A 144,179-nucleotide genomic window follows, 5' to 3' on the forward strand; every position below is an offset into this window, starting at 1 on the left:
GTGGATGCACAAGGATCACCCAGTGCTGTTGTACTAATCGATGTGTAGGTGGTCTGAAGTTGCTGTACGACACCTGCTGTGGGTGTAACTGGCTGATTCAGGGGTATGACGGCAAGAGGTGAAGCTGTTTGGCTGTTTCCTAAGCCTGACATGGCTGCTTGGTACCTGACTGGGACTGCTGTGGGTGGCTGGCTGAGGGATTCCACAGTGACAGGTTTTGCTGGCTGAGTGTGAGATATTGGTGTGGGTTGCTGAATGTGATATTGTGCTGTTGCAGGTTTACCTGCCTGTCTGAGTGCCATGTCTGTGACAGGATTAATTAATTGATGCAGTGCATGTGTTGTAATAGGTGTAGATTTCTGGGATAATACTGTGATAGGTGTAGCCTGCTGAATGACACACTGTACAGTTATAGGGGTAGCTACTTGTTGAAGTGCCATATCTGTGACCTGCTTAATTGGTTCACTTGAAACTACTGTGGAATTAGCTGGAACATTCTGTGCTAATGTTGTTGCTTGCTGAATGTGATATTGTACTGTAACAGGAGTAGGTGCTTCACTAATTGACATTTCTCTGACAGACTTAATCGCTCGACAACTGGAAGCTATCCTGGTGGATGTAACTGGAACTCTCTGTTCCAACGGTGTGACAGCCGCAAGTTCCTGCGTTTGATGCTGTACAACCACTGGTGTTATCTGACTGAGAGACAAATCAGTCAAATGTTTGACAGGTTGACTTGTAGAAAATATTGTGTTGGCTGTAACTGGAACATTCTGTGCTAAACCTATAACAGTTGTAGCTTGCTGAATCTGACATGGCACAGATACAGGTGTACCTCTCTGACTGAGAGACATTTCTCTAGCAGATTTCACTGGTCGAGAGGTGGCAAACATTGTGATTGGTTTAACTGAAATACTTTGGCTTAAACCTGATGCTGGTAGAGCTTGCTGAATCTGATATTGTAATGGAACAGGTAAAGGTGTCTGATTGAATGACACATCTCTGACATGTTGGTTGCTGGAAAATACTGTTGCCTGTGTAACTGGATTGTTTTGGTTGAAACCTACAACAGCTGTCACTTGCCGACTGTGACACTGTACTGCTGCAGGAGCAACTGTCTGATCGAGTGTTACACCTGCGACAGGTTGAATAGGGTGACTAATGGAAAACACTGTTGTGGGTGTAGCGGTTGGTATCCGGGCTAAATCTGTAACATTTGCCACTTGTTGAATGTGATACTGGACAGGCTTAGGTGTACCTGTGAGATTGATATCTGTGAGAGATTTGGCACGCTGTTCAGGACATAATGTGCCTGTGTGTGTAGACTGATTGTGAGATATGACAGGTATGACAGACTGGCTGTGGCGTGGGGTTGTGATGGAGCCAAACTGATCTTGCGCTAACACTGTCTTGCACATGTAAGACTGACCTGGAATGGATGAAGTGACCATGGTGAACGTCTGATTCTGTGCTGTCCAGGGTGTATCGCTCGTGGTTCTCAAGCTCTGTGGTGGACCAGGCACACCTAAACCTCGGGCAGGAAAGTTGTGTGTCAGCCCCCTAACGGCTGCAGCAGAGGGGCTCCAAGTTGAGATGGGGGCGGGCAGGCCCAGCGTGTTTAGCCTCGTGCTCCCGTTCGACCTGTTCTGCTGACTGTGGATCAGTGTGATGGGCGTGACCGGTTGACTCTGCGTCAAGGTTGTGAATGACGTTATGGAGTCGCTGTGGCCTGAGCGGGGTGCGCACGTCGTGAAGATTTGCGACGACGAGAAGCTGTGCCGAATGAAAGGTGCCATGCGGCGTGGGCAAGATTCTCCATTCCCTGAGGTCTGGGGGAGCTTCAGCTGATACTTGGGCAGAAAGTTGGCCTTTGCTGGCAGGGAGATGGTGGTGGTGGTGGTGTTGGAGGAAGCAGTGACCAGCTCAGATGGTCTGCTTACGTCCACCATACAAAGCGGAGAGCTGTGCCTCTTCTGCAGAGGCTGTCTGGCCGTTATGTGAGGGTAGATTAGACTGTCCTGGCGTTGAATGCGAGGCCTGCTGCTTTCTCTCTCCGCGGGCACCAGGGTTTGATTCACACTATTAGTCATGTCTCCATCTGTCCATCCGATTTTATAAGCGGGGGCGCTCCCTTCCCTCGCTCCAGCGTCCATACTGTCTAGTACAACACAGACATTCTCCTCTGTGCGTAGTTTCTTCCTTTCAGAGGGAAGAGAGCTGTGCTGTGGGACAATCTCACAGCTCGTCTCTATTGTTGACCCCTTCGGTGAGAAAATGTCAGTGCCCAGAATCACTCGGCTCTCTGTCCGTTGCTGCGGCGGCCCTGCGGTCTTCAACATGGAGCCTGGGAGCAGTACATAAGAGGGACCACTGCTGTGTATCCTGTCTGTACATGATGCATCCGCAGGGGCCAGGCCAAGCCCAGGGCTGGTGGAGGGACAAAGAACGCTTTGCATTGTGCCCACTGACATGTTTGTGATGGAAACAGCCACCTTTGTGCCTGCGCCAAGATCTCTGACCTGGCTGATTTGAATGTCCTCTCTCTCATCATGATGCTCAAGGCTATTAGCAAGGGACTTTCGTGTTTTCAGCGTGGAGGAATCCAGTTCTTTCTCTGACGAAGTACTGTAGAGCTTTCGGAATGTTCCGTCGCCGTACACGTACCATTTGTTGTAGTCAAATTTCTGCGACCGCTTCCTTCGATACTTCCTGGAGGCGGGCGACCCGCCTGCGGTGTCCGTGCAGTCTGTGTCAGAGCTGAGGCTGCTGAGGCTGCCCCTCTTGGTGGGAGACACCTCCGGCAGGCAGTCCACGGCCCCCTGCCTGACCAGGGACCGGTGGGTCGGCTCGTGCCGGTCCACGGACTGCGTCCCGACCTTAAGCGAGTATAAGTGTCCCGCACTGCTTCTCCTGTTCAGTGTGAGGCGGTCAGTGTGACGGGGTGAGGCCGTGCCTGCTGTATCACTCTGCTGCTCGCTTACACTAAAGGGCAAGGAGCTGCTCCTGGTCAAGGGAGTGTGGTCCAGGCTGTCGACGTGTTGGGAGGGCAGGGAGCTGTGGAATGCTTGTATCCCTCTCCTGTCTGGGCCTGGTGAGATAGACGTCTGCTTGGTGGCAATGGTGGACATGGTGGTGGACTTCATCTCAAAATGGAAAGAGTCCTTGTAGGTGTAGGGCATGGGGAGGTCAATGCTGCCTTGTTTGGACAGCATCGTCTTCCTCGGGCGGACGTTCTCCAGGCGTTTGTCGTCCATCAGCTCATCGTTCTTTGAGATGATCTTTGAGATGCGCTCCTCCAATTGCCTCTTTTCCTGGACCGACACCTTGCTCTTAGAGCCCCCAGCTGAGGCTGGGTCAGAGTCCACCTGGCAGACGGCCTGAGAATCTGGTACCTCCATGCTGGACTCAGTCAACGACTCCATGCTGTGCTCATGCGGGCTGCTCCCCGGACTTGATGTCCAGTGGTGTTCACCATTGTCACTGAACCCAGAGTCGGTGCTGTCATGACTCTGAGACTTGCCCCTGGACATAGACATGGAGTCCCACGGCTTGGGGGAAAGAGTGGCCTCCTGCCTTTGCAGAGGGAGGTGTCGGTTGGGTATCAACCTTGCACCACCACAGGGTCTTGGGCATTCTCCCATGGCCAGCCTTTTTGAGTCTCTGCCTGCAGTGGTAACTCCACCACCACACGGGGGCTCCATCTGTTGAGACGGAGATGTCAGCACTTCTTTCTGTACTTCCATGGGGGCAACGATGAGACCAACCAAAGCAGCCTGTTGCAAAGCCCTCACTGTGCCTGAGCCCAGCGTGTCCTCCTGGTTCAAATGCGACTGACCAGATTCCGTAGTGGTCCCAAGAGGCTGCTTGGCCGCAACCTCGATGCCATCCTGGCTACCACAGTCCTGACTCTGGGCGTCCAGCGAGAAGCTGGAGGAGAAGCAAGTGTCCCTGGAGCTGTGCAGGCTCTCCTGGCTGCTCAGACTGCCCCGGTCCGACTCGCTGGAGATCCGGGCGTGCGCCTGCGTGCGCTTGTGCTTGTAGAGGTTGCTTTGGGTCTTGAAAGAGATCCCGCAGGCGGTGCAAGGGTACGGCCTCTCGCCCGTGTGGCAGCGCAGGTGTTTCTCCAGCACGCTGGGCTTCAGGCAGTCACGCCCGCAGTACTGGCACACGTGCTTGCCCACCGACTTCGGGGGCTTGGAGGGGCACGCCACCACCCCTGTGGGCATCGCCGCTCCACCAGACTTCAGGGCCTGCGTGGATGCCAGAGGCATCCCTCCGGCGATGTGGAGAGTTAGGATAGGCAAAGGCTGTTTGGTGCTGAGAGCGGGGATAGGCAGGGTGATGGCTGGAGTGTCCTGGATCACGGCCGCAGGAGGTTGGGCCTGAGTCGGCTGCGTCTGGGATGCCACTGGCGGCGGCGGCACCTGCGGTTGCGAGGGCCCCGTCATGGTGCGGACGTAGAAGGTAGCAAGCGGGGCCTGAACGTGCATCATGTCTGCTGCTGCCTCATGCACTGCCGCCGTCACCGCAACTGAGCCCTCTGGCACGGCAGTCTGAACAAAACCCAGCTTGCCAGTCTCCATGGTAACAGCTCTCTCTCTCTCGCTCTCTCTCCCTTTCGCTCTCTCTTGCTGGGTGATGTCGGGGAGCCAAGGCTGCTAATTACCTGCAAAAAGAAACACAGTTTTCATTAGGCCCCAGCTACCCCGGATAAAAGGAATCCTACGTCTGTGACTTAAACAGGACCATGAGAGAAGGAGTGAGGAGATGGGGGCGGAGGGGGGCAGCTCAATTTCAGAGGGAATGTGATTTCCCATCACAAAGGTGCCTTGTCTATGCAGAGGTACTGCAGAGGAATGTCAGACTGGTTACTGTACTACTGAGCTAAAGATGTTTTTTTTTCTAAACTGAGATTCGAGTGCAGAGGATTATATTAGCAAAGAGCATAGATACAGATGATTTATATATGTTGTTTAATTTGCTGTTTACAGGCATTTAAATATGGAGATGTTAAAGGCAAATGAACCACACAGGTTCATGGAGGTATTTAAAAATGGAAAACCTAAACAAGAGGATTGCGATCATGATTATGATTATTGAGAAGGAAAAGGAAAAATTCCATATCCAGGCCCTCGCTAGGATTGCAAATGTTAAAAAGCTTTTATTTTTTAGGGCTAAAGCCTAGGGCCTTCATCAGAGTTTGTCCACTAATGTATCACTGTTGCTATGCTAACAGCACAGAAAACATGTACACAGCATTTGCATGCAGCAACAGTGAGATGGAGATGAGACAGAGGCGTTCTGTAGAGGAATGACTCACCCAAAGGCAGCAGTGCACCCTGTGAAAGCCCTTAAAGATCAACAGCTAGCTTTTTTCTGATTTTATTTCCAACCTCAGAACTAATGGACTGAGTGTGCATCAGTAAGTGATACCTGAAGCCGTGCATGTCAGAGTGCAACAGTTAACAGCGCAGTTTCGGCATGCTTTTGCTTATGTTCTTTTATTTCAGCTCATCATCTGTTATATGGCGCAGGTACTATTTTTTGAGACAGTGACGACTGCAAAAGTAGGAAGTGCCGTTTGACTGAATCGAAACCCTGTTTTCATTGTGGAAATCTACTAAAACTTAATGTAGATGTTTCCTGAATCAGCAACATCATACTGAGACGTTTGTTTAAAAATGTTTTGTTGCCATATGGTCGACAGTGAGAGCAGTAGGTGTAGAAGACTTAGTTTACTCAGTTTGATGAAGCATGCCTTTCCACTCATACAATGACATCTTTCTTTTTTATGTCATTCCTCAAACATATTTCACATATATGTTGACTAGATCAAAAATGAGAATTCATAATCCTATCCTTGAGTTTGTTTGTAACTGTACAACTGCACTACATTACAAATTTGTACAGCCATTTAGCCATCTACCCACTCTACCTGTACCTTGATAATAAAAGGGTCATAAAATGGCCTTGATAGAGGATATCTACTCAGCTTTTAGTTCCAACTGTTCAGCTACAACAGAACTAATAGAGAAGTTGTGGACAGGATCATTCTCCACACAATGTAAATCCAACACTCTAAAGCACTGTAAAACGTTTCAAATGTGGCCAAAACTCTCAGAGAGGAGCATGAGGTTATGGGGTGAGAATATAAAAATAAATGTAATATAAATATACACATTTTGAGTTCACACTGAATGAATTGTCAACATAGCGTTTAAAGAGCCCCTTGTTGTCTAGTCTCTACTATCAAAGCAGAGGAGAAAAAGCACTTACCATATTGCCAAAGTTGTGGCTTGATGCATTTCCACTTTGAGTGGCAAAAACAGACACTGTTGAACAAGCTTCCTGAGAGCGGGGGTCATCAACAGAAACTGGATCTTATGACGACGTCTTTCGCCACAGTTGCACTCTAAGTGTTCCCTATTGCACTGTCCTTTTGCCCGTTTGTAGAGGAACTGTTGCTGGTGCAGATGGAGGAAATGCAGGCTTGGTCACGTCACATATGCAAATTGGCAAGAGAGAGGAGCACACAGCGACAGAGGAGATAAATTAGGGTCAAGCGGGCGGAGAGAGTGCGAGAGGAGAGAAGAGGCACGTGGTAAACAAAAGAACTCAAAACAAGGGGGTACGAGCACAGACAGAGAGACGGCTAGCAGCTGAGGAACGTCAGGGGCAAGAGAAGGAGGGATGGTCAGAGATAGAAAACATATTTTAGAGAGGAGTGAGTAAAACTGACAGAATAAGATAAAGACAGAGAGAGAGAGAATAATTACAACAAACTCTTTGAATGAGGAAATGGACTAACCTTTCACTAAAATATTGATGCAGCGACTACTGAGCTTGATTATATTCTGTGGATGTGTGTGTGTGAGAGAGAAGAGAGTTAGAATCTGACATCTTGGCTAGGCATACACTTACTCCCTCCCACACCCACACATACGCGCGCGCACATGCATGCACACACACGCACACACACACACACACCGCACCAAGGAGAGGTGCATGAGAGCGTGTGGGTGTGCAGCGTTTGAGAGGAAAGCCAAGCTCTTTTTTCTCACCACTGAAAAAAAGCTGAAGCCCACACTATCACCAATAGGCACAGAGGTAAGATAAAGATAAGACCTGCAGTGAATATGACCTTCACCTAATGAAACCTCCATCTGTCCTATAAACCGCCATAGCATGGCATGTGAGAGAGGTGGCACCTGGCCTCTTGGCAACAGACAACTTTTGTTCTCGATCACAAAAATGACCCATATTTCTCAAACCGCTAACAGTTGTGAAAAACATTTTACTTTCACTTAATTTACGTTCATCAGGTCACAAGCAACTTGTAGAGTAATGTCTTGATTATCCTACTTCTCATGTAATCATCTTTCAGCATCTAGCATTTGTGTATATGACACACCCTAATGGGACTGCTTTCTCCTCCAACATTGAGAAGGGCAGGAGCAACATGAGGGATGGAAGCAGGGTGAGCCCAGTGGTGACTAAGAAGAAGAGAGGGAGGAGAATAATATAATCCCTTCTTCCGCCGATTACTGGCCATTTTTATTTCTGTGGCTAATGAATGCCTGCCAGTGACCCAGGGGTGAAAGACTGATTTTGCTGGCAGCCTCGCCTCATTTTCCTAAAGCAGGGAACCACTTCACTACATATGTCAACCCATGCAAAGCACCCGTAAACACAGATAGGACAACAAAGCCTATTCGAACACATATGAAAATAATGGATCACATTGGACAAAGGACACTTTCATATCAGGTGTACAACATGTACATAGACAGGAATGGCCCATGAAAAGAGATACATTTGTTTTTGAGCCAGGCTTTATGGGACTTTCAACACCTCCTCGATGCTGAGAGATGCTACACGTCAGTGAGAACAAAAAGAGGGTTTGTTTGGGGGATGCGGCCGGTTTGGCAGCCTGTTGCTCTATCGTCGGCTGCCAGGCCTGTGCGCCACTACTGTATACTGACCGTGGCCCCTGGCACCGGGGCTCTGGGAACTAATGAAGCAATTGTTAGTGGCAGGGCCTCTGGGAGGTCGTGAGCTACAGGGAGAGAGAGAGAGAGAGAGAGAGAGAGAGAATGACTTGTGATTGTTGATGGCATACCAGTAAAGCACATTTGAACTGATTTGAGAGAGACAGAGAGAAATCTATCAATCTATATAACAAATAGCTTTTTTTAATTAAACTTTATTACAGAACTTGACTCTATTGCATGGATTTGACAAAGCATATGCAATTACTGTATGTGTCAGGGCAAATAATTCACTTATTATATTTCCATTTTAATTTTATGAGAGAGAGAAGGGAGATAAAAGGGACAGGGAAAAAATAGCAGAACGCAGACCCCACAGAAAGCAGCAAGAAATGATTTTGGTATGAAAGAAGGAGAGGACACCTGACCTTTAGCTTTATGCATACAGATAAGCAAAACAGAAGGCAAAGGAGAGGCGTGGAGCCCCCTTGAAGGTTTATGTATTAGAGGTGCTTTGATGATATGATCAGATATTTTTATTGCCCATTTATAGTTCATTATAGCAGATTTGTACAGTCACTTCACTTGATCATGCATCCGTATTTCTCTTGTATATTTTTCTGCATAGAATATACAAATAAAAAATATGGTACAGCATGAGAAGTAGGAAGCACTAAGTTGTGATATTATTTCCCTGATGCATTCTTCTTACTCTTGGTCTCCAAGGCAACCACAGACTGGTCCAGTAAGGAAAATGAAGCTTGTGTTGGCATGGCAACCCAAGACACTTTGTCCTTATAAAAGAACTGTAAAAGATTTTCCTGAAGAATGACAGTTTACTCAATTTCACAATTCCATCCCCATGTTGATCTAACTCAATTTTGCACCACTGCACTCTTTTTTTATATAACTTAAGTCAGTCATGGGGTTGTTTGTATGTGTTTGTGTGGGAAGCCACGTGCAGGAAACTCATGCACACTGCGTGGGAGGGTGTGATGCTGACTGTGGTGTGTTTGTGTGTGTGTGTGTGTGTGTGTGTGTGTGTGTGTGTGTGTGTGTGTGTGTGTGTGTGTGTGTATGAGATAGAGATGGAGGGAGGGAGAGGACTTTTTAAAGAGGGTATTCTTATTCCAACAAGCCTTTTGTTTGAGACAACACTTACATTATAGCTGAGACAACAGGTGGTAAAAGAAAAGAGTCTATATAGTTTTTTTTAGGATTTAGGCCACATTACTACTATGCCAAAAGGGACCAGAGGTTGTTACCAATAGAATGATGCATACTTTAAATATAGGTTACAATACAGAATGCATAGTAGAATGTAGTAATAGGCTACACGTTTATGTCATACAAACATCCCATAGCCTATACTTCTGTAACTGTATCTGTAACAGAACCGTTCTAGATTGTTTGACTGAAGAGGTTAACCTGATTAGGGGTTTGAATAGCCTGTCTCTCAATTCCTGCACCGTGCACTGAGTGTGGATGCACAACTGATTTCCTCTTTGCCTTTGCAGCAGTGAAACAGGAGGTGAGAATGACTCACCAGGTCCATAGGCTAAGCACAGAAGCCTCAAGCCCTACATGAATAAATCTGCTCCTCTGCGCTCTCCTGCAAAATGATTTGTTAATGCCTGCTGCCTTGTCTGTCTACAGTCTAGTGTAATACGTTTTACCAGTCAAAACAATCAAGCCATGTCCATGACAAGAATGGACACAAAGTAGTCTACAGGCAGTAGGCTACAGTTAGTTTAGGCCTATAGCCTATAGATAGAGATTCAAACTTACTGTGAGATAGGCCTATGCAATCTTCCATTTCCTCAAGCTGCTTTTAGTAGCTAGGCTAAACGTTTTTCTGAATAAATTAATTGTTTGACCGATGAAAGCTTCATGGTAAAACAATAGACTATGGCCTGGATACAGAGTAATAGTAATAGTACACAGACAGCGATCAGCATTCATCCTAGATCACAGGTCGGTTTAGCGAGTACCATCCTCTAGTGGATATTTTATAAACTACACGAGTTCTCCTACCTTCAGGAGTCTGCGCAAAACACTTGACGTTATGACGTTACGTAGGATACGTTCAGCGTGTGGAGAAAGTTCATCCAGTGCTGCGACGGAAGGTACTTCACCTCAAGTTTCATTCATTTTTATTCTATTGGTTTTAAAACTGTGGGTATTTTCGTATGGTTTTGAAACTTTGTAGAAGTGCTCTATATTGCATTGCAATGGTTTGTTTCATCATCCTGGATTTACAGCGTGATAATTAGCCAATGTAGACAGTATAAGACGTTAGCAACGCTAGCCAGGTAGCGTTAGCCAGCTAATAAACATACGTTGTTTGCTAATGCTAATAGTGTTTTTACTAGCTACATGTGGTACATTAGAAACGCGCATTGACATTACGTTAGAAGACGGGATTAATATAATCGAGAACCTAAACCGTGTAAACTTTGTTTGCTAGGGTAGTTTTTTTGCGGGTGAATTCATGCGATTAGCCATTACTATAACTAGCACCCTGTATCATTTATTCAAATCACTTATATTTCTCGTATGTCTGGCTTGGTTGATGATTGCTTGTTTGATACTGTTGTATGCAAGTTCTCCTGGTACTGATATTTGTTTTTCGGGTATCAACAGCTATTAAAATGTACCGCCCCAAGCCCACGTTGAAAGACCGACAACATCTTTACAAGTTAATCATCAGCCAGTTATTATATGATGGGTACACCAACATAGCCAACAGTCTTATCAACGAAGTCAAGCCCGCCAACGTGGTCTCTCCCTCCGAACAGCTCATGCAGCTCGCTAAAATAGGTAAGTTGGCAATTAACAAAAGTGTATTACTGACTTTCAAACGACTATTTAAAACAACTTTATTTGACTTTGTCAAAACCCATGTTGGATGACAGGGATGGAAAACGATGACAGTGCAGTGCAGTACGCCATCGGACGCTCGGATACCGTGGCTCCAGGAGTGGGTATCGATTTGGAGTTTGACGCCGATGTGCAAACCATGTCCCCCGAAGCGTCCGAGTACGAGACGTGCTACGTGACATCGCACAAGGGCCCTTGCCGAGTGGCCACGTACAGCCGAGATGGGCAGTTGATCGCCACTGGGTCTGCCGACGCCTCAATCAAGATCCTGGACACAGAACGGATGCTGGCCAAGAGTGCCATGCCGATAGAAGTGAGCTGGGGCTTCTCTATATGTTTAAAGAAATTATGAAGTGTCAAGGTAGCCATGGTTGATTGTGTAGGCTACTGCTTTCAAAATGTGAAATTTGACTCCGCAGGTTATATGGTATTGCTGACAAATGTCAAAATCACCCACACCTGACGGCTATTCCGTCTTGGACATGCCACCTTTAAAAGTGCCATCTGTATCTTGTAGGTGATGATGAACGAGACAGCACAGCAGAACATGGAGAACCATCCGGTCATCCGGACCCTCTACGACCATGTGGACGAGGTCACCTGCCTAGCCTTCCACCCCACGGAACAGATCCTGGCATCGGGCTCGCGGGACTACACACTCAAGCTGTTCGACTACTCTAAACCATCAGCCAAAAGAGCCTTCAAACACATACAGGTAGGGCTGCTGCAACTAACGATTATTTTCATAGCCGATTAGGGCAGCCGTGGCCTACTGGTTAGCGCTTCGGACTTGTAACCGCAGGGTTGCCAGTTCGAACCCGACCAGTAGGAACAGGATCCCTCACAGGATCAAAAGTATATATACTTATACTGATTAATCTGCCGATTATTTTCGATTAATCGATTAGTTGTTTCATAAAATGCCAGAAAAGGGTGAAAAAATGTCAATCATTGTTTCCCAAAGCCCAAGATTATGTTTTCAAATGCTTTGTTTTGACCAAAGATATTTAGTGCACTGTTATAAAGGAGTAAGTAAAGCTGAAAATATTCAAGTTGCTGCATACAGAGAATATTGATGTATTTTCTTTTTTTTAAAAATGACACAAACTGATTAATAGATTATCAAAATAGTTGCCGATTAATTTAACAGTCAACAACTAATCGATGAATCGTTGCAGCCCTACATGCAGCTGTGCACAGAGAGGCTGTATAACAGAGGGGATGTTGGGTGCAGATGTGTGATTGCCTTTTATAAGTCTGTGTGAATTATCTTTAGGTCTGTATCTCATTTATGTGTATGTGAGGTTGATGAGGTTTTAAGATCCTTTGGAAAATTATGTTTATTAAAAATAAATGAAAAACTTACCTAGGATATGAAGCAGATGCTGTAATGTACTTGTATGTGCTGAGGAACTACTAACACAAAAAAATGGTAAATACGGTTTGGTGGGAAAAAAAACAATGTTAGCTCATAAATGTTAATTATGAACCATGTAATCCAGTCCCCGATAATGAAACTAGCTCCACTTACCCTTCCCCCTTTTCCCCGTCTGTCAGGAAGCAGAGATGCTGCGCTCGATCTCCTTCCACCCGTCGGGCGACTTCCTGCTGGTGGGCACGCAGCACCCAACGCTGCGCCTGTACGATGTCAACACCTTCCAGTGCTTCGTCTCGTGCAACCCGCTGGACCAGCACACGGACACCATCTGCAGCGTCAGCTACAACCCCACCGCCAACAGTTACGTCACCTGCAGCAAGGATGGCAGCATCAAGCTGTGGGACGGTGTGTCAAACCGCTGCGTGGCCACCTTCGACAAGGCACACGACGGCGCAGAGGTCTGCTCGGCCATCTTCTCCAAGAACTCCAAGTACATCCTTTCCAGCGGGAAGGACTCTGTGGCCAAGCTGTGGGAGATCTCCACTGGACGCACGCTGGTCAAGTACACAGGTAAGACTGGGGTCTGCCTGCATGGGTATTTGATTAGAAATTTAGCAATGTTATCTATGGCCACTCACATTATAGGTGGGTTTTTTTTGGTATCAGTATCTGTGCTTTCAAGGAGTTCAACCCATCTACATTTTTAAAATGTATTAATTTAGCAAACACAGCACAACTCACAGCCCTTACAAGTCTTCATTGTCCACAAGCTGTCCTTTGGTGTTCTTACACAAACCCTGGCTTTATAAATCAGAAAGAAAGGAAGTCGCTTGGACAGAGCAATAGGGCTAGCAGCTAACTAATGATTATTTTCTTAATCGATTAATCTGTTGATTATTTTCTTGATTAATTGATTCGTTGAATAATCGATTAAATGACAAAATGGTGATAAAAATATTGATCAGTGCTACCCAAAGCACAAAATTATGTCCTAAAAGCCCTGGTGTGTCCACACACCAAAGATATTTGCTTGACTATCATAGAGTAATAGGTAAAGCGGGAAATGTTCAAGTTTAAGAAGCTGCAACGAGAGAATATGGAGGTATTTGGTGGTTTAATTTGATAGTTGACTTATCGATGAATTGTTGCAGCCCTACTGAGCAACACCCTGTTCCTGTTATGTTATTTTCAGGGGCACTGAAGGGAGTGGGATATTTGATTGGTTGTGGAGTTAAAAAACAAATCAGCAGTCTTTTTCATGAATCAAGGACTGTACCTTTTAACTTGTATATGGGTCAGATTTTCTCATGCCACAGTCTCGTGAAGAGCAGAACAGAAAAGTGGGCCACTTGTAGCCGCACTAGGACAATGTTTAAAAGAACATATTCTGTCAGGAAAGGTCTGTGGTTTTCTTGTGAACAGTTTGTCTTTCATGGGATGCATGTTGGTGGTAGGTAGAACATCCATTGACTACAAAACACACTGTCAACTGTTGCAAGGTAGAAGTTAACTGAGGTAGCAGAATTAACCCTTACTGACTAATGCATCATATACCTTAGCAGCTTTAGAAGGTTAAAGTTAATCTCCTCTAAAATGTGTGTGTGTGTGTGTGTGTGTGTGTGTGTGCTCAGGTGCGGGTTTGAGCGGGCGTCAGATGCACCGCACGCAGGGCGTGTTCAATCACACAGAGGACTACGTGCTGCTGCCGGACGAGCGCACCATCAGCCTGTGCTGCTGGGACTCGCGCACGGCCGAGAGGAAGAACCTGCTCTCGCTCGGACACAACAACATTGTGCGCTGCATCGTCCACTCGCCCACCAACCCCGGCTTCATGACCTGCAGCGATGACTTCCGTGCGCGCTTCTGGTACCGCCGCACCACCACCGACTGAAGAGGAGGAGGAGGAAGAGGGAACAAGAGAAGGACATCAACATCACAAACTGTCAGCCAATACAGTTCATATCCAGTCATATTGCTGAGGAGCTTTCACTCTCTCGTACATGCCTCTGTCTCTCTCACTCTTTCGTACATGCCTCTGTCTCTCACTCTCTCGTACATGCCTCTGTCTCTCTCACTCTCTCGTACATGCCTCTGTCTCTCACTCTCTCGTACATGCCTCTGTCTCTCTCACTCTTTCGTACATGCCTCTGTCTCTCTCACTCTCTCGTACATGCCTCTGTCTCTCTCACTCTCTCGTACATGCCTCTGTCTCTTTTCTCTTTCAATCTCGTACATGCCTCTGTCTCTTTTCTTCCAGCCATGCTCCACTTCTCCCTCTCGTGTGCTGATAGCTGTTGCTACCCTGAAGCTATATTTGAGGTTGAGTGTTCTACATGCAAAGAGCCCTGCACAAAAGCCTGCCTGCATTGTGGGGTACAGTAAAGACAACCACAGTAAGCCTTCTATTGTTAATGAGCCATACAATTGCGAGAAAGCTGGATGTGGTTTTTCACTGTTAATATCTAAAATGCCACCCTGCCATAGCCACAGTGGAGATGAGAAGCGCAAACCAGACCGCAGTGTATTTTGGTGCAGTACCTTATTTAAAAGGAAGAGGGAGCTACCTATCAAGCAGGACTGGGTGAAAGTGTTTGGTCAGTAGTCACTGTCTTGTTTAGGACTCATCCACTGATTTGGCTCTCAAAGGGTGAAATGTGAAGTAGAGATACAACTGAAACTAGAACTGAGTTCTCCATTTTGTTTGTGTATTATATATCTGCTCGAATGTGGGTGTATTTCATGTGAAAGTATTTCCATGTCTTGACATTCATGTCTTTTTTTTTTTTTTCAATTTTTGTTTTGTACATGTTTGTTACTTTAGTTGAGGTATAATGACATTGTTTTTTAATAAATAAAAAAAGAACATGAATCAGATTATACAATACAAATTGTTGCCTTTTTAGCAAATATTCATTTGATTCATTTGAAAATGTTTCCATGGAAATGGATTCATTAATCTATGCGTTGGTGGACAAAGTCTAATTTTACTGTCAAGTTTTGTGTGTGTGTGTGTGTGTGTGTGTGTGTGTGTGTGTGTGTGTGTGTGTGTGTGTGTGTGTGTGTGTGTGTGTGTGTGTGTGTGTGTGTGTGTGTGTGTGTGTGTGTGTGTGTGTGTGTGTGTGTGTGTGTGTGTGTGTGTGTGTGTGTGTGTGTGTGTGTGTGTGTGTGTGTGTGTGTCCGTATCCATCAGATAGAGCAAGACAACCTCTTCCTCTTGGAAAGACCCCTTTGAGAGGGATTTTTGGTAGTGAAAAACGCTTCTCCATATCTGAACTGTTTTCTGTTTATATTAGACTCATCAGTACACCATCGTTCTTACTGTAGCTCACAGGAAGCTGATGCATTTGCATTTGGTTGAAGCATTGCCAGTACATAGGGCATGCATGTCTAGAAGACCACAACCACTCGTTTTGTGACATGATGGGGTTTATTGTACAAAAAAATACTTCCTCCTCTCTGTGCAGATGAATTCAGTTTCTCATGAATTGATGTTACTAAGAAGGCAATTGTGGCCATGAGTGATAGCCTAAGCAACGTAATTTGTGAGTGAGTCAATAAACTTAAGTCTGTTTTGTAGGATCGAAAAGTCAGGAAATTGTATCATATTTGGAGCAAAGTCATGAAATATCACTGAATTTTGTTGTATCAGGTTAAAATGTACTTGTTAAAGTACAATATAAATATATTTTCATGCAGAATTGTTGTTTGTTTGGTTAGCTTTACTGCTTGCTTGAGTGGTTGAGGATGGCCCAACTTTGTTTATTCATTGCCCATTTATTCATTTAGTCTTATTTATTTATTTAGTCATTTATTACCTGAGCTAAGGGCAAATCCCATACAAAACAAAATATAAAATATATTTTGTGTGAAATTCTTGAGGCTAGCCCCGTATGCCCAGTATATACCAAACAAAATGATTTAGTAAAAATTATCTGACACTACTGATTACACCTTGGCCGAAACATCGGCAGTGTTACCCGAGACATTGACTACTGCGGAATTTTTTTGACATCTTATCTGATTTCAAATAAAATGTAAATGTACAATATAGAACATTTTCCTCATAAATAACCTGATGGAGTTTTAAGAAGGTATTTTGTCATTGAAATAGCTTTGTAGTAAAGAAACATGTAAAGAATCTTAAAATTAGCTCTGTGGAATCTGATTTGCTTATAGCAGTCATCTTGCTAGTAAATCCAAGCCACCTCTAGAAATGTATTGTTTAATGTTCATATAAATGCACAATGTGGTCCAGGATTATAGAATTCTGAGAGGTTTTTTGAAGGGGAAGTTGCTACATCTAAAAATATATGCATGTTGTGGGGGAATTCCAATGTGCCTGGCCTGACCAGTGTCACCTCAGAAAATTCACATATTTAATGTTGTAAATGGCTATAGCTGGACCATGGCGAAAATATATAGGACATTTATGCTACATACAGTAAGCCTAATAATTTTAAAACGGATGAAGGGTGTGAGTTTGACAGTGTATTTTGCCGACAGTGTATGCACACTGTGGCCAGAGCGAAGTCGGGTACGCAAAGTGGGCTAAAGTTCATTAATAAAAGATAGATAAATCAGAATGTAACACTGCTGTAACAATTTCACTTCACCGGGGAGGTCTCACCTATTTCAGAGTCCCCAAACCCGGGCCCAATCACTCAGTAGAAAACCCTTGTGCCCTTATATTATTTATTTATTTATTTATTTATTTATTTATTTATTAATTTTTTGGCCCACCACCACCCCCCCTCTTCGGAGGACAACTTTATTTTTATTTAAGTAACATATTTTTCAAGTGCAAATACAATTGTCCTACCTCAACCATTTATGTATATGACCCTGGAATCGTATCATATAGCACCACGTGAATTGAAACATAAAACACATGAAACGCAATAAGGTAACGTAGACAAGTGAGACGGATAGACAGACAGATAGACAGACAAACATACACACAGACAGACAGACACGCAGACAGACAGTGGGACAGGATGATGACAGAGCTGACAGGATGGGACTCAGTTCTTTGTAATTGAATGGAAAGGTCTGTGAGTGGTCATGGTAAAGGGCTTTGGTAACATGCTATGTTTGGGTGTTGCTAGTGTGTGTCTATATGTAAAGTGGTGAATGTAGGGGGGAAAGGAGGAAATAAGGTTAAATAAAATAAATTAATTAAGTTTAATCAATCAATCAATTGATGAATTAATCAAACAATCAACCAATCAATTCAATCAAACAAATAAACAGATAGATAAAGACAGAGAAGGGGGCAAGGAAAGGGGGGAGAGCTTGGGGTTATGGTTTTGTTGAATTTAAAAATGATAGAAAGGGAGACCAGGTATTTTCAAAGGGTGACATTTGCTTCTCTCTATGTGCATGATGTTTTTCTATTGTAATATATTCTGTGATTAAGTTTTTCCATTGATTGATATGGCATGATTTCTTTGATTTCCAGTTTTGGAGGACTACTTTCTTAGCCCTTATATTTAGCTGCACAGTGTTCTACTCTTTAGGATAGCAATATAACAGTGAATTTCAGCTACTTGAGTAGCCTGGAGCGTCAGAAAAAATGCAAAAAGAAATGAACGGTCCTGGTGAACATTTATACAAGTATGTTAGTACATCAGAATCTCTAGTTTCAGAAAAGAAGTTGCCTCTCAGGCCATGGTGGCAAATTTTTAAGTAGTAGCCTACCTATAAAATGGCAGTGAATAGCCTCTGGAATGCTGCTTTCCAGACAGAGTTTCAAAGAGACTTTTCTCAGACTGGCCAATGGAAAGAAAATACTCAAATGGGAAGATGATTTTAAAAAGATAATAGAAGGACAAATCTAAGGTCAGGCATTTGGTTCCCAGAGAAAAAGGCATGGCAGGGCAGATGCTGGAGGAGTGCTTGGCACCATCTCCAAAAAACATCAGACCCTCTGGATGAACAGCACTTGACTGAAGCCAGTTTTATCCTACAACAAAACAGTGACCCAAAGCGTGGGTCTAAATAATGCCAGGCCTATTTAGTCAAGAAAGGGTCAAGCTGCAATGCAGATAAGTCAGTAATTACTACCAATGAAACAGACAATTTTCAAAACACATCATTACCCCTAACTTTCACAATATTTTCTACTAATTCTAACACCTTATTTGATGAGGTGGGTTTCCAGAAAATGTGCCATTTTATGAACAATTCTAAGCTCCTAAGCCTCTAAGTCCTCTGTCCAGGTCGGAAAGGCCACAAAAAATACGTTTTCACAGACCAGTTACCAACTGTATGTTGCCACAAACATCAAACATCAAAGACATCAAACTGGCGAAAGGAATGCACAAATCTTACAAACAGAACAATAAACCAAAACTCCATGTTTCACTATTAAAGATATGTAGAGACACATATGACTATCAGGAGCAAAAGGACTACCATCAGGGAGCAGTTTATACACAGACTCAGTTCCAGTTCTACGCAAAATAGTTTATGGGTGAAACCTTTTGTAACTAGGACCTAAACTGGTTCCAAAGGGTTGTGTACAGACTTTCTTTATTTGTACAACTTATGCAGCCATCCTAGTTGGCTGACTATCTTTTAATGTCTCAAACAGTTTTGTAAGGTCAGAATTGTTGTAGACCGATTGTTGAAGTTCCCAGGAAACCCCCCCCCCCCCCCCCCAGCCTCTTCCAGTGTTCATCCCAGGCAGTCACCTTCTTTTGTGTTGTCCTGACAACAAAGGCCAAGGCTCGAGAATTCACGCTTTTCAAATAAACCCGTGACATAAATCTCAAACCTCAAACAAAGACCAGAGAAAGAGGGCAGTGAAAACAAAAAGGAAAAAGAAGGACGAAAATAAAAGCTTATCGCTAGCTTGCATGCTATACAGAAAAATAAATAAATACACTTTTTTTTTATATACTTTTACGTGGTGTTTAGCTATTCCTTTCCATGCAGCAGATAATATCACCCCCCTCCCCCCAACAGAGATGCAGAGAGATGTTAAAGGAAGGCGGGGCCTTCAAGGTGTTTAAGGAATGTGATTGGCCAGCTGAGAGAGAGGGGGAAGGCTGTCTGTCATGACTGTGCGCTACTCTCTCCACACTCTTATGTGTGGAGCGTCCAGGGTCCCAGTAACAACTTGCTATGTGCTGAAGACTGCCAGTGTGAGAGACAGACAGACCAACATAGGAAGAGTCTGTAGGCTAATACAGACACATACACAAACATAGAGGGAGTTGAATATAAGAAAGTCATACTGAACAATTGTGCCCACTGCCAGCTATGGTGTGGAGTGCTTGGATTCCTTGAATGGACTTTTGAATGGGCTGTGTTTATGTGTATGGATTCTGACTGAAGCTGATTCAAAGAAATGGAGGTAAGTGCGTCTTCTCTCACTTTGGGTTCAACACACATAAAACGTTTTTGAATTGAAAACTATTTAGTTGCTCATAATTTGATCAGTCTGGTCTTGCATTACTTTCACATGAATTCCTAACATGTCAAATAATAACATTCTCACTCAATAACAACAACAACAAAAACAACAACTGCCAGTGTGCCAGGCTGTCCTCTCTCCGGTGTAGTCTTAGTGCCACCCGGCCAGGTTTTGCTGATAGACAGACCACCAAGTGTTGGGATTTCTGTCAAAAGCTGTGGTGTCAGCTACCTCTGCTGCTGCCCGACCCGGTCAGCCTACAGCGCTCCTGGGTGTGCTGCCCCTAGCTGCGTAACCTGAGAGGGTTTGTCCGGCATCAGAGTGCTGAGGGCGAGATTTTTACCAATGTCATTAGCACCCTGGGCCCCGTGTCGAGAATCAAGCTGGGGCCCACATTATCAGGACATGTCGAGTATAATCTGAAATCCTTCATGTTCCCTCAGTGCCTTGTTATGCTGCTGTCTTTATTCGGGATGTGTGGTTACTTTGTGAGTTCAGCCTTTCAAAAGTTGTTCTCTTTCGGAAGATGGTTCTCTTTCTGCGCGAGCCTTAAGTGTGGGTGTCCTGACGGTGAGGTTTGTGGGGTTTGGGTAGTGTTTCTGCAGCTGTGGTGGTGGTGAGGCTTATGAATGCAGAAGTTGAGATGTATAGTTCTTTCAGATAAAGAGAAGTCGCGAAGACGGTGTGAACCATGTTGTCATGATCGCATTTGAAGCACAACTTTGGTGTTCATGCTTGAGCTGTACAACACTTAAAAATAATGTCATGTGAACCTTGGTGGGTCAGGGTTGGAGTGTTAATTATTAGAACCACTCTGAAAGGTCAAATCAAATGCACTTCACTATATAAGACATAACTATTGTGTGTAAATATCGATTGAAATAGACAACCTAGTTCTTTAACAATGGGATTTGCATGCTGTATGAGTGTATTTGTGTGTATTTGTGTGTGTGTGTGTGTGTGTGTGTGTGTGTGTGTGTGTGTGTGTGTGTGTGTGTGTGTGTGTGTGTGTGTGTGTGTGTGTGTGTGTGTGTGTGTGTGTGTGTGTGTGTGTGTGTGGACTTCTGTGCCTTACTGTGAGTTCTGTGCCTTACTCTGGGTGTGTGTCTGTGCGTCTGTGTCCAGGGTGTCCTCTGGCTTAGTGAGTCCCAGCTGGGCTCCCTCTGTCACAGGCCAGATTGGTTATGGCAGGAATCTGTGAAAAAAGACTCCCTCTTCACAGCTGTTCATGACACATACTGTAAAGTATATGCATCTATGACATTAGGTTCTTTGGTAAACACTTCAGTCCAAAACAACTTTTGACACTTTGTCATTTAGTTGTTGTCCATTCAGCTGTATATTTATCTTCTTATGTACCCAGTTTCATGTGAACAGTATAGATATGATTTCAATGAAAAATGTCGGATTAGAGCATCCGACTTGTACAGTACTTGCTGCCTGTTGTATGTAACTTGAGTAAAACCCTTGCAGACACCTTTGTACAACGACCTGATGATAGAGCAGATAGAGAAGCAAAAGTTATGGACAAACAACGGTAAACCTTTTGAGATATAGATCTTTCCATCCATGACTTTGGTGGACATCTTTGTTTGAAGATGGCGGCATACTTTAAAAACTAAAACAAACCAAATCTCTGTGTGTGATTTCACTATTAAGTCATCATATCAGAGTGTGTATCGGTTGAAATGTTGTGCTCCTTGTTGACTTGGTCTCTGGGTGTGAATCCCAGTGCTGCATTATGGCCCTGAATCACTGGGTTTGGGCTCTCGTCACAAATTATCAGAAGGGTGAAGCAATGGTCATTCTCCTGGTTTCAGCTCACAGCCTGCCCCTGTGCGTTTTTCACAAGAACTAGTGTCATCTATGTTGTAATCATCCGTTTGTCCTTCCAGCTAAGACAGTGTGACAACTGACGGGGCGGGTGATGAGAATGAGGAGCAACTTTTCATCCCCAAAGCCCTAGGCCCAGGCCTGTGGTATGTGGTCTGCCTGGGCGGTGTTGCTTTTGTCCAAAATGTGTGAGAGAAAACAAACCTTTGGTTAGCCCTGGAGAAAAAAAAAAAAGATCTCATGTTGTGGCTGCATGGTGCGATGAGCTGAGAATGAGGTCACTTCCATGCTGGGCTGCATTAAGCTAAAAAAAGAAAAAAACACAGAGAGCCACCAAGAGTGCTGCATCATCAGTATGGGGTCATTTTCCATCAGGTCTGCTCGAGGTCTGTGCCATGTGACTCATCCTTCCCACCCCCACCACCCTGGACACAGACAGTGGCGAAGAAGTAGAAGTGAAGTTTCTCAAGGAAGTCTGTATGACTGGAGAAGTACCACCTCCACAGCCTCAACCACCCCCAGGCCTAGCACCACCACCCGTCTTTCACATCAGGAAGTTCAAATAGGCATGACTCCCTCTTGTCCCTGTCGCCCCCGGAGTTTCCATCTGCCATGGTGTGGATGAGTCGCCTCGGCTGTGACCCCGATTATCAATCATTGAAGTGTGTGTGGGTTTGTGTGTGTGTGTATGTGTGTGTGTGTGGGGGGGTGTTAGGCAAGAAGTGGGAAGGGTGGTGGTGGTGGTATCAAGACGTGAGATGGAGGGAGTGAGGGAATGTGTTCTTTTCTGACGGCTCGGACGCTCTAAAATCTAAAATGTTTTCAGTTAGAGAGACATGCCCATTCTATAGTCCATTCCACTGTCCAAGCAGCATTCACTATGATTTGCTTATTTCCTCGACATTCTTATGTATGAGTGGTTTTCGTAGACAAGAGCTGACACACAGATATGCAAAACAAGCACATTTTTACATGGAAATGACATGCATGCATTTTCAGGAGAGCGATAAAAACTGCTCTCTGTTCATTATCTGAGCTTTGGGTGGACTTACAGATGCACTTCAACTGCATGAGCAACTGCATGGCTCCCATACGCTTCTGTCACCTTGTGTAGGACACTAATGCTCTTGCCCCTTTGAACTGAACGGGTATTTGTGGACAATTGATGCTCTGCAAAGCGCAGAACCATGTTGAGAAAGAAGCGTGCAGTGTGGTGGTGGTGATGAGTGACCGCATGGAGAGAGGAAAAAAGCAGAAGATGACACAGGCCAGGAAGTGAGCTGCTAAATAAAAACCCATCAGTCGGGCTGGAGATAACACACACACACTTGCACGCAGGCACACACACACACTCACACATGCAAATGCATACACACCACACATGCACAACAGGAGCACAATAGTTATTATCACACACATGCTAGAGCTCACAAACAACTTTCTCTTAGTTCTTTAAATCCTTCAAACTATTGCCACCAACTCATTGCAGGCATTTAAGAGAAAAAAAAACATCTACTGATTTAATCATACCACAGTCCGAGGGTAGGATTTGCTAACAGGTCAAGTGTATGCCAATGAGCAGATGAGAGCAGAGGGGAGAAACAAATAGAGTAATCTGCCTGTCAAATTAAATGTGTGGCCCTGTAATACTCCTCTTGGAAAACTGGGAGGATGTGTAGGAAACATCTCCCAGGAAGTTTTGCTGTAAGAATAGAGGAGTTGTATATGATATCTGTCACTGTGCTGAAACAGGAAATACCAGGGCAAGTAGACAGGGCAATGTCACAGCCATTCTGGGGCCACATCACATTCTGTGTCCTCCTTTTCTAAAACTCCCCTTCTGATGTGATCTTTGCTGAGGAGTGTCCTGAAATGTCCCTATTATATTTTATCCTTAGATGTTTTTTTTAATAACATCCTTACTGACTGATGTGGCAATTCAGTGTGAATTGCCACATCACCCCCTCTCATTAGACACAACCCCCCCCCCCCTCTCTCATTGCAGACGTTATGTATGTTTTGCCCCCAGACTATACACATCCTCAGATTTGGCTTCCTTCCACAATTGTGTCTGCATTGTGAGGAACCAAAGCTTTTCTTCATGTCACCACGATATCTCCTCTTAAAATGTGCTAACGTCAGCTACCGTTTAATGTCCTGCATTGACAGTATGACAGCCTGACATACTTGCCCCTGCTGCCTCCCCAGTCGCTGTGGTGGGAACGTCTTGGATGTCAGTTTTACAGGCCCATTTCCTCCTCGGCTACGGAGAGAGACAGGAGCCTCGGGCGCTCCGGGGCCAAGCTGGGATATGCTGAGCGTCTGGCTCTGGCAGTGACACAGTTTAAATGTTTACCGTGCGTTATCCCTCTCACCTCCTGTGAAAATATGACACGCATCTTAGCTGGGTCGGCCGGGTGTCACTGGGTTTCCTCTCATAAATCGGAGCAAACTGTTGATAAGTCTGATCTTTATACAGCGGACAGAAATAGACCGTTTCGATTTCACTGTTGGATGGCTTTCAGCATGCTTAAGGGAGGAAGGCTTGCAGTCTGCACACACCAAATGAGCACGCTCACTTTGTGAGGTTCAACTGAGAACGTTCTTTGTGAAAATAATACTGAAGGTGTTTGCAACCAGCAACCAAGGTCTGACATCTGAAAGGTTCCATGCAGAACTTGCACATTTGCAGACAACCTAAGAACATTTGTCCATGCATATTCAAGTACACATCAAGTGTTTTGAAAAGGTTCTGATTGCTGCCCAGCATTGCACGCATTTCTGTCCGGCACCTACCGGCAGTGATGCTAGTGTTACGTGGAGGTGGTGACCTGACCCTGGGCCATGACCCTGGCCACCAAAAGGTGAGAGGTCAAAGTGTGCCAGGAATGGCAGATTCCCACACAAGCCCTCACCTCTGAGTTTCCGCGTGAGAATGGCTCCTTGGAGGTGCATGTGGAATGTGCAGGATGTGGGATTTTAACTTGCCTCACAGAAAGAGAGAGAGAGAAAATAGCCGACTGCTTACATCGCTGAGTTTCTTACACATCAGCACATTAAGGTTTAAGGAGTAAAGAAAATGACTCAAGTTCCTCATTTACAGACAATTTGAACACATATTTAGATTACTCAGATATATGCTACTGTTAGAATGTACAATAGCCAACGTTCATGGTAGGGTTACAAGTTGTGTTGTTTTCAAACTAATGTGTTGAAAACAACACAACTTGCGTTGTTTTTTAACACATCTCAGTGTCCAGATAGGGACAACACATTTGTTTGAAGAGTGTAGCTTTTGGTAAAACTTTTAGTTTTGGCAAAAAAAATAAAATAAATGTGTCTAGTATGTTTTAGTTGAGGTCATATGGATATATTTTGACATATTAGAGAGAGACATACATTTGCAACTCAGAAATGGCTCTGTCCTTATTCCAGTTGTTTATGTATCATGGGAAAGTGGGACAGAGAGGGGAGGGTGAATGTGGAGAGAGAATTGGGTGAAGGCAAAGAAAGCAAACAAGCAAGAAAGTGGGGGTGATCGTGGGGGCATGGTGAGAAAAATGAGTGAGTGGGGTGAAAGAGAAAGGGAAATAGAGAGACAGAGAGAGAAAGGGGGGCGGGGTTAAAGGACAGAGACAGCTGCAGCTTTCTGCAGTCCTCACACCAGCTGTCTGAGGCTGATCCTTGGGGCCAGGCAGGAGCTGGAATCCCAAACACCTCACAGCTGAATCTGACCTCTTTCTACTGTATCACACACACACACACACACACACACACACACACACACACACACACACACACACACACACACACACACACACACACACACACACACACACACACACACACGCACACACACACACACAAACACCACACACACTCTGTTAAGTATGTCAAGAGGAAAGTACACAAACCACTGAAAAAGTTGTTCATGTTGGTATGCACTCAGAGATGTAAACTCTCAGAAGACATACCCTCAGTGTCATCTGCAGAAGGCACATGAAAGGGAGCTTATGTGTGAATATCCCTGAAGGTCAGGCATCTAAACTAACTGACTAACCCAACTGACTAAGTAACCAAACTGGCACCCTCTTTACCACAGCCTCTGTGTTTTTTTTTAAATCATAGACCATCATAGATTGGGTGTGTGATCTGCATGCATTGGCACCGTTGAAGAAGTACCACTCGGACACCGTATGTCTCGGTCACAGACCCCAAGCCAAGCGTGTTTTCCTGCCTTGGTGGTATGGCGGTAGGCTGACTGGCTGGCAGAGGAGTGTGTTGGGGTGAGAGGGGGAGGTGGTGGAGGGTGCTGTGCTCTGATGTGGACAGGGGCAGGAGAGCTGTCGGTCAGTGTGCTGTCCTATGAGGGCGCAAGCTGCTGCCTTGAGACCTGGCAGCCTCTTAGCCTCTGACAGGTGCAGAGTGCGTCAGGGAACTGTGGGGTGAATGGGGTCTTTGTGGCAGAGGACTCACCCTGCAGAGAGAGAGAGAGAGAGAGGAGAGAGAGAGAGAGAGAAGGAGAAAGAAAGAAAGTAGAAAGAGAGGGCGAGATAGAGACTGCAAGAGAGGGAGACATCAACAGACACAGCTAGTGAGAGAGAGAGAGAGAGAGAGAGAGAGAGAGAGAGAGAGAGAGAGAGAGAGAGAGAGAGAGGCAGGTCCATGTAAGGCATGGGCAGTGGGCCCCTTGGGTTTATCGGCTGAGGTTTGAACGTTAGGAAGGAAGCCTGCGAGCGTGTCGGGCAAGGATAGGGTGGAGCCGTGGGGGGAGAGTGTGAGAGAGGAGTGTGCCACTCTTCCCCTCCTTGGGCACCCACGCTCAAGAGTGATCGCTTCAAAAAGCAAAATGTTAGAATGGGGGTGGGGGGTTTGTCAGATATATGAATAAGTGTTATCACAATTCATTCAATGAAAGAGTGGGCCATGTTACTGTAATTATCCTGTGAAGTAATCTTAAACCCCTCAACAAACTTCCGCTGTCAGTTCCTACGTATCATAAGATACGTCACAGTGTGCTGTGCTGTTCCAGAGAAATAAAGAATGGTTAATGAACCACATAAACCTCCTTCGTTGGTGGCCATTAGAGGTTTATTATTTTGTTATGGTGTATACACAAGAAAACATTTGTTGAACATTCCATTCAGAGAGAGAGAGAGAGAGAGAGAGAGAGAGAGAGTGTTCTGTATGGATTATTGATTCGTATTTGAGTGTTTACATTAAGGTTTAGGCCCAGTGCTTTTGTCGAGTCCCAAAGTAGGATCAACATGCTGTTACTGTGGCATGCTGAGAAGACATCAGGGCTGTAGGGCTGTCATGTGTGTGAGCAGTGTGTGTGTGTGTGTGTGTGTGTGTGTCTGAGAGCGACTGTTGGCATTAAGGAATTTCTGGACACATGGGCCGGGGTTTAAAGCGACGCGTGCACTGAATCCAAGCACACAGGCTGTGTGTGTGTGTGTGTGTGTGTGTGTGTGTTTGTGCGTGTGTTTGTGCGTGTGTTTGTGCGTGTGTCTTGAGGGTATTTAAAAACCAAAGGCATCAGATGTCTCGTTCATGGGTTCATGACTTACAGGTGGTTTGCTGTTTGCTGCAAGCACATGCAGAAAGGCACACTGGATCTTAACCAGAGAATGACATAGTTCCTTATTTTATGATAAAGATCCCTGAACTATTGTCTGCAACCAATGTTCTCTCTTTAAGACTGGAAAAAAGAGGATGCTGAGAACAAAGAGGGTAGCATTTTAGAAGCGGGTTCTTGATGATGAGAGGTTACACTCAGGTGTTCCATTGTTGCAGAGTGTGTTGAGCACATGTAAACAATAGAGCCTAAACAGACATAAGAATTTGCACAGGAAATAGGGGAGCCTTAAGGTTCCCCATACTTATCCTCCAAAAGTCAAGACAGGAAGCATAAACAGGACTCTCTGCAGACATACACATAACAGTGTGACACTGATATTATTTCTCCTGGCTTGGGGGAGACAGATGTTTACAAAAACTCTTGAAGGACCTCCGCTGTCCACCACCTGGTCCATGCCAGATCAGCTGCAGTTAGCCACTATCTGGTTGAAGCTACTGGCTCATGTACAGACTCTGACCTTGACAAATACATGTAAATGAGCCTTGTAAATGAGGGATAGGAGTTATTTCTCTATATAACTTGGAAATGTGTCTCCAAATATGTGTATACAGATGAAGTAGACACATCTCCAATACTTTGATAAACACAAGCTTTGTACATGAAGGAGATGTTTTTGCAAATAACATGGCTTGTGGAATGGAGAATTTGAGACAGGTGACAAATGAGAAGGATGTTTTTTAGAGTTCCTGCCAGCTTCTGTGCCTCTGTGATTGTGAGCGGTCAAAAGCTGACCTAACCCTGACAGCGGATGAACTGACATTATGCCTTTTGTGCTGGCACTGGGCAAATTTGGGAAACAAGGCCAGTGGGCCTCGTTTCAGACAGTCGACCAAAGCCGTGCCTGGTCACGCTGAGACCCATTATCCTCCACAACAAAGAGTGCGTCTGTCAAGCTCCTACCACTCAGACACGACACTAGAGTCTGCAGTCAGAGACCCTTAGAGGGAGATTTCCCCTGCAGCAGCTGACTGGAGCTGATTTGGCTCCCAGATCCAGTAAATCTCGAGGATGAAGAAAATCAGTTAGATCCACTACATGCCATGTCCCTCAGTCCACTGCCATGTGGGGTATGTCACGTAGGCTTTGGTCTTGAATGTTATGGTTCTCTTTTTGTATGTTTATCTATATACAGTAGAAGAGGTTCTATTTCTGTGTTTGACACAATTTGTTTTCCGGTACTATTTTGTGAATGTGAGAAACGTGGTATTTGTAGGATTGAATGTACCGGTATGCCTACATTCTAAATTCAGCATTAACTTGTCACTGTTGTGAATTTTTGCAGAACGTCCTCGCCAAAGCCCTCTATGACAACACGGCAGAGTGCTCGGATGAGCTGGCCTTCCGGAAGGGCGACATCCTCACGGTGATGGACCAGAATGTGGCGGGCAGCATCGGTTGGTGGAAGTGCTCCCTGCACGGGCGCCAGGGACTCGCACCGGCCAACCGGCTGCTTGTCCTCTCTCCCTCCCAGGCGGAGGCGCTCTACTCCCAGACCTCCAGTCAGGCAGACAAGCCCTCCCTGCTGGGCTCCTCCCCAGTCAGGCAAGCCCCCCAGAGCATCTACCAGGTGCCCTCGGTGCCCAGGAATTGTAACTCCAGCCCTGCGTATGAGTGCATGGAGCGCATCTACGAGGTGCCCTCCTCTGCCCCACACCCTGCCTGCTGGAGCCCAGGGCCCTTGCCACTCAGACAAGAGGGCATAGGCTCACCCACAAAGGTAAGCCTCCCTGTTAATAATCCCAGGTACATTTCATCCTCTCTACATAAAGGTTTGGAATGCATGAATGTTTGGTCAACACTTTGGTCAACACATATATTCATACTTTATCTATGATAAAGTTTTTGTATATGTACGCTCTGATGTCAGTAAAACTGTAGCTTAGCCAGCAAAGCACTGAGGTCATAGATTAACTAGACAGTTCACATACAGTGAACTCAAAACAAGAAATGCAGAACTTGTGAGTTGCTTGGATAAAATATTTGCCCAATGTGCAAATGACCCAAAGGATCGATACGTTATAGCCTATTGTGGTTGATACATTATAGCCTATTGACCACACATCCCTGCAAATATAATTCATCAAGATGGGAAGTAGGTCTGCTTTAAATACCAGGCCTCTACCTTTCCATGGAGTAAGCTCTGACTCGGCAGCAGTGGTGGCTGATGGGAGGGCAGGCCGCGCCTGAAACGCTGCATTGCACTGCATTCGGAAGCCCCCGCTGGCTAAAAGCACAAACAGATGGGAGGCCTGGGGGCCTCCCTCTCTCTCTCTCTCTCTCTCTCTCTCTTTCTCTCCCTCTGCGAGGACAGGCATGCAGCGCGGCAGGCTTTTATGAGCCCGTAAAAGAGGAGCTGAGACAGACTTCAGACACCACGCTAACTGCAACCAGTCACCCAGGACTGCCGAGGACCCCAGAGAAAACAGGGCATCTGTGCAAATGCCTGCGCCTGTGCTATATCGTGGAAGTTGGGGAGTGGGAGGGGTTAGTGGGGTTTAGAGGGGTGTTGTGGGTCGGCCCACATGTTGGCCATTTCCCCTCCTGCTCCAGGGAATTGCTGTTTTTCTTTACAGTAGCCTTCCGCCAGCAAACACCGCTGACATGGTTTTGATTAAAGATCTGGGTTAATTGGCACAGAGGCATGCACTTCTGTGGGGTTTGTGGCACTGAGGGCATTTAGGAACCATTATCCCTGTATCCAACAAAAGGTAGCTGACTGCTAGACCAGACGACATGCTTATTTTGTTGGCCTTGCTTGTTTGTGTACAGGCCAAAAGCACAGCACCCAGTCCTACAGCGGAGGTGTATGATGTCCCCAGCCTGGTGCGAAAAGCTTCTCTCGTCAATGTGAGTCTATAACTCTTGTTGCATTTCTATTAAGAAACTCAAATAAATAACACGGAAAATAATATCAGTTTTGTGTCATTTAATCAAGTGCATTATAATGCTACATCATAGCCTATAGGCTAATGCTGCAGCTCTAACAATACATTTCCACAGTGCTGCACATTTTCATACTGAAGTCCAGGAGAAATTAAGGTACTTACAAAGTTGCAGATGGTAATGCTTGCAATGCTTCTCATTGTCAAATGTCTGACTGCAGACTCAGGCTCCAAATCTGAGGACACGGAAATCTTCTCTGGCCTCTGATCTTGAGAAGCGCTATGAGATCATGGACACCAAGATAAGCAACAGCTGCAGCCAAAATAATGTATGCATCACACCCATAGATATATATATATATATATATGATCACACCTATGATCATAGCTCTTGACAATTGTGGCTTTGAAATATGTGAACGCACGTAATTAAAAAGGAAACACATTTCTGCAACACATTATGCTTTAGCAGTGTCAACGTTTATGCCATGTCGATTGTAAAAAGTATAGACTTAGTTAGTAGTTCTAAAAACCCTTCACACCCTCATATTTGGAATAACAACAAATAAAATTCACAAAATACAGTTAAAGGTAATCTGTTTGTAAAGTTTAAATGTCTGAACCAGTACTTTGTAGAAGGGACAGATCTTCAATGAAATGTCTCCTGGTCGTCCTGGCTTTGTGTAGGTGTACGCTGTGCCTCCATCCATATCCCCGGAGCCCAACTATGACATCCCTGTGCCCGCTACCATTGATGCCGAACACAGACTGGCAGGCAGCTACAGCACTCTGCCAATACCCCGTAAATCTGAGTGGATTTATGATGTGCCGGCAGCCACAGAGAAATCTGGCAACTATGGCACCATGCCAGCCAAAGTGGCGAGCGCTCGCGTTTGGCCTCCCAAGAGCTCCAGCCCTGGCTCAGACACGTCCCTCTATGACATCCCAAAACCCAGCCCGAATGTTCTGCAGGGAGAGGGAGGAACCAGCCCTACCGGCATTTACGACATCCCCCCGGGACAAAAGCAGACGGAGGGGCCTGAGAGTGCCCCTGTTTCCCAAGAGGCATTGCTTTCCCGTGGTGCCATGGCTTCACGGGAGTCTTTGCTCTCTCGAGCTGAGCCATTCTCCCCCCGGGGCCACGTGCCGCTGGAGTGCCGGGCGAACTGCGGCCCTACGTACGACCACCCGCGCGGTCGCCTGCCCCGCGGCCGCCTGGGCCTCATGTCCCTGCTGGAGGAGGATGGGAGCAGGGGGGAGCAGAGGCCTGGCAGCCGCACATCCCGCTCGTCCACCACCGACAGCCAGCGAATCAGCACGGCGTCCACCTCCTCCACGGTCTCCAGCTCGTCCACCAGCTCGTGTGACTCCCTGGCCCTCAGCTCCTCGTCGTCGCCGGAGCTGCTGCGCGAGGTAACGCTGGCACAGGACGAGGTTTGCCGGCGGCTGGCCGGGCTGCAGGACGAGGTTTGCCGTGACGTGCCACGGCTCATGCTGTTCGTCAGCAGCCGCTGGCGCTGCCGCGAGCACCTGGCCGAGCACCTGCCGGCCGTGCGTGCCGCCGCCGAGGCCATCGCCAGCTCCGTCACACACTTCCTCAACTTTGCGTCGGACGTGCGGGGCAATGCGCGGCGCCTCACTGACGCCAACCTCCAGGCGCGGCTGCTCAAGCAGCTCTCCATCGTGGAGGACTCGGGGCTCATTCTGCAGCAGGCTGTGGAGGCCCTGGACAAGGTGGGCTGGAAACTAGACATTCTGGCACAGGACCCAGGTCAGGCGCAGACCCCCGACCAGCTGGAGCGGTTTGTCATGGTGGCGCGCACGATGCCTGAGGACATCAAGCGCCTGGTGTCCATCCTCAATGCCAATGGAAAGCTTCTGTTCCGACTGGTGCAGAAGGAGCCGGAATCGCCACAAAAAAACACAGCGCTGCCAGATCTGAAAAAAGACAAGGGCAAGAGTGAGCAGGTGGCAGACCCAGATGAAGACGATAATGATTATGTCCAGCTACAGGTATGATGATCTTCTCATTCTTCCTCATTATGAGAGTTAGATAGCAGACTTTTAATCATTTAAATGGCTTCACAGAGTATAATGGGAAATGGCATCTAAAAATTCCGTTCATTAATGACAATGTTTGAGTGAAACAAAGTTAAAGCGAGTACATTGTTGTTTCCCATTTAGAAGTTCGAGCAGAAACAAAAGAAAGTACCGGTTGACAGAACATCCAAGGAGATTCCAAATACTCCCAAGAGTCAGGTAAATATTTATCTCCTTTACAAAATCTTTGCATTATGAAACTTATAAATGCAATTAATCAAAGTCACCCAACAAAGGCATCTGAATCTGACATTATATGGACAGGATTAAGAATAATAAATTAAATTGAAAATCAGTTCCATAATTCACTTTTAAATGCACCAACAGTAAAATGTAACTGCATGACTCCATCTTTTTAATTTAAAAGCCTGTGTGCGAACATTTGACCTGTGTAACTGGAGTACTGAACATGAACTGCTACTCATTTCCTCCTTAATGATCACCCATGACTGTAGAGCCATAACTCAACTCTCAAGAGCACAGTGCAAGTGGCTGTGGATATTAGGATCAACCGCTAATTAGAGACAACCTATCCTGTTTTATGTTCAACATCTGAGGCTTTCTCCAGGAGGGGAACATGTACCTAATCTCATCTCGTCACTCCTCTAAATCTTTACTACCGTCCACCCTCCTCTCCACCACTCCACACTTCCCTAACGCAAGCACTCACATTCTCTCTTCCTCCTTCACAGGCGTGCTCTTCGTCTTCCTCTTCAAGCTCTCAGAATGAGAGGGCTCCCCCCCCGCCCCCCACGGCGCCCAAACCGCTCCTCAGACAGCCCTCGCAGTCTGTGCTCTCAGAACACTGCCGTCTGTACTTCGGCGCGCTACAGAGGGCCATCAACGAGTTTGTGAGCAGCATCCTGGCCGGCCAGCCCCCTGAAGCCTTCATCTCCCACAGCAAGCTGGTGATCATGGTGGGCCAGAAGCTGGTCAACACGCTGTGCAACGAGGCCCACAAAGACGGCAGTGGGAACAACAACACCACCTGCGCCGCCAGCAATTGGTATACCACCACCAACAACAGCACCAGCGCCAGCAGCAACAGCAGGAGTGACCTGCTGCACAGGAGCAACCACCTGTGCGCCCTCCTGAAGCAGCTAGCGGTGGCCACCAAGAAGGCCGCCTTGCACTTCCCTGACCAGCTGGCGCTCCAGGAGGCTCAGACTTTTGCCAAGGAGCTGGCCCAGCGGGCAATGCAGTTCCGGCAGTCACTGGAGGTCTGAAGTAACATGCTCCTGGTTTTAGTGATGGACAGCACCATGACACTTTTAAATATCTGAAAACATTGAGACATTAAAATGAAAAAAAGTTACAGGTGATTTTATTTTCACATCCGGAAATCGGAAGGACATTTTTGTGATGTACAAGTACAACTCAGACTGGGCCATTTCCCACACCTTTTCCATTGTATAGCAACTATTTGGACAATTAGATTTTTTAGTTGTCCTGCATTTGAGTGCGTAGCACTCTACAGGCAGACTGCTATCATTTTCATAAAATCCCAAGACAGACATCTGTCACCCATTAGCTTGTTTGATCATGAAATGGACGTGAAATATCATGGCAATTTTGGTCATATCTGCTGAATCATTATTGTTTCAAATTTCGAAGCAATTTATTTGTGCCAAAATACATCTAGATCTTGAGCAATTCATAACTTTTATGGAATTAGTAATTACAATTTATATTAAGTACTGGTAGTATTGTTAAGTATTTTTTTAGGTCTTATTAGTTTGTACAATTCGTATATGGAAGAGCCTAAGAGAAGTTATTGTTTATTTTTATTTGGTCACTGTTACTAAAAATAATATGAAAAGTCTTCCCTAAGGTTTGAAATCTTAAAGGTTTATCATTGCATAAACTAAAAAGACATTCCATCCAAATTTCTGAGTCCTGTGAAGCCCCTCGCATTTCATATGACAAAATACAGACTATGTGACACCATAAGCCTGATACAGGTATTCTTTCATTACAATATACATTGCAATATTAAACCCTCCATTTAGGTGAAAAGTCCTAAAGAGCTGAAGTAACACTCTACTTATCTTATTTGAAGATGTCAGAATCTGCCCTCACACCACCACCAGTTTTGTGAGAAGCCTTATCTGTTTTTTTGCTTCCTTAGGAAATGTCCATTTTAACAGTCTTTTCTAGCAGTCAGTTTTAGCGGTGTCATGGTCATCAACAAATTTTTTGCACTTTTGTTTTTGAGCCAAATCTTAAGGTTAATATAGAAACAATATACCTATATTGTTGATAAATGCAAGTGTAATTATTTTTGTACATTGGGAGTTGGTGTTGTCTGAGGAGGTGAATGTGTTCTGTTTATTTTATATGATTGATATTCGGCTGTGTGTACATATTCATTATAGTTTCATTATAGTGGCATATAGATGTATTAGTCAGTGTAAAGAAACCTTAATTATGTTATTTGTTATTGTTTATTCAGTCTCCATGTTTGTTTCGCTGTGTGTTTTCTTATCATATAACATTTTTAATAAAAGTTTCATTTAAGGAAATAGATGTATTCTGCATTTGGTCACCATAGCCCACCTCAATTGGGCCAAGGAAATTGATGTTGTCTACAGTGCGAGCTCACAAATGTTAGATGTAGAAGGCCTAAATAGCCTGAAAGTCTCTAAAGCCTGGAGTTTAAAACTAGACAGCCCAAATCATTCTGAGTAGAGGTGAACAAAGTTGCAAGGTTTTTAATAAACCCCTTAGTGCAGTGTTTTTCAACCACTGTGCCGGGGCACACTAGTGTGCCGTGAAAGATCATCAGGTGTGCCGCAGAACATTACCCAAATGTCACTCACTGGTCCAGAAAAGCAACTGTTGCATCAAAGAATGTATAACCACATCCTCTCATTGATTGTATGATTGCACTATTTGTATGCAGTGCAATGTCTGTTGTATACAACAGGGGCCCCATATCCAGTATTCACTGAATCATCACATCCAGTTCATAACAACAATTAAATTAGATGCAGTCACCTACAAATGAAACAGAGGGCGCTTGTTTTATTGAGCAGGTCTTGCATAGAAGCCATAATAAGGCCATATCTGTGTATTATTTGAAATTTTAGGCTATGGTATGTTTATTTTTTCTTCACACAAGATGTTAGTGTGCCGTGGGACATTTTAAGTGTCAAAAGTGTGCCGTGGCACAAAAAAGGTTGAAAAACACTGTCTTAGTGAATACGTTAGCCAAATGTTTGATTAAATAAAAGGTTATATTTATAGTCGCAGGTCAAGGACCAAAGGACTTCATATCATAGGCTGTAGCTTAAATGATACGTTAGCGCCCTCTTTTGGGGTAACGTCGGAAACTGTTTAGGCTACTTAGGTATGATTAGGCCTATGATGAATGATGAATGGAGAACACCTTTGAAATTAAATGTGCAAATGAATGAATGAATCAATAAATGAATGAATAATAATAATAATAATAATAATAATAATAATGCACTTAACAGTATTAACACACATTTAATGTGTGATTTTGCTAAATGGGACTGAATGAAAACAGAAGGCAATAGGACCTCCCAGCCAAAACCTTTGAGAATTGGCATGAAGATTAAAGGCAAGAATAATCTGGCAAAAAACAATCTCTAACCCATAGTCTGGTTTATAACACTGATTATTTGAGTGAGCTATTGCACAGTCCAAGTAGGCCTACAGCATTAGAATGTTAAGAACTTACCATGGATTTTCAGAAAGAAACTACACAATCTAGAAACTACACAATCTCCCATAATGCAGACACAAACAGGTGGCTGACAACAACCCTGTCTCTTTTTATTGTTTCGCAGCTTCAGTGCTTGGGACACATAATAGGCTCATTGACTTCACAGCGCTGCACAGATCTGGCTGAACTTGACGCAAGCATCGTTAGCCAGATCTGCGCAGCGCTGCATAGTGGAAGGATAGTAGGCCTGACCTGGCCTGAAACATGGGCGTAGTAAAGGGGGCAGCCGTGGCCTACTGGTTAGCGCTTCGGACTTAACCGGTTCGAACCCCGCCAATAGGCACGGCTGAAGTGCCCTTGAGCAAGGCACCTCTGCTCCCCGAGCGCCGCTGTTGTTGCAGGCAGCTCACTGCGCCGGGATTAGTGTGTGCTTCATCTCACTGAGTGTTCACTGTGTGCTGAGTGTGTTTCACTAATTCACGGATTGGGATAAATGCAAAGACCAAATTTCCCTCACGGGATCAAAAGAGTATACTTATACTAGTATAATTGAGGTGGTGTTAACCAACTATTTCAGTTATTCTCTATGCATGTCTCTGGACAATCTTGGCATGGGTCAAACTCTGATTTGCACGTTTATCTTCTATTAGACTGCTCTTAAGAAGACTATGCCTAGTAAGCTAGCCTGGTACAACGGTTACTATAGCCTACAATCTATTTAGAAAATTGATTAAAATGTGTCTCTTTGCTCCACGAGGAAAGATGCATTTGGAGAAGAATCTTCGCTAAAACTACTTGTCATCCTTCGTTCATTTCCGGACTTTACAAAGCCTATTTTGTTTGTTTGTTTGTTTTAAATAAGTAATAAGTGATATGCTATCGGTCTGGTAGCATAGGCCTACATTCATCAATTTCTACATGCAACAGTTCTTCAATTGTCCCTCCTGCTTTAACTGTGCCCACTGTTACCCTCTCAGACTCCTCCTTTCCTGTGCACGGTACGTGCCCTGCGTCACTGGGCTTCTCTTTCTGTACACCACCAGACACATCCAGAGACCAGGGACATGGCTCCATAGAACCGCACATGGCGTACAGAAGCCATGAACCAAAAAAGAACTCACCAAAAACAATAAATGCATCCGTAGCAACCTGATTTGATTTATTTCGGATTTCACTCTTCCAAAAACCAACAACAGCAATATATATATATTTTTTGCAGTGTTGGGGGAAGCTGCTTGCAACTCCATATTTCACTAGCTACTTTACGCGTTAACCGGATCAGTCTGATTTCCCTTTTCAAACATCATGGGTGTGCAAGGTTTCCAAGAGTATATTGAAAAGCACTGTCCGAATGCTGTCGTACCGGTGGAACTCCAAAAGCTTGCTCGGGGTAGCCTTGTTGGAGGCGGCAGGCAGAGACCGCCTCAAAGTCCGCTCAGGCTTCTAGTTGACGCCGAGAATTGCCTTCACCGGCTCTACGGTGGTTTCTACACCGACTGGGTAAGTGGAGGCCAATGGAACCACATGCTTGGCTACTTGGCTGCACTCGCTAAGGCCTGCTTTAACGGGAACATAGAGCTCTTGGTTTGTTTCAATGGCGCCCTGGAGAAAGGCCGTCTTCACGAGTGGGTCAAGCGACAGGTGAACGAAAGACAGACAGCGCAGCAGATAATCAGCCACGTCCAGAATAAAGGTACCCCACCACCAAAGGTCTGGTTCCTGCCTCCGGTATGCATGGCCCACTGTATCCGACTGGCCCTCCTCAGGTTCCACATTGGGGTAAGTGCGAGAGTACTTTGCCAGGTTGATGATGGCCAGGGATGCTTTGAGCTCTTGCCCAAATATCTGGGCTGTTAGGTTAGCCAAATAGCTAGGCTAATGTAGAGTTGTCAAATTCTACAAATTGCTTGTTAGCAAGCTAACTTTGCAGGAATAGATGCAAGCCATAGATAGCTTATCTATAGCTAATTTAGCATAAAGGCTACCCAGCATAGCAGTGGCTGGGTTAGCTCGAGACAGTTAGCAAGCTAGCTTGTTCCGCAGAGAAGTCTGCAGAATAGCCTGTCAATGTGAAATGTGAACTGATTATGTGGGCAACATTTCAATTTCCAACATCTGACATGCTTGCAGATTGCTACTATCTATTTGAGAGTTCGTCTGATGTGTTAAAAACTTGTTCATCAAGGTCAGTGACGTGCTACCAAGCTAAATCTGACATGATCAAACTTGTTAGCTGACTAGTTAGCCCAACAACTTGTCAGTTGTGTAGCCTGTTGCCATAATACGGCCCTGGCAAACGGTTATCTATTAGCCTACGTTTAGTTTAATAAGTCTAACTAAATCCCTGACAGCTCGTTGCACGAAACATCAACTACATTTCCACCTCATCTTACTTAGTCCTATTTCATTTTGTCCACTTAACCAGATCACATCGACGTGGCTGGAGTGTTTGTTTATCAGTCGACATAATAATCTGAACAGTATGTGTAACGTTAATTATGAAACCTTGGTTGGCCCAACTTCCTCAAGATTATTCTGCTGGAAAAATGGGTTGACAGTCTGTTTTGGGTAGTTTTATGGGTTGAGTTAAACGCCAGTGATTGATTCAAGTGTGATGATGGCCTAAGGTGTGAGATGCGTGTGTGCTAGTTGCAATGTTAAGTAACTCATTCTCAGCTGATGCGCTGACAAAGACAACTGAGTCAGCTCACTAATTAACTAATAATAAAGTATCAGTTTCATATCAAAGTAAGTGACTCTTATCTCGTGTGAGAGATTTATGAAATATTCATGTCGAATAGCACCAATGGTAGGCCTAATTCTTCTTAGAATTAGAGCATAGAATCGCTTTCTACTACAGAAACAACCCGTAGCAGGTAGAGTATTGAATCAGTGTCATTTTCAGAAATTGCATAAGTTAAAACAAGTAAGCATTTGGTTAAACGTTATAAGAGAATAAGACTAGGCAAGGTAACACAAATATGTCCTTGCAGGTGTTAGTGCTGAACAGTAGCAGTTTAATTATTACAGTTAATAATACAATATGTCACTGAGATTTTTAGAACAAGCATGTGATTTCCTTTACTTTACAACTGTTCCCAAGGAAGCATGAATTATGCTAAACAGGTCACTTTCACAGCTACAACTACTGTTTTTGAATCTGCTGGAGTTCACAGATTTTACAGTAGCACTCGCTGCCCTCCCAAAAGCAAAATTCCAATTATATAATGTCCATGTGCAAAATATCGCCCTGGGTTTCACATAGACACATAAGTAGTTTGTTAGACAAGGATATTTCCTTGGCTCTGCCCCTCACAGCAGCTAGGAAGAGAGGGTCGCTGAGGAGTTCAGTACCGGCTCTTGGTTGGTCCACTGGAAGTCCCTCCTTTCCCCGCCTATAATAGGTTGTCTAGGGAAGGCAGTGTGTGTGAGTCCTCAGGCGGTCTGAGCATTGCAATTGGCTCTTCCTCAGGACGGTCACGTCACCTCTGTGCTGAAACACAGATGAAGCCTGAAGGGCCAGACGAAGTTTTAGAGGCCTTCTCCGAAATGGACGACCCACAAAAGGGGGATAGGCCCGTCTAGAGTAAATCAGGCAAAGTAGCATCAAACTGAACCTATCTTATGTACTGAACTTATCTTATGTACCAGTGACTTCGTCAAATATTCCAAATATTTGTCCTCTCCTTTTGTAGCTGTAGAATTAAAAGTGCCTTTTATTGGTATTTTCTGAACCTAACATGGCTGTTACATATTTCACTAATTGAAATACCCTAATCTTTAATTTAGTATGCATTTTGCCCCCAACAATTATTTATTTATTTCCTGCCACAGGTTGTCCAGAGCATCGAGGACCATCACCAGGAAGTGATCGCCTTATGCAGAGAGAATGGCTTCCATGGCCTGGTGGCGTACGACTCCGACTACGCCCTCTGCAACATCCCTTACTACTTCAGTGCCCACGCCCTCAAACTCAGCCGTAATGGCAAAAGCCTCACCACGAGCCAGTATCTGATGCATGAAGTTGCCAAGCAGCTCGATCTCAACCCAAACCGTTTTGTCATTTTTGCTTCGCTCTTAGGTGTGTGTTCTGTGTTAGCGTGAGCATGCAGACTCATTGATTTATGTTTAATGTTAAATAGGCTTGTTTGTTGATTGGCCACTGTAGAAAATTCCCTTCCCTACTTCCTGTGTATATCTGAAACAAAAAAAGTAATATTGTTCTCTTTGTATCTCTTAACGACAGGGGAAACTGTATATGCTTCTAAATCACTTTTGTTTTATATTCTGCATATTTCCATGTGTTATGGGTTAGCATTGTCCTATGGAATACTGTGGAATAGCCACATGGAAGTTGCTAGAAAATGTAATACATCAAGTGGTGTGTTTGAATGTTATCACAATCGTAACAGCATTATTCTTTTTCATGCTCATTCAGCGCAGACTCAGGGCTCTCTGAGCTGCTCTACATAGACTGTGAGTGCATCATAATAGTAATGGATGGTTCTGTTTCCGGTTGTTCTTTTCTAGGTAATCACATATTGCCTGATGAAGACTTGGCAGCCTTCCACTGGAGTCTGCTTGGACCAGAACACCCCTTGGCCTCACTGAAGGTACCATACTCTGCCTTGCCTTTATCTCCCTCTTATATAGCGTCAAGGTGCAGAATGTTGTAGCAAGGAGCCTCAAGTTTAAATAGGACAAGAGTTACATGTATATGGAACAGAGATATATATTTGTACCATTTGGTTTAATCCTTGTAAGAATGACTGATGCTGTGAATGATATTTTGTCTGTGACCTTGTTTACATCAGTGAAGTACATTCTATATTTTGCATATGGCGCATATTAATATTAATTTGCTTACACTTCTGTAAAGTGTATTTTATGTATGTTGCATATGGCGGTTATTATATAATGCATGGATCTTTGCATCAATGTTGATATGAGTGGCTGTTCTTTATGTGTTCCTGTTGAATGCCTCTCTCCGGCTCCTGTTATACCAAAAAAGCGATAGTGACTAGTTTCCTTGACAACCACAGTAAAAATGAGGTCTGGCAGAGAACTTATCGCCACTGTGCAAAATCACTTCATCGTCCTCTCCTCGTGGTCTTAAGCTCCATCCAAAGAAATTAAACGTAATTAGTAAAATGCACTCTGTATAAATAAGAGAGATGACATAATCCGTGACCACCTCTACATCCCCCATGCCTGCAGATATTTCAGTTGATGTAGCAACAACAGCCAAACACAGAAGGATATCTTGACCCATAATAATTATATCTGTGTTTTGCAGCTGTTATGGCATGGCATAGATGTTATTCATTTCCCAAGTAGTGTTGTCAGTACTAGGCTGATCTGCCAGTGAAATGCATTGGTGCACAATGCATGTGTTAGTAATCTTATCACCATTTTTTTTACCCTTTTAATGCTTGTCATTGGCTAGAAAGTGAATTGAATCAAAATAACATTGGTGAAGGTGAAGAACAAAATGAAATGAAACCATTTTAATTCTACAACTGTGTTCAACAATTAATTAATCAAGAGATTAATTGCCAAATATTTTGGTAATTGATTTGCCAAGTCAGGTTGAGAATTTTTTTTTCAAAATCATAGTTCTGTGACTCCAACTTCTTTAAATTTGAATATTTTCAGGTTTCTTTACTCCTCTTTGACAGTTAACTGAATATCCTTTGGGTGTGGACAATACAAGACATTTGAGGATGTCAACTTGAACTGTGGGAAACACTGACAAACAATAATAGAAAAAAAAATTAACAGATTAATCGATCAAATGTTTATTAATCAATCAGGATTTTGCACTTTAAGCTTGTGTCATTTACCAGCAAATGTATGGGGCCTTAGTGGTATGACCTCGTCTGTTGAGTCACCTGAGAGTTTGGCTGTTCCCATTGACGACCATGAACCGACCCATCACATTGTAGCACAAACGTGAGCTTTGGCTGGGTGAGGGTGTGATGGGTTGCTCGCTCTGCTGCAGGTACGTGCCCACCAGCTGGTCCTGCCGCCCTGTGACGTGGTTATCAGGGCTGTCGCCGAGTACGTCCGCAACATGAAAGACGTCAATGACCTGGAGGCCATCTCGAAAGACATCTTTAAGCACTCCCAGGTAAGTAGATGCTCAAAGTTGAGAGGTTGCAGGTCATTTTTTCTTTTTATTATGGGGATTCAGAGCAGTCTTTGTGTGTCAGGATTTTAGCAATTCTGTTGTCATATTGAAGACTTTTTCAAATGAGTACTGAAATTAAAGAGTTTAACATATCAGGATAGCCTTTGAAACAGAATATATATATATTTATAAAATTGCAGGGTGTACACTCAGTGTTTTCTATTCTTTATAAGGAAAAATAATTAACTATAAGCATTTTTCTGGTGATGTGTTGAGCAAAAAAAATGATGATCCATTTGTATATCTTGCAAAATTACATCCTATTTGTGAATTGTTAAAGCACTCACACTTTTTGATTCATGAATTTAAAAGAACTAATCAGACTTCCAGTCTTAAAGAAATACCCAGATGGACCATGGGTAGTTTCCCCTAGATAGCTGTGTTGGTTTAATTCTTTGCTTGTTGTCCATGTAGAAAGTAGGTGAGATTGCCTGTTGTCCTCTACATTTAAGGTGGTGATGCTTGGTTGCCTTCTGTAGGCACTTTTACATGGACACTTTTAATCCGATTTAAAACGGAATAACGGCTCAATTGAAATAAAAATTCTCATGTAAACACCTCAATCGGGATAAAAATGCCTGATCCGATCAGAATTTTAATTGGAATGAAAGAGATGGTGTAGTCCGTTTGTATTCCGATTGAACAGCCATGTACGGTCAATTGGATTGCCTGCTGTATCTTCTCAAGGAAAAGTATGCAACGGCTATTCCGATCAAAGATTCTAAAGCGCTTGGGAGCACCTGATCGGAATAGAACGTACCCCATGTAAACAGACGGCACACATTTTTCAATCGTTATAGTTTAATCGTAATGACAAAAGAACTGTCCATGTAAACCTGGCTACTGTCCATTAACAACTCTGATATAGCCACTAATTTGGGAGAATTTCTGGACCAGGTTTGACCAGACTTGGCCTAGAGCAGCTTTTCCGGACTCAGCTGCAACCTGCATTTAATATGGCTTCTGTGTTCCAGTCCAGAACCGACGACAAGGTGATCCGTTTCAAGAAGGCTGTGGAGTACTACTCAACTGCCAGCAAGCCTCCTCACTTCTCTCCTTATTTAGGTAAGGAGGTCCCAGATTGCTGCTTTTACGCCTGACTTAACGATGCCTGGGACTCGTCATTGTGACACTTGGCACACTTAGTAAATGTGAGAACATTAAATGTGGGCCAAGTGGTTTTATCATGGCATAATATTTAATGGTTCCCCTGCACTTTTTTCTCCTTTATCCTTGACTCCAAAAACATTAGTTGCATTATTCATCTATTTTCAAGCACTTTGAAGTTTACGCTTCCTCTATCTAATGTTCCTGCCTCTGTCCGGTATTCCATCCTATACCACTTCCTGTCGTAGCGCGTGTGCTGAGAGGCAGGTTGTGTTCGTGTGCAGGGAGAGACCGGCATGGAGGAGTTCGCAGTAATGTGAGAAATTTCCCCTCTCGCCACAGACCTTGTGTGCACTCTGGAATGGCTACTATGCCCTGTGCATACAAATAGGCTCCTTAAAAAAAGGCGCCTCTCGTGTAGTGACTACACAATCCTAGTTTGAGGGGACTTGGGGCACGGGGTGGGGATGAGGGAGAGATTGAGAGAGAGAAAGAAAAAAAACAAAAACACTCCCTTCAACCAGCCCCCGCTGAAAGAAGTGAGGGCATAGATTCTGAGGTGGCTTATTCCTAAAGAGGCTGAAGTTGAAGTGTGTGTGTGTGTGTGTGTGTGTGTGTGTGTGTGTGTGTGCGCGTGCTTGAAACTCCACAGCGTTATGCTTAGCTTAGGTCCTGTAAATTGTCCTGCAATCTGACTGGGGGCTTTTCTAATGGCTAGCTTGTTGTGGTAGAGCAGATCAAGCAAGCAAGCACGCATCCCTCAATATGTTTTCTCCATGCTCAGAGGCCAGCTTGAAGAAATGGCCCAAACATTTAAGAGAGTTCCTAAAGCAAGTTCTGAGTTGTCCTTAAAGTTGCGTTCAAGGCGTTCATTTATTGTGGATCGTTCCGGCTGTATGTAGGCTTGTTAATGGTCTTGTGCACTCTAGAATAGTGTGTGTGCTCTGCCTACACACATCTGACAGGCCACGGGATTATCATGTCTCTGCCCACAGATTATGTACATTGTAGCCTGCAGCCAGTTTGACTAGGGTGAAGTGCATTGAATTCATGAGCAATTCATGACTTTTCAGCTGCTGCCTATTTGTGTCCTATGTAGTAAACTAGTCTCCCAATGCATTTTATATTGATTACATTTCACAGTTTGACGTTTTCAATATATGTGCCTTTGCATCATGCGTCACAGGAAATGGATGTTTACTGAAGAATTCTGTTTCACCTCTTCAGTGAAAGTGTTAATTCCATTGAGGAGAAGAATCAGCCTCTCTACACTGAGGCTGACTGAGAGTGCTTCATTCTTATTTTATTCAGAAGGATGCCTAATATCGAAACATGCTCTTTTAACAGTAACCTACCATGAAAATGTAATTTTTTGCTTTGTTAGAGAAACATTTTGAAGTGAATCTGTACCGTCTGTTTGGAACCCTCCATGTAGTCAGGCCCCACTATACCTCTGCAGTTCAGAATAACCCAGTGAAGAGTGTTTTGTAATAAACACAAAGCAAGAAGCCCTTAACAGCTGAAGATGGCACCCTGAGAGGTAGAGGCACTTCAGAGTGTTGTGTTAAGAGCATGTAAGAAGGGTTCTGTTAGGGAATTGGAGCGGGTCTAAGAGTAGGCAGATTTGGTGGCGGGCCTGTTGACAGCCCTGTGTGCCTGTTTGCTCTGTTCTCTGCAGCCAGACCAAATCAGATTGGAGTGCCTGCAGCTGTGCCACAATACGGACCTCCACCAATGCTCAACATTCCACAGGCTCCCCTTCCCATCAAACCTGGGGTGAGTAACTGGCTCCACCTAACTTAGCGCCACTACAACTGAGGTGCGTTCAAATGCGCAAACATAGGCAAACATTTGCAAACAGTTTTCCGTTAGCCTTGGATTTTTGGCGAATGTTTGCGAACATTCGCAAACAGTCTGAGGAGGTAGTTCTCCGCGAACATACAGTGGAAATGGACATGAGTTTGACGAAGGCAACAATGCAATTACCGTTACATTGGAATGTTAACACCAAATCGTTCTAATTTAACTGTTCAAAGAAAACATGTGCACCACGAACGTTTGCCACTGTTTGCTAAATTTGAACGTACCTACACCTGGCCTGTTCACACCTGTCCCATTACGCGTGGCAGACGCCAGAGCTGAATTAAGCAATTCATGGGTATGTCATGTATTGTAAAGTGGGTGAGTTGGGGAGCGTGTCATGTATTGTAAAATGGGTGAGTTGCGGAGCGTGTCATGTATTGTAAAATGGATGAGTTGTGGAGTGTGTCATGTATTGTACAGTGGGTGAGTTGGGGAGCGTGTCATGTATTGTAAAGTGGATGAGTTGGGGAGCGTGTCATGTATTGTAAAGTGGATGAGTTGGGGAGCGTGTCATGTATTGTACAGTGGATGAGTTGGGGAGCGTGTCATGTATTGTAAAGTGGATGAGTTGGGGAGCGTGTCATGTATTGTAAAGTGGATGAGTTGCGGAGCGTGTCATGTATTGTAAAGTGGATGAGTTTGGGAGCGTGTCATGTATTGTACAGTGGATGAGTTTGGGAGCGTGTCATGTATTGTAAAATGGGTGAGTTGGGGAGCGTGTCATGTATTGTACAGTGGATGAGTTGTGGAGCGTGTCATGTATTGTAAAGTGGATGAGTTGGGGAGCGTGTCATGTATTGTAAAGTGGATGAGTTGGGGAGCGTGTCATGTATTGTAAAGTGGGTGAGTTAGGGAGCGGGTCATGTATTGTAAAGTGGATGAGTTGGGGAGCGTGTCATGTATTGTAAAGTGGATGAGTTGCGGAGCGTGTCATGTATTGTAAAATGGGTGAGTTGCGGAGCGTGTCATGTATTGTAAAGTGGGTGAGTTAGGGAGCGTGTCATGTATTGTAAAGTGGATGAGTTGGGGAGCGTGTCATGTATTGTAAAGTGGGTGAGTTGTGGAGCGTGTCATGTATTGTAAAGTGGGTGAGTTGACGGGGGTTGTCTGTTCTGTCTGTTGTCTGGTCAGGTCCAGCATGCCTTCTCCACTCCGCTGGCCGAGCCTGGTCCTGCCGCCGTGGAGGCAGCGGGGAAGGTCCTCCCGGATCAGAACAGCTTCGGCAACATTCCTCATGAAGGGAAGCAGCACACGCCGCTCTATGAGAGGTCATCCCCCATCAATCCCAGCCACACGGGCAGCGCGGGGAGTGTGGGCAGCGACAGCCCCAACCACACCGACCCAGCGTTCTTCAACACCTCCTCCACCTCCTCATCCTCTGAGAACGAGGAGTCCACCGGCACCACTGCCAAGTGAGATCCCAGCACACACACACACACACACGCGCACACATCAGCCAGGTTTATTGGGAATGAATGATTCCACTGGTTGTAATATATTCTGCAATTAACACGGTACATTTTATTGTGCTTTTATGCCCCAACTCATGGTGATACGAATCTGTAGCTGTTGACTGTTTGCGTAATTTTATGTGCCATGGTACAGCATGCTCAAAATGGCCAATATTGAGAGAAGACCCAAATGGGTCATTCCATACCAAATCACCCAGAGCCTCATAGGTCATGTCAGGTTAAATATGTCTATTAATGTAGCTGTGGAAATGTTTAAAACTCAGTTTTTGTGTTTTTGTGGACTGCCCTTGATATGTCAGGCTCTGATGAGAATATTTCGAAAGATTGTGTGAATATGTCAAATTATCCATAGTGGTCCAGAGTCCAGACAGCAGAATCCCATTTCTGCCTGAGAAAAGTGCATATTGCTGGCCCATTGTGGCCATTGTCAGTCTGACCTATAAAAACCACACAGTCATTTATTGCCGCAGCGCTGGATAGCCAGAGTGGCTACAAAAGTGCCTGGAGTATCTGAGAAGTTCACACAACAACAGCACTGTGTATTGTGACATGGAGGTGACTTGGACAGGGCTTTGCATTCCACTCAGTCCTAGTTCAGCCTTGCCTGGCTGTGCGTGTGCTCTATGTGTGCTTCTGTTACTAATGCACAGGGGTATGTCTTCATTCCACAGTCATCTAAATGACCATAAAGGATGGGAAAAACAAGGAAATCAGACAGACAACATACCAGAAGAAGACCTCGGGGATCAAATAAAAGTAAGAGTCCTGGATCAGAACAGCTTTGGCAGATTCACATCTGAATGGCCACATTGTACCATGGCTATGAGTGAGATCTGGGAGTCAGGAAACATCATACGAGCGTATGAGCCAATAAGCATTTGAGTGGTGGCAAGGGCCTGAAGTGTGGACATTGTTTCTTTACAAGGTGGAACACATTCACTTTTTATCAGCGGAATGACAACATTAGTTGGAGGTTGCATATCCTCTGGTCTTCATGCTTAATCAAGCACAACTTGCACAGAAATGTATGGTATGATTAAAACACCCTAGGCATAAAAAAAAAATTCTTGGGTTCCGGTTTCCGACCGACCCTGTCAATTTATGTGCGACCCAAATTTATTTTATGAGCTTGGGGAAGAAATAACACTAAATATATTAAATAAATCCACAAATAAAAGGCTAACTATAATTACATTAATTACCCCTTGCGTTATGTATAGGGATGAGCGTATTCTCTCTTTTACAAAGTAGCCTATGCACAGCTGTTCACGAAGACGATTGTTTTCGTCACTTACCAAGGCACTCGCAATTTTGTCCAAACACCGCAACTTTTTCGCAAATTTGACCAATCATCGTAGTTTCACCGTGAAATTTCACCTACCACAACAGTCCCTCGCGCAGAATATTGAGCCAGATGGCACACTTACTTCTGCACCTTTTGCATATGACACCAAAGACTGCCCTAACGTGTTCGTTCCTCTACAGTTTTGATGACAATAAATAGAAGGCTAACGTTAATGATCTGCTTACTTGCATCTCTCAACCTGGTGTTGCTAACCTACCTAGGCTATGAAAGTAAGTTAATTAAGGCCTACTTGGTTTACTGATTTTTGAGTAGGCTATGCAACCCATTGGCAAACGTTTACCTGGATATGTCCTTTTAGCTTATGTCATGTTTGCTAGCTTGTGGGCTTAGTTTGAGTAGTGCTACCAAAATCATAGAAATTAATAAAATTGCAAGACATTTACCTCTACTATGATCCAATAATGATTTCATTCGAGTTGTTTTTTTTAACATTTATTTTAACTAATGACATAGAAGACATTCCCAATTGCATCCACATATCGTAATGCACTATGCAAAAAGTGATTTACACTCGTAGCCGAACACAGTGAGATGCAAGCCTTCCAATCCACTCAGAAATGTACTTAGGCTCACGTCCTTAAAGGGGCAGGCAGTCAATTAGACGTACACCACTAATGTAATGACATTAAACAGAAGTGTAGTCAAATAGTTTAAATCAATATGAAATTACTAGATACTTACTTGGCTATTAGTAATTATGCAGGCCACAGACTATGAATTATTAAAAAGATATGAACTTAATATGAATTACAAAATATATGAATGTATTGAAACATATGACATGATGCCATCTCTTTAGGTGACTGTCTTTTTTGGACAGTTCTACTATAATGCTTTGTGAATGACCTCAGTCAAAGCATTTTCACAAATAAAGTAGGCCTACTTTTATTTTCTGTAATCCTTACTGTTTACCTTTGATTATCCTTTTTAATAAGCATCAAGATTATCAGTGTGATTTTGGTCTTACTAACCTTAATTGCCCTAAATTTAAACTATTTTTGCAATTTTCACTTCCTCCCGCAATTTCTCCACAAGAAACAGCTAAAATCACCGCAACTTCCATCCAGGCATTTTAGGTCGCAACAGTCTCAAAAAACCTCGCGGAATCCTGGTGGGATTGATTTTCTACCTATCCCTTACTGCCACTGGAAAAAAAAAAAAAAAAAAAAAAAAAATTCCCTACCGACCCATGGCCTCAACTGACAACCAACAGGAACCAAACCTTTTTTTTTTTTATGCCCTATGAAAGTGTTAGTTTTCATTCTTGATTTTGACTTTTCTGGATGTGGTGGTTGAGAAGTGGTGTAAGCTGTTAATAGAGACACCAGGATTGCACCACAGAGGGCACTTCTTTGTACAGTTCTATTCCCTTGAGGCAGATTCATAAATAAAACCATTCTGGTGGTGGAACACTGTGTATCAGGAGAGGCCTCACTTTCCACTGTTGCTGAATCATCTCGGAAGCAACACAAACTACTCACTGCTCTCTGTAGGACGTTTTCATAATGCCTTATTATATCCAAATGCTATGCCCCTCTGGTCTCTCAAGCATTTGTGTATTTCTACATAGCAGGAGCACCCCTGGCTTTGTGTGATCACCTGGTAAATTAGATGGACTCCTGCAACGATTATGAGATTTAAAGGTCTTTCCCATATGCCCATTTAAGACATTAGGAGCCCCTGTTCTACAGATAGACACATAGACAGGTACATATGTGTGTTACTCTTTTAATGATGTTGAAATGGCAGCTTCTCATCGTTTTCCTCGTGTGTTCCTCCTTCCTCCCCCAGACTGACCCGTGTGTGACCTCCCCGGTGAGCCCCGTGCTGGACGTGGTCAGCCCACACTGCATCAACCCCGCCATCCCATCGCTGCTCTCCATGCCAACCAGGAACCACATGGACATCACCACACCCCCCTTACCCCTGGTGGCCCCCGAGGTGCTGCGTGTGGCCGAGCACAGGCACAAGAAGGGCCTCATGTACCCCTACATCTACCACGTCCTCACAAAGGTCAGAGGTCAATGCGCCACCATGAACATTATCCCCATTACACTTCCATGGGCAAGGAAAGGCACATTTATTTATGTAGAATTCATGCACATTGGTAATAGGGCTGGGAGATATGGACCAAAAGTCATATCCCGATATATTTAGGTTGAATATCGGTATACGATCTATATCCCAATATTTTTTCCGCAAAGTTAGAGCTGTAAAATTAAATGTTCATTTATATGAGAAAAGTAGCATGCAGTTTCACAGCAGTGCAGAGAGCTCCGGTCAGCAGCTTGCGTGGAGCAAGGATCATGGTGCAAATTTGAACTATATCGATATATGCGATATGGTCTAATTCCATATCGCATTTTAAAATATATCGATATATCTTTTATATCGATATATCGCCCAGCCCTAATTGGTAATATATACCATTATAGTATATAGTGCATACCACATATTTACTCACTGTTGGGTTGATCAGTATGTCCTCAGCATGGTTTGATCACTGTCTGACTATGTACCAGGTCCAACATTACATACTTCTGCATCCATACAAAAGAGTGTAGTCCCCAGCAAAGCTTATGCACACACCCCATACTTACAAAGGCCTGCCACATCCTAAAATGGGGTTAGAGAACATTGTTAGAACATCTCCATTGCCCTGACAAGGTTACACTATACCAAGCCTTCTTCTGTCTTAATAGCTATACACACATTGCATCTTTTTAATGGTGTGATAACATAAACATCCTCTTTGTCTTCATCAAGCATAGGTAGGCATAGATTTACAAAGGTCAGACATCCCTTCGGGACACAGGCTGTCCTTATTAAATTCACATACTCATACATCTGTCATGCCCTCGTTCAGTTTTAGTAGGTACCAATATACGTACCTACCATGTCCTTGTTTAAGGATACAACTACTCCTACTCATCTCTTGTAGTATCTCATCTGTTTATGGGGCTTCTCTGAGCATTTCTATCCTATATGACGTCTTGCTCTGGTAAGGCTGTGTCTGTTAATGCCGGGACACTCCCGAGCTTCAAGGGTTGGAGGAGAAGAGAAATAGCCTGTGTCTTCCCCAGTTCCCTGACTCCTCACTGAAGTGCTGCAGGAGCTAAATATACCACTCATCTACATATTGAGAACTCCGATATAAATTTGGACCTGATTTTTCTTTCTGTGCCCCACCCACAATTATTTTTTCTTTATTTGAGATTTGTCTTGATTTGTGTGCTTTTGGGCTCTTGTAGACATGCACTTGTGGTGAACTAGTTTACTTAAAAATAGTAATAGTATTTTTTTTTCTGAAGTAGATGTGAGATTCTATGTCATTGCATTGAACATGACTGTAGCTGTGGCAGTAGCACTGTCTGGTCTCAAATCCAGAACTTGACCAGAAAGGCGTGTTCTCTGTATGGGTTTGTTTATTTTGAGTTTACAGCTCACTAGTCAAACAGAATAGCATTCATCCTCTTTTGTTCTCTGATGCAAATGAGAGGTCAACCCTTCCTTCCGGCAGAGTTCCTGTTGCGTTTCCTTTTTACTTTTTAAGCTAACAAGCTGTTTTGTTTTACATTTAGTATTGTTTACATATTGTTAGTGTGGGGATCTGTCAGTATTTTGTATAGCCTAATCAACTGACAGGGAGTGTGACTGGTCACAGTCTGCACATGACACTGTACTTGTATACACTCTCAAAAACTTCACAGCATATAGTTACTGTGGACTCCACAGTACTACTGGAGGGATACAGCTAACGTGTTTGGGCTGCTTAATACCAAAAAGTATGAAAGACTTTGCTTTCATTAGTGATTCAAAGTTTTTTTTTTTTTTTTTTTTTTGCATGAACAAGTGTTCAAGCAGCACAGCACAGTATTAATTACTAGGAGCGGCATGTACGATCCTCATAAAGCATACATCAGCCATCTTCCTGCGAAAACCTTTAAAAGTGAATGACACAAATCTGAGGTAATTCTTCATGCCAGAAGGCAGCACTATATCTAAAGGATGGACCCATTACAATTCTCTTTGTTAAAGAATCCATCCATATTCATTCATCTCTACAAGTTAAGTCTCCCAGTTCTAAACGTTTAGCCCTCATCTTTTCATGCCTACATTTCTCGCATTTTGAAAAGAGTTCAAAGGAATATTTTAGATAGAAAATTATTGATATACATTGTCTGTCTATATTATCTCGGAAGTTGTTTGGTTGTGGTTGTATATTGTGTGTGATCACTTGAGACAATAAGAAGGGTGCCTTGTCTGAAACATAAATATGGAACATTGTTTTTAAATTACATTAGTTATTCTTGATAGTGAGTGCTGTTGTACATGATTCTGAATGACTTTTACCATATAAAATCTATCATAAACAAATACAGGTCTCCTTTCTAAATCAGTATGACTGTATATATTTGCCCAGATTGAATGGTTTGTAAGTTTACAAAATGTACAAGTTGGCATATTGTGCATAATATTAATGGTTATATTATTTTATTACACGGCTCTTCACAAGGCAAGTAGAATGCTCCATTGACTTGAATAGGCTTTCCCAAAGTTCTACGGTAAAATATTTTCATGTAATTACCGCTGCAAACATATAATTACCGCTGTCAATGGCAACGGGTTTTGTGCTTCTGATACGTCTTTCATATCACTACGCAAGGACTGGAACTTCATTCAAACGTGAAAGCAGACAGTTGATCAGCTGTGTTCTAAAGAATGTTTGATTCAAGTTCAGCAGCGTCTGTTGTTGCGAACTATGTTTCTCAGCAGATGCCACGATGAACGGTAACAAATAGGCTAGGCTATGTAGGCTAAAGTCATATAGTGGGAAGTTTATTATTTCGTTTTGGCAAGTAGCCGTGTAATAAGCGGGATAATGTATAGAACACCGGTCATTATTGGGGAAAATAAGTCCCTTTAGGGCGAAACAAGATCGCCGGTTCGCCCTGTCGGGACTTATTTTCCCATAATGACCGGCGTTCTATACATTATCCCTTACGTAACTCAGTGTTTTACATCCTTTTAGGTTACTACCAGTAGAAATGTTGAAATGCCTCTGTGTGTTTAGGCCATGTCAGGTGATTGAGTTAATGCACTGATGTATGCATGGGTCTTTTCTATGCATCTGTTGTCCCAGATCCCTCATCCCCTATGTATGGTGTTAACGTGTGTGTGTGTGTGTGTGTGTGTGTGTGTGTGTGTGTGTGTGTGTGTGTGTGTGTGTGTGTGTGTGTGTGTGTGTGTGTGTGTGTGTGTGTGTGTGTGTGTGTGTGTGTGTGTGTGTGTGTGTGTGTGTGTGTGTGTGTGACGGTCTGTGCCTCGCAGGGAGAGATAAAGATATGGGTGAGCATCGAGGACGAGGCCAACAAAGAGCTGCCCTCCGCCGTGCAGCTGTTCAGGCCTATTCGTCAGTATGTTTACGGAGTGCTCTTCAGCCTGGCCGAAGCCAAGAAGAAGGCCGAGAGACTCGCCGTCAGGAGGAACCGCCTCCCTGAATGTGAGGGATGCAAGCATGCGTGTGCACGCATGCACACACGCACACACGCGCACACACACACACACACACGGCTGGCACACACAGGTGCAGGTGCAGTATATATATTATCCCGAGAGGTCTTATCAACGGCTTTAGGGTCCAAAACAAAGCATGTTAAACTTCAGTTTCAGTGCTTATATGTGTAGAGAAAATCTGAATGCCCTGAATGCCCTGAAAATTAATTATGTGGAGATTCTTTGAAAACCACACTGTACATCAGAGTGGCCCCACCCTTCCCCTTGTGTCAAGATGAGGAATTATCTCTTCCCACAGTTATGTCTAGATACAGAATAGATGTTTTTCCTGTGACACATTTGCCAGATTATTTCAGAATCATGCTCTCCTTTACACACAGAGTTACAGCTGCAGTCTAGGATTTTTTCTTTCTGTCAAATTCAGCCAGTAGCTCTTCACAGAGCCCAGTGTTCATATACAGCTGGGGCTCTGTCAGTAGGAAACTAGCAGAGTAGCTTGGATCAAGCCATGGGTAATTCCAGTCAATCCACACATTGCTTTGAGAAGGGAGAGGGTATTTGGAAGTTGATTGGCTGTTGACCTCAAATATCAACAGCCTTTCCCCCTCTTGACCACAGACCAGCCAGTGATCATAAAGGAGTGGGCGGCTTACAAGGGCAAGTCCCCGCACACCCCGGAGCTCGTGGAGGCGCTGCCGTTCCGGGAGTGGACCTGCCCCAACCTGAAGAAGCTGTGGCTGGGCAAGGCCGTGGAGGACAAGAACCGCCGCATGCGCGCCTTCCTGGCCTGCATGCGCTCCGACACGCCTGCCATGCTCAACCCTGCCAACGTGCCCACGCCACTACTGGTGCTCTGCTGCGTGTTGCGGTGAGTGGGCCGCCAACTCCAGGGGCATCGACACGTCCCCCCCCCCCCCTCACAAGCGCCTTAAGGTCCTCCGGTTTCTCCTGACCTTCATTGGCTAACGAAGCTCTGCACAGGATGCCACGTACCACTCTCAACCATGTTGGATCTCTCTTTTCACTACAGCATGACATTTTGGATGTCAACATTACTTAAAATATACTGAGCACTACCATTTGAAACATTTTTACATTTTTATTTAGGTTTTACATTTTAAAGGAGATTGTGAGATGCAAAAATGTGATGAGTTGCAGACTTGAAGTCCAGAAGTAGAATATACATTGAATTGAATAGATATTCAGTTCCTGTGTTTCTATAATATTTTTTTACTCCTTTGTGTTTTGCTTCAGGTTTATGTTACAATGGCCAGGAGTAAGACTTTTACGTCGTAACGAACTAGACGCTTTCCTAGCCCAAGCACTTTCTCCTAAACTTTATGAACCTGACCAGCTGCAGGAACTGAAGGTGATTCAGTAGGAGCTGTTGTATGAGGAGTGTGTTGTGAATATGTCTTCACTCGCAGTGCACAGCCAAAGCTCCAAACTGCTCTGTAGGCCTCTATTTTTCACTAGTTAAATGTTTGGGCGAAACTGAAAGGGTCCTGTAGAATTCAGGTTGCAGTTTTTCACTGGACACTCCTCATATGCATATGGCAAGAAAATGTGCTTAAATGAAACAAGCCTTTTAAATGCGTTATCCAAGCATGGGTTCCCCAAAGAGCTGGCTCTGCAGGGAAAAGATCAGTCTCGCATAGGTTTGTGGATGATACAAATGCGAGGAGCGTCTTTGTGTGTGTGTGTGTGCTTTTTTTTCGGTGTTCATTTTTGTCTTTGTATGTGTGTGGATGGTTTACTGTCGTCAACCTCAACAGGTTGACTGTGCTCACAAAAAGTGTGTGCAAGGGCCTTCCCTTGCCTGCTGCCACCCCCCCCCCCTTTGATTTCAAACAATTCCCAAATATGTTTATTGAATTTGAGCAAAAAAAGGAAGGCAAAAGAGGACACACCACTGCGTAAGCCATCCACATGAGCAATGTGCTTTCTGTATGTCTGTCCCAGTGCTGCTGTCTTGCTTCTGTGTGGGCTCTCTTCGAGGCGTGACCTCGAGGCCTCTGTCACTGCTTGCTGGCTGGCTGGCTGGCTGGCTTCCTGTAGGCTGCTTGCTGTGTGCTTCCTGGCTGGCTGGGTAGAGAGAGGTGGGCCGTGGGCTATGCCGGGGCTGGGTGTTGTAGTAGCGTATGTGGGGTACATGCTTGGGGGACGTAAGACAGGGGTTGGGGCTGAGCTGCTGCTCATGCTACTCATGCTTGCTGGATGCTTTGCGCTTGCTTGACTGCTGATTTTAGGGGAGGGGTGGCTTGGCGTCTAATGTCTGTCCTAAGATTGGGGTTGGTGGGTGTAGTGGCTGATTGGTAGAATGGCTTTTTTGGTAGGGGCTACGGGGGTGGTGGGGCCATCTTGTTGTCTGTGTCCGCACTGAAACACCAGGCCCTTAAGCGTTTGTGTGTGTGTGTGTGTGTGTGTGTGTGTGTGTGTGTGTGTGTGTGTGTGTGTGTGTGTGTGTGTGTGTGTGTGTGTGTGTGTGTGTGTGTGTGTGTGTGTGTGTGTGTGTGTGTGTGTGTGTGTGTGTGTGTGTGTGTGTGTGTGTGTGTGTGTGCGCGTGTGCGTGTGTGCGCCCCTCTCTCCACCCTGCAGATCGACAACCTGGACCCGCGCGGAGTGCAGCTGGCGGCGCTCTTCATGAGCGGCGTGGACATGGCGCTGTTCGCCAATGACGTGTGCGGGCAGCCCATCCCCTGGGAACACTGCTGCCCCTGGATGTACTTCGACGGCAAGCTGCTCCAGAGCAAACTGATCAGGGCTAACCGGGACAAGGCCCCACTCATCGACCTCTGTGATGGTCAGGTACGGTCAGGTCCATCTAGCGTCCTAGCACCTCCTTGCCTTTCTGCTTTACCCCCAGTGGCATCTCTGGGGCATCTATTTGAATAAAAAAAGATTATTATTAATCAAGTTGTATTTGTGATGCATATTCCAAAAGTTCACACAACAGTGTTGAGAGGTTGTGGCCACATCAAACATATCTATTGTAGGCTGTTGTAGAAGTGAATCAACACAGTGAGTGAAAAAGTCAGTAACTCTCTGGGCCTAATTTCTCAACCGAGCAATAACTCTATAGATAAAAGCATCCACACTAACCAGCGATAAGGCAAGTCTCTCCTCGTATTGATGAATGTGATTGCTAAAATTGAAAACTGATTGGCTGTCAGCTTTTAATCGTTCTCAAAATTGCTTCGAAAGGGATCTCCAACGATATTGTTCTTCATGCCGTTAGCGTTATAGTGGATGTGTGGACATCGTCATTCATATTAGCTAGGACGATACTTTTTTCCGTAATCATAATAGTCATTGTTCTTGGTGTGAGCGGCCCTTAGCCCCCCTATCGTTCTTGGAATGAACGTGTGTTGGTAAATGTGGCGGCTGAAAACAAGCGTAATGAAAATATCACGCCTCTATATATACTCATTTTAGAGGACTCGCCCCTACAATATACGACATAGAGGTGCATTATATGTCCAAAAGAGAAACATTTCTGACCTTGAGATAGCCACAGTGACGTTGCAAATCCAGCTTAATCATGTTAATTTTGACAGGCAGAAAAGTAGCATTAAGGAAGCCGGGAAACTAAGTATAACAGACTTTATTTTGTGAGAGAACACATCATACTACAAATACATTAATTACAAAACCACACGACACCTGCCATTTGTCCCTTGAAAAAAATAATTTATGATTGTTGCGCTTTGATGGCTTGATGGCTATCCTAAGCCATCAAATGTGTCAACATAACATGCCGCTTCAAAAACTTAACGTGAGATTTGAGCGTGGCCAATGCTCACGTTCAGATTGATGAATGCCATGCTTTGCGTGGATATGAGCGTACGCTTGTCCTACGCCTATTTTATGTCGTACATTCGTTTCATAAATGAGGGCCACTGTGTCTTCTCACTGTTGATCGGGACTATTGAACCATGAAGCATTGCTTATTCTCTGTGAGGTTGAATTCTGACGCATGACTAATACAGACCTGTCACTTCCTGTGTTCTGTCATTCATCTTAGAAGCACACACACACATTTTATTTTCTCCACCCCAGGAGACTTCCTGCTACTGTAAAGTGTTAAAACGAATTTTCCATGTATGATTGAGTAAAAGCCCACTGGAGCCCACTTATATTGCTCCTCATACCTGCTTATGGCACTGATATTAAAAATTATTAGGTCGTGAAAAAAATATATTTTTGTGATAGTGTAGTTTGAATGATTAAACCCCAGTACTGTCCCTCATGGGCATTGTGTGCCATTGTGTAAGACTGCACATTAGCTCACTTAGTAAGTCAAATTCCCTAATCAACCTAGTATGCACTTACCATGTTCTTCCCTTTCTTCCCTCCTCTACCTCCTTCGACTACACTTTGACTAGTACTTAAAGCTTCTCCGCCCTCATCCCCTGGTATTAGTATTGATTGATGTGGTGTTCATTGTTACCGAAGGTCTCTTCTGCATTGTGGCTTGAATGTAATTCCTAATTTTTTGTAAGTGGCTTGGGGATAAATGTCTGTGTGAATGTAAACATTTCTGTGTGTGCAGACTGAACTCGTGGCTAAGGTGGAGAAGATGCGCCAGAGTATCCTGGAGGGACTCAACTTCTCCCGGCCGCCGCACCCCGTGCCCTTCCCCCCACCGCCGCCGCCGCCGCACGGCATGCCTTTCTACCCCCCGCCCAACGGCAACTTCTACCCCCCACCACCCATGCCACCACCTCAGGCCAGGGGCAGAGGTGTGCCCGGTAAGAGTGCCTGCCTGAGTACACAAGTGCCACCTAGAGGCTGATGTCTTAACTTTTCTTCTCCTGTGCATGAATGAGGTTGCTTTGTTCCAAAAATAGTTCTGAATATATGGTCATGGGTAGATGCTCTCAGTTGTGCGCACGAGGCCTCACTGCCCTGTATATCTCTTATCATATTCGAAGCACGTCTTTTGGACTGTGTAATTATGCTACTGTACTTGATAAGAGGTGGCTGTGTTCAGTCAGGTATGCAAAGCATGGACAGGGGTCTAGAAACCACCTATTTAATCCAACAAAGTACTGCTAGCATTCTAGACAAGGTTATAACACAGGCTGTGCTCTGTTTCTTTTCTTTTGGAGTGTGACTTTTGCTACAGGGTGATCAAATAAAAATATACTGGCTCATTTGGGCTTAGGCTTGTAAATGAAACAATGCATAATTAATTCCCCCAATAAAAAAGGCCGAAATATCCAAGACCTTGTAATTCCTTTTGGGGAATCAGACTTAAAATGTCCACAAGAGTGGGAAATCAAAATCTTTTTAAAATCTAAAACCTAAACCTCCTACCTATAGGAAGCACAAGGCAACTGTGGAATGGCTCCCAGTTAACTCCTTTTGAACTCCTGAGGTCTGTGCAATTGTGTTCCCCTGGCTGCCATTTTAAAACGACTGCTCTTTTTGTCCCCTAGGCTTTCCGACCATTTCCTCGCAAGGTGGCAAACTGGAGATCGCTGGCACAGTGGTGGGCCAGTGGGCTGGCAGTCGCCGTGGCCGCGGCCGAGGCGCTTTCCCCATCCAGGTGGTGTCGGTAGGGGGACCAAACAGAGGGTGAGTTACTAGCTGCTGTGGAGCTGGGACACTGACCCATACCACTGGCTTCCCAGCTCTCCTCTAGCAAAGTAATGCAGGAGCTGGGCAAAGAAATTCAGCGTTCCTTATTATGTTATTTCTTTTTTATATTGAATTTGTGAACTGCCATTTCATTGAAAGTCCTATTGATGTGATGTTAAAGTACTATGATGATGATTTAAAAAATATCCTTGTAAAAAAAGGTATTTACACTGCAAAAAAATCCAACCAAGTGTTATTAATGTTATAATAAGGTAAAAAAAATCAATTTGGTATTGTTTTTAGTATGAAAAGACTTACCTAGCGCTCTCTCGAAAGATCATTTTGACTTAATTTAAGAAGACTTTGACTTGTTTTAAGGAGTCTTATCAAGACAAATTTACTTAACGCACTGGCAGAAACATTTGCTTGTTTTCAGGATGAGATGTCTTAAAATAAGTCAAACTTTTCTTAAATTAAGTCAAATGATTTCACAAGAAAGCGCTAGGTAAGTCTTTTTATACTGAAAACAATACAAACTAGTTTTTATTTATCTTGATATAAGATTAATAATCTTGGTTAGATTTTATTAGATAAGCAGTTTTTGCAGTGTAAAGGTTATTCTCTTCTCTGTTGAACATTTCCATCAAATAATTTTACAGAACTTTTCAGGGATTTGTAACGGCTGTTGCTGTAAAGAATCTTAACCTGTACTTATGGTTAAGGAGAAAACAATAAAACATCTAGGAATAGTTCCGTTCATCGTAAGGGGATAATCAGCTGTGATAATTGCATGTTACATCTTGTACATGTCCCTTCCTTGTAGTCGACCTAGAGGAGTTATCTCTACTCCGGTGATTCGCACCTTTGGTCGAGGAGCCAAATACCATGGCAGAGGTTTCAAGAGTCAGGGTTCATATCAGGTGAGTCACTGGCTTTGCTCAACAGTCAGGTCCACACATACTACATCCATATAACTTTGCCTTAGTATCACACTCAGGAAGGCAACAAGCACATGAGCACTGCAGTGTAATCTGGTATGTCAGGAAATAATAGCCTGCAGGTCACCGTAATCGTTTTCGGACACAGTATGTTCTGGCTAATGAAGGGAGATGACTCCTTTCTCCTTCATTCATTGTATGACTATTCATTTTTGTCGTCAGTGGATATAGATATTCCTCTTGTGACAACATGTGTTTACTGCATTTAATGTGGACATGTTTAATTAACCCTAAGAGTTAGATGTCAGACAGAGGCTTGTGGTTCAGTTGAATCAGTCTGGCGGACATGGTAATCACACGTTGCTGTCTTCTCTGGTCTTTATACAAACAATTTAATCTCACAGAAGCAGACATGTCTTACACATCTGGAATTAACAAACTGGTAAAATGAATGTGAAATTTCATTTGAGGGGTGGATGTGTACATTTGGTCGGTAATTCAAAGGAGAAACTAAACATTTAGGTGCACCAATGTCGGTCATAGATTTCTCTGTCATAGATTTCTGCTCTCTACTTTCAGTATTCCAAAAAGCTGTCTTTTTAGCTTTGTGCTCTTATTCTGAAGTAGGAATTGTTTTGACTTCACAAATCAATGGTTACGTATGTAACTGTGGTTCTATGAGTTTTGGATGACCGCCAGTAGAAACTAAATAGAACTACAAAACTGGCTCAACAGGAGCCATGTGATCTCACTCTGCAGTAAATGGTCATTTGAGTACAAATGCATAGATTAGTGCACACACCAATCCTGTTTTTGTTGTTTGCTTTGATAAGTTTTCTTAATCCACATAAAATAAAAAAGGCACCTGTGAAGTTGTGACACTGCTGAGCTCAGTTTTTTTCGAAATCACACAGCTATAGTATTGCTGCCAAACTGCTTTCACACTTATCAGCCGAGTGTCTCTCGTCCTCAAGTAACCTCCCTGTAATTGATTTGGCAACACCTCATCTTACAGGTTTTTGGAAAACATTATATATGAGAAGCATAACATTATTTATGAGAAGCATTTATCTTTTCAACGGTAATGCTTGGCTCAAGTGGTCTTTATGTGTTAAGACTAAACATTTTTCTTTCTGCAAGACATTGGGATTTTATGTTGTTTTTTATCTTTGTAGTTAACGTCAGTTTTATAGACAGTCAAGGTTCGTTTTCAATGTCTTCAGTGGTATTTGAGGAAATGATGCCTAGATAGCAGCATTTAAACTGTGAAACAGATACACACTTTATTTGTCAACAAGTAACTTTTTAATACATTCCTTTTACTGTTGCTTTGCAAACATTCATATCCTCAAGCAAGATATGTTTAACAACACATTTCTGTACTGATTGGCAATTGTCTGGTCAGTACACACCTCATTGTAATGTCAAAATTAGTAGACTTATCTAATAATATTTTACAATTATTATATCTTGGGGAAGCAGGTGACAAAACTGATTATCCAAAATGTGTTGGTATTTTGTAGGTAATTTATATAATTTCATCAGTAGATGCCTTTTTTTTGCCTTTAATGATAGGACAGTGGAAAGTGACAGGAAGTGAATGGGAGAGAGAGCAGGGGTGGGATCCAGAAAGGACCATGGGTGCAGGTGCCCCAGCCAGTTGCGCCACAGCTGGGGCCAGTAGATGCCTTTTAACGGCCCTTCATGGAACCTGTCATGCAAGGACTCTTTGACCATCACCTATACAGGATTTCAGAAAGCTGGGCGAGATTCTTTATATAGAAACGTTTCTGTAGTGCTTTTTGAGTAACCCATGATTAGGCTTTTTTAAGAACCCATGCAGAGCATTTACTTGTGATTGCCCCCGTTTCAGTCTTTCGCTATTCTCTTGTGTTTAATGTAATGAAAAGCCTACAGGTAACAAGATCCATAGAATATTGGTGAGCGAGTGAGTGAGTAATGTGGTTCTCTTGCCCCACATCGAGTTGTTTCCATTCATTTGTTCTACGTAATTAAAAACACACCAGAGAGTTGTATACAGAAGAGGTGGATGTTGGATAGAATATTGGTAAGATCAAGTTATCAGAAGTACATCATCTCTGTTGGACTAGAATCAGTTTTGAGAACTCAGAATGCTAACAGCATCTTTAACAGTTTGCCTGTCTTCTCCCTGGCCCTCAGAGCAAGCCTGCATACGCTCCCTCCTCAGCCAATGACACTGCAGCCAAGGAGTGCAAGAAGCCCAGCAAGGGGGAGGAGACCAAGTCGGCGACTCTGTCGCCAGAGAGCTCGGCGGCCGAGAATGGCCTGGAGGTGCCCGAGCAACAGCTCAACGGTAAAGCGGACGACGCCATTAACAGTGAGCCAGTGTCCAGCCCAGCCGAAAGTGCCTTCAGTAATGACTCTAAGATGTGCAATACTAATCCTCACTTAAATGCACTAAACTCAGACGGCGAGGGCCTCAGAGATGAGACTCTGGGCCCTGCTGTCTTAAAAACAGAAGAGTAAAGAAAAAACAAACCTATTTTTATAGAGAGGGTGAAGGATGGAGGAGGGTTCAGAGTTAGGTTAGGAATATCTGGAAGGATGGAAAGCCTGCAGTTGGTATACATTTATTTTTTTCCTCTCAATCAGCAAGATTAGAAATAAAACAAAACCGAATGTGAGGATGTAACTGATGATGAAATGAAAATTGAAAATGAAATCCCTCTTTCACTGTCACCTAGTGAAAACAAGAGCTACGATGACTTTTCTTGGTTTAGTAACAAACGACAAAATCTACCAGGTCTATAGGAAATACAACCAGTAACATGAGGTAGAAACGTGCACTCCCAACTCACTGATATCTACATGTCTCAAACTGGTTATATGGACGTTTTACGTTAATTTCTATTATTTCTCTTAACTTACTGAAGCCGATAAAAAATACTTTCATTTGGAGGTCTATAGGACATAGTTTGAGAAACTCTTCCAGTACTTGGCACCATATATATTTGCCATTGTAATTGATTTTGTGTTGTCACAGTAAATGCTTTTCTTTTTGACAAGGTAAACTCACAAATGAAAAAAAAAATAACAGAAACGGAACCACCTTTCTCACATGGGTCATCATTGTGAGTTTTAGTTGTTTTTGAAAAAAAAAAGTGCAGAATGTTTTTAAAAATTTAAGTAAATGTAGGTTAAATACAGCATCTTAAGTTCAGATGAATTCATTGTCATAACTTTTAGGTCTATAAGTAACATGTCAAGAAATATTTTTTTGAAAATGAAATCACACGGAGATACAAATGATCGATTTAAAGATAAAAAAACAACAACACAAATAGGTTTTTCTTTTGTGTCTGTCCGAACACTCCATGCATCTGTGATCAACGATCAACGTGGTTTCTTGAATCGGATGTAGAACCTTAGTACTACTGTTTCAGCTAAACTTTCTGCATGGTTCACAATTTAAAAAAAAGTGTGTAGTTATGCATGTTTGTCCTTTTTCTTCCATCTCTACAAGTCCTGTGCCCATTCGCAAAATTTAAAAGGCAGATAATCAGTAATTGTCCTATCAAAGGTGTTAACTGTTTAGTCCGTAACTGATTTGCTCTAACCTTAAATTTGTGTGGGTTTTGACCTCTGTTGCATTTAATCAAAACAAAAAAGTTACAAAAAGTTTATCTAGCCACTTTAAATATTGTTAACCCTGGTGTACTCATGACTGTATACATTATTGTTCTTTGTTGCTGTTTTCTGCATTCATATTAGCACAACACGTCTCTGGAAAAAAAGTAACAAAAACCTATGAAAAAAAGCTTTGATCTTAAAAGACCCCCCTCTCTTTCGTAGCTGGAATCGAGTTGGCAAGACGCTTGATCCTCCCATTCAGAGTATAGCATAAGCGAGTAAACCTGTAATCATTTTCGATGTTTACTTTTAGTGTTTTTGACGAGAAAAAAAAAAAGAGATTCTTATTGTACTTCTAAACGAGAATCATTACTTAACTTTTCTCCATCTAATCCTCCTGATGCTTTTCATTGCACATTAGTGGTCAGAAATATGGTGTACTTCCCAGTCCCCAGCCCGCAAGACTAAATAGGTTACCTTGATGTAAGTTGATGGGAGTTTCTTCCTAACTCATGGATTGTACAAGAATGAACTACTGTTGGGTTTGAGTGATTGTTGATGGATTGTGGTGTGGTGTATTTGAAGGAAATTGAATGCAACTTACAATGCTTAATAAAAGTCTTTATTCTTTTAGTATAATCACGTTTGAATTGTTTTTATTTCTGAGACGTGTGATTTTACAATTTTAGAACATCTAAACATAAAGCCTAGGTTTTGCTTTCGTTATGTAACTAGTCATTCAGACACTGAATTTCTTCACTGGAATAGCGCCCTCACTACTCTACAGTATGCCTACACGAAGTTCATGAACTAAAAGCTCCCTGTGACGTAGACTATTTAAAAATGGTTGAGTCTGCCACCTACTGGAAGACAGGGCACTTTTGTCCACCCAAGCCTTCAACCCTAGAACGCATTTGGGTTGGGCTCGGCTCGCCAACACTTGGGAAAGAATAAATAAACCAATCTAACGGTAGGCTACATGTCCATCAGTTGAATAGAATTTCACAATAAGGAGCATTTATAACCGACTGGCCAGCCCATTAGCTTGTGCAAAACACGAATAAACACACAACATTGATATAATGTAGGCTAATAACATCACACAATTGATTAAAACAATATTAAATAGGCCTATGTACTACAATGAGCAATGTGATGGCCTATGCGTAGACTATCCATAGGGCTATGTGCAAATTTTGCAAATTCCAATTAGCCAATTTAAAAAAAAAAAAAAAAAAAAAAAAAGAAGATATATTATCAAGTTATAGGCTATTTATTATTTGGTTAAATGCTCTTAATTTGCATAGCTCTTGAAATGGCGTATTTAAAGTGTCACGCATCCATATGGCAAATGATGTCACGCAGATAACATTAAACGCGGCTTCAGATCGCCTCGATTCTTTACTATCAAAGCATGCTAAAGCCTCGGCGTCGACCGCGGAGTTCCCCAGTGGTGAAATTTTCGTTTCTGCATCGTCCCGGGATACCCTGCGAAACAGCTGCAGTGTTAATGAGATTCATTCATTTTGATTTGAGAGGGTGAATTTCGTCTTACAAGCTGACGTAACAATATTACAATGAAAGGACACATTTTCTTACGGTTTATGAAAGTCTCGTTACTGTGCAGTCACCAGGGGGCAAGCATGGAATAATGTACTTTAGGAAACTCAACAACGTCGGCATTTCGTCAACATTCTGATCTGGATGCAACCACGGATTTATAATGGTCTTGGATGTGAATAGATGTCCAGCGGAACAGCGAGCTCTCTGAAGATCTTCATATTGCTATTTTGTTGCAGGAGGGTTCCTGCTGCCCCCGTCTCTCCGGCGTTGTTGTGAATTGATCTAACATGGCGACTGTACCAGTATATTGCATCTGCAGATTACCTTACGACGTAACCCAGTTTATGATCGAATGTGATGCTTGTAAGGATTGGTTCCACGGCAGGTAAATACATGAATACGTTGTGTCGTTATCTGTTATTTTGCACAATATTGATTGTAAGTCATTACTCGTTTTTTGACTGTGTATGTTGCACATTCACTGGCTACATTTGTAATGCCAGAAGAGCGAGGCCGCTTGAAGAAGAAGGCGGAGTTATATTTAGCTGGCTTGGTTGAGACATTTTTTGTGAACAACAAAACATTTTGTCAACAACAAAGTAATTATCCACTAGAAATTAACATCTTAGAATCGCAGACGTGTCAGATGCGCGTTTTCGCTGTCTTTTCATGTTCCATATCGGCCGTAGCCTATGCCGTTGTCGTTGTAGCGGGGAGAGATCAGTGGGTGTCTGCGAGCATAGCCCCACTCGCAGAACACAACCGTCCAGATTCATTTTTCCTTCTTTTGTCTGGACTTTTTGTTCATTTCTTTCTAGGGACGTGTATCGCGTTTATGAGGTTACATTGTTCCATCCGAATTGAAACACTGTAAACGCAATGTTCCACGAAGATATTGGCAGCTGAAAGGAGATCCAGTTTGAATAATAGCCCGCTTGTGCTAGACATTGCAGGCTAGAGCCATGTCATAGAGGGAAATGGGTTGTATGAATAATAGTAGCCTAAACGTTGTCCACTACATTGGTAATCAAACAAAGCGCCAACCTTATAAGAGTGTGAACTTTGAATTTGCGTTTTATTTGCTGAATTCTCTGAAGCGATACTGACAGCTCCCTAGTCATAGCAATTTAGTTAGCCCGCCGCAATATTGCAAGTTGCCCAGTTCGACCGTTTCATAGTGCTTTTCACTTTTAACACTATTAAATTGCCATTTGCAAGTCGCTCAAAATGAGTGTGAAGCAAACACACATTTCTTAATAAGTCTTTCGGTACAAACCCAATAGATTAAAACTGAGAACAAGCGTTTCACCTCAGTGACTGGGATATTTACGCGCGTTTAACGTTAACCCTTTGATGGTCTGTAAAATGGGTTTGTGTTGCCTATAGGCATTTAAAAAAAATCTCCTTGCACAATAGTTAATGCCTTTATAAATTAGTTTAGCAGTAATCAGAGAATAATGCATTTAGTGCAGTTCTTATTTGACTTAGATTATTTACTTGCAAGCAGAATATTGGGCTATAAAGCCAAGGTTTTTAAACGTCAGTGTTCTGTGATTTATTGCCATTGTAAACGTTTGTGTCTGTTATCGGAGGGTGTCTGATCACTTTAGCCCTCGTGTTGCTTTTGGATGTTTTCAGTCTGGTTTTGTTAGGGTGCGTGTGTTTGACATCCAGTCAAAGCTGTTCGTTAGAGGCTATAATGTGATAATGGTTTACAGTCACCCGTAGGGACACGCGCTGTGCAGTTTCCTCGAGAACTTTTGGTGGTCCTCGTGCGTCCTGGTTTGACTTGAAGAACTACAGTGTCAAACTAAATTGCAATGTTATAAATTACATTAGTCATAATAACAGTTCAGTTTTATTTTTGAGTTTGCAAATGATTGTAGCCTACAACATTATAAATGGGCATGTATAGCCTAGTTGACGTCCCTTCCTCAGAGATACCTTTTCGATAACTAGGCTATATGCTGCGTAGTTGCTTGAAAACATTACACAGTATCATATCACTGAATCATTTTATTTAGTTCAAGGTGCTTCTGATATTAACTTCATTTTGCACAGGTGTAACTTCGTGTGTATGCGTCTGCTGCGGAGAGCGCTAAATTTAGCAGCCTGCCCAGACACCCAGAAAGGGTGAAACATCCGAAAACAACAGTTGTTTTGCTCCAGCATCCTAAGAATCAACAACATCCCAGCACCTCAAGAATCAGTTTTTAAGCAATAGTCTCCATTTCAAGGCTTTGTGTTGTCACTTCGCTTTTTGAGTATATTTCCTCTGCAGAAGCAGTGCTGGGCTGTATTGTGTGTCTGGGTTTGTATCTGAATTAGTGTATGCACGTGTATAGGACTGTGAGTTATACTTGACATCTGTTTGTTCATGTGAATGCATTAATGTGCGTTCTTGTCAGATATTTCAGTGTGTGTTTGCCCATGTGTATCAGACAGCCTCAGTCACATACCCTGCACAGCCCCTGCTGTCATGTCATTAGGGATAAGATTTCACTCTGGTTGTTGTTATAGCTGCCATTCTGTACACAAGCCTCTCCCATCCTCCGTCACATGGCCCCAAACCTCGAGCCCCACCCCCACCCCATTGCTGAGTTTGTTTGTGTTGGGGTGCATTCCCCTCAGGTGGTAGTGAGTGATGACATCACCCATCTCTCTGGCGGTTTGAGGCGGCAGGTTCTCTTGGCACAGCGGAGGCCTCACGCATTCCCTCTTTCCCCCCCTGATGTGCCGCGTATGCTGAGTCAGCATTTCACCTTGTGTGTTTAGTCAGAGAAATCAGGCTCAATTTCAAAACAGTCTTTTCTGCCTGGCTGCTCCCATCACCGTCAGCAAATGCTCTGGCCTATTCGTCGGACGGCATGTGACATCCTGCATCCATTTTGATGGATTTGTGAATGAAGTCCCATTTAGTTTCCTTATCCACTTTCTCTTGCTTCTTTCTTGGTTTATGTTTCCAATGATTCATCATCAATAGTGCTGAATATTGCACTTGAGAGAGTCCCTGTCATTTAAACACGCTCGCTAGCTCACTCACTCTCTTTCTCTCTCTCTCTCTCCTGTCTCTTTCTTCTCTCGTTGTGCCTAATTGTCCCCAGTCTCAGTGTTTTATCAATCAGTTGCATAATTCATGGAGAGAGGCTCTTCCCCTCAGGACCTGTCCAGGCTCACCGAGGAGGATTCCCTCCGTTGTGTGGGGAATACTCCAGGGACTTCTGCCCTTCTTACGTTTACCCTCTCTCATGATGGCCCTCATTATGTGCAATTTCACATCAAGCTAATATTTGCCTTTTTGATTTAATTTTATTCAGTCGGCTAATCATTCATTCATGTTGTCATGACATGACAAACAAACCATTGTAGGTAAAAGTGTATGATTCGAGCATCATGATTCAGTCAGTAAATTAATGAATCAATTGATTGTCTAATCATATTTCTCTAATCATTTTCAATCTGTGCTTTTAAATGCATTGGTGTCATAATGTGGCCAAATTACAAATGACCACTTTAGGCTATCAAACACAGCATAGAGGTAAGGCTGCCCCGACATAACGGTGTTACGTAGGCACAAATAATGGATGACAACAACCAGGAGCAGCAGCAGTTAAGGGACTGAGAGGCGACAGCCTGGAAGATGTGATGCTGTGTGGCAGCGTGGCACGGTGGTGCAGCCCAGCCCGAGAGCCTCCTCGTCTGGACACGGATGAGCAGGATGAGGCCCGCAGGAGACCATGCGGCCGTGAAGGTCATCCCAGGGAGAGGGGTTTGCCTAGTCAACACCACCAGCGTGAGCGGATGGAAATGGGCGTAGACGTGAGAGGAGAGGGAGAGCGAGAGGGAGGGTTAGCGAGAGAGATGGCTTATGCCTTTTGTTATGTAATGGCTCTGCAACGTCATGTAGTTTTCATTCTCAAACAAAAAACGTTGATTGAGTGGTGTGTGTGTGTGTGTGTGTGTGTGTGGGGGGGGGCATGTAAAGAGGTGGTGGGACCACTGAGAGGGGTGAGGGAGATGCTGGATGGCAGATTGTGACTGCTGTGGTGATGGTGGCAGTATCAGCTTTCTCCCCTATATCGCCACACATCTCCCGCTCCAGCACAGTGCCTGCTGGGGCAGAGGAGATTAAGAAAGTCGAGGGAGGAGAGGGAGAAATAGAGAATATGACAGAGGGAGAGATGCATAAAGTCAGAGAGGAGTGTGTGAAACATAGGATAAGGAAGAGAGGGATGGAAGAGTAGAGAAAGGCAGGGAAGGAAGTAGAGAGAGAAAAGAAGGGGAGAAGGAGAGAAAGTAAGAGAAAAATAGAGTCTGTCCTCACAGCTTTAAGGTAGCGAGTTGAGTCTTTGGTATACTCCTGGGAAAACAAGCATGCTTAAATTGTTCAGGATTCAATAACATACACACACACCACCCACAGCCTCATTTGTCGCCACTAGGGAAGGTCCAGTAGTGTGGCGTATGGTAGTAACACCACCCCTGGAGAGAATACCACTCTGGAAACTCCCAATTCAATATCCGCTTTGTTGTGGAGAACTAGCGCCCCCGTGTGGAAGGAATCTACCTGACTCCAGTCGTGCCTTCAAAGAATGCTTTGGCTGCCATTAGGGTCATTCGCTTCAAACCTGTATTTTCTTAAGCAATATTTTTTTTTATTTTTGCAGTAATTCCCTGTCGTTCGCGTCCATCCAGTTCTTAACGGCATTCGGTTTTACTGGTTGGATTTCTGTTTAGCCTAACACACCTAAGAGAGCATTATGACCCAGATGTGTCAATCTGCTCGCTCTTAGTCGGCAGTTCAAAGGTCTTCCTTGCCTCAAATAAGTGCGGATTAATAGCGGTCATTATCATAATTACCACTGTTACTGACATTAATCTTCACGATAGGAAAGGTGTTATTACACCTTACATCGACCACAGTCCTAGGCTATTAAACACTTGTATAATTGTAAAAACAGTTGAACAATTAAAAATGTAATAGGCCAGATGGCCAAATTCTTTCCATTTGCTATGCATGTTAGTTCAAGTTTTCTTTTTATTTACAGCTGTGTTGGGGTGGATGAGGATGAAGCTCCTGATATCGATATCTACCACTGTCCAAACTGTGAGAAGACCCACGGCAAGTCTACGTGTAAGTCTGAACATGACCTCAATCATATTGCCTAGGTGTTGTTGACTTGCTGCATGTTGTTTCAAGCTCAAGTAGGCTAGCAGGTGTTCACTTCCCAGGAAAAGTAATTTCAGTGGCAAGTTGCACTTGATTGAATTAGCTAAAGCCTATGAAGCAAGGTTCCCTCAATCTTGGAAACACCAACTAATTTCCAGGCTGGTACACTGGATGGGATTATATTAAAATGCACTAATGTTTTTTGAGAGAATTTTGTAAATTGACTGTATGATTGGAGACTGAATATGTCTTTGTTAAGTGTTATCTTTTTAGGATAGGGGAACATGCATTTTGTTTGGCAAAAAATGCAATTTTGGCCAAGCGTGTTTGTGTCTGTTTATTGCCTGCAGTGAAAAAGAAAAAGAACTGGAACAAGCATGACACGGGGCAAAGCACTGACGTCCGACCTGTTCAGAACGGCAGTCAGGTGTTTATTAAGGAACTACGGAGTCGCACCTTCCCCAGGTACAGCACCATAGCCTACCAGAGACTGATATACTAAAACCATATTGAAACCTACTAAACATTCAGAGCATTTCCCATTCGAAGTAGGTTCCTCTTCCTCTTTCTAATTACACATTTCCGACCTTGCAGTCTCCTTAGATGACACAAGAGGGAGCTCTAACATAATGTTTAGCAGAGCCTGTATCCACCCCCCACTTCATAAAACCTCCCCTAGAAACCAGAAGAGCTGTGGCTATCCAAGACAAGTGTGGCACAGCCGTTCTGGCTTCATCTAGGTTTCTAGCTGCACACTTTAACTTTCCCACTTCTAAGGAACACACCAACCTTTTTTGGATTTTTGAGAGGGAAATATTTGCCATCTAGCCCAGGGTTAGATATAGGCTACATACCCTTCTCTTCTCTGTGGCAATAACCCAGTCTGACACTGGTAGCTTAGTTTAGCATAAATCCCTGGAAGTGGGTTATACTTGTTAGCCTATAGCTGTTTTGGTGAATATTGAGTTCATATAAGACCAAAGAAATAGAAGAAAAGTAAGAGCTCTCTCAGTGTCTCAGCTTTAGTTACACAGGATCCTCACAACTAAAACATTAATAAACCAATGATAAGGACATGTCTCCAAAACCACAAGGGACGCTCAAAAAAAAAAAGGTTATAGGCCAGGTATTCTAACAGAGTAAATGCATAATCAATTTATGAGTCTGTAGTAGGCTACCTTAGTATCCTTAGTGTTTTCATACACATGAGCAAAAATCTTCTTTTTGTGTCATAGCTCTGAGGACGTGGTGGTCAAACTCGCAGGCAATCAGTTGACCATGGACTACCTGGAGGAGAATGGCTTCAACGAGCCCATCCTGGTACTAAAGAAAGACGGCCTGGGGATATCCATGCCTGCTCCCACATTCTACGTCAGTGATGTGGAAAACTATGTCGGTAAGGAGACTGCTTCTCCTCTCTGAATTTCTATTTCTTCTTTTGCTCTCTCTCTTACACACTCGCACACTTCATGCACTCTCCCATGCACCGATACTCTGCTTAATGTAGTACTATATTTCAGTGTGTAGGGGGCGCCAGTTTATCATTTACCAACCCTTTTTTACTGAGCAGCCAGTGTCCTTCATAGAATTTCATCAATTTATTGTAGTAGTCACCAACACTCCAGTTGATGCCATGATAAATATGATGTCCTAGTGAATGAATGTATATATGACCTAGACAATGCGAGTGATCTCTCATTTTGCTTTTTGTGTAGGACCAGATGTTCCCGTGGATGTAGTGGATGTCACCAAACAGACAGACAGCAAAATGAAGCTGAAGGAGTTTGTTGATTACTACTATAGCACAAACAGGAAGAAAGTACTAAATGTTATCAACCTGGAATTTTCAGACACAAGGTAAGAGTTCTAAAGACTAAAATAACACATCACAAAGTCCCTCTAGATTATTTGATATTATTGAATACCTGGAGTATTTGGTTTGATATTGTAAAATAGTTTTGTGGTTCAGTAGTTTTTGTATAAAAAAATTAATTATAGATTGGAATATGGCGATGGCCACGTTTTTTTTTTCTCAAAGGATGGATAGCATTGTGGAGAGTCCAGCGATTGTCCGAAAACTATCGTGGGTAGAGAATTACTGGCCAGATGACGCTCTGCTTGGAAAGCCCAAAGTCACCAAATACTGCCTAATCTGTGTGAAGGACAGCTACACGGACTTCCACATCGAGAATGGCGGGGCCTCCGTGTGGTATCACGTGCTAAAGGTGACCCATGCTTCAGAATTAAAAAATGACTCTCCAATGGAGCAGTCATTTTGTTCTCCATTTCAGAGCTGAAATGGAATGCTGTTCCAGTGTTCTCGACTGACTCCATGAGCTCTGGGGACGATTGTTAATGCCTGCCACTTGTTTCGCGTGCTTTGACTAGCTTTGATGTGGAAGAGGACGTCTGAGTTGAAGGCCGACAGCTTGATTTGTAAACACACTCTCTTTCCTGTTTCCCCTCCTCACAATCCTCAGGGAGAGAAGATCTTCTTCCTGATCAAGCCCACCTCGGCTAACCTCTCCCTGTACGAGCGCTGGCGGTCCTCCTCCAATCATAGCGAGATGTTCTTCGCCGACCAGGTGGACAAGTGCTACAAGTGCACGCTCAAGCAGGGTCAAACTCTCTTCATTCCGTCAGGTGAGGGGCCAGAGAGCTCAAGACATCTGCATTTCATTGACACCTATTCATTTAGCAGATGTTTTTATCCACAGTGACTTATAACACTCCAGATACACATTTTGAACAGTAAGGACCCGAATATAGTCCTGTGTCTGTGTCCCGCGCACACAGTGCATGACGAGAATTACGTCATCAATGTGGCATGCGGCATGTGTCGTGTGCCTTCCAACATATGTGACCGTGAGTCAATGACGCATGTCTTCGACACACATAAATGTGCATGAAGGAGTATAACACTTCCTTAAGGGGGTAGTAAAAAGAGTGTAGTGAGGGTCAGGGGTCTTTCCTGGGTATTGAACTAATGAGGTAGTGTTGGTGTCACCTTAAACCTCTAAAGCTGTAAAGACACTGGGTGATTTTGGCTCTGATTCAGTTGGCCCAGACCAAATTGAGCCCCATTGGATTCCCATCCAATTGGTTGCCTTTTGTGCAGGTTGAGTAGGCTAGGACACCCATGCTCCTGACTGCTAGAACACGTGGAACATGGAGTGTGAGCACAGGGTATGTGGAACGTTGAGTGTTAGCACAGAGTTTAAACCTATCCCAGCTGTGACTGACTGAACCGCATAGTATGAGTTGTATGAGAAAAATCACAGTGCCTACCCAGGTTAAGTGTTACTCAGTGTGGGTCCAGAACTGCGATCCCTGTCCCACTGGCTCACTGGTTTTGCAAGGCCCCAATGAGTGCTGACGACATTGTGTGCTGACGCTGTTTCATTGTGCTGCACTGTAATGGGTTTGGAATGAATAATAGATATATTTAACCGAGTAAATGTAATGTGCAAATGTAAATGTTCACAGCTTTGATTACTTGCTTGGTGGAAGGGCAAAGAAATAACACTTGAACAGCTTCTTCAATCTTCATGATTCTGAACCTTGTTTACAGTGTTTGTGCTTTCTTCCCCCTTGTCTTCCTTAAACTTTTTGACTCTGCTTGTTTGCCTTAGGGTGGATCAATGCAATACTGACTCCTGTTGACTGCCTGTCCTTTTCCGGGCACTTTGTCCACAACCTGAGTGTGGAGATGCAGATGAGGTGGGTGGGATGTGTTTTCACAGTAATGAACGCCAACTGTGTGTGTATGTGTGTGTGTGCGCGTCTGTGTGTGTGTGTGTGTGTCTCTCTCTCTCTCTGTCTCTGTCTCTCTCTCTCTGTGTGTGTGTGTGTGTGTTTCAGACTCAGCATGTCAGGACAGACCAAGACTTGCCTCTAAGAATTGTACTACTCAAGTCACTATTCTCAACACAATTTGGAAAAATTATGTCTGCTGTAATTTCTGTGTTTGTGGTAATATAGCACATCAATGTAACAAAACTATTTGGCTTAGGATTTTTTGCTTACATTCTTGTCTTTTCACAATTTAAAATGGCTTTTTTTGTTATTAGAACATTCAGACGAAACTACTTGTGCTTTAACTTTCTTGTGTTTAAGGCAATTTCCTTGTCAGTGGTATGGAGCTGGCCTTTTCGTTTGCATGTGTATTTGGCACCATGTATAATTTAAAGGCAGCTTGCATTTATGATGGGGAACAGCCTTTGCGCTTGGCAGTAGACACAGTTTACATTCTTGCTAAGTGCCCAGAGGTCAGCACTGCTCCAGTCTTCCTTTGGCCTGTCTGGATTGGGCTTAAGGAGCGAGAGCTGTTGCACTTTAAGTAAATATCGCATTTCAGTCCGGTCCAAATAAAAAAAAAATAGAATAAAACTTGTAGGCCTTGTTCTGTCAAATGTGGCTTCGCTTGGCTCGTCAGTGGCAGAAATCACTTTGCTCACAAACAGTTCAGTTTCATTCATTTGTGTCTTGGAAAACAAATGCACACTGCACATTCATATAAACTTTCATAAAGACACAAACACACACATCCATTCATAAGTACAGTAGGTTCACTGGCACACACAAATACAAACACAAACCCACTCTGCGTGTGTTTCTTTGGCAGGGCGTATGAGGTGGAAAAGAGGCTGAAGGTAGCCAGCCTGACTCCCTTCTCGAACTTCGAGACGGCCTGTTGGTACGTCGGACGGCACTTGTTGGAGAGATTCAAAGGTCAGACACCATGCTATGCACTCTAATTTCGCACTATTATATGTTGAACAACATTAATAGCACTTAGCATGTATTTTCACTCGCTAGAGCTAAAGACTTATCCTTTACTGATCCTGGTTGGTGTCAGCACGTATGAACAAATGTCGCCTTTTGACAAGCATATTATCCTACGGGCAAATCAGTGAAGAGTTTTTCTAAAGTGATCCTGCTTTTGTGATCCTGAATGTTTTCATCTGTCATGCGCATCACATACTTGCCCACAGAGATCTAGAAAGGGAAAAAAAAGTTTTTGGGTTTCAGTTTAAATACCTCTCTATCTATCTATCTATCTATCTATCTATCTATTATCTTTTGTCACACTCTCTCTCTCTTCTTCTGTCTCTCTCGCTTTCTCACTCTTGCATGCTCCTGGCAAAGGTCTGCCACGCAGATGAGCAGCTGGATGCTTCGATATTATTTCAGTCATTAGATGGGGGCATCGGCAAGTTCACAGATGATTAGCTTCAAAAGGCCGGGCCCATGCAAAATCACTTGCTCCATTACAGACCCCGTGTTTAAACTCGCTTCATCTGGTCTCAGACGATCTGTTTATATTTCCACTCTTCTTGTTGCCTCATTTTGCCAGATTGCAATTGCGCGCACACACACACAGCAACAGTTGAGGCCTTACCCCTCTCTCTTATTCTCTTTCTTTCATTCTTTCTCTCTCTCAGTCTGTTGCTATCTAAGATCTCAAAAGGCGATACCACTCAACAGGGCTGGTGTTGTTATTGTTGGTGGTGTGTGTGTGTGTGTGTGTGTGTGTGTGTGTGTGTGTGTGTGTGTGTGTGTGTGTGTGTGTGTGTGTGTGTGTGTGTGTGTGTGTGTGTGTGTGTGTGTGTGTGTGTGTGTGTGTGTGTGTGTGTGTGTGTGTGTGTGTGTGTGTGTGTGAGAGAGCGTGTGAGAGAGCGTGTGTGTGTGTGAGCACGCACGCCTCAGTACAGGTAGACATTCTGGCACATTGCCCAAAAGCCTAACTGGCTCTGAGCCAGGTACCCACTTACCTTTCTTTCATTCATTCTTTCTGTATTCCTTTTTCTTCCTCTCTATGTCTTTCAGACTGCCTTCATGTTATTAATTTAACTGTTGCGTGGACTGCATTTCCTGTAGTGTGTGTGTGTCCGGTCCAATGCAATCAACGTTTGGGCACGCTTTTACACAAAATGATTGTTTCTTATTTTGCCATTTTTCAAACAAGTGAAATGAATTTAGTGGCCTAATTAGATGACACAATGACTGTCTTTACTTATTCATCAGTATATGATGAGGTTCCAGTTGTCATGATTTTCTGATTTTACAAATGTGGTCATGGTACGCCAAACCGTTCCGCTGACGTAATGCTATGGATGAGTTTGTAGAGATTAACAGGCCAGTACCAGAATGAAAAGAGAGCTCTCTTTTCTTTCAAAATGGGAGGTTTCATCTTATCCAACACAGACAAACCTTGAAAGATTCCCTTTGATGACGGGGTCATCATAGAAAACTAGTTTGTCAGCCAGTTGGAGTTTTCAGCTCTGTCAAACCTTGTTTTACCCCAGAGAAATGTAAATGCAGGCGTGCCGGCGGCACGGGGGATACGGGGGATATGACACGCAGTTTTGAAGAGACTGCAATCGTCCCCCTCACTTGATACGCCTTACACACTAAATAATAGCCTAGGCTAAATAAAACTTCTCATTAACAGCACTACCACAGCCATCTAGATTGCACAATCTCACTTTCACTCTGCTAGTAACAGTTGGAAATATGTGATCAGTTTGTCTAACAACCATAATAAACTGAACCAGGCTACTTCTGTAAACCGTCTCCTGCTCATCCCGAAGTTAGCTATTCTGTTTAATAACCAACTCAACTAGCCTACTGCTTATGAACTCGCTTTCAGTTTCACTAATACAAGATGAGTAACTCTTACACCAAATTTAAGTTCTAAAACATTTAATTATAATTTACAAGACACAATTAATTTACTTGAGTTACCTTGGTGCATAAATCCCTAATAGACAGTAAAGGTAGGGTCACTGTATCTGATACAGTGTATCCTATCTAATAGCGTTCAGGGAGAGTCCAGAACAAGCTGGAAATGTAGCTATCTTACTTGTGCCTGTCATAGCTAAAACGTTAGGAAAGCAAAATTAATTCAGCAAAACAAAATAAAATACATTTCAGAGGGCAAACAATGTAAAAAGTTGACATATATTGTATACATTCCCAGCCAATGTGCAATGCAATAGTTATCAAATCCCCCCATATGTCAGATAGCATGTTGCATGTATATAAGCATGGCTATAGCCTATTTTTAATGGGGAAATGATTTGGCCTAAATGAACAAGATAGTTTTGCATTTGCCTGAAGTGATGTAGCCATACTATGTTTTTTTTAATATTTGACAGACATTTTACATGTGTGTATATATAATATAGGTGTGTGTGTGTGTATGTAGTAATTAATTTATTATTTAGATCTTTTTGAAATGTTGTTAAAACTAATAGTTGTGTTATAAGGGCAAAGTAAGTTGTAAATCATTGTAATTGTCTGTTAATTGAAATGTGGTCTTTACCATGTGTTCTGGTAACTTGTAAAGCCATTACAAGTGTTTCCTCTCATTTTCTAACATTACATCAATAACAAACATAGAGTGCATGTTGGAGCATGCATGTTGAGTTGGTAATTTGATTGACAACTTTATACCAGACAGTTAAAGTAGGCCTAACTATTTGATCATGTCTGTTTGGATCATAAGCATATGATGACCTGTATAAACTCTTGTTCATTCATGGCTTCATAAAATATCAACATCCCATGCAGCTTTTAGAGTATTCAACCATTGGCCCAAGCAGCAGTGAAAAAACTCTAAAATAATAAAAGTAACATTGCATAAGTGTAAAATCTGAGACCTCCCATATAGCGAGAAGCCGGTCTGAGGGCAGATCTGGCGTTCCGCCCATCCTCCAGTTTTATCTTAACATAAAGTTTAAAATATTATGATGGTCGACAATGGGTCAGAAGTGGCAGTCCAATATCTGGAAGCCTGATTTCACTGTCTGGGTTCTTTCTCACATTCAAAATATGTCCTGCGCCCCTGTGTAAATGGAATATTCTAAATAGGTCTTTACATTTGAAAGGTTTGTGCTCTTTATTAGATATAGAAAAATAAAGGTGTACTTTTTTTATACAGATCTATGAACTTTTTAGAGAGATACATTCAAGGTGTCATTTAGTTGACCCAATAACCCTAAACGTCATCAGGGAATACTGTTACAGTGAACCTTTACCTGCTCTTAGCAGTGGGTAATGGTGCTGTGTGGACTTGGAGGGTAATATAATGTTCAACACTGTAAAAGGTTGATGTCATTTCTCTGCTCCTCATTTGGCAGGTTTACACAAGACAAATAAGCAGCCAGCTCCCTATTTGGTACACGGTGCCAAAATCATCAATGGAGCCTTCAGGTCGTGGACTAAAAAACAGGTAACCTCATCATAGCGGAGGGAGGACCAAAGTGGAAAAACATATCTTTCATTAGTGGTGCGTGGGTGTAGGTATGTGTGTGTGTATGCAATGCGCGTCTGCATTAGCTAGCTGATTGACAGTTGCCCCTGGTGATTGCAGGCCCTCCTGGAACACGAGGATGAACTTCCCGAGAACATGAAGCCAACACAGCTCATTAAAGACCTTGCCAAAGAGATTCGGATTTGTGAGGTGAGAAGTGCCTCACAGGAGTTACTCAAGGTTTTCCTCATAAGCACACAGTTGGCCAGTGTCAACCTCACCATTGGCCACTCAGGCCCACCAACAGAACCAACATTTGCACAGGATTGAAAGCCTGTTATTACAGCTACATGCACCATGTAGACACTACAGCTATTTTTGTTATCAATGTGTTAAGATGACGAACTCCTTAAGTAATTTCAGAGTGGCAAAACTTTCTTACAAATGTTTGAATAGGAAAGGCAGTGTTTATATCTATGGTTTGGGAGGTACAGGGTGACTTTTGTTGTACTTAAAACTGTCATTGAGAATGTGTTTCTCCCTCTCTCTTTCTGTCCAATTTTCTCCTTTCTTCCTCTTTCTCTCTCTAGAATGCAACTAAAGCCATAAAGTCGGAACCCAGCAGCACCAAGCTTCCAGCCGAGGAACCGCCCTCGGCCCCCCCGGAGCCCGAGGACCCGGCGTCCCCCGTTGCCACCCCCCCACGGGACAAACCAGCCAGGAAGAAAGCAACCAAGCCCCCCAAGCCTCCCAAGATGCCCAAGGCACCCAAACCACCCAAGGTGCCCAAGGTAAAGGAGGGGGGCAAGAAGAAAGGAAAGAAAGCCAAAGATGGCGGTCTCCCTCCAAAACCTTCCAGTCTGGCAGCACTTGAGTCCCATGCCAAGGATATTCTTAGTAAGATGGACCAGCCCAAGAAAGGCAAGGTAAGCTGGACCTCTGCCTGTGGGGTGCCGTCAACCCCTGTGTTGTTTTGAGTGGTGGGTAGACGAAAAGACATGTCGGTTTTTTTTCAGTTTATTACTCAATATTTTGAGTTGAGACCCTCACGCATGTTATAGAGTCTCATTTTTGGTCTTTGCGAAATCTCCACATAGTGTTCATGTGTGAAAGAATCGGATTTCTACTACTGTTGGTCAGACTCTCAAGAATGAGTGAGCGGGTATCTCTTATTTTTTGAAGGCGGCAAAGAGTGTAATGAGCCCAGTGGAGAGAGAACCGAACAAGCAGAACGATGTAGAGAAGTTCGAAATGCGAGAACACAACAAGAACAAAACAGAGGCCAAGTGGAAATACAAGGTAAGAGCTAGCATTAGCATCTACATTGCTATTAGCTGACTAGCATGATGGAGAATTCCACCAGGCCAATGGCATAATGACAGTTTAATGTAAAAATAGATTAGAGATAGATTGCCCCTTTTGAACTTGTTTGCAAGTAGTATCAATTCAATAGTCACTTGAAAAGAAAGCGAAATTAAGAAAAACGTGGCATGGGAAAGTGATTAACACATCTGAGATCAAAGTAATCAGCAGAAATAACTGTGTGGCTCAGTCAATATTTCTGCCTGTAGTTTATCAAAGCCGTCCCAGTCCCTTTTACCCACTTGGTTTGCCTAATGCCGTTAGGCTATGTCATATCCATGGCACGCAGCATAAGTATTTACATATGCCTCTCTTTTTTCTATACTGAAGAAATAAGCATGTTGTATCATTACCGCTGGATAACACAGAATGGCCCGCGTAGGAAAGCTTAATTTCGGTGAACGGAAGACATTAGAGGGCTTTAGTTTCACGGAAAACTCAATGCCAAGCGGCCCTGGAATGTTTGTAGTCACTCCAAGGATCCTGATCCAAGTGCTCCCTTTGCTGCTCCCCAAACATTTGCAGATGGAGAGGGGGAATCTCGGCTCGTCGTTCACCAAGGTCGTCCACAGCCACATCTTTGCTCTCTCACTCTTGATCACTGTAGACATGGCCGGAGGTGCTCCGCTTGAAATCTGTGTAGTGCGAAAAGTGGATTGAGGCATTTTAGATGCATAAGTTGCTGAGCCAATTACATGTCTCCATTTGGAACTAAAGTGGCTCCATGTAAAAAGTAGTTAACACTGTGGCCAAAAACAAAAACCTTGCATCAAGCCGACATGTACAAATGCATAATTCCTTGTAGTACTTAAGTGTGTCCATTACTAGTGAAATTTGCAATTTAAAGCTGTCTTATCATCACTGTCATGTCCGACTATTTTTCATTTAAATGGTGAGTGCAACATGAGTTATGTTCGGCCTGCTTTTTATTGCTCTGTACAGCTCTCTGGCAAGGAGGCTTGATTTGATCTCATTAAAACTGATTGCGATTGACGATATATTGAGAGTTGGAATTGGTCTGGCTCATTGATTTCCCATTACTCATGTGGACTGTACTGCTAGCTGGTTTTTGAATTTCTTTTTTCATATTACAGAACAGCAAGCCAGACTCCTTATTGAAGATGGAAGAGGAGCACAAATTTGAAAAGTCAACACTAGGACACAAAGACAATAAGTTCAGCTTTTCAATGTCCAACAAGAAACTGCTGGGGTGAGATGCTTAAATAATTTATTTTTAAAACGTATTTACATCTGATGAGTTACAATGATCTAAACTGGTAATCCATAACTACTGAGGCAGAAACTGCTCACATTTCCTAAGATTTTCTGCTCTTTTCTTCCTAGTTCAAAGACACTTAAACCACAGACAAACTCCAGTGTGTTCGGATCATTACAAAACCTGAAAGAGGACAAAAACAAGCCTGTGAGAGACGAGTATGAGTATGTGTCAGACGAAGGCGAGCTCAAGATTGACGAGTTCCCCATCAGGAGGAAAAAAAATGCGGTGAAGAGGGATTTGTCATGTAAGTACCACTGCAAAAGAAGTGAAGCACCTGAGTCAAGAGGCAGCACTTCAGGAAATGTAACTGCCACCAATCCCTCACCATTTTCCTTTCATTTATGGTTGACATGTTGAAGATTTATGAAGTTAATGTGAATTAACGAGAATGATAGACTGATGCACTTCAAAGAGCCACCCCCCATCTGCACTTGCTAGATTAAGTACAGATAAAACCTTTCAGATGTAATACTCATTGCTTGAGCATGGAGAATATTCACAACATTGCCATTTTTGTTTGCCAGTTTTATCAAACATCAAAGAGCCCATTCAGCCTTCCAAAAAGCCAAAGCTGCAGCCCTCGGTTCTGAAGGTAAGTTTGATGCTCTGCTAATTTACTCTAATCTTCCTCAGAACCCTTCGACTCAAAACAGAACCCTCTGAATTTAAACGCTGTAACAGAGCTAACGTCCATAACTCCCAATCACTTAAATCACGGGCCAGTATTTACCCTGGTGCGCATGAAAAGGTGTGACAAATGATTAATTCCGAGAATCAAGCTCGGCAACACAATTGGCTGGTCCACGGGCATTGTTAATGAGTTCCTCATGGGTGCGTTTAAAACCCCCAGTCGCAAACACCAGCAGGGATCGAATTCTCAGGCGATCTGTTTGTGCTCCTAGCTAGTGCAGCTGATGGGCTGGGCCCGTCGTAATTCTCCCATAATGTTCGCGCTTAGAACAACACACAGCATGGATCAAAGGCCGAGAGGGCTGCCAGTGTTGAGCCGGACACCACCACAAGCCTGATGAAGGGAATAGCTGTGGTGTGAATCAAGTGAGAGTGAGAAAAGCGACCACACCAGATGCCCTCTGATTGTTTGTTTGAATGGAGGGTCGCCTAAGGCCAAAAAATGACCTTAGCTTTGGTCTGGTTTTACCATCTCACTGCAGCCCGTCTTAACCACATTTTAGGTCATTATACTACTGCATTAGTGTCGACATTTTTCCAAAATTAGGCCAGCTGAAGCTCTGTCGTGCTCTATTCAAAAACAGTTGAAACAAAGGCAAGTTTATCACTTGCAAATGTGAAACAATATCTGCACAGTGTATCTGACCGTGTTGTTTTGATGAAATGAATAGGTATCTTGAGGTTTTAGAGGCATTCCCAACCCTAAGTTGTTCTGTTTTTCTTCACATGTTGGCATCGATTCTGTTTCATTTTTTGTCTCCCCACCCTTCCTTTCTGTCAATCCAGAACGGCGACTCTTCAGACGAAGAGTCGCTTCACATAGACACTGAAGCCAAGCCCGAGGTCAAAGGGCGTAACTCAAAGGTCAAGAAGAAGGGCGGCAGTGCGGCTGGCATCCTGGACCTGCTGCAGGCCAGCAAGCAAGTGGGCGGCATCGACTACAGCGCAAACAGGTAAAACGGCCGTGCCTCCGCCTCACTGTTTGTCTATATTACACATCGCCATCGTCCAATCACAGAATACGAAGACATAGAGAGATCCACATCTTTAGAGCCTCACATTACTTGCATGGTCATCAATCCCTCGGGCTGTAAGAGAATCATTGGAAATATTGTCAGGGAATTCTGCTTTGGCATTGCGCCACGTATCGACATAAAAACTACCGCACCAGTAATCTACCCAGGCTGCATTCATCTGCTCGTCGTTATCAGCGTGTTGACTTAACAAAAGCCAACTTCTTCTCATAGTTTGTGATTGAGGAATAAATTCTGAATTATATCTGCAATGGCATATCTGAAATAACAGAAGAGTCATAGGGATCTGGTGGCCCATATGTAATGTGGCATTACTCTGGGTTTAGAGGCTTTAGTTTACGTGCTGATGAGTTTACCTGGCTGGTTAACTTTGAAACCAAAACATAGCATTTGTCCTTGCTTAATTCTTTTTTTCATGTGGGCACCACCATAAACAGTACCATATGCAGCTATTTATATGACTGTGCATGGGGAATCAACCACTGTAAAAGGTAATAGTTTACACAGATCCTGTCAGCAGTTTACATATATAGCCAGTGTTTGTTTGATCCCCCTCCACGATTAATTTGTCAAATGCAGGTTTGCCTCGAGCCATTCCTCTTCATTGTGCTGTTTGCTGTTTTGGTCAGTTTTTGATGGTCTATTTCCACTGCGCTGAAAGCTGCAAATTAGCAACGTTAGGCAAGCACAGGGAAAACACTGCTAAAATATGTTAATTTCTCAAATTATTTTTCGTGCGTTTTAAAGCTGACATATGACGCTAGGACTGCGGGGAAAGGAAATGACTCTGGTCAATTATAACCACATTAAGCATTCACTTTTCTCATTGTTCCAGTGCACTGGTTAATGACTTAATAGGTGGTAATCTGGACAAGCTAAATCCGTGGTTTTCTCTCTGGAGGCACATGTTGAACGCTACCCTTCTCCAGGTCATGTTCATAATATCATGGCCTAATAAGTTGAGTGAGCCCCAATTACTCTTCATGGGGCCGAACGTAAATGGCATTGCAGTCATCATAATATACTTGCCAGTTATGTCATAGTATCCAAGGCTCCCACGAATAAGTACAGAACTGAGCTCTTATGGGAAACAATACAGTCACTCCTGTGTCAGCCTGTGTAGCACAAAAGATGTTTGGATATTACTTTAGTCTGAAAACCAGTGCAGAATAGCTGATTATATTATGGTTATGGTAATGTTATTGGATAATATTTGGCAGGTAAGTTTGTTCCCGTTTGTACAGTTGTACTTTGAGGGAAGGTAATACTGTGGTGGATATAGAAGTGTTTGATTTCAATAGAGCTGTTTTTTGTTGCACAAAAACAATGTTGACAGTTAAGGTATTTGTTAGCTACAAATAGTCATACCATGCTCCTGCTGTAAGACTGGAAGCACATTAGAGCTCTTCCAGTTCTGTGCAGACAGAGATACAGTAGATGTCAAAAGACACCATGACAGCCCGTGGCATGCTTTTTACAACTTTCACATATTTCGATAACAGTTTATAACATTTCATCAGGGGCTGTTTCTTAGCCGTCCGTTTCACTTTGTACGGTGTGGGCAATTGTAAGTCCTGATTGCACTCCTTGTAATCCTTTATGCCTGCACAGCTGTCATAAATATTACCATCAAAAGCCACTTCATAGTGTGAGGTCACCCCGACCGGCCGTCATGGCTGCTTATGACATCATTAATGTCATCCTGATGGTATGCATGGTTTGACTGGAGTCAATGTTTACGCTTTAATACGGGTCAGATTTTAGCTATTAGCGCCGGGTGTCACTAGTTGTCTGTTTATGGACTGATAATGTCATCTGTTGAGCATTCAGCTGAATCCAAATAGTGGCCGATGCTGTTCAGATCCGCTGCTATCTGGGTCTTGCTCTGTGGCTTGAGTTTGAGTGTCAGTCTTCCACTCTCCACTGCTAGCTGGTGCTACCCCAGCTTTTGTGCGCCCTCCTTGCCCCAAGACATGCGGCTTCCAACCTGCGCGCTTTAAATCCCAGTCGCTCTCTGCTTGCTCTGCTAGTGCTTCTCCCTCAAAAGAAATACAGAAAAAGAAAAGATCACTAGAAGTCAACAAAACTCGATATCTTCCCCATTCGTCACTGACACTTTGGGAGTAATGTTATGTGTGTTGTGTATTTCTTATTGATGGACTTACAGTCAGCCACCTGCATCCCCCAGCACACAGGAAGCCATTCAGGGCATGTTGTCCATGGCTAACCTGCCGTCCTCAGTCTCCTGTCTGACGCCGTCCTGGAGCAACAGCCAGTCAAAGAGCAACTCGCACGGCGGACAGGCATCAAAGAAGACAAGTGCCAGTAGTGGTGGAGGTGGCAACACCAACAGCAAGAAGCAAAGTAAGCGGCCACCCAAGAAGAGTCGTAAGACCAGCGGTGTGGAGAGCCCCGACATGTTCGATGATGACCATGACCACCTGGAAGCATGCTTCAGGGACTCCGATTACGGTAAGGGACACTGGGTTTTGGTTTATTGGGGGCATTGTGATGAGGAGATGAAAATTAGATGGCAGATAATGGCAAATGTACTGATCACCGGTATGTCCGGTAAGGAATATAATGTGTTACACAGGTATTGGTAGATTTTCTTCAAAGATTTTTTTTTTGAACATCTCATGGAAAGTTGAACGAGAAGCACAGTTTGTGTGATCCTTTAATTATTGCAAATGGGACCCAGCTATCTGTTATTGCTGTTAACGGTTAGCACTGTCCACAGTCGACCCCAAGTCCAGTCACAGGAACAGGAAGTGTAATGGGCCCAGCTGGTATGTGCATGAGGCATCTTGTGACGCACGATCCCCAGGTGCTGCTAAAAGAACAGGTCAACCCCGGCATTACCTTCACGCTGTATCAACAGTTTGATTAGCAGCTTTCTGATTCCGAGCAGGAAGTCGTAATTAAAGCGTGAGTGACAGTGCTTGTGTTTACTTCTGGGCAGGAGAACTCTCAGCTCGCCTGCCTTCGACTCGTTCCAGTCGGTCCCCGCTTCCAACAGCGTGCGCTTTGTGAACCTCTTCCAAAAACAGCAAGGCTATTAGAAGCCTGTTAATAAGTCATTAAGCTGAGCCTTAAACTGTTGTTTTAAATGCGTTTTGATCTGATATGCTAATTAGTCATAAGTGGCACGCACATTCCCATCCAGAGACCACATGTGCCTGGTTTATCAAAAAAGAAAAAACAGCAGGCGTGCACACTCGATTGGATTCCTTCCACCTGTGATTTGTAAACAAGGATTTTTTTTTTACCGTTACTGATCATTTAAGCATCGGAAAATACATGCGTGTCTCGAAAAATCTACGGGCATGCAAGCGCAGTGTGTGCATGTGTGTGTGAGAGAGAGGACTGAACCAGATGTCCAGCAGCTGTACCACACACACACGTCTGCTCATATCATTCTATCTCTCAAGCCAAAGTAAACAGTAACACAATAGAACTAGAAAATTTCTGCTTTGCTTGATACCTCAGAGCAGTTTGAAAAATAGTTATGCCAAAAAGCACTAATCTTGGCTTCTTCAGAATTATTATTTGGATAATTTACAGTAGAGGTCTCTTTTTTTTCCTGTTGTAAGTCCCAAAATGATCTTCAGCTCTTTGCGCTGCTAAACGATAACATTCACTGTGTACATGCTGTTATAAATGCTTTATTCCACTCATTTCAGTATATCCTTCTTTGGAATCTGAGGAGGACAACCCCATCTTCAAGTCACGATCGAAGAAGAGGAAAAACTCAGACGACACTCCATACAGCCCTACAGGTACAGCAAGTCTTCCTCCATCGGGTGTGGAACGTTTCAAGCCTCAGATTCCCAAAAGGCAGAACGTTGCTGATGGGATAGGATGTGGTGGAGTTCTGGAATAACATCATAGCGCCTAGCTGTAAACGTCCTGTCAGTCATCCGCACCGAGGTTTGAACTGTTGCGCACGTTCAGCCCGTAGGGGGCTGCAGGTGACATGGCAGTGTAAACATCGACAGTACTGTAGTTTTGAAATGCACGTCACATAGATTACATGCAGCTTTAGTGCATGTTGTGTCAGTGCAAAGACAACAGCTGTGTCTTTAATGTGGGACATACCATCTCTGTTTCTGTTTTCTCTCCCTCCCTCTGTTACGGTCTTCAAACTCTCTCTCTGTCTTGCTCACTCTCTCTCTCCTCAGCTCGCGTCGGCCCCTCCGTTCCACGCCAGGAGAGGCCTGCTCGTGAGGGCGCGCGGGTGGCATCCATAGAGACAGGCCTGGCAGCTGCCGCTGCCAAACTCTCCCATCAGGTTAATGCAGCCACAGTCATCCTTAAATCATCATTCCTTCTCTCTCTCGGTCACCTCTTCTGTCGTTCTCTCTCTTTTCTCTTGTAAACCTTTCCTGTCCGTGTATTTTCTTATTTGCACTATTTTGTAGGCATCTACATTTACATTTATTCATTTAGCAGACACTTTTAAGCGACTTACAGCAAGATAATAACATTCAAACTACAGTGCAGAGGAGTCCTTAGCTAGGAATTACTACTGCACCTATCAGTACTTCTGCATCTGCATCTCCTCATGTTCTCTCTCTCTTTCTTTCTTTCTCTCCGTCTTTTGGCTCTGAGCTCTGTCTGACCTAAGACACATATGTTGTCTATTTATACCAATCACTCATCAATGACAAGAGTCAACTAGAACATGACACAGTGCTAAGTCCCGACCCTGTTTTTTGTGTGTCCTCTCCTCTCTTCCCCAACCTGCGCCTCAGGAGGAGCAGCAAAAGATCAAGAAGAAGAAGAAGAGCACCAAAAAGAAGGCAGCGCCAGCGCCCCTGGTGGTGGAGGAGCCCCAGAGACACTCTCAGGACAGCAGCTCGCCGGAGCCCCCGCTGGACTCGCAGGAGGGCCTCCTTTCTGACCACGAGTACAGCACGGGTGCCGGGGCGGGCAAGACGGCCGGTGGCTCACAGCCGATGGCACCAGGCGTCTTCCTCAGCCAGAGGAGACCCTCCACGTCCTCACAGAACAACAACAGCTCGGCGCCCAGCGGGGCCAAAGGGGAGCGAGCCGGAGCAGGAGCAGGAGCAGGAGCAGGAGCAGGAGCGGGCGCAGCCGACGCCAAAGGTGGGTGGTGATGGCGACCGAGTGCCAGTTAAATGTTAGTAGACAGACGAGACAGGACCCATTATAATTTAACCATTCATTGTACAATAGGTCAGCTCTCTCTTCTGGTACTGAATAGCCGCTTTTCCATTATTGGGCCAAAGCTGGGCAAATTAAGATCTATGGAGGCTAATCGCTTTACCATTATCACTTCTGGTGCTTAATGGTGCCTCCGTGGGGCTTCCTCAGGACTCTTGTCCCCCGGTTTCTGGCCTCACCTTTACCCTCCTGCCCACCTGTTCTTAGTGGTGCTTGAGGTGGTGTCAAGGTGGAATGCAGGATTAACTGAGTCAAGTACAAGTCAAATAGTGGGTTTGCGGCTATTAGGTTTCACATTCACCTGTGCACGTGTAATTGCAGGTGGTAAAGATATTAGGGGACATTCTGTTGATGAAAATCAATGTTGTGATGTTATGGCTTGAAGACTTCGTCTACATAAGACTGAACAAGCCTTTTTGTAGAGATTACCTGGATGCAGTGTAAACTATGAAGAGTGAATGTTGTGTAGTGTAAAGGGAAATGTGTTAAGTGAACACACAAGTGAAAAATACTATTGTGTCATTCTTCAAAATGACATTTTCATATCCTTCATCTACGGTCTTCTGAAGGTAATTGATTGTACATGTTTGTTGAAGGTAAGGAGAGAGAGGGTCTGACAGATGATGGTTCTAGTTCAGGTGAAACTTACAGTACTAATCCCACACTTCAGTCCACATTCTTCACAGATGTACTGTATCTAAAATATAAATAACATATAATGTTCTTTGTTTTTATATCAAAATATTCTTACAAATGTTTTTTTTTTGTGTGTGTTCATCTCCCAATTTAGCCAAGCGGCTAAAGAAAGGAATGGCAACAGCCAAACAGAGACTGGGAAAGATCCTAAAGATCCATCGGAATGGGAAACTCCTTCTGTAGCCAGGGACAGCAGTGAAAGGACTGGGATACTTCTCGATTCTCCTGATGTAATGGACCCATGGATTGGCCTATCCCAGCCCACCCTACCCCTCCCTAACCTATAGTCCTTCTCCTAACGTTCACCCTGATCCCCCCACCCTGCCTGTCAAAGAGAGGAGTGGACAACCTGACCCAAGGCGGAGAGAAGCCAACTACAACCTTTTTGATTTCTAAGAACAACATAGCTCAAACAAAAAAAAAAAAAAAATAAAAAAAAAAATAAACAGGCTTTTGCCTCAACATATACTTTATAACTTTCAGATATGGAAAAGTGTACAAAATACCTGCTATTAATATTTTTTAAGAGGATTTTTGTCTCATTTTACTACAGCTGTCATTTTATCAGGGGTTGCTCGAGACATAAGGAAAATTTGCATAGCAGTCATTCCAAGATGTAGAAAGTATCCCTTGCATGTGATCCGGTTGCATGTATGCATTGGTTTTTGGTGGGGGCCGGGAGGGGAGTCTCTGTGTGTTGAGTGTGTTTGTGTGTGTGTGTGTGTGTGTATATGTGTATATGTGTGTGAGTATGGGGAAGGTTATTGTCACTGGGAATTCATTCCTGTTGTATTGGATCAGGCTTATCATCACTTGAGTGATTTTGAAACCGGTGGAATTTGGAGAGGAATGGCTCCTCTGCGGTTCTTTACAGCGGTTCAGTACAAGACTTACTTCTACCCTTGCCACCAAGGAAGGAAATTATAGTGTAAGATCTGCTCTCTTCATGATGGGTCTCTAGCTTTTTGTCAGTTGTGATTTTTTGTTAACTTTTTTGCTAAGCACTATCACTGATACTATTTATTGACCTAATATAATTGTACATGTCATAGGTATTCTACGGAAAAGCCAAGAGGCACTTACAGAACATCTTGGAAGCACAAAAATGAAGTCATGTTTGTTAGTCATGGTAAATGTCTTTTTTGCTTCATACAATGCAGAAATAGGCAGAAAAGGAAAATAACCTGCTAGCTTCCATTTGCAACTTCCAACTATTTAAACACATATTTAAATCCACACAAGTTTTTTTTTGTATTTTTTTTTTTTATTGAACCATATTGTCATTCTAATGAAATGGCACCGCATTCATTCAGTAGTGAACATATCATTGCATGATAGGAAAAAAATAATGTTTTCAGTAAATTACTGAATTATAAGTTGTGCTTTGATTCATATATCAGCATTAGAGGAACTGTTTTTTTTTCTTTTTTGTTCAATATTTCTTCATTTGTTGCTTAAGTAGCTAGATGCAAAGGCATGCAATCCATTTGATAAACATTTGAACATTAATACCATATTGTGCAAACGCAACCATAAACTGTAGTGTTAAACACAACCATAAACTGTGCTACATATTTAGGGCCGTAGATCAGGGAGACCCTCTCCAGCACTCTGCTTTTCTCCACCTGAATTCACAACTGTATTTGCACAAATTCAGTCCGTCTGGAAGGATGAATGATTTCCAAACCCTGAGACACTAATTAAATGGGACCTTCAACTCTGATGATAAGCCTTATCCGTCTGTGTTTGGCTTACATGGGGATACTTTCTCAATCTCTCCTTAGTTGTTTCGCAGGCAGCACCTGTTTCCTTAGACTGAAATATGCATTTGTATGGCTTCACAGTACAGTATGTAGAATGTAGCTTGTACATAGCTTTTTAAATGACTACTTTTTGTATCCTTTTTCCTTAATACTTCATTATACATTTTTACTAGTTTTTGCTAATTATAAACAAAAGGTATATAAAAAGATACATGAATAGTCCTTACTTTTTAATTATGTTAGATACCCAAATAGTTGGCTTCATTTTGTTAATCCCATTACTCAGTTTTTATTTTGTTTTTGTTTAAATTTTGTTTTGGTGTGTGTTACTAGACAAAGGTGTTGCCTGGTGATCAAAGGAAACCACATTACATCTACTATCATATGGCCTTACATACACAAAGCTCCATGTATTGTGATTCAGATACAAGAGAGGAAATCTCTGAGGGAAAAAAAAGAAAAAAAAATCAAAAACATCAGAAAATCAAGTTTCAACAACCAGCCTCTTGTTTGGATTTTAGTGCCCCTGATGGGATTCAAAGTTATTTTACTAGCACCTTGTGAAGTGTTTATGTGTCAGTGATGTAATTTATTAATGTTTGTAGCCTTTTATACTTGTAAAATTCTGAAGACTTTTTTGTTTGTTTGTTTAAAATATTTTATCAGCCTGTGAACCATCTCCCCTTTGCAAACTTGTGTCATTGACAAGCCTCTTGGCTTTATGTTTTCAGGCAATAGAAATCTTTTTTTAAGTCATCTTTCTGAATCATCAACATTTTGTCAGCTGCATAAGGTCATCAAAGTTAAAATGTTACATTATCATTATTATTTCTATTATTATTATTACCACCACCACCATCATGCAGCTATTTTAAATAACGGTATCATGCCATGGATTTTTATATTATATATAAATATATATATAATAGATTATGTAAATTTTTAACAAGGTTTACTGTGCTAATCAATTGCAGTGTTTTAGTTACCTATGTAAATCTTGTATTCACCTCTATGAATTGAAACACACTCCGATCAACTTTGTCAATGGAACTATTTCAGGTTTTTATTTGTACAAAATGTGTGTTGCTTTGTCGTGGTTTATTTTTATATGTTCAACATATTAAATGCATCCACTGTGCCAGGGCAGTGAATGATACAGGTAGTGCTCCTGTTTTGCTACAATTCGTGTCGTCTTTGACCCCATTGGGTAGGCTGGTCCCTCATAGTCTCCATGCTCAAGGAATAGCCTATGGGTTTTGGACGGTCTACGCATCCAAGAACTTCTATGTCGCTCTTACAACCGTCGTAGAATGTAAGTATGTTTCTCTTGACGCAGTTAAATTAGAACAGACTTGTGAGCTTCAACGTAAACATTTTAGGCCTCCGTAAACCTCGCTTCTTGACAATCCCGCTAACCCATTCGAAACGGCGTCTGAGAGTACAACGGCGTTGCACTTTTCTAGTGTCGGTTGAAAAAGTCGAAAGCTGTGCCTAATGATTCAACCCGGTGAGTTCAGCCAAAACGTTAATTAAAACCAAGCCAAGGTCAACATCATTAATGCCCTATTAAAATAGTAGATCCCACTCACCCAATTGTATAATTCAAATGTACTCAAAAGTTAAGTCAAATATACAGGACCCCCGCAGTTCTGGCTCTGTGGTTAGCACGCGCGAAAAGACGAAAGTTACCTCCAACAACATCCAAGCGATTTCTGATCACTTGGGGTGATTGATTAGGACTATAGGCGGCGAGGTTCACAGTTGTGGTGTTACTGGGTTTACTTGTGGGTTAAATGCTCTGTACAGAGGTCCTATGGCGAATAAGCTGTTCCTGCTGCGGGTTAAATAAAATAAAAGAAGAAACTGCTCATGATTTTTTTAGGGGCTGGCAATTTCGCTCTGCTTTTTCCTCGTCGCCCACCACCGGGCAGTGATCCTCGTGCTGCTTTTAAGGACTGATATTTTAGAATGTGCTTTCTTCACCACAAGGTGGTAGTAGTCCAAGCAGTTTGTCAATATGCAGCATCATCTTACCGCGATTTGCTCAACTCGTAATTGATATTTAACGAGGTTCTAAAATAATAAATGCCACACTCTCAAAAAGGATGTGTTGGAAACAACACATTTTTAACACATCAATGTGTTTAGGTAAGGACAACACATTTTGTGTTATTTTTTGTGTTAAACCCATGTAACACAGTTACTGTGTTGATATTTTAACACACCTGTGTGTTATAGTTGACACAATTTGGTAATGGTTAACACAGTTACTGTGTTTATATTTTAACACACCTGTGTGTTATAGTTGACACAATTTGTGTCAATTTGGTTATTGTTACTTTCATTTGGTTATGGTTATGCTTTTGTCCAAAGCCACATACAAATACAAGACAATATAATACTTAAATTTAACAGGGAGCAAATTAAGATGTTTGTCAGACTATTAGAAGGATAATAGCAATAATAAACAACAATGTCAATTCAATCACAGCATAATGAAGTGCATGTTGTCGTTTTATTTATATTTTTAGTATATTTATGGATCTTAGCAGATAAGACAATTATGAAATTATTTAAACCAAATAGTGTGTGCAATAAAGATGAATTCCTGACAGCCTAATGTGAAATTATGTATTATTTATTACAAATATTGTACACATAAACATTACACAAGTTCATAACGAGGGTTTACAAAAATATCATTGTTAAAAAATATCAAATGTATTGGTCTAAAATCAATTAAATCTCTTATACTAATTAGTTTAAAGTCCTCTGTTCTCTGGACAGCAATTGCATGGAAATGGTTATGGAAAAACTTTGTAACAAGTATCCTTAAGAAAAACATTTTGATTTTCACTTTCTGGTGAAATGTGCATAACTTCTCAAACCGTTTTCCTTAAGAGGAATGGCAAGTTTGTCGTTTTCTGCAACAATGATGTATTGGGCGGAGGCGGAGGGATCTGCAATGCACACCAAGTGGGGCTGGCGATGTTCTACTGATCTATCAGGAGGATTGTTCAGCACACTGGAAATGCTGGTTCCAGTCTGTTATTTTAAAGAAAGAACAAGAACATAAACAAGTCATTAGACATGTGCAGGGTTTCAAACCATTTACAAATTGACAATACTCATTTTACATTATACCAGATATAACATTGCACCATAAAACATACAATATAGGCGTTCCGTACTATAAGCACACAAAATAAACATTTACTATAGGAGGGGCCTACCGGTTTTATATCCAAAAGGTAGCCCGAAGCTGACTTCACACTGCATTTGGTGTTCCCTTTGCCCCTGCCTGATGCAGTGGGGGGCAGCAGATGGACAAGCTTATGAAGAGCTCTGTAACATGAAACTATAAAAACAAACAAATTTAGTAAACTCTTACTTTCTTGTTAAAATCAATTGCATTCATTCACTGTAGCACAAAAGCTTAATAGAGATAATTCCTCCTACCATCAATCATGCTCAGGAACTGGTGGCAAGGCAGCTTCAGGTTCACTTGTGGACATTCCCTCCCATTTTCGGATGAACAGCAGCTTTTCCAGGAAACATCTTTCCAAATTCTGTGTCAAAGTACATAAATGGACAAAATACAGTAATTTGAAAAATTAGAATGATATCAGAGGGATTAAAGACAATTCATCCAACTTTCATTTTTTTTATTGTCCCAAAACAATATGCATATGTGGCATGTCCACAAAGCGTGTAAACTCTGCAAAAACCTCCAACGTTGGATGTCTAGCAGCAATCCACAACCTTGTAGCTGCAACAAAATAGATTATTATAAATTTGATTTCACACCATATTGTGAACACATAACTTATTTCAACTTCCATACTGTTTATTTTTTAAATCATTCAGCATTTCCAAAATAAGAACACACAATCTGGGTGACTAACGTTAGCGAACTGGTCAGAAACGAAATGTTACTTTAGGTTATTATCAAAATGGCAGCATTGATTACTGTTTCATTAATGCGTCACATTATTGCTTAAACTGCACCCCAAAAAAGCAAACTACACACTCTATAAACTATAAAAGATCATCATAACGTTGTGCATAGATGTAGAAGCTAGTTCAACACTGGGTCTACTAACTGCATGCAATATCGTTTCATCAAACCGTGTTCACTAACGTTAGTGTGGCGTTCGGAATGCAAATGTGTTTTCCCTTGGCAGCGTGGTAGCTTGTAAATGCATTAAGTTCATTCATCATCGTTAACTTGCTAGACTATTTGTGAACATGTTCTAATGTTATGTCGTGGAGCAGAAGAGATATAACTGCATAGGCCTAGCTTCTATAACAAAAACGACTACATTCACGTTACCTGACCTTATGTCTATTATGGCTTGTAACGTTAACCACCGATTGTTCAGAATAAAACGGTCACCGTTATCTATGCAAGTAAAAGTGAATCAGCTTCTAAATAAATAACGGTGGTTATCATGATTTATAGTAGTTATAGTAAGTTAGATAGTGTTGTAACTTATCGTAATTTTTAACGTAGATAGTAGTTTGTAGTTTTGACATCCTGAGCCATACCGTTAGCATTTCATACCTTGTTAGCGCTAGCTACAAGGTCATACCAGTTACCACAAACCTTGCTAACGTTAGCTGTCCATAGCTAAAACTTTAGCAGCTACCCAAAATGCGGATTTACCCACATAGTAATACGAGATGACGTAACGTTAGAATATTTTAGTTTCTACATGTATGCCAGTGTTTTTCAGAGTGTGTTAATGTAAGGTCAGGATTGACTTAACATGGACTAGCATAACGATTGCTAATCAATAACCTAACGTTAGCTGCTAGAGCTACTTGGCTAACAATCGATGCTGGACTTTATTATCATTTAACCTTTACAATATTGCAAGTTGCAACAGTCTTTAAAATAAACATAACAAATACGTCTGAAGACATGGGTCTACCTTACCTTTTATTCAGACATTTAATTCCACTCTATGTGCCACTTGCAACTTCTTCCAGTGCGCCAAAATGAATTGCTGAGAAAAGAACCTCTCCTCTCAGGGTAACGGCTCATCCAGGACACCAGGGATTGGCCAATAATTTAACACATTTTGTGTTGGGCAGTATATTCCAGTAATATAACACAGTAACAACACAAAATAACACAAATTGTGTTAAAATTGTGATAACACAAAAAATGTGTAATTATTTAACACATCATTTTTGAGAGTGCAGGGACAGGCTGGTTGACATTGTGCGTCAGTCATTAAAGAAATCGTAGTAGACCTACCTTATACAGTAGTGTATTTAGTTGCCCAGTGTGGGTCTTTTAGGTACTAAAGTATAGATGTGCCTATCTCCTGCTAAGAAAAGTATGGGTTACATAAAGATGTAAAGTCTAAAACTACGTGATAATGTTAGGATGAAGTCTCAGTAACTTAGTAATTAACTGTAAAAGTTATAAAGTAGGTTATAAGGTAATAAATAGAAACTAGGCATAAGCCTAAAAAAATCCCACAATAAATACAAAAAATAGTTTGACATAAGAAAGTGATTATTCTGGGACTGCTGCAGATTCCTCCCCCCCCCCCCTTTCCCTTGTTTAATTCCTCCCCAATTGGTCCCCTTTGGTCTCTGACATTTAACATGATCCCACATAAATCTTTAAGGCATGACATCAATTTCAAATAATTCAGCATAGAACAACCTTTTTGAGAAACATATTTGTTATTGTTTGAGGACGTGGCCCAGTTCCACTGCAACATGAAAATGCTGTTTTTGTCATCGACATCTGCCATGGATCGGCCACAGCCCGAGAGTGGCAGAGTTCACCGCCTTACAATAAACCAAAATCAGAGCTTCGCTAGTGGCTCTCTCTCCTAAGTACTTTGGAGTGTATTAATGATGTTTACATGGGAGTGTACTCCTGAGAGGGATTGCACAAGAAGCCCGTATATCAGGCCTGAAGCTTTTTCTACCACCAATTTGTTTGTCTCCGTGTAGCAGTGTTTAGCAAACATTGTTTTAGCAGTTAGTTAACATCAAAAAAGATCCGCCATTATGGATAGATTGGGTATGACGGATTTTGGACGGAAAGTAGCGACACTGAGAACGGCAGAGTGCTCACTGGGAGGTAGGGGAGGGCTTTCCCCCCCCTTTACAAAGTTGTTTTTATTGAGGGCGACTTCTGCATTCATCTGGGGAGAGGGGATAGTCAAATCTCTGGTCACTCACCTTCTGACCCTCTTTCCATTCTGGTTAATGTCATTGAGAGCAGTTGTTGTTCCTTAATTGCTAACACAAGTGAGGTGTTCAGATGTCTTAAGAGTGACCAAGTGAGGGTAATTACCATCAGTTCTATTAAGAGTTGTTTCTTTTCAGTCAACGTAAGTACCCAAAAGTATCCAAGATAGAATATATCGATATTATATGCATGGGTTACACAGTGTCAGTCAAAGCATTATTTGTTCAACATAAGACACAAGGGTTATAGAGGCAGAGAGGAGAAAGCTTGGCTGTTCGTTCTTGCAGTGGACAGCAGATGGCCCAAGTACGATGGCAGGTCCCCACAAGTGGAGCTGGGCCGATAAAAATCTAGCGGCGGCTTATGGTGTGTTTTCTTCCCCAAAGCCATTTGAGAATGATGGCTCCGTTTTCTCCGGCCCAGGCTCTTAAGTGTGGCACATTTAGAGGCCCTGGAAATGATCCTGCCAGGTTCCCACTCATACGTGCTCGTTCCTCCGAGTTAGCCAAGCGGATGCTCTACGCAGCTCTTAATGCCTCAACGGCAGGCGGAGTATCGGGAGTTTAACACTGCTGGAGCATGCTGGCTGGGGAGATGACAAAACATTACTAGGCAAATAAAAAACCTCCATGGGCAACTCTCATGGCCAAGCTGGTCAGTCACAGTGGATGTGCAGGTGAAGGTGGAACTGCCCCTACAATACAAAAAGGGCAACCAATCTGCAGTGCTCTGGGTCTCTGTACAGAGTTGATCTGTGAATTTACCAGTGTTATGTCTCATGTGATTGTTGGTTAGGCTTCTCCTTTTCTTTCTTTCTTTCTTTCTTTCTTTCTTTCTTTCTTTCTTTCTTTCTTTCTTCTGTTCTTTGTTTCTTTGTTTCTTTTTTCGGTCCTATAGGAATTATTGGTCCCGAGGAAAGGGCAAGTGGGACTGTAATTTGAATGTCAGAGCACTGAAAACGCTGTCTGCATAGTGTCATGTGTATAATGAACTCATGGTCACTGAGCGTGGGGTGGTAATCACAGATGTGAGTGGCCTGCACGATCCTCCATCCAACTGGGGAGGGGGGTAAAGCCCTGTGGTCTTATTAACCAATCCCCGGTGGTGCGGCCAAACATGCGGGGCGAGGTTCGTCCTAATTATAGAGGAATGTCAGAGCGGCGCTTTGTCTCTGTGTGACCACCAGGCAAGGTGAGGTGATGCAAACGTTACTGTAACGGCACGCACAATTCGTTCCACCGCCCCGGTCGTCCACACCACTGGCTCATGTGCATGTGCATTCCTCCTGGTTGAAGACTGTGGTTTGTGATAGCACGTCTTTGTGCCGGTCGTACACAGATTGCGGAGGATGGAGGAGACGGACAGACGCAGAGTCAGACAGACAGGAGACAGATGCAGTGCTTTCCCTTCCTTCTATCCAGAAATCCATCGAGCGGCTTTGTCATTCCTGAGGTTTTTTTCCCTTTTCATACTCCATGATGAAAACATTTGGAATCAGTCACTGCTTTTTGCAAAAAAAACTTTTGGATTGTACCATCTGAGTGGATTAACCACTCTGTCATAAAGCACCCCCCCCCCCTGCTTTTTCCTCTCTCCACTGAAGTAAGAGCAACTGGGAGATTTGTCTGTCATAAGGAAAACACAAGAGACACTGTTTTCATGGTGGCATGTTTCTTTAACCTTTGACAAGCCTGAAAAGCCAGGCTACAGAACAACACTTCATCCTTCACTTTTTCTGCCCATCAAGGAAATGAGTGTAGTGACTGGGAGAAGCCCACCCAAATAACGAAACATTCAAGTGCCCCAATGTGGGACAAGATTGCTGCAAACTACCCACGCAGAACAGAGCACCTGAACTGGCAGCCAACGTTTCCAGAACAAAACAAAACGTTATTATAATAATACCCTGAGTTTGGCATTGGGCGTATTTGAAAAACCTTGATCCTGTGTGTCGACTGTCTGTTAAATAGAACACCATCATAATATTATGACTATAAACTGTCAACTTTATATCCGATTGAAAATATCAGTCTCAGAAAAGTACAGGATGGAAAAACAAGACTTTTTGGACACTGAAAGACTTTCCTGAAATTCAAGATGCAGCACTTGAGGTTTGGGTTTGACACATGATTCGGTTCGGGTCTGTCACATGATTCACACTTAAATATGAATGGGCCAGCGATCTTTTAAAGAAACAGAACTGAAAATGATTATGCCAACCACTTAACAGCGATACAACTTTTTAATACAAGCTGTTAATGTTTGATTGTTTTGGCCGTGCCTCTGCACTTCAGAGATGTCTTATTCAAGTTAATGACACAAAGTTAAAAACATATTGTGGACATTTTTAAACCCTCCCTTTAATGGTCAGGTGGCAGGAGGGATAGAAAGTCAGACAAATACTCAAAAGCGCATCCACATCCATTAAGTGTTAATATGAAATTACAATTTACAAATTACCATTTCTCCCAAAATGTAATTTTGTCTTAAATAGTCTATCTCAGGATTCTTTTTTAATTTTTTAATCTTTTTAAAAATATCATTGGAGATATTTTTCACATCCAAAGATATGATCTGCATTGAGGCAGGCAGATAGAGCCCACAAAGAACAAATCAGTGATATATGTAATCTGTAACCTATGTTCAGTAAATTGGGTACACTGAGAAACAGAGAGAAATTCATAGGCATCAAACTGATAGCACAGACAGCTGTGTTGGATGGTGTACAACATGGCATTTAGATAACAAAAAACAGAGGCATGCACAAGGTTTTGAAACTTATGTCACAGTGATTTCCTCAGTTTAGAGAGCATGGAAGCATGGCCTTAGGAGTGTTTCGTGAGGCTACAATTCAGTCTCGATAAACCTTTACGCTGAAATAGTCTGCACCGACTGTGCCTGGAAATATGCACATATTTTATTTGATCCTTGGGTAAATGTAACATATATGACATGCTGCACTAAATACAGATTTCAAATAGCACTGAGGTCATAACAGCGAGGATGCTGATATAGCGTCTGTAAACTCTCCGTGACCCCTGGCATTCGTGAAGTGTTGTGAAGTGGTTCACACTGCCGTGTGATCAAATCCTCGGGATGTGAATAAACACCTATAATCTTACTTTTTTTGTCCTCCTTTTTTTGGGACTCGGTAAACAGAGCGGGTCTGGCAACAGATGCTACAAATTTAGACTCGGAACTCACAAATGCAAACATCTGGTCTGTTACCCGTACGTACGAACGCGGCCATTCTCTGTGTAAGCAACCCCGGAGTGCATAAGGAAGTACTTGGGCAATAACTTCAGGATAATGTCAAGAGTGTCCCCAAATGCAGCCACTTTTTAACTGCGGGGGCCCCCCGAGTCATTGAAGATGACTGTTTAAATAATGCTCTGTTTGTATCACTTTACTGAGAGCTTTGTGGTTCCGTCGGCAGGCGGTGAATTACCATCCTCTAACTATGGTCACGCCGCCTTATATCTTTGCTTAGGCAAGCAACATTACCTTTTTGTCTTTTACTCCTCCTCTTTAAACAGCTCGTTAAATTAAATGACTTTAAGGTGGCATTGCAACTGCAACCACCATTGGTGAGACTTCGGCTACTGCATCAGCCACTACCATAATAGGAAATGCAAACTCCAAGTGGGTTTACAACAGTAGTGTTATCATTATCATCAGTGGCAACAATATATGTTTGCCAGTTTTTGCTCCGAATGAGATGCATATAAATTGCATTCAGCTGCTGCAGGGTCTCTCTCAGGCACAATTACTCTGTTTACATGTGGTAGTATGGGACGGAAATTGCTTTTGAAAGCATCCCTTTTTTGACTAGGGTATGTTTTTTTTTTTTTGCCATGCATAAGCCACGTGTTTACAGGGCATTTAAGGGGAAATTCAATGCGCCACACATCACCAAGTTGCTTGGATGGCCACACAAAAGGCCCATTTCCAGCAAAGCCAACACAAGCTCTCGTATAGTCTACCTGAGGAGAGATGACTTCTCTGACAGGCATTATTGTGGAAGAGTACACACACACACACACACACACACAGGGAGTGAAAGAACATGGTGGAGCCTAATGAGGTGCTAAAGTCATTTCTAGGCTTAGAAAGTAAACAAATATGTAACTATGTAAACAAAACAAGAGAATGAATAAGTGACAAAAACACTTAAAAACACTTAAGTTTGCTTCACTGACTCAGTGTCAGATATTGAATCATTGTCAAAAATAACAAGAATAAACAGAACCCATTGAGGTTTATAATACGTTTGGAGTTATAAATCACAAGCTTGCGTGTTAGTTGATCAGGACCCAGATGTCAGTTTGGATCAGTGAAGTAGCCTTCTGAAACATAACGGTTTTGTTTCAAGTCTCTGTCTCTACCTTTTTTCCCTCTGTCCACCAGATTACCCCAAGAGCTTGTCCTTCCTGTCGGGCCGGTGTAATAGATATCATCTAAATCATTAGAGTTCATTCTGTGCTTTGTGCCACCCTTAGGCTGTGCTCTCTGCGACCCCCAGGGGTCAAGCGGCAGAGAGCTCCCTGACCCCGGGCACTTCCTCTCGGTATTAACAGGCTAGTTATATCGTCAAAAGCCCTGATATAGACCACGGCTTCCTTTTTCTAAAAAGAAGGGGGGAAAAAATCGGTCAATCAGGGCAATGCGTCTGACAAGGTCTCTCCAGGCCTGGCTCTCTCCGCTTAGCCCAGGACGGCCGAGGGAGGCACTGAAGCTTTTTATGTGGCTTATTGGGAGCGTAATGACAACACACAGAGGAAGCGCGGGTCCCTCTGACAGAAATTATGTGGTCGCCCCCCCCCCCCCCAAAAAAAAAAAAAAAACACTGAAGTTCCACTCATCTATCCCCCACCTCCACACTGCCTCTGCATTCTACCCCCTCCTGGCGTGTGGAGGATGGTCCCTGGCCGTTTACGTTAGAAGAGTAAATGCGGTACAGCTCTGTTAGATACATTCCGGTGTGATACGAGACAGACTTCGGCGACTGACAGGGATTATTCTGTCCTTAATTTCAGGCCGTTTAAAAGCAAGCGTTTAAAAGGGAGTATTTTACCCAGTGGTTACCACAAATATTCTCTTGCTTATGCAGTCAATCTAAATAATTATGTGAGATCTAAGACTGGCAATGTAGGGGAAGTTTTTTCTTTTCATTTAAATGAGCTAACTGCCTCCATTTGTTTTGAAGTTACCAAGTTACCATAGCAAAAATGTAAATTGATGTTATTTTTATTTTTTAACTGAGATTTCTCTAATTAACATCCCATGACTACGTTTTAAAACATATACAAATCTAGAAAATGTGAAATTGTGTTGTGGTTGTAATGGTGTTTTGGTCATTTATCAGTCTCAGAGAAAAGAGCCCTTCAAATCCAAATAATCACAATAATTAAGCTTAAAGGTCTGCACAGGGCAAGGCCCATGTGTTTCCTATAAGCCAATTGCCTTATGAAATATGCCTTTGAGTGTCTGTGTGTGTTTGCCTGCAAGCACATTGTGTGCGTCTGTGTGTGTGTCTGTGTGCGTGTGCGTGTGTGCACCCATTTGAGCACAGGTCTTCCAATGGAGCACCTTTGCCCTGTGCAGACCTTTTCCAAAACCAGACGGGGTGCATGGGTAAAATCACTCATGCCATGTACCCCCCACCACCCCACATCCCTCAGCTTCAACAAGAGGTGCAAGGTGCCTACCCCACTGCTCCTATTACCCCCCTCCCCTCCAACCTTCTCCACAACACATGCCCACACACACACACACACACTCGACTGCCCTCTCACCCTGTGAAGTGTAAATAATTGCCGCTCTCTTTCTTTAAGCAGCACTGGAGGGCTGGGGGGAAGTCTCGGAGTGCATCTCATGCACTCTATCTTTACAAATGTTGCATTTGGCTAAATAACCAGAAAAACACACATTTTTCACAATTAAGGAAATAAGACTGTGGTTGCAAAAAGTCCCCTTTGGATTGCACTAATATGTGGAAGAAATGCATTACACAAACAAGAAATAAATGAAAGCCGGATTAATTCTTCAGTACATGGGCTCACTTGGGCACCGACAACAGGCACTGGACCTGGTGCCCACTGCTGGTTTAAACATACTGTAGATAGCCACTCATGATGAACCTGAATTATTTTAGACTAGAGCAACGGGTCATGTAATATGTGCAGTTGAATGAAGGTCAATTGAAACAAGTTATATCAAATTAGTTAATTATGGATGTGTGAGAACCAATCAGATGCAGTTTATTAGATGTTCAGAATGTTGAATGGTTTGCATCTTACTAAAACATTTACATTAAGGATAGAGCAGTGGTGCATTACACATGGAGAAAACAGACTCAAGGGATTACACAAAGTGTCTCAGCACCTTGTGAGAGCACATGGGTCAACATTAAGATCCACTTATTTTTACAAGTTCAAATCTCCACTAATTCTTTTCTCAAAAGCTGGCAGCTTTACTATTACTTATGCTTAGCACTCAAACCACAAACCCTCTGTTGACAGACCCAGCACTTTGCCGTGTGTGTGTGTGTGTGTGTGTGTGTGTGTGTATAGTCTGCGGCGTTCATCCCTCCCGCCCGCCCACCATATCGCCTCTTTAATCAAGAGCGCCTCCGCGGGCGATTGTGAGGCTGAAATGGTGCGTGACCGCGGCACGGATGGCAGCGCTTCGAGGACAGATGCGGGCGCTTCCTAGCTCCTATTGTGCTGTAATGGCCGCTCGCTCGCAAGCGCCGTGGCCGCCGCCACCAAGGTGAGGTGACGGACGGACCTCTAATTACCGTCTGCGCTGCTCAAACACTCGATGATAAGTGGCAGGGACAACAGCACCTCAATCCTCACCAAGCATCTGCCCCGTCAAGAGCTAAGCAAACATATGGGATCGCTGAGCTCACTGGTAATGGTGTGGGTGTGGGTGTGTGTGTGTGTGTGATTGTGTGTGGGGTGACGGTGCTCAGTGACAGCCGACACAATGAATGCTTTCTACAGGGATGCATGGCTGCGAACCATGTTGATGGCCTCTGGTCCAACACCCCCACCACCACTGCCACCTCCCTATCTCTGCCATGGGTGGCTGGATAAAAGCCACTTTTCATCGTTTCAGTTAGGCGATTTATCATTTTTCTGTGTTTCTGGTTCTGGTGTTCCGTTTTCTGGTTGAATGAGATAGCACAGTAGTTAAGGGGATACAACCTATACAGTGAATAGACTGTGTACTTGTATAAACCCATGTATAAATAATATTTAGGGGGGAAGATGATGAAATGACGATTTGTTTAGCTGACTGAGTGACTGAGCAAGTCTTTTAAGTGAGAAAACATCAACTACTGTAGAAATAGCACAAAGTAAACAAAGTCAACACAATAACAATGCAAAAAAAGTTAGAAAGTAATTATCTTTTTTTCTGGTCTTGGAGGAGCAATACTAAATCCATGTGGAGCTGAAGGAAATGCCTCCAGCCTGGCCCGGCCAAGCTCGCAATTATGGATCTGTTCTCCACAGCGCCGTGTGAGTAAATAAACAATACCAACCCAGAGAATAATGATCTGGCTGCTTTTGTCTTTGAGCTCCATGTGGATGACACACGGAACCCGCATGCTGTGAATTCCTACCCATACCCTCAGAATGGAGTGCCCCCCACCCCACCCCACCCCCCCAACCCCATCCATTCCTGCACTATAAATATACCACAGCAATCAAATAAAACAAATGAACTGTCAGGACACAAGTATTTACAAGCATGGCAGAATTCAAGCAATTATAAGTAAATTTGTTGCATTTCAGAGTAAGTGGTAGCAGATAGTGCTTGAGGAGGAGAGTGTGTATGTGTGAGTGTGCGTGTGTATGTGTGTGCAACAGTGTGTGTGGGAGAGAGAAAGAGAGAGAGAGAGGAGTTAGTGAGTGAAAGAGAGTGAGGATGTGTGTGTGTTGCCAGTGGAGTGTGGCGTGTAGGGGTCTTTAAGGACTGGCAGAGTTGAGTTGCCAGAAGCAGGGCGCTTTGGTCTCACTCGGCCTCCTTTAGTCTGTGTCACGTTTAGAAAACAAAGAGCCCTATCCATGCACAAGTCAAACCGCTTCTCACCACAGAGAGCAATGAGGAGAGGGAGGGAGGGAAGAGAGAGGGGAGGGAGAGAAAGAGAACAAGAGAGAGAGGCATGACAGACACCCAAAGGGCTATTACAAATGACCATTAGGGCGTCAAGGCACATTTGCTACCCTGTTATTTAGTCATGTTTCAAAATATACTCACCCCATTTTAACATTTTTTTTTTTTTTTTTTTGAAGGTTTTTGTTTCTCGGGCTCCTTTTTGTGTTTGGCCCTCTCCCTTGCACTATAAAAGTTCTATCTGTACTGAGCTGAACTGTCCTCTGCTGTGCTATTGTTGAGTTGTTTATAGAAATACTTGGGCCAACATCAATCCATCAAAGTATGGTGTACAATGTGTTTGGCTGAGGAAAAGCGATGAGAAGTTTTCAGCAGCATTCTCTGCCGTCAGTGGAGGACCAGAAATAGATAGAAATAAGCGCGGGTGTATTTTTAAAAAAGAGAGATAACAATAAAATGGCAGCCTGTAGCTGCTACCTCAGAGTGGGAGTTTTTTTTGTGTGGCTAACACGTTACTCACCACATTCGCATGAATTAGAGAGAGTCATTCTTTGGTTACAATGCTCTACGGCCATGCTAAACGGCTTTGTCTTGAGCAGTCTGCAATTATAATGTATTTTTAGGGAGTCTAAAAACATTCTTGATCTGGCTGGAGGCTGACCTATTGGAGTGAGACGTTTTGTTTAATGTTACTATGGGGATGACGGGAGCAAGCAAAAGCATTAAAATCACAAGACAACGTTTTTTTCCTTTTTTCCCTTTCTTACTTTTCCCTTCGTGAAGTTGGGCTGTTCAGCTAAGTGAACAAGGGGAACTCTCCAATTAAAAGAACTAAAGGTAACACACACCCACACCCACACCCACCCACACCCACACGCACACGCACACACGCACGCACGCACGCACGCACGCACGCACGCACGCACGCACGCACGCACACACACACACACACACACACACACACACACACACACACACACACACACACACACACACACACACCCTCCCCTTACACCCCCTTCACCGGGCCGCAGTGGGACAATAAGCGAATGACAGATAAGGAATGATTTGCTCAGAGCAAAACCTTCAAAATAAACAAACCATTAGGACGCGTTACCGGCGATCCGGCGGAGGGGGAGGCCGGCAGGCAGGCAGGGCTGTTTCAGCCATGCCCCAATTCAGGTGAATTACAGGCAAATGTGTCCGGCTGGCACGGGCGCAGCTGTGATAATACTGAGAAGGGGGCCTGTTCAGTGCCCCGGGCCCACCGACCAACCCGCCTGCACAGTGTCCAGACCATTGGCCTGCTTCGACAGGGGAACAAGCAGGCAGAGCGAGGGGGTCTGGTTTACAACGCGACACCTCGCCAAGTAGTCACACACACATGCACCTATGTGGACTGAATGTGTGTGTGTGTGTGGGGGGGGGGGGGGGATTGGGGGCGGTTCAGACAACCCACAGGTTTTTTTGCTGAGTAGGGTTCTGTGTTTGGAAAGACAAAGAGAGGAAGAAAGAGAGGGAGAGAGGAGGGTGGGAGGGTGGGCAGGAGGAGAAAAAAGGCTGCTGTGTTTTCTTTTACGGGGCAAAGAGTGTTTATTTTCTGTTTCTTTGGTTTCAAAGCGTGGGCACCAGACTAGAGAGGAAACCAGAATAATTAAAGTTAAAGTGGCGTGATTGAGTGCTGTTTTCCCTGCATGTGGCACAAACATTTTCGACGCGGACTCCGCTCCGGTAATGGCATCTAGGGGCCTGCTGATGATCACAGAGCGGGGACAATGCCTCACGCCAGCGGCGCAAAAATCCCATTTCTAACGTCGGATTTTATGGGGGCAGGAGAGAGGCACACCACACTGATTTGGTGGGACTCGGTTGTACTCTCTGTGCGCTGCGTCTGTGCCTAGGAATGTCCGTGGTATGACTTTGAGATGCTATATCTACTCTCTTTGGCACGATACTGCAGTGGCTCAGGGTCACAAACAAGGTCAAAGTATGGTAGTACAGTCAGAACTCTATGGTCCTTAAAGGTAAATGGGAAACATAATTGTACAGGTGTACAATACTGTAAATAGTTTTGAATGTAAAGTGTCTGTGTAATGTAAATAACTCTTTGGCTGTTTTCCATAGCATGTCTAACCTGTAGTAGTTAGTTCCCAGTGTCCAGCACTTTATGCTACTTGCTGCGCGGAAGCCCACATGTTGGAAGAGGTGTGTGCTAACGTTTGGCAAGTCTCTACCAAAAGGAAATGAGAAAACCACCACACACCTCCCTCATACGCTCTCATCAAACCATTAGATGGCTTGCTTCTGTTACTTGGATTAAGAAAGTACACCAAATTATGATTCCATCTTGAAAATACTTGAGCATATTCGCACACACACACAGGATGGTTGGACGGACACACACACACACCCACTGAAGCACTCTTAAATCATTCAAATGTGAACCTATGTCTTTGATTGCAGGCTGCACTCATTCATTCATCTTTCTCTATTAGCTTTTGAAGTGAAATAGTTCAGCTTGTCCAAACACAGACTCAGAGTACACACACATTGAAAAGATTAATCTATTTCTAAAAACCACACCTGTAAAACTTCTTAAGCTCTATAATGTCTTGATATAGACAGTTAAGGTTTCAATTTCTATTACATGTCCAGAGATTATGCACTTAATATTCAATTAGTGAATACAATATACTTACATTTGTACATATTCGTAATATACAGGTATTTGGAGTTTAAGTTAGGGATAGAAACATGGGAAGTTTGTGGTATATTATTACTCATTACATACACTGTAGTAATGGTCGTAGAATTTGGAAGGAGTAGAATCAACCACCATAGGATCAATCATCATTTACAGAACTGAACAGATGCACTTTATGTTTGTCATTAGTTTAACCGTTATGGAGCAATGGATCAATATGGGGCAATATTTCATTTGGCTCCTCATGTGTTAATAGGCTTCCTAATCAGAATTTGACATAGAGCATAAACTCTACATTCTGCTGTTTGTATTTCTATGGTAGGAATAAATAACATAAAGTAGGGTCACAGTCACTGTTGTCATGGCCATTTAAAGCTTCAGCTTTACACAACGTGTGTCAACAATTTTACAGAGTAAAGAAACTTACCCATTGGAACCGTAATACAGAGCAAGTGCCTGACTACTAGTGCAAATCACTAAATATGTGTATGAATATATGTTTTTGTAAGGCATTATGCCTTACAAAAACATATATTCATACACATATTTAGTGATTTTTTTGGAGGGGTTCTCATACCTAGTAATTAGAGCAATAGTCATATGCCTATTATATTTCATGTATGCTTTTACTTGTGCCATGAAGGGATGTTCAAAGCCACCACAGGAAACTCCTTAGTCCCAAAGCATGAGTCTCTATGTGAGGACATGGCTGCTATATGAACATGAGCTGCATGGTATATATGTATGGTGATTATATATGGATATAATTTATATATATATATCGTATTATGATATATGTCCAACTGGGCCAACATGGAAATTAATTGAGTTATGCATATGGAAATTAACACTTTCACACTTTCAAGAAAGCTGGAATGAAGTAAGCAAAAGCAGTGTGTGGTGTGTGTGTGTGTGTGCGCGTGCACATATATGGAGGGTAGAGCAATGACACGCTCTTGAGCACTTGATTGCAGGCATCTTGAACAGATCTGGCCTCACCACAGGTCTCTCTCTCTCTCTCTCTCTCTCTCTCTCTCTCTCTCTCTCCTTCCCGCAGTCCCTTAGTCCCTCCACCCCCTTCCTCTCTCTCTCCCTCTCCCTCTCTCTCCCTCCCTCTCTCTCTCTCTCCAGTGATTACAGATGGGGTGGGGGGCTGTCATTAGCGTAAGCTCTCACACAGACCCACACACACACACAAACACACACACACACCCACACACACACAGAGAGACCCACACGTGCGCGGGGGCATCGCATGAATGACCACACTGAGTCCTGGGCTTGATCAAGCGGCGGTGCTGGCCGCGGCGGGTGTAAGGAAATACCCCGGTGGGCCTATCAGGCCCCATTAGACAGACCAGGGCCAGCCCAGGGAAAACCAGCTGGTGCAGCAACACTCACAAGCTCTGTTGACCTCCCCAAGTCAAATCACCCCCCCCCCACACACACACACACACACCCATGCAAATACCGTTTCGTATTTAACGGTCATTTTCATATTTCACAAATACTCTGTGTGACGAGAATTAATCGAGGACGTGGACACTGGCTGACACACAGTGACCCAATGGAAGTGCCCTTGAAAGAGTCAATGAAGGAGCTATTTATAAAATGTTAATAAGTCCACAGTAGAGCCTTTAAAAGATTAAGTAGGGGTGGAAAAAACATATTTAGACCTACATCATTGTTAACAAAAGTAAGAAAAAAAAGAAAACACCATGCTTATTTACCCAGATAAATAATAGTGGGATAAGTAAACTTCACTGGACTGCTGTTTTGGAGTTGAGGCTAAACATGTGTTCACCAAGTCCAAGTCCTGGCACTTGAAGCCATCTGACAGGTGCGTGGTGGTCCTCCTGCGGTCCTCCACCTCGCAAAAGCCGAGCCGTGCAATCGGAGACTGTTTGTAAACAGTCTGTCCTTTCTCAAAAAAGGGCCCTGGAGATTTGAAGAGGAAAGTCAAATAGCTGCAAAACGGCTCAATTTGGCACCGATCCCTGCGCTGTACGCATGAGTGATCTTAATTGCGGTGGGACTCGACAGTCACTCTGCTATCTCTGGGCATACCTTCGCCTAATGACAACTCTTGAGCGAAACAAAAAACCTCTCCCGCCCTTGTTTACTTGAACAGTGTGGTGATTGCACTGAAAAAGCTGGAATTCAAACACCAATAATTGGAACTTTCTTTTTTCTCCGGTAATTGACATTAGACATTACATTTATTATAAAATTGATGGGTAATTTGTTAGGATTAGCCACCCTACGGACTGGGTTTAATTGGGTGTAACATGATCATTTAGAAAGAGAGAGAGAGAATAAAAGAAACAAAGACAGAAAGATGTGGTCAAATAGCTTACTTTTCCTGGCATACAAGACTACATACTTGTAACATTGAAGAACGGTAATTGTTGCTGTAAACAGCGACATTGTAGTTTCTGTTATGCTGCCTTCCTCTTGGCAACCTGGTTACTATGTTGCTGTGTACAGTAAAATCAACCTCGCAGCCTATTTAATGCCAAAAGCAACAGCTATTGGCATGGCCTTCCTGGCAATGAGAAATGTGCAAATATACACTGATGTTTCATGTGAAAGAAAGTTACAAATTAAAAATGGTTGTTAGTTGATTTCATTGTAGTTCACATAATGAGCACTACCAAAGGATAATTTACAGGTGTAGTAGCCAGCACTCTACATTTGCCAAATTTCAGATAAACCTACATAGCTAAAACCTAGATAGTGAATTACGGATACTACCATTCATGTTTCAAATTGACATCTAAGAGGCCATCCCATCACAGTGTAATGAAGTGATTTGTCAATTGTGTGTGTGTGTTGTGTGTGTATGCCTGTGTGTGCGCCTGTGTGTCTGTGAGACAAAGTGATAGAGAAGGTGTATGCAGGCGTACAGTATATGTGTGTGCGTGATAGGTGCACTGGAGACAAGGCACACACAAGCACAGACACAAAGTGAACTGGCTCCATCTGTCATCAAGGATGTTTTATGAGTTTGCTTCCATCTTCTCTGACAGCCGCTGTCACCGCTGTGTGTGTATGTGTGTGTGTGTGCCATCACCACCCACCACCACTCCCAGACACTTTCCGTTGTCAGTGTTAGCAGTGTTAAAGTGTTAGGTCTCTACCAGCAGGATGTGGCCCACAACCCCCTCATCCATATGCAAGTCAAATACATGGAAGCACCACCGCAATATACACCAAGTCCATACTAATACACAAGTCCAAAATAGTTTGTTTACCTTTGGCACTCTGCAAATCTGGACTGCTGTAGGTACATATGTAGTAATAAGCCATGCCAAGATGCCCAAGTCTAAATTTTGCTATAGATGTAGATATATAAAAAATATATTTAATAACAGGATGTTTATTATTTATATTGTTATAGCTTATGCTCTATATTCACATGTGAGTATAAATTATATAATACATTCTATGTAATTGTTTCAATAGTTACAGTTCAAAGGTAGGCTATCTTCCTTGATAAATGGGATCACTCCTGTCTTTTTTCTTCTTTTAAAACACTTTAAACAAAGAGAGAAACTGACAGAGAGAGAGAGAGAGAGAGATGAGAGCTACACTAGTCAAGTTAGCAACCCCTGGCCTCTAAGAGCTCCCGGGACCACCCCCTGGGAAGAGTGGGGAGTGTGTGTGTGTGTGTGTGTGTGTTTGTTGGGTGTGATAAATTGGCTGCATGCTTGAACCCAAAGGTTGGCAAATTAACAGTTAATTAGCAGTTGATAAATGGCAGCTCTGCTGTGGGGCTCAGCTGCCGCGGCCCTCTTCCTCCTATCTCACCCAGGCAAGTGTTTATGTGCTGGGAACAAGTGTCGGCCCAGACTGTTATGTCTGTATTCTGTCACATGGTGGGATTGCTCTCAGATGTGCCCTCCCCCCTGAAATGCACTACCACACACACACACACACACACACACACACTCACGTTTAGACACGTGCAAAAACTGCAGAAAGACACACACAGACACACACACACACACACACACACACACACACAAGTATACACACATGCAGGATTCACTCACATTTATTCGCTCACATAAGCAATTGCACGCTCTTAAAGTCACATACATGCACACAACTGTATGTAGAGATACAAATAAGTTTTGCACAGGCAGATGCACACATACAATCACAGTTACACACCCTCACTTCCTGAACTGTACACAAGAACACAAACAAGCACCCCAGCACAACATACAAGCATTAAAAATCCACACACATACATAATGAAAGTAGTACCGGTACACTCATCAACATTCAAAACATAGGAAAGCAATGCTCAGCTACATAAAGGCTCCATTAAACACACACACACACACACACTTAGCCATGATCTCTGCACCCATTTACCTCTTTGGGAAGACCTGCTGCCCCTCCGCGTCTTCCCAGACACACTCATCAACGCCGCTGACACTGATGGAGGCTGGGCCGTCTTCTTTACGAGCTGATTTAGGAAAACATGTTTGCCGTGTTTGGCGTAATACTTCAGCGACACACACAAACACACCCCCAGTGTTACACAACGGGTAATATATTTGTCCGGTCCCGGCGCAAGGCACAAAACCAGAGCAGAGTAAACTCGTTCGTTTGAGCCGAGCGCCCACGTCTGAAAATAAATACGCTCGGCGCAGTTTTGTGACCCGTAATTGATGTGGCACTTGCATCCGTCCGCTGTTATTTAATGCTTTTTTAATTAAAAATGTTGTAATTTGCTCCGTGCCGACCAGCCAAGAGAGAAAAGAAGTTTACTCCCCCTAATGGCACATGCATCACACAGTGTTTTCAGTGTGCTGACGGCCAGTTTGAATGAATATTCACTTTGTTAGTGTTGTCTTCTTGTGAATGTGACATATGATTAAGTGGCAAAGAGAAAGGAAGGGGTGTGTGTGTGTGTGTGTGTGGTGTGTGTATGGTGTGTGAGGGTCATATTCAGGGAGGGTGTGTGTGTGGATAGGAGGGTTGTATTTGGGCAGCATATGTGTGTGTGTGTGTGTGTGCGCGTGCGTGTGTGTGTGTGTGTGGAGGGGTTGGGGTCATGTCCCGTACCTCTTCAGAGACTCATTCATGTTTCAGCAGCAAGCAGGAGGCCCACGCAGGCCAGAGGAAACGGGAGCATGTACGTACATTAATTACTGTACACGCCGAGCGAGGGCCGCAAGTAATAATGTGTTGCAGTATGCCGACTGACAGGCCCGGCAGTCCAGCCCTTCACCGGCAACCCGACACTGTGAACACAGTTCATTTGGTTTTGTAAAGAGCAACAGATGCATGGCTCCACGGATGAGTGACATGAAACTCACCAAGCGTGATATGCACGGTCGCGATATCCTGAAAGGTAAGACCTTTCGAGGAGCACAATACAGCGCTGGGAATGATGTGGGGATGCACGCTCTGGTTTCGTACTGTAGGTGCTTCATGGCCGTGGGTTGAGAGATTGAAGTCTTTGGGGGTGATTGTGGGATGGACTTTTCCGGCTCCGTAGCCGTCTCGTCCGTCTGGCTCGATGGAGAATCGTTCAGGCTGTGGCCAAAGGTGGGGCTGACTGCATCCCAAAATTAGACACCTGACGGAAGACAGCCGACTCCGGATACAGATCCGGTCAAAGTCATGGGCAGTCAGGCCCAGATTAGGGCCAGATTTGTAATGGAGTCAGCTGCAATCTGGGTTTTTACCTTTGACTTCTATATGTTCAGGGGATCATCTTGTTAGGGAAAGACCCACGCTTTCTGGAACTCTCTTTAAGCCAATACTCATTTATTTAGGTTGTGGAGGAGGATATGAGAGCCCTTTTCAAGGCCCTACACTAGACCTTATTCCATGGAGCTAGCATGGTACCAGTGACAAAGTTAATGGGGGAGATAGGTATGCCAGAGAGCTAGTGCCTTGTTGTTTTGATACTGAGAACACTGGAAAACTTACTTTACTAGCATGACGGCCATTTGTGGTAAGAGCTACATCCAAATGAGTCAGATATTGGACATTGGAAGTACTTTGAGGGTATCTAAACAGGTGCCTATACAATGTTATATAAGTTAATCTACTGTATTCATTCATTCATTCATTCATTCATTCATTCATTCATTTAGACCACGCTCTTCTGGCGTACACATTTGAAAGGCTTACACCTTTCTCCACCATTTGTAATATGCTCTGGTTGACTTGTGACTCATTTTGATTAAAATCATCTGCCACATAAATGAAAAACAGCAATGTAAATACTGCAGACACAGATTTCAGGAACATCAAGGTAACATGTTCATTTGGTTTGGCCCCACAAATAACGATGACATGTATGCCAACACTGTAATTAACTTGCTTTGTGTCGAGGCCTCTGTTAGATTTCCTTTTAAATGGAAAATGATAAGTTCTGAATTCGTTTATAGTACATTCATATTCGGAATAATATAATTGTCGATTTCAAGAACTCGAGTTGGGCAGATAACGAGGAGCTCTCTTGACTAGTCTGTCCTCCCTCCACACTGACTGGGCCCTGCTGTGGGCAGAGCTTTGCCAGGGACCTGTGAGGAGGGGAGAGAGAGAGAGAGAGAGAGAGAGAGAGAGAGAGAGAGAGAGAAGAAAAACAGCCTGTGGTGCCTGCATTCATTCCAGATGCTGGCCAGCCCCGGTTCCCTTCACCAGCTGCCTTGGCCCGGCCGGGGGACTCGCTGTTGGTTTAGAGTTGGGCGCATGAGAATATGAGGTCTGTCGTGAACACCCGGAGAAACACTGCCCGCAGTGCCAGGGTTGCCACGCTTGGAGGACTTCGATCTGAATGCCAGACCTTTGAATGTTTGTGTTCTTTTCCCATCTGAAAAGGAAACAATTTTGCTTTAAAGGGGAAAATCGGAGTGGCATACATTTCCGCTCAAATAAAGAAAATCCTCCCCATACTTGAAGAGAGAGAGAGAGAAAAAAAAAGAAACATTTGTAACCATTCCGGTTTGTTTCCACCGTGTCTGTAGTCATTAAACGGGGGGCTCCCCTTTTTTCGTCCTGGGGGGTGGGGCGCAGGCATTTGGTGCCTGAGCTAATGAAGTGCAATGTCAGGAATGAGGAATCTGAACTGATCCCCTTCACCCCATCATCAGTTTGTCACCCCGCATTTGCTCTGGCCGGAGTTAAATTTAGAAAGCAGACGAACAGGAAGGCGGAAAACCTCCGGGCCGCGTTGGAGCGCGTGGCACAGGCCAAACAGACCCTGACAGATGCATAAGCTTCGTTTAACCCCCCCCCCCCTCTCCCCCCAAATGCAATCGCGCCAAATCAAAGCAGCTGGGCTGTCTCTGAAATGGCCAAATTACTGTAATCAACACTGTTTCACTAGCTTCAGGCAGCTGGGTGCAGAAACGACGTACCAACTGAACAGAGCTCCACTCTGCTGCTGTGGAGGTGGGTGGTGGACTTGGCTTTTCAAAGTCCCAGAACCGCACTCCCAAATAATGATTTGGACTTTATAAGTCCTCTCAGGCTTCTGCCAGACATGGTAAGAATGTAACAAGTCTTTAAAATACAGGCCAGGAGAGGACACACAGTGCCCTAGCATACATTGTGGACAAATGGTCAGTCTCACTGTTGTTCTGCCTCAAAGTGCTATTGATCGAGCTAACCGCAGCAATGCTTTTCAACCTTTAAATAGTTTACTTTTGAGAAAAACAGTGGGAAAGGGGGCGACATGTACAATGGAACAAAAGTTGTTCTAGTTAAGTAGGAATACTGCACAAGGACAAAAGACAGACGCAAAGAGGGAAATCGCTTAATTAGCTGGGTTTTGGCTGCCGGGCCTCAGCTGTTGTATGTGTCGCAACTTGGCAATTCCAGTCTCAACAACACAGCTCTAATCCGCAAATTTCCATTCACTCATGTTGCAGCTATTCAGCTTAGTGACCTGCGCTGAAAGCTTTATGAAAACGATCCGCAGCCAACGTCACTGGGAGTGTTTCGCTCGTGCGGTCGTATAATGAAAACAATGGTACGTGCGGCCAGTCGCAGAACCATCCCAGACCATCGACACAACAGGGGAGTACCCGAAGTGGGGGAAGGGGAGGTGGTGATCTGAATTTAATGTCTGACCAACGGTACCCCCCGAACGTTGATTGCTATTACACAAACCCCCCCCCCCCCCACACACACACACACACTTCTGCATTTAACCATGCAGAGCTGGAGAAGCAGGAGCTCCTCTAAATAAGGGGTTAACTGTGGTCTGGCTCTCCCAGCTCTGGCCCTGTGATAGACTTCCTCTGTGGAGTATTTAGCGTTGGACGCTCTCCTTCTCCAAACATGGTGCACCTGGGACAACAGCTTTGGTTCCAGACTTTGTGTTAATCAGCGGCAATACATGCCTGCCAGCGGCCAGGTTCGTATGAACACAATTAATACTGTGCCCCCTGCTTTTTCAAAAAAAGCCAATACGGCCGCACTTATGTAAACAGCACACCGCCGAGAGGGAGCGACTCCCTCAATGGTTAGGAGGGGCCCGAGTGGCACATTTTGAGGAAATCGCCCTGATTGCTGAAAGGATTTCAAAGAATTTAGAGGAAGAAAAAGGGGTTGAAGAAAAATAGTTAGGGGGCCCTGATGCATTCATGCTCTGGCCGTGGTCTCACTGTCGGTCAGACAAAACATACCACACCGGAATCTGATGGTTGTCACTTTGGTGAGCTGAAGAATTTCAAGGAGTGATATCCATGACCAGTTGTATTTGAAACCCTGGCGTGAGGAAACGCTTTCTCTGTTTGAGATTCCAGAGATGATGGCTGAAAGCAGCAGGAATCAGTCACTGTAATCTTTTCTGAAAGCAGGTGATGGGAACTGAGGATATCCTTTCAGATGTATATGTGTGATATCTGTAACACATATGTGTCTGTTTATCAGTACGATTGTCTTGCATAAATGTTTACAACTGATAACCCTGCCAGTTAAGATACCCTTTGTCTTGATAAGCCGCAGGCTGTGTTCAGGCAAGAATGACTGTCCTACCACTAAATGTCAGGACATGTAAAAGCTAATGCAAAATGCTAGTGACTAATAGTCTATCACACACATGCACGCATACTGGCAAGCATTTGAGAGGTCAGTGTTGTCATTAAGTTAATGTCCGTCCACAGTTAGGCTAAACACAGCGCCTTTTATGGAATTATCGTAATTAGTCTAACCATTAGTCTTAATGGGGAGTAATGGCCAGTTAGATGTTATTTGGTAAAACAACATGCCAGAGGCAGAAGGTGTTTTATTACGTCTCTATATTAAGCCTTGGTTCTGGAAGGCGAAGAATGTTTCCAGATCGTGGGCGAAATTGGCTCAGCGTTAATTCAGTTTCCACATCAAGCAGAGCACGAGGGACCACCCACCAGGAAAATGGGCCGGAGTGTGTCCATGTGAGGGTGACTTAGGGCTGCAGGAGTTTCGTTCACTCCAACTAAACTTTTGGGTGCCCCCCCCCCCTCCCCCTAAACACTGTAACTCCCTACAGAATGACATTATGCATATGTCAGAGACACCAAAGCTTGAATGTCATACAGACATACACACCTGTTGCTAAGACAGACATTTTTTAGACAACTACATACACTGCCAATTTGCACACTGGAATAACATTTTAAAATGTAAGGAAGCGTGATGATTAAGCAGGGTAAATACAGTGGAAAAACAGCAATACGATGGAAACCATTTGAGCTTATTTGCCACTGGGATGGATGTTTCGAAAACATATTTCACAGATAAGTTGAGCTGAGAAGTGCCTGGGAACTGAGTAACCTCTGGCATTGCTTGGATGGTAAGGACATGAGAATTTTTTTTCTTCCCTACAAATTCTTTTTTGCATTCGTTCTTTTTTTTGCAACCAACTAATTGCATGTTTTCATTACATCGCCCTTTGGGAAACCCCGGAGTAGCACACGTGATTGAGCGTCCTAAAGCACAGGCCTACTGCAGATCACACTGGTCAGGACTAGCACGACACAGCTCTCTGTGGATAGGACCTGGCTTGTTAATCAAATGCTTTCCAGATCACACTTCAGCCATGGTAATTACCCTTTCCTGGGGAATAGCAGTGCACAAAAGCTTTTGTAAACACAGCCAATAACGAGTTTAATTGCAGTGCAGGTTGGATAATAAGCAGCTATTTGGTGTCTGAGCTGCGAAATGCAAGTGTGAAATATGAATGAAATGTCAGTGGATTGGCTGCCTCAGAGATTTACGATACATTTATCAGCTCATTTCATGCCCATGCTGGTGTTTGAGTTCGGTCATGGGCCATTTGCACCACACAAGCGTCATCTTTCTTCATTTGACTGAACACTGTCGGCCTCGAACGCATTTCCACAGTGAGAGGCCAGTTTCAAAAGCGCTGTCCTCCCCCAAGATAAACCTATCACTTAGAAGATATATAGGACTCTAATTACATTTCAACCCAGTGATGTTTGGGCCTTAAAAGAACCTTTCTTAGGTTGTCATTGAGGTTACTGTGAGGAAAAAGAGTCTTCTATTGACCTATGACTTCTAGAAAATGCTGTACTTGATGAATTCAAAATACAGTTTGATTTTGATCCAATGGTAGGTACCTGAGGGTAAACATTTGAAGGTGGTGTTCTGCAGGTTTATCATAACAACCACAACAAGTTTTAAAACACTTCTAAACCATAATCATTACCTGTCAAATCAATACTAAATATATTTTTGTATAAAAATGTATTTTTATATAAAACTACACTTCATGAATTGTGCCTCGATATAAACAGTACATTTCTTCTAAAAACACAACTAAAAATAGATCAGATGATATCAGTCAAGTCAGCTGACCAGTGCCAAATGACTTATATTTTTCAAAATAACCCTGAAGCATAGGATTCCAATGTCTTTTTAATGAAGTGTGGACACATATGCAGAAGTAAATCAGACCTGAGTTGCGATGAAGTATCATTGAATGCAAACTTAATTCAGTCGTGACACGAAATCGAAAGAGCTGGAAAAGCATTCGTTTTGTAAAAATATTAGACCTCATTGTTTGCAAGAATTTATCCGGCTGACATATTTGCACTTGGCGGTATTCACTTATCAATGGCAGTTTCTGCTCTTTTTAATGCACTGGGAAAAGTCAACTTGAAAAGTGCACAGATGTTTAGAGTCAGACATGAAATCCATCGTGATTGTCAGTGAGGTTAATTTAGCGTGACTGGAGTTTCTCTCGCCATAGTGAAGCTTGGCAAAGACTTCTAGTTGCTTTTCTTTCCACCTCGGAGAAGTTCACAGTGTATGATTAGGCTTTTCTCTAAATAAAAAAATGAAGGTCAGACATTCAAATATATTTTCACTCAGTAAATTGTTATTTAACCTGCTATTTTGTTATTTGATTTAAATAAAATCACTCTTAAATGTCGCTGTTCAGTTAATGATCTTAACCTTGATATTACTTTTTATACTTCAAATATTCTGTGTGAGGATAAATTACAGTAACATCTTTAGGGTATTAACATCATTATTTTGATACATAGCTATTTTACCATGCATCCCTGCAACTGAATATCATTTATTGAGACTTAAGTGAACAAGAACATTATTACTCAAGTATGCCTTTGTGCCAACTAATACGGTATATTCCAATATAGGATCCATTGGGGTAATACACATGTATTTACATTGGCAGTTTTGTGAGGACTTTGCCTTATACACTATCCAATGAATAAGAGTACAGTAATATCCCCTGTATTAGCCGATGAAGAGCATGAATAAGAATAAGATTATACTATAATCATAAAGAATAAAGAAAATAAATGTATTCCCTTGTATAGCCTGCCCCTGTGTATTAACCTCATAGCTGAAGAAATTTTGCAAAATCAATGTATTAACCTCGGTTGGGAAATTATGGTAAAGATGCTAAATTGAATGCCAGTTGAATAGCCTAACTAAACGGAATGCTAAATGAATAGCCAGTTATCTGTAAATAACCCCTGAGCAATAACACCCCCCTCCATTACCATGAAGTCACAAGACTGTGAATGACATCACATTAATAACAGCTATATCTAAGATAATTAATTTCAAGTTTGTTATTAAATCTAGAGCACAGTACCTGTATAAAGCCTCATGTGGCAGGTTTCAAACAGCAGGTTTCACAAAGGCCATTATTTGATTAATGACCATCTCCTTTCCATTCTCCTAGCCAGGGGATGCTTCTCATTCCCCTTGTGTTGCTAAGTTTGAAACCATCCCACACACACACACACACACACACACACACACACGCCTTGGCTGCTCTGTCTACTCTTAAATGTGTTCATGCCATTGGTGACAAAAACATGCTCTCACCCAGGGGGTGTTAAAAAGCAATTACAGAGCAGTGTCCTTGCAAGGCTTTGAAAAAGAGCCTGACCTCTCACACGGCAACACACCCACATCCATGTTCTGCTCCATTACAGGCCAACGGCTGGAGCCGAGTGTTCCTCTATTTACATCCCCCTCTCTCTTGCTCTCTCTGTCTCTCTCTCTCTCTCTCTGTCTCTCTCTCTTGCTCTCTCTGTCTCTCTCTCTCTCAGTGGGTCCATTCTGTTTTGTCCCCTCAGGTGCTGGGGGCGATCACTGGGAACCTATCCATGCACTGACAGGAGGAGAGTTAATATCCCATCTGGGATTGGTAAGACTCTCCGAGTGCCCTGAAGACCCACAGATCATCCGTGATTACATATGGCAGCCTCCGACCTGCTCTGGAGGCCGTCCGCTGCCATGGAAGATTGACGATTATCGATGCAGAAACCCTTGTTAATTCGCCGTACAGGGTTAGTTTGCATTCCCCAATAGGCCGAGCAGATGCGTGGCTAACTGTTTCAAACTCATCCATGGACACTGATTGCTATCCTGTTATCCCTGAATTTCAAAAGGAGAATGTCATAGCTATTGGGAAGAGTCAGGATTAATGACCTCATAGGGTCATCACCAAAATAGCATGAAATAGAATTATTTAGAAAAATGAACACTACCTAGCTTCTATCACTTCTACTGCTAAATAGTCTCGCATCACCATGAATGTTTTTACTGTTCCATAGCCCGAACAGAGCTTTTATGGTTAAAACACAGTGCCACAGTGACTTGCCAAAGTGCCAGTAGTTATTTGTACCAATGTCTTTTGGGATCTCAGAGTTGTATATGACATTCATTAAATCTGTGTTTTGTGCATATCTTTGCCAGATCTTTGTTTTGGAATTGCAATTTAGTTTATTCAAAATATCAAACACACGTCCTTCTCCAAAGATGTTTGTGGAAGATATTGCATGTAATAAACACTCAACACTGACATAAATTTGATGCTTCTTCGAAGCTATTGTTCGGTTTTTCAGCAATGCTCCCAGAGACTGAAGCTACCTGACTGTGATTGAATGGATCACCTGCTGTGGACATTCTAAACAATGATGGTGGGGCGAGGGGGGTGTTACATTAGTGGCCCGATGGAAAATTGCACCTCAGAGAGAGCTTTGCCTGAATGATGGAGTAATAAAACTCCTCTGTATACAATACATATTTCATCTAGGTACCTGTGCTTCCTCACACGTAGCCTTTTAAAAGCCATTTCATCCATTCTTGTGCAGGGAAGAGCCAAGTGTAAGTCCACTGAGGCAGTCTGACTCTGAGCACATTATTTATGGATGGAGAAGATGTAGCCGAGGCCTTCCGAAGGCGCCTCTACACCAGCAACAGCTGCCGCCTTATCCAAAAACAGTAGAAATTCATACCGTTCATACCATTAAAAAGTAATTAGGCTATAAGCTGGCATAGCTTAACAAAATGTCTGTGGTTTATTCGGAATTATAAATACAATTACTCCAATAGACTTTAAGAGATTACTTTACCTCATACAAAATATGTGAGATACATTACATGTGCCTGTTTTAAACAGAAAAGAGAACAGAATTTGGCAGCACTGAAATGTTTCTATGGTGCAGTAACATTTCCCTAACGGATGTCACGCACAGCACAGGTCGACAGCCAAAATTAGTCGGGGCCACGTGTGTCTTTTTGCCGGGCCAAATTTAGCTGCGGCCAAAATGGTTGCATCGGATGATGAGCGGCACTTACTCTTCTGCAGTTACCAGCGCTTGTTGCCGTGTGCAGACGCTTAAATCCACTCCCCCTGTCATTTTAAGTGCTTTTGCGGCTTCATTTATTGCAGAGCACTTGTAAACTTTCCCATAAAAAAAGCCTGTGAATGTCTATCGAGGACGTTAAGTGTAGTTTTCCATTCATCACTGGAGGCGGCCTGGTCTGACAGATGTGCACTGGGACGGACTTCGCCAACTCTTTCAAGAGACATTAATGTAGCACGGCCAGAAAACACACTCATCCCTGAGAAATTCAATGACGCGACTAATTGCTAATCTGCTTATCATCTTAACTGATTCCACATTGAACGGTTCTCTCTAACAGAATTTGGGATTTCTTGAGTGCATTATCTTGCACCGTTTAAGAACGACCACAGCATTTTTTACACAGACCTCAAGAGCATCGAAAGCCACTCCAAACAACTTCAACGTGGCAAGCTGGACTCTTCTCTCACTAATTGTAATTTCAGGGCCAGAATGAAATATATTACGCAGATAGTATCAGACACCACAAATACCACTTTTGCCCCTAGGAGGAAGAGAAGGAGAGTGTTTTCAACTTGTTATCTTCCGTTTTTTGCAGGACTTTGCTTTTTTTCAGCCATCATGTCTTTTTGCACCTCTTTGTGCAAAGTGGAAAAGCAACATTTAACCTCAACAGTTCCCTTTTGGTGAGGGAACACATGGATTTAGGTCTGCTTAATGTCAGTATGAGTAAGTCAAGTATCTTGTTTCCATGAATTCAGCGCAATTAGCTCATTAAAGGTCATTATAGGACTTTGGTGCAATTGGTACATGCTGGTCCCCAGGGGTCTCAAGAGCCTCGGCAGAGGCAACACAGGAATGCAGCGTCATGAGAGCACATCTTAGCCTTTCATTAAACTTGTTACACTTCACAAAAGGCAACATCTGCCAGTGGGGAACGTCCCATCATACACACAGCACACAACACAAGGGGGAGACCGACTGTATATCTGATCCTGGTGTTCAGCAATTGCAGCTGTGGCCAGGGATGGACAGGCCCACTGAGAGGCAGCGCCAAAGAACAAAGACCGAAAACATAATAACAATAAAATGGAGGATGCAAGTGAGCGCTGGCTCTGCTCTCTGGCGTAAGGTGGTGGTTTTCTAAAAGGCAGGTCTACATGGCAGAAAATGAACAGGGTTTTTTGGGATTGGGAAAGACAATTCCAGACCATTACTTGGACACAGTAATTATTGCATAGAGAATGCAATGAGTCATGGCAAGAAGATTGGTCCGGTAAAAACGAAAAAAAAAAAAACAGAAATAGATGGAAAACAAAGCCATAGCATATAACCTAATTCTGCAACCATCAATCTGGGGTCATTTTTCATGCGTTGTACCATAAACACTCTGTAAGCGGTTGATCTGTGCTTGTATATTCAACAAAGCAAGACACAGAGTCTTTAGTTTCAGTCCGCTAACAACACTGGACATTTCTTATATGGGAGTAAACTTGGAAACGGGGAATCAATTTTAGTCTATTTTGACATACAAGACACTCGGCGGAGCCATTACATGCAGAAAAGTATGCTGAAGTTTAATGCCTCATACCTCTTTAATGAAAAGAGGTGTAATAACTTTAACAGGCAGTTCTTCTGTTTCAGCCGATTGGAAAGAAATTAAATCTGCTCCCACTTTTATGCAATCCTTGCCATGCAAATACCTTGTGTACTTGCTGTATGGGTAACAAATTGCCATATCATGTGTTACAATTACTTCTTCAGTCGGGCCAGGCCTATACATCTTTCCAATGAAATGATTTGAAAGCTATGAATTATGGCCATATTTCAGTCTAAAAGAAACAAACCACTAATTGCAATGTGGCCTCCCGGTAATTTCAAGAAAAGGCCCAGAAAGCTCTCCAACATTCAAGGAGGGGGGTTGGGTGGACGGTGTGTGTATGTGTGTGTGTGTGTGTGTGTGTAAGGGGGGGAGAGAGAATCATTTTCTCCTGCCGCTGCTTTATTTTGGTTTCGAATAACAGACACTACTAATTTGGTGTGGGCTCGACCCTTGCCCCCTCTGTCCCTCCTCACCCCCTGCCCCCCCACCCCCCAGGGGAGTGCTCCAATCAGTCCAGCAGCGAACTCTCCGCCATCTTTACCCCACAGCCTGCTCACTTGCTCGTGCGCGCTACCAGCCAACCCAGTCTGCTAATTCCCATTTCCTTTATAATCATAAGCCTTCACGTGAGTGGCTGGCCGTGGCCAGGGGTTGGTGGGAGTGGGAGTGGGGGTGGTAATTACCCCGAGGTCCCGGGCATTAACCTTACCAGGTGTCACTGGATGGCCTGTTTACCTCAGTGATTAATGAATGAACTAAAAGTCTTTTTAGCTGCCCCGCTTTTTTCCACCCTGTTTAACGTGGAGTGTGCCACTGAATCAATTGGGAAGGCAATGACAAGCCAGCGCCTGGATTGGGTTACAGCGGCACATCCACTCACAGGGACGAGACGAGTCTCTTTATAATTTTGCTTGATGTCAGCTACTTTAATTAATAGGTCGCCAACATGTGCACTGACATAATGTTTGCTTTGGTGGACTTTCCATAGTTAAAGTTACATTTTTTTTCTTCTGAAAGGTAAAACTTTCAGGTACACTCGCTACTATGCCTTTTCAGTTTGCACTGAATAATTATGAGCATACATGATATATTACAGATATTTATGTAAACACATACAAACACAAATATTTAATGCATAGGCAGACCTACATGCGTGCACACACACACACACACACACACACACACACACACACACACACACACACACACACACACAAATACTTACATACACCTTTTTCCAAATGAATGCACTCTGCTAGAAATGTTTTTGGAAGCACATATGGTTTATGACTCATTTGCATGTGTCAAAACATATATCACCATTCCTGACAAACAGTACTACTGACTCAACTGTTGGTGCCTTTACAAATATGAATTTACAGGGTGAAGAAACAAGACCATGGAGGTATGTATAAGCGAGTCTAGCCATTGACATGCACGGCATACAATTAAATGAGCTTGACTGTAATTGCTTCCCTAGACACCACAGTTCAAATAATGTTTGGAGCCACGATGAAGATATGCCAGTTACAACAGGCTAATAGGCATTTTCCCTCAGCAACTGGACATGGGAAAAAAAACATCTCGGGCACAGAAAATGATCTAATAATTGAGAAATATGTTTGCAGTTCCATGACACTCTTGACCCTTTTAATGTTTTTGTATGCATATATCCATGTATATACAGGGCATATGTAAACCTATGTCGCCTGTATCCAGACGTTGAGATGAAAAAAATAAATTAAAAAAGCATGCCATTTAGGAAGGCACAAAAGTCCCAGGTTATGTTTTCATCACATAAACACACCCGTTTAAAAGCTGCTGCTCTTTCAGTAATTGCTTGTATGACTCACTAAATAGTACAGGCGATGGAGTCATGGTATTGATGGCGGAGTGATGAGTTATAGCGGAGGCCGAATTAAAAGATTAAGATTTCAACATTTTTGTCCCGCAGCTACTCCGGGGATCGCTTCACCTGAGCTTTCACGAGCTGCACTCAGTTCTCCATCCACACCCCAACAGTCACAACGGTTATGCCATTTCCTGTGCAAAGTTATAGGATGAAAACAGAACTGTGTCATTGTGAAAAAAAAAAAAAAAACCTGTGTGTGTGGAGTGGGGGGGAGGGGGGTGAAATGGAGGAAAAGAATTCCAGGAGGGAAGCGCAAGAAAGGGCTGTGTACACAGGTGATGACTTAATCACTATGTCCTCGCTTGGCGGAGGCCAACAAGGGTTCACGTCACTCAACCGTCAAAAAAAGCCAATACGGCCCCTCATTGACGTGCGCCCTGGCAGCAGGCAACAGCAACACCCAGGGCAGCCAAAAGGCTGACACATCTCTCACCAGCCACTGTTGCTTCAGTGCTTTTGTTCAAAAGCATTGAAAGGTTTTTGTGAATCGGGCTTTGGTGAGTAATTTCAAAGGAATCAGATGTTGTTAAAGGCATTTGGGACATACAACGTGATTGACAGAAGGAGTGGGCAGGAGGAGGATGGGTTTCGTTTTTTCAATTGACTTTTTCATCCACTCCATCGTGTGCTTGTCTCCCTTCAGAGCATTAAACCGCAGTATGGAGTAAGAGCGAGCAGTGACCTTGCCGACTTTGCCGTATGTTCTGCGCACCATTCATTTTCTGAAGTTCTCTGGCAAATCTGTACATAGTATCTAAGTGTCTAAACAAACATGAAGAGGCTCTCTAGAGGCTTAAGGACCGAGACTTCAGATCCTCCGACATGAAAAGCAGGCCCACATACACACACAGTCCTACCTCATGTGGACTACTGGAGCTCATCGGGACTAGAAGAAATATATGTATGAAACTTTTTTTTTAAAATGTTTTTATTGTTATTATTCATTTTAAGTGTATGTTGGGTTTATAAATCCACTTTTAAGGAAAGGGATTCTTAATCGCCAATCAATTCTTAAAATGATTCCCTGAGGTAATGACATTAGAAAATAATGTAATTCAAAATACATTTCCTTTTCTTTTTTTGGGGAAAACAGGATGAGGTACTCGTCGCAGTATGAGGTACTCATTGCAGTATATTCTTAATATACTGTTCCACAAACAGCAGTCTAAACCGTAGCATTATGTGGACAGAGCCCTTACATATTTTGGAAATTGAAAACGCCTATTAGTCCAAGTGCTGTCATTTCCCTGCCGACGTGCTGTCAGCCGCTGGGTATCATATTATAACACATGTCTTCTCTGGATCAGGAAACGGGCTGGTCTTGTCACATTCCCAGCAAGAGCCCTGCAGTTTTTCAATTTCCCAGTTCATTAATGCCCATCAAAACCATAATGATCAGCAGCTTTTCCAACAGAATTGATAGGCTATATCATGGTTCATGCATACCACCCATAACGGAATATTAAAAAACTTAAGTGGTGCTTTTTTAAAAGAATAACACATTTTTGTTAGTCTGTGTGTGTGTCTGCATGTACTGTATGTGTGTATATGTGTATATATACGTGTTTGTGTTTGTACGCATTTGTGTCTGTTCATCCTAGTCAGTTCTATCACACTAAGAGTGTGTGCATGAGTATGTGTGTTTATCATAATTAGTTCAATCATACATACTAATACAAGTTGGAAATACCGTAATGGACCAAGAAGGGAGGGTGTCATCGAAGTCTGCCTGGGTAATATCTACAAGTCAAGGCAGACCTCTCATTCCAGCACAGTGATTCAAGCTCGAGTGACACACACATATGCCACCACTTGCCAAAAACCACAGGCTATTTAGCTACGCGTTGACTAACAGACTTGTAGTGCCTATTATCTCGGAGCCCTTAATGGATCATAGTTTAATTTTGCCAACTAATATTTCAACAAGCTTTATTGGGCGGCTTTGGTAGCGTTTCACCCCTAATGTGCGTTCGTACACACTCTGGCAGCTGTTTTCAGGATCGGCTGTCACAACACGCTGGGACGGTTAGCTGGGGTGGGTATGGGAAAGGGGGGGGGGGGGGTGGTGGAGTGGCTGCTGTTGTGACTGCCACAGGTGGGGGTACTGACAGGGGCAATCGTGATGCGTCCCGATTCGCATCCCCGACCTGTCACTGAGGAATTCCGCCGCTGAAAATGACAATTAGTGGTTTGAGGGGGAGAGCACACACACACACACACACACACACACACACACACACACACACACACACACACACACACACACACACACACACACACACACACACACACACACACACTGAGAAAGAAGCAGACAAAATAAGCTTTCAGGTTTGCAAGCACGCTATGTCCACGAGAAAGACGTGCGATCGTAATGAAAGCTAAACATGTCGCGCTCAGCGAGTGTAATCAACTGTGAGACGATCATGTCTCAACACAGGTTACATCCAGACTAAACTGATAATTGCGATGCTTGTGATTTGCTGGTGATGTTTACCTTCGCGTGTTAACATGTTTGGATAACCCCGCTGCAGAGAGGAGACAGCCAAGACAGGGTTGCAGTGGTGGAGTGTGTGTGTGTGTGTGGTGGAGATGCCATCATGCTGACAAGCAGTTGAAAGAATCTAATGAGCAACAGCAAAGACAACTGGCTGTGCACTAACTGGGTGCTTGGACTAGGGTACTGAATGGTGGACTGGAAGACTTGAGAGAAAGATAGCTATTTAAACACTTAAACACTTACATTCTCAAAATTTGTTGCCACAATTGATGCCATTCATTGCAGTGATTAGGGATTTCTTAGTGTTGAACTAAGATGACACTCAAATGAAATATTGCATTTGGTTCCCCCTGACTGCTTACAATTCCGTGTAATTAGAAGGTGTAACATAAGCAGAGATGTATTTGTTTGAAAAATGTACTGACTTGGAGCAAATTTAGAAGTGATCTGGTTCGTTTGCTATGTGTTTCCACCAAAACCTGCTTGCCAGTGAGCTTTTAATCCAAGCAAACGTGAAGTAGCTCGCCTTTCCACAACTTAGAAGACAATGGGCGAAGAAACATGTAAACAGTGAAGTAATGTCTCCGTTTTATATGCTATTTCTATGGTGATGTAATGCAGGGTGAAAATATACAAAGGAGATGTAATAGGACATTATCTCTGCACAAACACAAGCCACTTTATGACTGATTCATCGCATGTGTGTGATCTCCAAGAAAACGTCTTGCCGGCCGCTTTGTGTGAGTAAATGGAGTTTAGGCCATTTAGTACACTTCCATATCACAGTCACAAGTTTTCAATATATTTAAAGTGTGGACACCCCATGACTCACACAGGTCTTACTGAATGCATTTGTAAATATTAAACAATTCAACTCTTCATCTGATTCTACATTTGTGATGCACCAAGGGAGAATGTGAAACATGCAAAAAAAGTTGATTCCTGTTCTCTAAAGTAATCCTAATACCCTATGATTTCATTGCATATAATTAGTGGTGATGTGTATTAAGACAGGATTGCAATTATAACACACTAATTCATGCTTCATTTGAGTAATACACTGCTGACAGTACGGTGAAATTACTGACATTATCCCACTGTAATGTTGCTGCAACTTCAAATGCAAGATGGAATTTTACAATTTTGGCGGTGAACTCATTTGTTCCCCATTGGTAATAGCTATATAGACCCTCGACAAATGTGGGAACTGTAATAAAAATGCTTGCAATAGTATCACAAGAATATGCAATAATAAAATTATATTGGGTTTTTGAGAAGTATATTTAACAATATTTTATAATAATAAGATGATATAAAAGTAACAAAACAGTAACATGAGACATGCCAATGGCATGGAAAACACCACACAAAATATTCATATAAAAAAAAAAAATCTTAAAATGTGTGCTGAGCATTTCGATGACAGACTGCTGAGCTGCAGATTTTGGTTTTGCGAGAAATTATTTGCGAGTGTGTTAATACACTGTGTCATCCAGTGGCCTCCCACTGTGCATGACAACGGCGAGAGATCGGAAAGTTTCTCGCTGGCTGATTTTGATGAATGGTGACAGATGCGTTAGTGAAAGGTCTGAGTTTTGATAAATTACACTTTTCAGAGATCCAGCTCTGCTAGGTGAAGCAGAACAAAACTTGAATATATCCACAATGCAGGCCCGATGTATGTTCCCATCTTGAATAAACATTAAGTGTGTGAACAACAGAAGGAAATGAGAGCATTTCTCTCCAAAGAGCAATATAAGACATGCATCTCAATCACAGTTTTTGTTCTTGTTACATTTCTCAGTGTTTGCTTTTTAAACTAGGCTCAGAGTAAATGGCTTTTTCTTATGGCCTTACGCCTTAAAAAAGCTGCCAAATGTTCACACTTCTCTCATCAAAACGTCATAAGTATATTTTAAGCACATCAAGGATCTGTGAGGTTGACTCTGTTATACAGCTTTGAACAGTCAATACACACAAAAAAAAACACAGCTAATATTAAAAACAAAAAGGAAACGCCACACTCTCTCGGCTGCCTAAAACAGACCTTGACGGCATTCTGTAACGAGATGCTATTTGACATGCATGCAGTTTGCGTAAGCTCTTTGGCATATGTGAAATAAAAGAAAGAGAAGAAGAGAAAGGAAAGAGAGCGCAAAAGGGAGAGACTAGGAGTGAGCGAGACGGACAGAGAAAGCGAGTTTGTCATATGAACTCTCTCTAAACGAGCCCGCCGTACCCCTGACTGGAATAATGGAGGGGAAATTGAGCATTAAATACAAATCAACGGTTATTAATTTCAGCATGACAGAAGAAGGGCGCAGAGGTTGGGCCTTTCAGCACCACCCGACATGCAACTGCTCTTACATGGCACAGGCTGGGGCTGGGGAGTGGAGCAAAGTGGAGAGGTGATGGAGGAGGAGGCAGACACACACACACACACACACACACGCACCACACAAACATACACACACACACACACAGAGACCCGTGCATTCTCTGAAAAAGTAGCCCCGTAGCGATGTCGAAGAGGAAGCAAACGACTAGTATATATACAAACGCCTCGGCGTGGGCAATCTCCGCTGTCCATCCATCAGAGCCCCTCTTTGTAGATCCAGATAGGCGGGCGGCCAGGTCATCAGTCAGCTAAACCCCCATACCCCCGCCCCCACACCCCCCCCCCCCCCCCCCCATCTCCCCTCTGGCCTCTTCCCTCACAGGCCGGCTGGTTCGCAGACAGCGCGGTGGTATTGATCAGCCAGGGAAGCCTTGACCTGGCTCTCTTTTTAAAAGCCGCAGAGGAAGTTTCGCCCTGGCCCCTAATGTTTTCCAAAGGTGTCAGAGGAGGCGTTCGGAGCACCTGCAGTACGTCAACCTGTTTAGATTTGAGGCAGGCGTGCTGATAGGAGCAGCTGGGCTTTTTGGTTTCATTAGATCCAACAACGGACAATAACAGTGAGGATCGCAGCTCTGAAATGCATGGGATTAGACACGATTTATGATTTTTTTTTTTTGCTGTCAAGAGGGTCTGTTCAAAATGAGAATTAAACATTAGCTGGCTAAATTGATGCAGACCACTTACGAAGCTCATCCACCATCTAGTGCGAAGATGCTTGTCTGCTGTAAATATTATTTCTTGAAAATATTTCAACTTGTCATAACAACAGCACTGTGATTGCTATTAACATACTTAATCTTTGGTTGATTGGTCTGAAACGCATCAACACATTCTTGACTCCTGCTCTGACAACATCTGTTAAAATACCTTGGCTGCTAGGGATCTCAATGAAAACATTCCACCTCTAGTGGGAACCTTTTATCCCCCCCACCACCACACACTGACACACACAGATTTTTAAATAGCAATATGGAGGTCTGATTGCTGGTATACAGGCCTACAGTCACACTTTCCACTAATAGCTTTCTTCCCCAATCATTTCCCCCAACAAATCCAAACAAAATACATTTCAAATACACATCAAATAAATATCATCAATTCTCAATCTATTGAAATAGGCTATGTAATGGATTCTATATAACATCTTTAAAAAGAAATCAAATTCAAATTGGGTGAGAGAATTGGGTGAGCTTCAGGCCAGCAGGTTTGCTTCATTTGCACGCAGAATAACCTTCTACGTCAAATTAACGTGGCATGATTAACTCACACATTCACCAATGTCTGAGCCTGACCTCTTTCTCTCGAGCGGGGGATGAGAAAAAAAAAGTGTGAAAAGGAGAGAGAGCAGACCTGAAACATACACTCTCTCCCCTTCTGTCTCTTTTTCTTCCCTCTCTTTCACTCAGTCTCGGCGCATGTGACAGAGCTGCCTTGGGCAAGGTTAGTAGAAAGGCACCCATCTGGTAACCGTGGCTCTTTGACTGGCACATAGTTAAACAGTGATGCAGTTTGACAAATTTCAAACAGAGCTTATGAAAAGATAACATAAACACAACAGGCATTTCGAGGTGGGGGGGTGGGGGGGTGTCAAGCGTCCACCTGTGCGAATCGCCGTGGAGTGTGAGGTAAAGGACGCAGGCTAATGGGCGCAGAGCTAGCACTCTTGGATTAAGGTCCTCGTAGCGTAAATCACTGTCAGATAAAGGGCCCGGTGTTTACGCCTACCATTAATATTTTGATCAGCATGTTTAAGAGCGGCAGCTCCTTAATGCACACACTCTCGTGCTCTGGCGCGATGGCTTGCTGGCTAGGCCTCGCCTGTCGTCGACTGTGTTAACATGTCATAAATCTCTTGCCAACTTCTGCCGAGTCTCACCTTAACAAATCGCTGTTTTAGTTTTTTGGTGTGTCGAAACAGAAGACGTGTTCCCCTTTACGATGTTCTTGGCAAACTCTGTGTTATTTCGTTTAGATTTTTTTGGCACATTAATGCCCAATTAGCCAACGTCGAATGACTCCTAAAAGTAAATGTAATACCTGAAAGTGGCACGTTGGACTGGGTGGCCCGCTGGAAAGAAATAAGTTTAATCTTTTCAACTGGTTTTCTCTTGTCCAAACAATATTTTTCCATTTTCGACTCACGCTTGAAGGGTGGTTTGGTATTTTTGTTGGCGTTATCCCATTTTCATTCATCGCCCTGCCAATACACTGACACACTCTTTTACAGTTGCTCCAAACGGAATGTGAACAACTGAAATGCCTCCTTGTTTTTTTGAATGATACCTTTTTCCCTTTTTGGCTTGAGTTTTCTTTTTTTTTCCCTCCTCCTTTCTCAATCCCTCGTTCCCTGATTAGGGTCAACTGAGCACCCCAAAACCAGGGCCAGCTTGGCCGTGTACCCCCAGTCGCTGATGCAAAACATCTGTTTGTGGGTGTAAACCCTGCCTCGTTGCCTGCATTTGTCCATCGCTGTGTCATATAAACACCCCGGAGGACTCTAATGGATGTTGTGCGTGGCTCTTATTCTCTGCAATTTTTGATAGGGTAACACTCAAATACAATCTGTTCACATTAGCATCGATGTTACACGCTTAATGGGTTTTTCATAACAAATCAATCCACTGGTCAGAACGAGTTTTGGAGGGGGCTGAGGGTTGATTGAAATTTCTCCATGCTAATTGCAGCTAATGTGGAGGTAATGGCATGTGCCATGATCCTGAAATCTTAGCTTGTGGGGGCTACCTCGTTTCCCAGCGAGAGTGCGGCACGGGAGTCTCCTTCGGTTTACAGTAAAACGTTTACAAAAGAACAGCTATTCCATTGAGAGTCTAAGCGCCAGCGGTGCTCAAGGCCACCCACACCAAGAGGCCAAGTGTAATTATTAATACAGACTGTAACTGTACTCTTTAAAAATGGGCTTTTCAGTTCTGCTCACGGCAGTCAATGGCAGTTGCACAATTACCCTATGGAAAAGTCTTTAGTTTAAAAACTGTTATTCAATTACACTATACAATTGAGTGATCGCCACACTACATAACATCATCTTCAGTAAATTGTTATATAACCTGTAGGTCATCTCACAAGAACAGTATCATTCAATTAAATCAAGCAATCGCTTATTTCAAACAAGTGGCCGACACAACTTCTGAGGACACTAAACACTAACACATATTTTCTGCCCCTCCCTCTAGTTCTGATGTCCTTGAAGCCAGTACAGGTCAGTTGTGAAATTTCCTGTGAGTGTGTTCATTCCATGTGAGAGACATCTGGTGAGATTACCAAGGATACATCTCAGTCAAGAGCCACCGCGTATGATTTTTACCATCCGAAAATCCGAAAAAATGAATATTTCTATAGCCTGCAATCAAAGAAAATGGGTAAGGATTGGCCACGAAGCGGAAGCGAAGCAGATTGAAAACAACTGCATGAAATGGGGGAATATTACTGTTTCATGTTTGTCCAATCACAATTAATGGGAGACCACTATGCATTCAAGATTATGTGCAACATCACTGAATTGCTTTGCCACATATTAACCTTTGATCATTTATATTTACAGTAGTAAAGTTAAAACTAATGATCCAAGTCCCAACCTTGTTTTTAATTGAGTTTTCTAAAAAGTGTACAAAATTGGATGTTAATCAGTCATGGAGTTCCTGTCATCGTTCTCTCGCTCTTCCTCTCTCTCTGTCTGTGTGTGTATGCATGCACATGTGTGTGTGTGCGCGTGTGTGTGTGTGCACATGTGTGTGTGTGTGCACGTGTGTGTGTGCGTGTGTACATGTGTGTGTGTGTGTGTGGTACGTGTGTGTGTACGTGTGTGTGTGTGTACTGTACGTGTGTGTGTGTGTATGTGTGTGTGTGTGTGCGTACGTGTGTGTGTGTGTGTACGTGTGTGCGCGCGCGCGTGTACATGTGTGTGTGTGTGTGTGTGTGCACGTGTGTGTGTGCGTGTGTACATGTGTGTGTGTGTGTGTGTGGTACGTGTGTGTGTACGTGTGTGTGTGTGTACTGTACGTGTGTGTGTGTGTATGTGTGTGTACGTGTGTGTGTGTGTGCGTACGTGTGTGTGTGTGTATGTGTGTGCGCGCGCGCGTGTACATGTGTGTGTGTGTGTGCGTGCGTGCGTGCGTACGTGTGTGTGTGTGTGTGCGTGTGTGTGCGCGTGTGTGTGCGCGCGTGTGTGTGCGTGTGTGTGTGCGTGTGTGTACGTGTGTGTGTGTGTGTGTGTGTGTGCGTGTGTATATGTGTGTGTGTGGGTGTACGTGTGTGTGGTACATGTGTGTGTGTGTGTGTGCGCGTGTGCGTGTGTATGTGTGTGTGTGTGTACGTGTGTGTGGTACATGTGTGTGTGTGTGTGTGGTACGTGTGTGTGTGTGCACATGTGTGTATGTGGTACGTGTGTGTGTGTGTGTGTGTGTGTGTGCGTGTGTGTGTACACATACATCTGTGAGGTTGGAGAAAACGAGAGAAAGCAAGAGCCTGGATGTGTGTGCATGCATGTGTGTTTACATACCACTGATGACTTACAGAATGGAAATACATTATGATTCAGTTTACTGCTATTTTCCAGACCATTACCACTTAAGCATTCATTGGATGAAAATGTACGGAAGTATTGAAGTAATTTGAGGATGTGAGATACCATCAACATGCACGTACACACACACACACACATGCACACACACATACATACACAGAAACGCACACGCCGAAAATCACTCAAGAGCAAAAACAATAATGCATTATTTCATTTCTCTCCACCACTAATGACTGTAAATCTTTTCACCAAAACCACAGAGTCATGTGTGGACTCACAGAGGGTCCAAACCAATGGCCAAGCAACATAATGATCCTGCTGTCGGCGAAAACAGCCACAAACTCTGCTGTGTGCTGCATTTAGAGCAAAAGGAAGAGAAGGGAGAAATATTTTTGTTGGTTTTGAAAACAACTAACAAAGCGGAGTCATTCGTTATGAAATCCAGGCCTTACATACATTACAAAAGTGTCTGACAAGACCCGGCTTTAGGCCTGAGCAGGGACAGGGTCAAACACACATCCCTCCCTTCTGTAATGACTTCAGCCATTGGTACTGGCATCACCATGTATGAATTATATGATGGCTTACAAATGTATTCTTTGGTGAATTTAATGTATACAACATCTTCCCTGTTTATTATGTATGCAATTTCCATTTACGTTGGCATCTAATTAATTTGGAAGCATTGATTTGCCAAACACCCTTGGGACATCATGAGGAATTGGGTCAGTAGAGTCAAGCTGGGTTTGCCCACCCACTGAATAGAAGGCTGCAGAACAGCCCCAATCTAACAGACAGCAACATTAGCAGTGGAATATGCATCAGCCACAGGTGGTGACCAATGCCAGCAGGCTTTTTTTGGATGTGTGTGTGAACCAAAAGCATAAATCACTGGGTTTGGAAAAGACGTTGTAAATTGAGATTTGGAGGGGAAATGATAAGAAAAGTGTTCTGGTCTTGTCTGCCAAAACAAAGTTAATTCTATGAGTATAACTGCTGACATGACAAATTAAAGGGGACGTTTCAGTTATTTTATGTTAGAAATGACATGTTTTGTTCATATATTATAGGCTATATAATTCTATATATTTGCATTTCTTGATTAGTACTCCTACACTTATGGGTTCTGCTACTTAGAAGCTATTTGATTTAAATGAAATGCAGGACACTCTACAGTGCTCAATGGAGCATAGAGGAATCTTCATTTAAGGTGGCCTGGCTTTTCTCTGGCCTGTGTGGATGAGTGTTTTTAATTCAACTCTGTTTATAAATAGATACATTTGCCATTACAGTAGAGAATAAAAACTATGAAAATGTATCCCGTGTTTTCTCTCCAATGGAGACCACACCTCACGAGCCAAACCATGAACACAATGACCCCTTAATCCAGAGTGACCCAAATGAGGGGCATCTGGGACCACATAAAAATAATTCTGAAGTTATGTTTATACACGTAAGCAGTTTGGTGTTTGTATAGGAAACTGCAATTCGGACTGAGGAAAAACATAAATACAAACTTTTTTGACGGCGAAGCATAACATCAACTTCAAAGCTTCTCACAAGGAAAGCATTTGAAGAAACACGCATGAAGAGTCGACAGAGATTTCAGCCTCGCTGCAAAACAGAAAGCAAAGAGGATCCCCACGTTTAGAGGTTGGTGTGTGTTGGTTTGGGGGTTGGGGATGGGGGGGGTGCACAATGATTGGGAAAATCCTTTTGCTATGCACCATAAGACCGTCTTGAACTTGTTACTAGAGATCGGGAGAAGCAGGCCCAGGGAAAGCATATCCACTGTACCCTTGTCATGTCTTACTTCTGAAAAGCCCCAAAAAGTGGGATTGACTTTCAAGCTGGATTTTGAAAGGGAAGGGTTTTTGTGCAGTAATTGCTATATAATGAGGGCTTCGGTGACCTCCTGCCACATCGCGGCCATGTTTTTTTATTTACTCGTCTGGGGAAAGCCAGCAGCTCGGTGTATGGAGATGGAAAAAATAAGTCCTTCCAGCTCCTGCAGGAATTTGATTTCTCTCTCTCCCACTCTCTCCCTCTCCCGCTCTCTCCCACAGCTGTCTTCCTTTATATGAGCATGAAGTCAGGGAATCGCCCGTCTCAAATCAATCACATGGGGCCTGACGTTTCCTGCGAACGGCGTTCATAGGACGACTGGAGAGGAGGGTGCGCGCGAGGGGTGAGCGCTGCGGGAAAAAAAGCAGCCCATCACTGTTGGCGAGTGCAAAGCAGGATGATGTGTTCTTGTTTACGTGCTCTAATGCCTTCTCCCATTAGCGTGATGACTCGGAATGGCCGTTTCGTCTCGCTTCAGGAAAAGACCTGACGTTTATGGGAGAAATTATTGTTTTTCATTTGGCTACATTATAGGTGAGAAGACAACTAGAGGAAAGGGCAGAGGGGGCTTAATGGGCTCATTCACTTCCTGTTCAAACTCTCTCCCTATTTTTAATCTCAGACATGTTATTCTTCATCTTAGTAAGATTTTTTTTTATCTCTACTTCTTTTTTTATGTCAGATATATTATTCAATTCCTCAAAATTTCACAAATTCTATAAACTACCCTCTCCCTCTCTTCACTTGCCTGGTGTTATGTTTACAGTAGTGCTATGAAAGGATGACTTTTCCCCCTTCATCCGTTCCACCTGGCACTACCACGGTCATGTGACTTCCATATCCGCTGCATCAATTCAGACCACCACCACGACAATAGGATGATTGCACTGGTGACAGCGCTGCTAATGGGAGCAATGAAAGTAATTGTAGCCATTTTCTACAGCACTTGAACAAATACATATTTGGAATGTTATGGAATGGAAGTTTTGTCCATGTATGTATTATTTGATGCATTCCTCCATCAGAAAAGAAATAATAATAATAATAATAATAATAATAATAATAATAATAATAATAATAAACAAATACATGTACAATCGAACCTCGTCAGGGTGGATGTGGCAACTTGACTGCCCATTTTGGTCATTATGAATTACAAAGTATAACCCTGAGGCCCTGAGACACATACAAATTGTGTTTATTTTAAAGTGCAGCCTTGGGTGAGTGCCCACTCGCTGGCATGAGTGTGAGAGAGTGAGAGGCAGAATATGTGTGTGTGTACTTACTTGTCTATGTTTGTGTGTCTGTTTACATGTGGGCTCATGGTTGAGTGTGTACAAGAGTGTGTATGTAAGTATAAGTATGTGTGTTTAAGTGTGTGTTTGTGTGTGTGTGTATGTATGTGTTTTAAGTGTGTGTGTGTGTGTGTGTGTGTGTTTGCGTGTGTGTGTGCGTGTGTCTGTGCGTGTGTGTGTGCGTGTGTTTGCGTGTGTGTTTGCGTGTGTGTTTGCGTGTCTGTGTGTGTGTATGTGTGTGCGTGTGTAAAATAAGGAACAGTGGAGACCTTATTCTCCATCACCTCAGCGCTTTAACCTTCGCTGGGCTCCAGCAGTCTGGTCCAGTTTGCTGCCTCCCCAGTCATTTCTACCCCCTTTAGCTCTGGGACTCGCATAAAAGCCCACAGATGTGTTGAAGGCTCGCTGATCTAAACCATCAGAACTACAGAAACTTCATAAACACCCCTCAAGTTGAGCGCTGTCATAACTCCTGTCTGTCTTTGAGACATTACCATCTCTTGGCTTATAAGAAAAAAACTGCGGCCTGCTTGCACAATCACAGAGTCCAGGCTCATAAATCAGACACCGCTGCTATATGTTATTTTAAATAATACACATTTCTCTGATGCCCTTCACTTGCCCTGTACTCTGAAGAAAGAGGGATTGTGCGCTTGTGTTTGTCATTCAATCCACTCGTTTGTTTGCTTCGTAACAGAAACAGTGAGGTGTATCTTTTTTTTTATGCCTGGTCTGTGCTGCAGTAATTTGACATTATCACTTACATTTTTCGTTCAGAACAACAGCACGACCAAAGAGTGTGTGTTGTCAGTGAGGGAGTCCAATGCAAACAAAGGCAGAAACTGGCGGGCTAAAACGCGAAGCTGAGCCTGCACAGAGTTGAGTTTCAGTCTAATTGGGATCATACGCCGCATGTGCAGTTTTGGCACATACCTTAGATTAATCAGAGAGGCTTTAATCGTGCAGAATTCTCCTGTGTGTATGTATGTGTGTGTGTGTGTGTGTGCGGCTAAGGGTGTGCGTGTGGCTAAGTGTGTGCGTGGGTGTGTATGGCTGAACATGTACTTGTGTGTGGGCTTGTGTACATGCGTAGACTTGACAGAGTTTTTTTTTGTGTGTGTGTGTGTGTGTGTGTGTGTGTGTGTGTGTGTGTGTGTGTGTGTGTGTGTGTGTGTGTGTGTGTGTGTGTGGCTGGCTGGCTGGATGCATAAGTGAGAGCTGGACCGGACCTACATCAGCTCTCCATTTAAATGTGTACCTCTTGACTCGACAAACACCCATTTCAAAATTTGGAATCACCTCCCAAATCTCCCCCAACCCCACCCCCCTTCTTGATCCATAACCACACACTCTGTTCCAAATAGCCCCCTCCCAAATACACACACACACCACTGTCTCTCACACACATACAAAACACACTACTCTCTCTATCTCTCTCACACAGACACACACAGACACACACACACACACACACACACAACTGTATGCTATCATACCACCACAAGGTTCTCCACTTAATGATTAAATTGTATCACAAATGGAAGCCCCAAATCACCAGATTCCTGGCGTTTGACTCTTCCTCCTGATTGCAATTTATGTCGGAAGTCATCGCCGTCCAGCCCTCGCCTGTTTTGAGACCCCAGGAGAATGCGGGAGGAAAAGGGAAGAGAGCTTGCATGTGGACCGAGCTTGGCTCCGTCCAAAAGCGAGGGGAAAGGCAGAATCTGCAGCCCGTCAAAAAAGAAAAAGAGCTGTGTGGTTTAAAAAAAAGTACAGTACACCCCCACCCCTCCCAGTACAGCACGTATTTTATGCTAATGAAAGTTACCTCGGTCATTGCATTTCACAGATTTGTGAAGACCTCCATGTACCACAACCAACCCCCCCCCCCACTCCCTCCATCTTTTTTCCTATATTAAGTATGTATGGGTGCACCTGCATTTAATCTGCATAATGATCAGAAGAGGACATGAGTTTGACATGAAGGGTGAGTACTGACGAATGATTAAACCACTTGACCGGTGGGAGGTTGGGGTGGGTGTGGGGGGTCTGCAGATGTGCTTGTCAGAATGAGAGTTGTTGTTTTTTTCCCCTCTTTCTCGCAGTGAAACTGAGAGCTGTTACAGAAGACCACCAGGAGAAGGGGAAGGTGCACACACCGGCAGGGGGAAATTGTCCTTTGATTAGTCATCATTTCAAACATCCAATTTGGAGATCATTGAGAAGATGTTTGTCAGGCTCTGGTAAATATAAATATATCACCAAAGGTTCAAACCAAGGGTAGCCCAAAATTTGAGAAATGTGTTTTGAATTCATGGAGGCACAACAAAGACCTGTTCAGCTCAGTGGTCTATTTTCATCTGGTTGTTTAGGGTAATTGCTCTTGTCAGTAGTTCCTTCCAAACTGATTTTACGCTCCAACCCATTTCTTTGGAGGTAGGACGGGTCCATAAACTTGTTGAACATTTAGGCAGTCTGGTGTATTACTTCATCCATAATGAATTCCATTTGGATGGGGAGGACAATGGATCTGTTTATTTTCTGTAGGCTCTTTAGCAAAATAGTTAAGGACCGAATTTCAGCACCTGCGCTGCAAGACCTGCTTTCTGCGGGAGGAAGATCAACTGAGATGACTGGGAATGACTGTATGCGATGTATCTACAAGGCGCCGCTTTGAAAAGGAACCAGAGGGGGAGCAACTACTAGAGGAATTTCCTAGGTCTTAATATGTTGTTATTGTGCACTCATGGTATTAAGTGTGTTGAAGAACAAACACTTTAGCTGAACACCCCCCCGCCCCCCACCCCAATGCAACCCATACATTTCCAGCCTTCAACAGGATCTCATTGTAGTTTGGGATTGTGCCCCTATATTGCAGGTGGTGTTGAAAGACAAAAACATTGTAAAGCAAATATTGAAGTCTGCACCTTTCGTCTGTGTTTATGCTTGCATGTCTCAATGCCTCACATGATAACCTGCGTTGCTGTTAGATGTTACAAAACAAAGTTGACAAGAGTTATACATTCCTCATGAAAGCAATGAAGTTTGTAGCCATCTGTCCATTTCCAGCCATGCAGCTGAATTAAGAAAAGTATGCTCCCCTACACTGATATACTATATGATATACCATATACTATAGTGTGATATATCACACTATAATGCGACTGACTGATTACATCGTGAAGCGATTTTTCCCCCCTCCTCTTCCTAAAGTTGAAAGCCACCCCACAAATTAACAGGAGGAAGTAATTTAGGATTATTATTTGGAGTGGGGAGACTTGCATGTTAGCCAGGTTGCCGTGCATAATTGAGGTGTCCCACATGCAGCCTTTCATATGTCTATCTGAAAGCAAAGGCAGCCCGGGGAGGCCTAAATCGATTAATCACTGTGTAATAAGAGAAGTGTCTGATGCCAACAGGATCGGGTTATGCTATTTAACTGTCACATTTTTTTTTTTTTTTTTGTGAAATATGCCTACTCACCAATTTACTGCAGTGGTATGGTGTAAAATGCTCACAGACACACGCATGCCATCATCAAGCAGAGCCTAGTCCCAAGAATAAGAAGTTCTACTGATCATTGAGTGTTTTACTGGTACTGATATTGACATTGGCCCTACTGGTTATGATGTCTTGCTTATGTAATATTTCCTTGTCAGGGAAATGTATTTTACAAAATGTAAGTCACTCATAGCGCTCCTACACTTGTAATACTTTACTGATTTTTGTCAAAACATCAAAACCATTCATTCTCTATAATGCATACTGAATTGTCAGTATGTATGCAGTATACAAACTGAAACATGTCAGAAATATTTTCCATCATGTCTAATGATTACAAATTAATTCAACTTATAAAAGGCTTTCATAATTCAAACTATTTTATATTTATGTTTTGTATTTATTGTGTTTACAGATGTATTCCTTACAAAGGTGAACCACTATTTATTTTACCTCGAAATGTATTATTAGCCAATAACAGTGAAGCATTATAAAGTATCAAAGCATAATGCACTATCCATGTCATATTGTTGCAGACAATCTTGCCTTTATTTTAGCCTCTTCTGAAGATTGTATATATAGCCCAGTCTCACTTAAAACATTCCTACCTAAGTCATGAATAATGATTCTTCGGAAGGAAGTCGTGATTGAGGGTTTATTAAGATCTGAGAGTCAACCGCCTTCCTTTGCCCACAGTGACCGTGCGTCCAATTTATCCTAAATTGAGAAAAGGCTTCCTCGTTCTCAAGTGACTGGACTCAATTGTATCGAATAAAACTTATTGAAAAGAGTAAAATCGATTTTACACTCTCCTCATCTGTATCACCCACAAACCACTAGAAAGGCGACGGGTGAATAGAAAGCATCCCATAAATGAACCATAATAATTTTGCATTTTGCCCCATAACTCAACGGCTGGTGTCTGTTCTTAATGGATTAAATGTGAGAATGCACAATTGTTTTCACATTATGATCTTACATGCCCGTTTTGTTTTATTTTATTTATTATTCTTATTTTGGTCAAGCCACTTTATCGTTTCCTCAAAACATTCACCAACAAGTGCGTCAGCACTCCTGGTATAAATCAAGAAAAAAAAAGTAAATAAGCACAAAATGTACGTATGTATTTAAATAAACAAGGCGTTTGTCTATGCGGGCATGTGCGCCGTACACACGTGTGTGTTTCTGGGCAACCAAGAGATCTCAGATCATCACCATGCGCAAAGACGAGCGATATTTCTTTCCTGGGATTTGAGCTCATGCTTAGCTGCGGATGAAATTAATACGATAGGGAAGATTATATTTTCTATTTAGTTCCAGAACTAAATCACCGCAGTGTCTAAATAAATATGCAGTATGATAATAATACAATATATGGGACAGGACTAGTTTTGGGAAAATCTTAGCCAGTTAAGTGGATATGAGTGCGTCAACTCCTATTGTTTCATTCTTGGACAGACCCACGAGTGTGACCTTATAAATATGTAATTCACATTTTAGTTTGGAACAACAGATTTAAAAAATAAAATGTATGTATGCCCACATCCACAGCTACACTGTTGCGGACACTGTTGAAACAATTGCAATTTAGCTTGGTAAGATATCAAGGGTTACACACCATCTATCCAATACACTCGTGAGAGTAACCCACCAATTCCCACCAATTCAGGCTGGCCTCTCAACACTGCATAAAAAAGAAAGTGCTAAATTATGCCATCCTTGCATAACAGCACCGTCACCACACTGAACAACTGACAACAGAGATGTCAATTGAAGATGCAGAACCACAGAATGGAGACACATCCAAATGGCAAAATAACAAACGCAGTCTATACTAGACTTGTTAAAAATAGTTAATTAAAATAGCACAAAATCAGATCAGGACCAGGTGTCGTCTTGAATTCGTTAGATAACTTCCACTTAAAGTATACAATTCACCGAACAATATCACTGTGGTGCTGACAGAAAAAAAACAGATTTGTTAGCCCGGTGTCTTGCGTCACAGAGTTGTATTGGGAGTATAGGCTAATAACGCGCGTGAGACTCGGCATCATCACATGCGCGGACGTTGTTCGTCTGTCAGGCAGGAAATCAAATCCCGAGTTGGTCTGGAGGGGTTAATGAGCCATTTAACCTCACCAGTCCCAGGGCATAAATCCATGCACATGGTCAGTCCCTGCGCGCAAAACAAAATAAATGTCATTGGTCTGAAGAGATTGACTGATCAGTTTTTAAAGCAGAAAAAGTAAATGTTGCTGTCAGTTAACAGTTGCCTTTTTAAGGCTCATTTATTCAGGGAGAGAGGGAGTGCGCCAGACACTTTGGTCAGCCGATGTTATACAGGTTATCAAAGCGTTTACACATACATGTAGTAGTCTTGATAATGTCCGTTTTTATTACTGAACATACGGTATAAAATGATAAATACTGGATATTCGTCCAGGTCGAATACAGCATAGGCTAAAACAAATGTTTCAAATAACTGTATTAAACACTTTAAAATTCAGCACACGTGTGTGGATTATTGGAACTTGTGTAATTCAATGTATGATGTCGCCTAACCCACCATTTTTACGCAGATCGTATGCACTTAAAAGAGTGGATGGTCGAGGGAGACTGTATGGTGAAATTTGAAGCTTTGCTTTTGATAAAAGGTTTTCATGAGCTGTAATATTTAGTGACTACATTGGACTGAATCCCAGACCACAGTTTTATTTATGTTCCGAAATAACAGCATAAGCCATTTTTACTGTGGATAGAAAGTTGGTAATTTTGTTAAGTGGACAAAACATTTACAGACAAGGAGGCACAGTGGATGTTTTTACAATTTGGGGCATTCCTAATATGCAGTTGACTAAGGGGGCAAAAGGAAACATTCGGTTTCAGACTATGGATTCTAATGGATGCCACACACTCATGGGGCAAATTGAAGAGCATGAATTGACAACATATGATTAGGGCTATTCACGGATG

General features: G+C 43.2%; 5 protein-coding genes and 1 long non-coding RNA gene across 9 annotated transcripts in view; 4 read left to right on the forward strand and 2 right to left on the reverse strand.

The window, feature by feature from the left end:
* The window catches only part of znf831 (zinc finger protein 831), a 16,665-nt gene extending 9,654 nt beyond the window's left edge, over nucleotides 1–7,011 (reverse strand). The window contains exons 1-3 of the mRNA XM_076268733.1: nucleotides 6,809–7,011; nucleotides 6,277–6,464; nucleotides 1–4,666 (exon numbers count right to left, since the gene is read on the reverse strand). The exon at nucleotides 1–4,666 is cut by the window's left edge and continues 1,973 nt beyond it. Coding sequence (XP_076124848.1) covers nucleotides 1–4,583 — 4,583 coding nt within the window. The 5' untranslated portion in view covers nucleotides 4,584–4,666; nucleotides 6,277–6,464; nucleotides 6,809–7,011. The remainder of the gene's footprint in view (nucleotides 4,667–6,276; nucleotides 6,465–6,808) is intronic.
* Nucleotides 7,012–10,085: 3,074 nt separating this feature from the next.
* Nucleotides 10,086–15,285, forward strand: cstf1 (cleavage stimulation factor, 3' pre-RNA, subunit 1). The gene is made up of 6 exons (XM_076268295.1): nucleotides 10,086–10,114; nucleotides 10,632–10,808; nucleotides 10,904–11,181; nucleotides 11,386–11,583; nucleotides 12,426–12,816; nucleotides 13,878–15,285. The coding sequence occupies exons 2-6, from the start codon at nucleotides 10,640–10,642 to the stop codon at nucleotides 14,135–14,137; spliced, it is 1,296 nt and encodes a 431-aa protein (XP_076124410.1). The 5' UTR covers nucleotides 10,086–10,114; nucleotides 10,632–10,639; the 3' UTR covers nucleotides 14,138–15,285.
* A 4,068-nt stretch (nucleotides 15,286–19,353) lies between these two features.
* cass4 (Cas scaffold protein family member 4) lies at nucleotides 19,354–34,641 on the forward strand. Its single transcript, XM_076268189.1, has 7 exons — nucleotides 19,354–19,603; nucleotides 28,420–28,854; nucleotides 29,907–29,984; nucleotides 30,241–30,348; nucleotides 30,707–32,032; nucleotides 32,204–32,278; nucleotides 32,812–34,641. The coding sequence occupies exons 1-7, from the start codon at nucleotides 19,598–19,600 to the stop codon at nucleotides 33,343–33,345; spliced, it is 2,562 nt and encodes an 853-aa protein (XP_076124304.1). The 5' UTR covers nucleotides 19,354–19,597; the 3' UTR covers nucleotides 33,346–34,641.
* A 2,215-nt stretch (nucleotides 34,642–36,856) lies between these two features.
* LOC143103597 (constitutive coactivator of PPAR-gamma-like protein 1 homolog) lies at nucleotides 36,857–64,097 on the forward strand. The gene is made up of 17 exons (XM_076267311.1): nucleotides 36,857–37,589; nucleotides 39,645–39,891; nucleotides 40,341–40,423; nucleotides 41,812–41,940; nucleotides 42,975–43,065; nucleotides 44,786–44,883; nucleotides 46,102–46,382; nucleotides 47,114–47,198; nucleotides 49,600–49,821; nucleotides 53,140–53,311; nucleotides 53,944–54,193; nucleotides 54,580–54,694; nucleotides 55,924–56,133; nucleotides 57,878–58,076; nucleotides 58,767–58,905; nucleotides 59,732–59,828; nucleotides 62,028–64,097. The coding sequence occupies exons 1-17, from the start codon at nucleotides 37,116–37,118 to the stop codon at nucleotides 62,352–62,354; spliced, it is 3,219 nt and encodes a 1,072-aa protein (XP_076123426.1). The 5' UTR covers nucleotides 36,857–37,115; the 3' UTR covers nucleotides 62,355–64,097.
* Nucleotides 64,098–64,863: 766 nt separating this feature from the next.
* Nucleotides 64,864–91,621, forward strand: phf2 (PHD finger protein 2). 4 transcript variants are annotated; one of them, XM_076267307.1, is made up of 23 exons: nucleotides 64,864–65,406; nucleotides 70,070–70,155; nucleotides 70,542–70,656; nucleotides 71,427–71,587; nucleotides 71,907–72,048; nucleotides 72,230–72,416; nucleotides 72,672–72,834; nucleotides 73,824–73,911; nucleotides 74,816–74,922; nucleotides 78,336–78,427; nucleotides 78,569–78,658; nucleotides 79,039–79,374; nucleotides 79,631–79,747; nucleotides 80,905–81,020; nucleotides 81,155–81,333; nucleotides 81,614–81,681; nucleotides 82,566–82,732; nucleotides 84,981–85,285; nucleotides 86,497–86,592; nucleotides 86,995–87,104; nucleotides 87,568–87,922; nucleotides 88,597–88,638; nucleotides 88,791–91,621. In XM_076267307.1, exons 1-23 carry the CDS (start codon nucleotides 65,309–65,311, stop codon nucleotides 88,877–88,879), a joined length of 3,309 nt encoding a protein of 1,102 aa, XP_076123422.1. In that variant the 5' UTR covers nucleotides 64,864–65,308; the 3' UTR covers nucleotides 88,880–91,621. The 4 variants fall into 4 exon arrangements, with proteins under 4 accessions (XP_076123422.1, XP_076123425.1, XP_076123423.1 ...); XM_076267308.1 differs by having other exon boundaries at nucleotides 64,865–65,406; nucleotides 85,002–85,285; XM_076267310.1 differs by lacking the exon at nucleotides 79,631–79,747.
* Nucleotides 91,622–93,081: 1,460 nt separating this feature from the next.
* On the reverse strand, nucleotides 93,082–95,461 carry LOC143103916 (uncharacterized). The gene is made up of 4 exons (XR_012982963.1): nucleotides 95,399–95,461; nucleotides 93,919–94,028; nucleotides 93,693–93,817; nucleotides 93,082–93,504 (listed from the first exon to the last, which is right to left on the reverse strand). It is a non-coding gene; the product is annotated as an uncharacterized LOC143103916 (long non-coding RNA).
* Between the last annotated feature and the right edge of the window lie 48,718 nt (nucleotides 95,462–144,179).

The sequence above is a fragment of the Alosa pseudoharengus genome, unplaced genomic scaffold (genome assembly GCF_046254945.1).
Source record: "Alosa pseudoharengus isolate Yale_2024_CS ecotype anadromous, Long Island Sound unplaced genomic scaffold, YU_APseudo_1.1 YU_APseudo_1.1_scf_5, whole genome shotgun sequence".
In the NCBI taxonomy this organism is placed as follows: domain Eukaryota; kingdom Metazoa; phylum Chordata; class Actinopteri; order Clupeiformes; family Clupeidae; genus Alosa; species Alosa pseudoharengus.

Excerpts from the sequence above, each read along its gene's own strand:
- cstf1 (XM_076268295.1), top strand. The coding sequence starts at position 10,640 with ATGTACCGCCCCAAGCCCACGTTGAAAGACCGACAACATCTTTACAAG. Across the intron at positions 11,182-11,385 it reads AGAGTGCCATGCCGATAGAA|GTGATGATGAACGAGACAGC; the intron begins GTGAGCTGGGGC and ends TGTATCTTGTAG. Across the intron at positions 12,817-13,877 it reads CACGCTGGTCAAGTACACAG|GTGCGGGTTTGAGCGGGCGT; the intron begins GTAAGACTGGGG and ends GTGTGTGCTCAG.
- cass4 (XM_076268189.1), top strand. Across the intron at positions 29,985-30,240 it reads GAAAAGCTTCTCTCGTCAAT|ACTCAGGCTCCAAATCTGAG; the intron begins GTGAGTCTATAA and ends GTCTGACTGCAG. Across the intron at positions 30,349-30,706 it reads ACAGCTGCAGCCAAAATAAT|GTGTACGCTGTGCCTCCATC; the intron begins GTATGCATCACA and ends GGCTTTGTGTAG.
- LOC143103597 (XM_076267311.1), top strand. The coding sequence starts at position 37,116 with ATGGGTGTGCAAGGTTTCCAAGAGTATATTGAAAAGCACTGTCCGAAT. Across the intron at positions 54,194-54,579 it reads GTGCTCTGCTGCGTGTTGCG|GTTTATGTTACAATGGCCAG; the intron begins GTGAGTGGGCCG and ends GTTTTGCTTCAG. Across the intron at positions 56,134-57,877 it reads TCGACCTCTGTGATGGTCAG|ACTGAACTCGTGGCTAAGGT; the intron begins GTACGGTCAGGT and ends CTGTGTGTGCAG.
- phf2 (XM_076267307.1), top strand. The coding sequence starts at position 65,309 with ATGGCGACTGTACCAGTATATTGCATCTGCAGATTACCTTACGACGTA. Across the intron at positions 65,407-70,069 it reads AAGGATTGGTTCCACGGCAG|CTGTGTTGGGGTGGATGAGG; the intron begins GTAAATACATGA and ends TTTTATTTACAG. Across the intron at positions 87,923-88,596 it reads GGGCGCAGCCGACGCCAAAG|GTAAGGAGAGAGAGGGTCTG; the intron begins GTGGGTGGTGAT and ends TGTTTGTTGAAG.